Below are 118883 nucleotides of genomic sequence, written 5' to 3' on the forward strand. Positions count from 1 at the left end.
GTTAGTTTGCTGAGAATGATGGTTTCCACCTTCATCCATGTCCCTGCAAAGGACATGAACACATCATTTTTATGGCTGCATAGTATTCCACGGTGTATATATGCCACATTTTCTTTATCCAATCTATTATTGATGAGCATTTGGGTTGTTTCCAAGTCTTCAGTATTGTGAACAGTGCCACAATAAACATATATGTGCATGTGTCTTTATAGTAGAATGATTTATAATCCTCTGGGCATATACTCAGTAATGGAATTGCTAGGTCAAATGGTATTCCTAGTTCTAGTTCTAGACCCTGAGGAATCGCCACAATTGTCTTCCACAAGGGTTGAACTAATTTACACTCCCACCAACAGCATTAGTTTTCCTATTTCTCCACATCCTTTCCAGTATCTGTTGTTTCCTGACTTTTTAATGATCACCATTCTAAATGGTGTGAGATGACATCTCAATGTGGTTTTGATTTGCATTTCTCTAATGACCAATGATGAACTTTTTTTCATATATTCGTCAGCTGCATAAATGTCTTCTTTTGAGAAGTGTCTGTTCATATCCTTTGCCCACTTTTTAATGGGCTTTTTTTTTCTTGTAAATTTGTTTAAGTTCTTTGTAGATTCTGGTTATTAGTCCTTTGTTGGATAGAGAGGTTGCAAAAACTTTCTATCATTCTGTAGGCTGTCTGTTCACCCTAATGATAGTTTCTTTTGCTGTGCAGAAGCTCTTTAGATTAATTAGATCCCATTTGTCTATTTTGGTTTTGGTTGTCCTTGCTTTTGGTGTTTTAGTCATGAAGTCCTTGCCCATGCCTATGTCCTGAATGGTACTCCTTAGGTTTTCTTCCAGGGTTTTTATGGTTTTAGGTCTTATGTTTAAGTCTTTAATCCATCTTGAGTTAATTTTTGTATAAGATGTAAGGAAGGGATCCAGTTTCAGCTTTCTGCATATGGCTAGCCAGTTTCCCCAACACCATTTATTAAATAGGGAATCCTTTCCCCATTGCTTGTTTTTGTCAAAGATCAGATGGCTGTAGATGTGTGCTGTTATTTCTGAGGCCTCTATTCTGTTCCATTGGTCTATATATCTGTTTTGGTACCAGCACCATGCTGTTTTGATTACTGCAGCCTTGTAGTATTATTTGAAGTCAGGTGGTGTAATGCCTCCAGCTTTGTTCTTTTTGCTTAGGATTGTCTTGGCTATCTGGGCTCTTTTTTGGTTCCATATGAAATTTAAAGTCTTTTTCTAATTATGTGAAGAAAGTCAATGGAAGCTTGATGAGGGTAGCATTGAATCTATAAAATACTTTGGGCAGTATGGCCATTTTCACCATATTGATTCTTCCTATCCATGAGCATGGAATATTTTTTCCATTTGTTTGTGTTCTCTCTTATTTTCTTGAGAGTGGTTTGTGGATCTCCTTGAAAAGGTCCTTCACATCCCTTGTAAGTTGTATTCCTAGGTGTTTTACTCTCTTTATGGCAATTGTGAATGGGAGTTCACTCATGATTTGGTTCTCTGTTTGTCTATTATTGGTGTATAGGAATGCTTGCGATTTTTGCACATTGATTTTGTATCCTGAGACTTTGCTGAAGTTGCTTATCAACTTAAGGAGCTTTTAGGCTGAGATGATGGGGTCTTCTAAATATACAATCATGTCATCTGCAAATAGAGACAATTTGACTTTCTCTTTACCTATTTGAATATGCTTTATTTCTTTCTCTTGCTGATTGCCCTGGCCAGAACTTCCAATACTATGTTGAATAGGAGTGGTGTGAGAGGGCATCCTTGTCTTGTGCCAGTTTTCAAAGGGAAAGCTTTTGCCCATTCAGTATGATATTGGCTGTGGGTTTTAAATAGCTCTTATTATTTTGAGATAGGTTCCATCAGTTACGTAGTTTATTGAGAGCTTTTAGTATGAAGGGGTGTTGAATCAACTTACATTGATTCCTTATCTTGTGAATGGTGCTGCAATAAACATGACAGTGCAAGTATATTTTTTATATACTGATTTCTTTTCCTTTGAATAAATACCCAGTAGTGGGACTGCTGGAACATAAGGCAGTTCTGTTATTAGTTTCCTGAGAACTCTCCATACTATTTTCCATAGTGGCTGTACTAATTTACATTCCCACCAATAGTGTCTACAACTTCCCTTTTTTCTACATCCTTGCCAGCATCTGCTATTTACTGCATTTTTAGTAATAGCCATTCTAACTGAGGATGATATCCCACTGTGGCTTTGATTTGCATTTTTCTGATGATTAGTGATGTTGAGCATTGTTAATATGCATGTCGACCATTTGAATGTCTTCTTTTGAGAAATTTCTATTCATGTCAAATGCCCACTGCTTAATGAGACTATTAGGTTTTTTTACTGTTGAGTTCCTTGTATATTCTCAATCTTAGTTCCTTGTCACGTGAATAGTTGATAAATATTTTTTTCAGTCAACAGGTGGTCTCTTCACTTTGTTGTTTCCTTTGCTGTTCAAAACCATTTTTGTTTATTACAGTCTAGTTTGTCTACTTTCATTTTTATTGCTGCCTGTGCTTTCGAACTCTTGGCCATAAAATCTTTCCCTAGACCAATATCCTAAGATGTTTTCCCTATTTTTTCTTTTAGTAGTTTTATAGTTTGGAGTCTTAGGTTTAAATCTTTAATCCATCTTGAGTTGATATTTGTATATCGTGAAAGATAAAGTTCAGGTTAATTCTTCTGCATGTGAATATCTAATTTTCTTAGCACCATTTATTGAAAAGTGTTCTTTCCCCAATGTATGTTCTTGGTACCTTTGTAAAAATTAGTTGGCTACAAATAAGTCAATTTATTTCTGGGTTCTCTGTTCTGTTACATTGGTCTATGTGTCTATTTTTATACCAATACTATACTGTCTTGGTAACCATAGTTTTGTAATATATTTTGAAATCGGTTAGTGTGATGCCTCCAGCTTTGTTATTTTTGTTCAGAATTGCTATGACTATTTGGGTTCTATTTGGGTTTTCTTTGCTTCCATAAGAATTTTAGAACGTTTTTTCTATTTCTGTGAAAACTGAAATTGGTATTTTGATAGGGATTGCATTACATCTGTAGATTTCTTTGGGTACTATGCCATTTTAATAATGGTAATTCTTCTAATCGATGAGTGTGTGATGCTTTTGCATTTGTAAGTGTCCTCTTTAGTTTATTTCATCAGAGTTTTATAGATTTCCTCATAGAGGTCTTTATTAAACCTATATCTAGGTATTTTATTAAACCTATTTCTAGGTATTTTATTTTTTGTACCTATTATAAATAGGATTGCCTTCTTGATTTTTTCCTCAGCTAGTTCATTATTGATGTAAAGATACACTACATCAATATGTTGATTTTGTATCCTGTAACTTTACTGAATTTATTTATCTGATCTCAAAAAAATTTTTGGTAGAGTCTTTAAGTTTTCTATCTATAAGATCATGTCATCTGCAAAGAGGGACAATTTTTCCTCCTCGTTTTCAGTTTGGATGCCTCTCTTTTTTCTCTTGCCTGATTGCTCGGGCTAGAATTGCCAGTACTATGTTAAATAGGAGTGGTGAAAGTGGGCATCCTTGTCTTATTCCAGTCCTTAGAAGAAAGACTTCCAGCTTTTTCCCATTCAGTATAATGTTAGCTGTGGATTTACAATATACAGCCTTTATTATGTTGAGGTATATTTCTTCTATGCCTAGAATGTTGGGAGTTTTTATCATAAAGGAATGTTGAATTTTGTCAAGTGCTTTTTCTGCATATATTGAGATGACCATATGGTTTTTGTTCTTTCTATCGATCTGATGTATCACACATACTGATTTGCATAGGTTGAACCATCCTTGCATCTCTTGGATAAATCCCATTTGATCATGGTGTGCTATATTTTTGTTGTTCTATTAGATCAGTTTACTAGCATTTTATTTAGGATTTTTACATCTATGTTCATCAAGAATATTGGCCTGTAGTTTTCTTTTTTGTTGTTGTTGTGTCCTTATCTGGTTTTGATATCAGGGTAATGCTGGCCTCATATAATGAACTAGAGAGAATTCCCTCTTCTTTAAGTTTTTTGAAATATTTTGAAAAAAACTGGTGTTAGTTCTTCTTTGTGAGTTTTGTAGAATTAAGCAGTGAAGCCATGCAGTCCTGGGCTTTTATTTGTTGGGAGACATTTTATTACTGCTTCAATCTCACTACTCATTAATGGTCTGTTCAGGTTTTCTATTTCTTCTTGATTCAATCTTGGTAGGTTGTATGTGTCTTGGAATTTATCCACTTCCTCTAAGTTTTCCAGTTTTAGGATATATAGTTGTTCATAATAGTGTCTGATGATCTTCTATGTTTCTGTGTTATTAGTTATAATGTCTCCTTTTTCATTTCTGTCTTTTTTTTTTTTTTTTGAGATGGAGTTTCACTCTTATCGCCCAGACTGGAGTGCAATTGCACAATCTTGGCTCACTGCAACCTTTGCATCCCGGGTTCAAGTGATTCTCCTACCTCAGCCTCCTGAGTAGCTGGGATTACAGGCGTCCACCACTATGTCCAGCTAATTTCTGTATTTTTAGTAAAGACGGGGTTTCACCATGTTGGTCAGACTGGTCTCGAACTCGTGACCTCAGGTGATCTGCCCACTTCAGCCTCTCAAAGTGCTGGGATTACAGGTGTGAGCCACCACGCCCAGCCCCCCTTCTTCATTTCTGATTTTGTTTATTTGGGCTGTCTCTCTTTTTTTCTCAGTTAGTCTAGCTAGCAGTTTATCAGTTTGTTTCTCTTTTCAAAAACAAATTTTTTATTTGTTGATCCTTTTAATTTTTTTAGTCTATTTTATTTTGTTCTGCTCAGATCTTTATTTCCTTCTACTAATTTTAGGTTTGAGTTCTTGTTGCTTTTTTAATTCCTTAAGATGCATTGTTACATTGTTCGTTTGAAATGTTTCTACTTTTTTCATCTAGGCATTCATTGCTATAAATGTTCCTGTTAGCACTGCTTTTGCTGTATCTCATACATTTTGGTATGTTGTGTTTCAATTCTTGTTTTAAGATACTTTTTTAAATTTCCTCCTTAATTTCTTCCCTGACCCAATGGTCATTTAGGCTCATATTGTTTAATACCTATGCATTTTTAAAGTTCCTAAAGTTACTCTTATTATTAATTTCTAGTTTTATTCCATTGGGATCTGAGAAGATACTTGATATAATTTCAATTTTTAAAGCTGTCTTGCACTTGTTTTCTGTCCTGGCATATAGTCTATCCTGTAGAATGTTTCGTGTGCTGATGATAAGAATGTGTATTCTATAGCTGTTGGATAAAATGTTCTGTAAATGTCTGTTAGGTCTATTTTGTTTATTTATTTATTTTTTGAGACAGAGTTTCACTGTTGTTACCCAGACTGGAGTGCAATGGCACGATCTCGGCTCACTGCAACCTCCGCCTCCTGGGTTCAAGCAATTCTCCTGCCTCAGCCTCCCAAGTAGCTGGGACTACAGGTGCGCACCACCATGCCCAGCTAATTTTTGTATTTTTAGTAGAGATGGGGTTTCACCTTGTTGACCAGGATGGTCTCGATCTCTTGACCTCGTGATCCACCCGCCTCGGCCTCCCAAAGTGCTGGGATTATAGGCATGAGCCACCGCACCCAGCCAGGTCCATTGGTTTAAAGTGTAGTTTATATCCAATATGTATTTGTTAATTTTCTTTGCAGATAATCTGTCTAATGCTGAGAGTGGTGTTGTCACTTCTTCCAATTTTTCAAATTTGCTTTTATAGGGGAGGACTTATTCCTAAAGATGTATTTGTGGTGTTGGTTGGTAGGGCACTTTGACTTTGATTCTGGGCATGTGCAGTAGTGTAGTCTCTGCATAGTATCTTAGATGTAAAGAGTGTCAGTAGTGTCTGTGGTTTCCTCAGTGGCTTACGGTGTGATTTTTAGTGGTGGCTTTGGTGAAGTTTCACTGGGGGCAGACTTGTCAGGTGGGCCAGTCTTTGGACCCCTGTGGTGGCAGTGGTAGACTCTGCATGCCTGTGTGGCATATGCTGGCACTAGTATTAGGAGGTTGATGCAGGCCAATTATTTGGCCTCCAGGCAGCTCGCTTGAGTGTCAGCAGTGGCAGTGATAGGTCAGGTAGAAGGGTGGGCCCCTGGCCCCTTGGGCAGTGGATATGTTGCGACCGACAGCAGTAGCAATGGTATGACAATCTACTGGCTCCCAAGTGTCTGTACTGGTGGTGGTGGTGGCTACAACAGGTTGACTGGGCTAGTTCCCAGACCCACAAGTGATGCATGCTGATGGGCTCCACCTGTGGTGGTAGCATCATGTTGGGTGGGCCTGTCCTCAGGCCCAAGGGAGGACTGCTCAGATGCCAGTGATGGTGGATGGGGAAGTGAAGCCAGGCTGAGTGGGCATGTCCTCAGGCCCCCGACTGGTGCATAGAGGTGCTGGCTGTAATAGGCAGGAGCAGGGTGATTCCCATGCTCCCAGCAGAATGCTCAGGTTGGGGTGGCAGCTGCTGGAGAGGGTGGTGTTGCTTTCAGTGGCAGCAGCCATGATAAAGTGGCTGAGGAGTACACACTTCAGCCCCAGGTGGTGGCTGCAAGCAGGATAGCCTTTCCTCAGGACACATGTAAATGCACAGTGGCCCTGCTACTGGGGGCAACAGAAGGGTTTCTGCCAATAGCTTGCACTTTAGCCCTAAAAGTGGCATCTGGCTGTGGGTGGGGATGTCAGTGGGGCTCTAGGGACGTGAAGATACAGGGGCTGTTGGGCCTGAGGGCAGGATGCACTTTGGTGAGAGCTGGGCTCTCAAAATAACACTACGCAGCAGCTTCTTGGGACTGGAGGTGGGTGGGGCACAGCAAGGTTGAACTCAGTGCGAGCTCCCTCTCTGGAACAATGCTATTGCACAATCTCCAGGCAGTTCCCTGGGTTAGTCTCAGGGCCCACATGGATCCAGGGCTCTCCTGTGGCTAGGACTGTGGGAATCTGCAGTAGAAATGTGAACCACTGGAATCACTCACTTACCCTTTCCCCATATTGGGGAGCCTCTCTAGGCTCCCTGCCAATCCTGATGAGCTGAGTAGGCTGCCTCTTTCCCTCTTTTTCCTTGTCTTAGGTGTTTCCTGTCACTTCTTTGTTGAATTCCATCATTCTCTCTTAGGTGACCTATTTGAAATATGATTATCTACTCACTATTTTGGTTCTTCTTTGTGAAGGAGGCAAGTACCCAATCCCTAGTCAGCCATCTTGAAGTTCCCCTCCAGACTGTCTTTTTAGTAAGGTTCCAAATTTATCCAATCATAGATAATCCCCCTGGTGCTTCAGCTCCATAAGATGACCTGGGAGTGTTGGCTGACTCAATGACCAGGTAGCAGGAAATAGATGACTGATGCTCTGGCAGCAATGGATTTATTTTTTTTAAGGTATAAGCTCCCAAATGAGGACAACAGTAAAGAGACCATCAGTATACCAGAGAAATCGGTGAATTTCTGAACATAGAAAGCAGATGCAGGCATGATAACTGATGAAGCAATAACCTAAAAAGTGCATAGAGAAATACAGCCAAGAAAAGAATCAGTGTGCCCTTTAGGATCCCAGGAAAGCTCAGAGTTCAGAAGCACCAGGTACAGCAAAAAGTAGAAGTGAACTGTGGAACTGATAACACTGAGATTAATTAAAAGTCTGTATATGGAACAGTTGTCTTTCCTCAACCTCCAATTTCTCATGCAAAACATATAATCATCAGGCTTCTATCCTAGGCAATAGAAAGGAGGATTCTTCTCTGGAGGAATTAAATAGTCCTAGAGCAAAGAGCTCTGCTTAATGTTCCTTGAGGGATCCCTACCAGATCACCCTAAAGTGAAACCCGCTAGTTGACAAGTTTTACCCAAGCACAGAGCTCTCAAGCAGTTTATATTTTATTGCATTGTTGTTAGATATGAAAACACCCAGGGATCACCAGGCATTTGAAAAAATTTTGTAATGAAAAAGAGATCAACAATAAACAGAAAAATGTCCCCAAGAGCAACTGCAATAGTTCTGGGAATAAAGAGAACTTAAACAGCAAGAAAAACAAAACAATTTTAAATAGTTTTCTCAGAGAGATTCAAGATATTGTATCCCCAAAACATGGACAAAATGTTATGATAAAGAACCAATAAGAAAACAAGAAAGAGGTTGTGTAAATTTAAAATGTGATTTTCGAAATAAAATTTAGCGATAAGCATAAGGATGGGGAAATTTCCTATAAAAATAGAAGGAAAAGACAAAGAGATGGGAAATCTGAGCAAAAAGATAAAAGACATAGAGGGTCAATCCAAAAATTCCAAATATGATTAACAGCAGTTTCAGAAAAGAGACAGAGAAAGCAGAGAGGGAGAAATTATTGGAACAAATTATACAAGATAATGTTATAGAATTGCATGAAGAACAGTTTCTGTATCATAGGAATTCCCCTCAGTGCTCAATGCCACAAATCAAAAACACCCAACAAGCCACATCACTATGATTTCCAGGACACCAAAAATAAAGCACTGTTAAAAGCTTCAAAAAGAAAAAAAAAATGGTGATCTCTAAAGGTACAAGAATTGGGCTGGCATCATATTTCTCATCTGCAACATTGGATGCTTGACGACAATTGAGCCATACCTTCAAGTTCTGACAGAAAAGTAGTTTCAAATGAGAATTCTGTACCCATAAACTTATCAATCAAGTGTGAGAATAGAATCAAAACATTTTCAGAAACTTAAAACTCAAAGTTTATCTCACACATTCTTTATTATGAAATTACTTGAGGATCTATTCCAGCAAGAAAAAGTAGTAAACCAAAAAAGAAGACAATGAGATCCAAGAAACAGTGGTTCCATCCAAGGATTGCAGTAAAGAGAAGTCCTAGGATGACTGGTATCCATTAGGGCTGGAGTGCACATCAGGTCAGATTGCAGTGAGATGATGGAGGGTTCCAGGAGCAAGGTACACATAGGAAACAAAAGGAATCAAGAGTGTTTATGCTATCTTTTAAAAACTAGAACAACCTAAGGAGATGATGAAGGCAGACAATGTCTATGAATTAGGAAAGCAACCGAACAAGCAATAATTTAGGTAACATAGTTCCCATGGAACCCTCTGGAAAGAACTGCTTAAGAATGAAATCCATCCAGGAAAGAGATAAGCAAAATAAAAATTTATAAATAAACATTCTTTGGTAAAACAGACTGTTGTTCTAGGCATTAAATCTATGCAAAGATAAAACGAAAACTAAGCAACTATGGAATTTGAGGTCACAGGAGCTGCCCACCTTGGCCAATGTGGTAAGTGAAAAAAACTATATTATTCAATCTCCCCTACAGATGAGAAATGTAATGAAATACAAATAGCAGTTGGGGCTGCTGGAAGTCTTTCTGACCTTCTTCCCCTTCTTTCTGTTTCTTGCCTAGAATGTAGACATGATGAGTAGAACTCTAGCAGCTACCTCATAACCTTTAAATTGAAAGTCACGCACTTAGCATGGCAAATAAGGAAACCAGAGGAAACCAGCTCCCTAATGAATTTATGGAACCTTCACCATGACTGACTCCCACCTCTAGTCTTCTTTCAGGTGAGATACTAGATCCTTGTGTTTAAGTCACTATTGTCAGGTCTCTATTAACTGGCAATCAAACACAATTTCTGATTCCTAGAACAGAAAGTACATGTTATTGACCTTGACAATGTAAGATAGGGAAAACATGTATTATTTCCTCATCTTTCATAGCAAAGTCAATCAATATTACTTCAAATTTTAAAAAGAAGAACAAATACAGTAACACCACCTCAATGTTTTTTCATCAATTTTTTTCCCCTCAACCTTAGACGAAGCTGTTAGAAACTGATATTTTTATGAGGAATAAATATTTTTCCAAAGTTTACCATTCCTTCCACTTTACCTCCTTTTCTCTCTGTTAAAGTCTAGTAAACATAAATTGAACAATTTTGATTAAAAATATATATAGTATTATCGAGAGCAGTGACTCCTGCCTGTAATCCCAGCACTTTAGGAGGCTGAGGTGGGTGGATCACTTGAAGTCAGGAGTTCAAGACCAGCCTTGCCAATATGGTAAAACCCATCTCTACTAAAAATACAAAAATTAGGCAGGTATGGTGGCAGGTGCCTGTAATCCCAGCTACTAGGGAGAATCACTTGAACCTGGGAAGTGATTGAGGCAGGAGAATCACTTGAACCTGGGAAGTAGAGGTTGCAGTGAGCTGAGATCACGCCATTGCAGGCCAGCCTGGGCATCAAAGCAAGACTCCATCTCAAAAAATAATATATATATCTATATATAGAATTTTATATATTATATGCTCCAAGTTTTATCAAAAGTTGGTTCTATTCATCATATATATATGCGTGCAATGAGATGCCTGGAACACTACAAATCTCATGCTAACGAACATTTATCAAGGTGGTAAGACTTGGGATGGTTTTAGCTCACAACTTTTTACTTTGAATTACTAGAATTTTTTGTACTGAGCTTGTATCATTTTTAGAAGAACAATGAAGTCCTTTTGAAATAAGATGATTAGAGTCCAAGGTCTCCAAGGATCTTAAAGCTTTAATACTTTACGATTTAATATTCTATGAAGCAAATGCATATCCATAATTTAATAACAAAAGCTCCACATTCTTTTATAAAAAACAATTAATATCTCAATAAGTCATCTTAGTCTCCTTTGATCGCTGATCTTTGTTGTGGCTCAAAACTTATTGGAAAAGCACTAGATGACTTCAAATAACCTTAGAGGACAGTGTGTTCTCATTAACCAAAAGCAGTATTTTTAACACAAATGAAAATTTTAAAATGGGAAGCATGCTATCCAATCTAAGAAAAATGAAAAAAAAAATAACTTACACATAAAGTAGTTTTAATATTTAGATGTAATTATGGTAACTGTATACTTAAAGAACCTGTAAATAGGCCGGGCGCGGTGGCTCACACCTGTAATCCCAACACTTTGGGAGGCTGAGGCGGGTGGATCACGAGGTCAAGAGATCGAGACCATCCTGGTCAACGAGGTGAAACCCCGTCTCTACTAAAAATACAAAAAATCAGCTGGGCATGGTGGTGCGTGCCTGTAATCCCAGCTATTCAGGAGGCTGAGGCAGGAGAATTGCCTGAACCCAGGAGGCGGAGGTTGTGGTGAGCCGAGATCGCGCCATTGCACTCCAGCCTGGGTAACAAGAGCGAAACTCCATCTCAAAAAAAGAAAAAAAAAAAAAGAACCTGTAAATATAACTTAAATTGTCATCACTTTCTTCAATACCAAGAGTCCAAGTATATTGTCTGGTAGGAGAATCCACTATTCCTCTAATCTCTCCCAGTTCTTTCATACCTCTCTGTCTTTGCACACATGCTAAGGCTTTCTCCTTCATCTCTATTTGGCCAAATGCCATTTATCCTTCAAAACTCAGTACCTCCTATCACTACAGGCCTATAGCACCTGGGGTATACATCAGCTATAACGTTCTCAGGGCCTTGTGTAACGTGTAGGTTGTGCACTGCACAGGGCACACAGATGAGGGAGGAAGGGGGAGTTAAAATCCAGCCTGAGCTCAGCTGCTAAGTGAGCTGTACCTGCCTAGAGAAGGACTCTACTAAATTTGCATGAACGTTGTTGACCTTACAGGTTCACGTTGACTCTTCGGGTTGTTTGGATTGAAATAGAAGTTTACTGCTCTTCGTAGACTGTGAATGCATAAAAGGTAGGGACAGTGCCATGTTCACCCTTTTACCCCCAGCATCCTCAATGCCTGACATAAAGTAGGAACTTCATATTTGTTTAATAGGTTCTGAAAAAAATATAAGATATAAACGGTTCCTTAATTTCTTAATATCACAGTGACAACAAGTGTCAGAAAATTTTCTCTCACCTTATTTAGGTTGAAAAATATTTTTTAAAGTCATACAGGAAAATAAATAAAATTAATATTAAGTCAGTAATATTTGTATGCCAGGAACTTCACATATATTACTTCATTTTATGCTCTAATAACCCTACCCATTAAGTCCTATTACTAGTGATAATCAACATACTTAACAACCTGTACAACATGGGCACCCACCAGTCAGAATAGACACTGATAGAGCTCAGCTATAAACAACTGTTCCACCCATGCTAGTAAGTATCAACTGAATGTCATCCCTGAGTATGTCATCCTCACATTATAGATAGGTAAATGCATGCTCAGAAAAGTTAGATAATGTGTCAAGCTCACATAACTAGTTAAGTGGAGAAGCCAGGTCTGCACCCTGGGTGGATCTGATTTCCAAAACCTATGCTCTTTTCCCTCATACCATGATACCACTACATGGCCTGTGTGTAGCATAGCAGGAGTGTGGGAACTTCACCTGTTTCCTGACATCTGGTGCAATGTCTGCTCACTAGACTACTTCACTTCCCCAAAGAGGAATAATCATAGTTTATAACTCTAAAGTAATTACCTTAATTCCACAAGTCACACACAACTACTCATGTGGCTTTATAGTCATGCTTCATATCTTAATAAATCTGAGTGGTACATTTTTATCACTTCGTATATTGAAGGGGTTAGGAACAGGAGACAGTTCTTGATTACGGCTCCTGGCTTCCTTTGAATTTTCTGAAGTTAATTTTCTTTTCTTTTCTTTTCTTTTTTTTTTTTTTGAGATGGAGTTTCGCTGTTATTACCCAGACTGGAGTGCAATGGCACCATCTCGGTTCACCACAACCTCTGCCTCCTGGGTTCAGGCAATTCTCCTGTCTCAGCCTCCCGAGTAGCTGGGTCTACAGGCATGCACCATCATGCCCAGCTAATTTTTGTATTTTTAGTAGAGACGGGGTTTCACCTTGTTGACCAGGATGCTCTCGATCTCTTGACCTTGTAATCCACCCACCTCGGCCTCCCAAAGTGCTGGGATTATTGGCGTGAGCCACCGCGCCCGGCCCTAAAGTTAATTTTCTTTAAACTTGGGCTACATAGTGTAGTTCTTTCCACAATTATACCTCAACTGCTGGAGAGTATACCCAACGTAATTTTGTTCTGTGAAAGTTCGGGGCAATACTTTGCATCCTTCACATTTTACTATTGGTTAATGCATTCTAGCTCGTTTCAAGACATCATACGTTCTACCAACATATGTTCATTTGGGGACCCTGTTATTTACTCAATCCTTGGATCATCCACTGTATAGCCCTCCGGCCAGACACTATACATAATGCCAAATCCCTACTAGGAATGAAAACATTGAACAGTGCTTGGTTTGGTTTTGAGCTTGTTTTCCATTACAGCCCTGCAAGGGATTCTAATAAATTAGTTTATACTATTAAATCAGTTATTCTCTGTAAAGTAAAGGGGACGTTTTTTCCTTGGGTTAGTTTTACTGGAAAACAGTACTAACCTATAGGCAATCTAATCATTCTGATTTGTGACCAAAATTTATTTGCCATGCAACAAGACAGTGAACCTAAGGAAACATCATCAGTTTTAAAATGCTTTTGAAAGGACATGTTTTCCCTTTTTTAACAGAAATAAATTGTAGGTGTTTTAAAAATGCAAAATTTATAGCAAAACATGTCGAAATTGCTTTAGAACAAATCAACCAAATTATGAAATGCTTTATTTACAAATAAATTGATGCAAGTACACATAGAAAATATTGTACACACGCTTTCTGTAATATATGTTTTGGATCTTCTTTCCATCTAAGTCATGGGGTGGTGTTCAAAAGAGTTAGCAACCAGAATGGCACAGACATCGGCCATTCAAACTGGAGGAGGCTAACCCTAGACCTGAAGCAGAAGCCTGGAATCCTCTGCTATGCCACAAAATAACCCTTTAATTGTTGGGTAGTAAGAAGGTGTTGGGGGTCTCAGAAAGGACTCAAATCATTTGGGATAAGAGAACGCATTTGAGAGATTCAGGGAAGGAACTATTTACCAATTACTAAGAAGTATTCGGTATTTTAATAACTAGTTTAGCTGGTTATTAAATCATTGCCAGTATTACTATATTCTAGTTTATATTACATTTTAATATTATAGTAACATCACCAGTATAATTTAAAACAAACAGTATAGTGAGTACCATCTAAATATCAATCTGCCATTCAATACACTGTACTCGAAATGTCCATCAATGCCTGCCAGACCCAAGGCCCTTTGTCCACCTACTCTACTCTTAGCCCCTACTGTCTAGCAGCTATGTTATATATTATATTAGTCTGCCCTTCATTGGACACTTCAGTTCATCCTGAGTCTCACAACTCAAGGGCCGAAAATCCACAAGCCAGCCAGCAACCTTTGACATGGCTGGCACAAAAAAATAAACTGACCAGCCAATCAGACTCCCAGTCTTGGGAATTTGAGTTGGCAAGCATGGAAAGATTGACATATGGGGCATTAGTTCTTCCTGGCAGGAAATGAGAATGCAAAAGGTGATCACAGAAGTATTGCTATATAAAAAGAAGATGGGAGGAGCTAGGGTTGGACACAAGTGGCAACACTTAATCCCAGGTGAGTACAGACATCACAATCAGCATATGAGGAAGAGTGGCAATCCAGGTGCCAGGAGAGACAGAACACTGGGAGACTTCTGTTTCGAGTTTACAAGTCAAGGTCTTCCAAGGATCACAACTGGCAGATGACCTAAAGAAATTCTCCTGGATTGAAACTACCATACAGCGATACAACAAAGCCCACTTCAGCTCAACCACCAAAGGTCTGGATTCAAATTGGCACCCGAGAGCAGCAGTTTTAAAAGTGTGATTCCTGGACCAAGAGCATCAACGTCACCTGGGAACTTGTTAGAAATGCAAGTAAGTGGGTGTTGAACAATGAGAACACATGGACACAGGGAGGGGAACATCACACACCGGGGCCTGTTGTGGGGTGGGGGGATTAGGGGAGGGATAGCGTAAGGTGGGTGATTTGGGGAGGGATAATGTAGGTGATGGGGGGACGGATGCAGCAAACCACCATGGCATATGTATACCTATGTAACAATCCTACATGATCTGCCCATGTACCCCAGAACTTAAAGTATAATCATTTAAAAAAAAAAAAAGACATGCAAGTACCTACTGACTCAGAAAGTCTGGAGATGAATCTCAGCATTCTGGATTTTTTAAAAATTAAATTTATATAAAGCCTACAGCACCCATATTCCCAGGGGTCTCCCATTCAAGTACTAACTAGGCCCACCCCTACTTAGCTTCCAAGATCAGGTGAGATTGCACACATTCAGGTTGGTATGGCCATAGACCAGTTTGAGTTTTAACAAATCTTCCAGGTGATTCCAATCCAAGTTCAAATTTGAGAACCAACCCCTCAAGTTGGCTTTGCCCAGAGTGCCAGCATTACCTAGAAGTGGACTGTTGCTGCCCTTAGATCATCTCAGGGATAATCCTCCCAGAGGTAGATTCCCCAGTTGGTCAGATTTGCTGATAAAAGAACTCCTCTGCAATAGTTTATACCTATTGGTTTCAGTATACAATTCATCATTCCCAAGCAGCTGCAAGGATGCAATATAGATACTGAATCAAGGACCATAAGCAAGCCCAGGAACCGAAGATTTAAAGATGTCCCCTAAAGGTTGCAGGCAAAGACTGACAGGCAGCTTTTAATGTGATCCTTTTGTATGGCTTCTGGATGAAACTGAGTTGTCTCTCTCCTGGAAGCGCGTGTTTGTGGTTGAGGTTTAATAGGTAGGTGGTTTTAAGCAGAGACATCTTTGGTATTGTATATAGGAGAAAGGTTAGCGTATTAATGGGCAAGAAACAGATCATATGAAGATGTCAATTACTGCCTGTTAGTCCACTGCCTGCTTGCAACCTCTGCTGCTCTTGCTGCCTAGTTTTATATTACATGACCTCACCCTCTAGCCACAGGATGTACCCCTGACCCAGGTGTAACCAAGTCAGTCGAGTCACTTACCTAGACTGTAACCTGATGCAGAAGATGATCTATGCCCATATGATTCTCCCATTCAAAAATGTGAAGACAGCAGCAGTTAGAAATGAGAGTTAGATTTACCAAAAATGTCCTGAGGAAGAGAGGGATCTAGGAAGGATCATGGCAAGAAAAAGTAACAATAAAAGCAGAACTCATGCACAAAATCAGTAGGCCACTGATTAGGGCTATGGACATATACACAGAGAAGCAGGATTGTTGAAAGAGAGAATGACAATAACAGAGACATTGAGAGAGACGTCATGTAGCCCCAGAGAGAGATGAAGAGCATAAATGCCTCGATTCCTGCTCGCTGATGTTCTTCTAATATCCACCTTTTCTTATTTAGCTAATCAGTGAGTTACTGGAGTGCCTGAGGAGAGAGCTACTTACATTTGTTTGAGTGTAAGAGCAAGTGAGAGCAAGTAACAAGATGATAGAGACACGCAGCCAAGGAGAGAGGCAAGGGCAATAAAAAAAAGAAACAGACAGACTGTCCCTATGGATACAAAGCTTGAAGGGCATTCTGTCAGAGAAGGGATCATGGCCACAACCCCTTCTCCCTGGGGTTTAACCTGAGGTGCAATTAAAAATGAAGAATGAACAAATGAATGCATGAATATACAAATGATAAATAATAAAGACGAGTACATTTTAAATGAATACATAAAGTTAATGACATCTGTCAGGAGGGACAGAGATGACTATGGCCAAGGTCCAGTGGCAGAAAGAGCAACAAAGCTTCTGAGATCAAACCACTATGACAACAGAAAGATGACTCAAGCGTTGGAATTCCAAACCATTTTTGCTGGAACATCTTTACCCAACAGTGGACTTAGTGGGGATCTCACTTGGGGGCCAGTGAGATGGGAGTTGAAGTATTTTGCCCCAAATACATTAATTTACTCATAATGAATGACAGTGCACAGTCTAGCACCATCCATGGCAATTATGGGATCACAGATCTTGACAACTTTGATGGCAGCAAAAGTGACAGGAAAGCCTGTTCTGAAGCAAACAGCTTAGGTAGTAAATGCCGAGGTCTCCTGCCTCAAAAAAGCTTGTCTGAGTTCGGGCCCAGTGACAGCATTGGGGGACCATCCCTGGACCTCAATAAATATGTTGAACCTCAGGGTATTCTCAAACAACAGAGGGCATTTTGATCTCACTGCCTAGTTTTGGCCCTATTATTTTGACCTCAAGGGCATTTTTTTTCCTGTATTTTGCTTTCTTTTCAGACTATGAACCATTCTGGATATAAGAATTCAACTTTACCAGGAGTTTAATCTAATACCCCTATTTCAACTTAGAAGGATTTCTTTCAATGTATAAATAGGAATTTGACACCTATTTATAGATGAGCTATAAATAGCTGAGCCCATGAGATGCCGAGCCCAATGCAAATTGCTAACCCACAGAATAATGAGTTCCAAATGGTTGTTTTAAGCCACTGAATTTTTGGGTAGATTTTTATGCAGCAAAAGGTAACTGACATGGAGCCTAACTAAAATAAAGCCAAACCAAGTATAGTTGTCTTCAAAGCCTAAAGCTGAAAATTCTGAATATGACTCTGAATGTTTTCCTTCAGCACGGTAAATCCATATCCCTGCAACCTGAGGGATACAATCACTAGTTCCGGTTCTATCAGGCTTAAGCAGTGCAACTTGGCATGCCACAACACCTTCCTAGCATTGCAGAAGGTCTCCACATGTGGAAAATTATGGCATGTGAACTATTCACATGTAGTTTACATTGCTTTGTTAAAAACTACAAAAAAAACCAACAAATTGTTTAAAAACGTAGTCCATCCGTATTCAAATTTCAGCATATGTGCATTTACAACAGCATGTGAAAGTATCACTTTTTCTCCCAGTATCATAAACAGCAGTAGTTGCCATTTCCCAGAAGACTCAAAATACTGTGACACCATGGTATAGTAAACCATTGTCTCAAAGATTCAAATTCACTGATAAAGAATCTCACCAATAATCAAAAAAATGTGATAGAAAATAAGAAATCCCACTTAGGTGATGTAATTCTCACAGAAAGTTATGGGGTTTGCATTCTATAATGGTACCTCTTCTGATACCTTTTGTATTAGTCAATGATCCAGCCACATAATCAAGCATATACTGTAAGAATGTACCTGGTAGCCACAGCTAATCATCTAAGCAAGCTAAGCATAGTGTCCATATTGACTTCTAGGTAAAGGAGTTAAAAGTTCCTCTGTAGTCTGCTCCCAGTCTCCTACCCAAGCAGTGGAGGAGTGCTGAATTGATGGGTAAGATTCCTGGGCACTGTTGAACCGCAGTTTCTAGTGGGTGGAGCCCTGAGAATATAAACAATCCTGTACGGGTAGAAAGTCTCTTTCTGGGTTCATTCTCTCTGGAGCTGGTGGCTGTAATATTATTTCTCATTGGAATGGCAAGTTCAGAAATCTGATTTTGACTTAGGGGAAAGGCTAAGCTATTTATCCTGTTTTGGTTCTGAGTTCCACACTTTCTCTACTCTAAGCTTCCTTGTGGTCAGCTCCGTAGAGTGCTGAAATAGTCTGGGAGCCAGTGCCCCCAATGTTACTTTCCTTCCTTTGCCACTCTTTAGGCACATGCATCTCTTGCAGAAGACACCAGGATGACAGGGCCAAGGTAGAATTTAAATATTCCCAAGTTACCTGGCCACTCACCACCATAATTCCTCCCTTTATGGTCCCTGGAGCTCACCTCTGTCCCTAACACTGACATGAGCTCAGAAGACAGGGTAGCTGTATTCCCGAGGCACTGACATTTGGGGAGTAAAGTCCCACAAAAGAGGTTGAGGTTTAGGACTCAAACTTGAAGCGCTGCTGTAGGGCCAGTATATAATCTCCCATGTGTAACAGCCAGGTGCTGGTATTGGTGTAAATATTCATTTTAGGAGCTAGGATAACCTTGTCCATGACTTCAAACTGCAGGAGCCGCAAGGTTCTGCTTCTAGGTCTGCCTAGAATAAACAGAATTCCAGTGTGTGACATTTTTGGCCTATTGGATCATTAGATCCAAATACTCATACAACCAATTTAGATGGAGGCCTAGATTCTGTTCCTCTGAACTTTGTTTTAACTTGTATCCAGAGATAAAGGGAGAATGATGGTCACATAAAATTCTGAGATGTGATGGCCTTCTCTAAAGTTTTCTGGGTCTCTTCCCACCATATGTTCTCATATTGACTCTGTTTTGGACACCGCATAAACCTTAATAAAAGAATTTGTGGAGAAAAGATCGAGTTTAAAAAAATAACCCTTAGTGATATGCAACGCCTGATCAAAAGACAAGATGCTCCTTGCAGTTGCTTTCCTGATCAGGAATATCCAATAAATGTTGACCAAGGATCTAATCACTGTTGTGGACTTTAGAGACCTCAAGTGTGGGTACAATTACTGAAGGAAGGTAGAGTTCATTCAGAAAAAAAAAATTCAGACCTTCACTACATGGAGGCAGTAGCTTATTCTTGGACTGAGGTGAAGAGGAAAAGTTAATGAAAGAAAAAACAAGAACAAAGGTCAAAAAGGCATTAAATAATAACTACATCCAGAATGCTGTGGCTTTGAGAATTGGGTTGGCCTGGAAATAGAGGCCCTTGGTTAGGTTAGGTTACGTTACATTATAGGATAGGTTAGATTACAGGATAGGATAGGTTAGATTGCAGGATACTTTAAATGAACTAAAAACTCTCGCCCAGAGATAGTTATTGATTTGAAAGTCGTGAGAAGCAAACTAGGAAAGAATTAGGAAAGGAGGCCAGCTGTGGTGCCTCACATCTGTAATCCCATTACTTAGGGGGGACTAAGGCGGGAGGATCGTTTGAACCCAGGAGTTCAAGATCCACCTGGGCAACATGGTGAAACCCTGCCTCTACAAAAATACAAAAAACAGCTGGGCATGGCAGTGCACACTTGTGGTCCCAGCTACTCGGGAGGCTGAGGAGAGAGACTCCCCTGAGCCAGCCAAGTAAAGACTGCAGTGAGCCATAATTGCACAACTGCACTCCAGCCTGAGTGACAGAATGAGACGGTCTCAAAATACAAAACTAGGAAAGGAAGAAAGCTTGAGATCTTAGAGACAAGAATAGACATATATGAAAGGAGAAAAGGATATACCTACACAGATACACCACTCAGATCTCAGACCCAATTGCAATCATTTGTCATGAAGGCAAGGGAAACCATCTACCTAACTGTAAACAGTGTAGCTAACATACATTAGGAAACAGTAGATGAAATGCCATGACAATCTTAGTAGAAAGGGGTAAGTTATCATATTTCAGCAGTGATCTTATTGCTAGCACAAAACTAAATGCCAGTACAAAAACAAGGCATTTGGAAATTTACAGTTGATTTTAGGAGAGGGCTGAATAAGGTATTGATCCTAAATGATGATGAGGGTCACATAATAAATATTCCAGCAAAGGTGAGACCTTATGCAAAGATCTTTTCTGTCTTGGATATAGCAAATAGTCTTTCAGCTCCACCACTGAAGGAGATATGTTAATTCAAAACTATTCATGATGAGAGGTAGACAGCTGGAGATGAATAGTGACCACGATCAACCTTCCACAGATATATGGAGACTCTTGAAGACAGCCCACATAATTTGGTAATCCAATGTATTGATGGATTCTAGTATCTATATCACAGGAAGATCCGAAATTAACCAAGCATATCTTGGGGGCAATACATAAAGGGTTGAAGTCAATGGAAAGATATAGCTTGGATCTGACTACAGTGGCCTAGATGAACATTTCCTCAGCAGAAAAGCAATTTATTGGGAAAGGGACAAATGATCAAGTCACTAAGCCAACAAATGAAAAGAGCCTGGTATAAACAAGCTTTTGTAATGGTTGCATTACAGTAAGAAAGGCCAACGCTTGGTCCAATTATCTTAATGAAACACTGGTACAGGGAAGGGATACCAGCTAGCATGGAGAACACTTAAAAAGACAATAGCTTGGGCACCAGCTTTGGCCTTACCAAACACTTGAGAACCTTGTAACCTCTGGCTAATAATAATACCCAATACCATAGCTATCGGTGATATAAGAAAATTTCTTTTGTTAATTAGCTTTCAGAGGCTTCTCTACCCTCAGTATGGTAGCCTGGAAGAGCTAGGGATTCCCAGTGCAGAATACTCTAATTCAGTTACACCACCCACTAACTATTCACAGAGGTAACAGAATTTCTAAGAACAGATCAATAATATGCTCGCTATCCAGTCATTACTCTTGTTAAACACCCTACACTTTCTAAATGAATTGCTAAGGGCTAAGAAGAGCTATGCACAGAAGATGAGTATCTTAATTTGAGTTCCCTTCTGAAGAAAATGTTGATACAAAGATTCTAATACAAGTAGTTTATTCAGGAGTTGACCTCAGGAAATTCCTACAGGGGAGGAGGGAAGTAATACAAGGAAAATAAAGCAGTTAATAAAGCGTGTTATCAAGACAGCCACCACTGTGGGTGGTTGGAGTTTAATCTGGTGGGTAAACTCTGGGGAATCATATAAATCACATACTTTAGTTACCTTGCTCAAGAGGTAAGAGAGTTGGGGTACTTATACACCAACTCCCATCAGTTTTATTCAGAGCCATTCCCAGAGGTGTTACTTCCTAGCTCTTTCAGCCTGCCATGCAGAGGGTAGAGAAGCCTTCTAGGTCTCTGAAAAAACCTTCAGAAAGAGATAGTGGCAGTTAAAAAATCAGCTGGAGCACACAGAAATAAGGCTGAGGAATCGGAGACAGGATAGTTAGTATTAGCTATGTGTATTTCAACCACAGAAAAATCTTACTCCTTGTCTATTGGGCAGGATGGCTTAGGGAGACAAAATGAAGGAAACATGAGATAGAATACTCAGAGAAGTTTGAAATTTGAAAGGAACCTGAGGATTTCAGGAATTGGTAAGAACACCTGGAGAGAAAGCCATGTGGTGGCTTTGAAGCCGGGCCTGGGACTGTTAGCTAGCTGCATTGGCTACTGAACTGTAGAGGGAGGAACAATAGAACACAGTGGGGTCGTTTGCCAATAATTGGGAAATAACAGCATTATATTTTTATGACAGTAGATAGCTTCACCAGTTACATAGAGGCTTTTCAAACCAAACATCCAGCAGCTAAGATAGCAGCAAATATTTTAGTTCAAAAACTTCTCTTAACTGGGAGTCAGACAAAGAACCAAATTTGGAAACGTCATTGGAAAACTGTGTAATCTGACAAGTATCCAAGTATAGCATAACACTTACAGCCCAGGTAGCCAGAGAAAGACAGAACCATGCAATAAAACCATACCAATGGCTATGATGAAAACAAGAGATTACTGAGCTTACCTCCTGCCTTCTTTTGATTCTAAGGAAATTAGAGCCTGAGTATCCATTCAATAAAGATAGATGCTTTACAAGGACCTCTGTGCAGATCTAGGGTTGTTGGGAAATCCCTTCACGCCTTATCTTTTACAGATAGAGGTCTTGAATGAAGGAGGCTACTCAGGGTCTCTGTTTCTCTCCTCACTTTTTTCCTTGTACATTTTCAAACAAGGAATCAGGTTGGGTCAGACTCCAGTGTAATCGACTAGACCATTTTGCTGGTGGGCAGAGTCATTACACTTCATAAGACTGCATTCACATATATAGCACTCTCTTCTGCTTCCTCTGGCGGTGGTAAACTGACAATCCAGATTTATCTCCCCAACATGGCAGCCATGTCTAGGGATATTACCCCATCAGTGTAGGCCTCTTGTTTGAACTGGGATTTCTTTGTTGGGATTTTATATTTTCAATGGGAGTTTAATTTCTCTGTGGAAACGTAACAATAAGAGGGGTTTTTTATTCAGACTTGAGGCATTTTTGTATTTCTAAGATGCTATTATTTGGACTAAGCTATTATCCGGTGTTCATTGTATGGACCTCTTTGGTAGGCTAGGTTCAACAATGTAACCATACATACTTTAAGATGAGAAGTAGAATGGGTGATGGATTTTTCACTAAATATACAGTGTGGTCTTTAAGTCCTGAATAAAACCATTTCACAAGTTTCTAAGTATGACATCAGAAGCATTCACTGAAGGCCTTGGGGAGCTGAATTTCACATCTCTTTGGTCCAAGAAAGACTCATAAGAGTCATGATACAGACCAGGGAAATGGCTCCATGAAAAGGCTACAAGAACTCACCTGCAGATTTTCTCCCCTAAGGTAGACGGTCACATATTAGCTCAGCTATTGATCCCACTGGATTACCAGAGAAAGAAAATAGAGATTGTTAAATGTCCATGTTGGGGTTCAAAGATTCTAACTGTACCTGCTCCCACCCACCATCTTCACTGCTCCCTAGGAAAAGAAAGGCTGAACTGACTGAGCAGAGTCCAGACCATTATTAGGCTGTTTTCTACTGCACAGAACTTGGGGTTATCAGTAAAACTCTCTGGTATCACTTTCTCCAGCACAGATGACTAACTATAGCTATTCATATCTTGGAATGGAAAATTCCAAGGTTAGATTTTGGGCTGAAGTGCTCTGGAGTTTGGAGCCAAAGCACCAGCTACTGTGTGAAGTATTACTTTGCTTACCTTAGCCTCCCTTATAGGTCTTACAGAAAAGCCAGTTAAGCCAAGGGCAAATTTGGGTATCACTGGTCCCCTGATATAACATCATTCCAACCTTGTCTCTTAATAGTACTTCAATTTCACTCTAACCCCCAACAGGGTACAAGAATCTAAGTGCTAATAGTGGAAACAGTAAAAATAATGCAACCAGAAACATGGCAGTAAGAGATAAAAAATCTGGACAATGCTTGGAGACTTAGAGTCCAATAGACAGTGGGTTGTTGTTCTAGAAGATCTATTCCTCTGTTGGAGAACCTCCATGAAAAGACTGAGGATGTGAAGAATGCTTACTTACATTCAGGAGCTACCCAGAATTTGCTAGTAATACACTAAATAGAGTCTGATAGGAAATGTGAAAGATCTTGGAAGGTGGAAGAAACAACTCTTTGATGGTCCCAACCTCGTTTTGGTAACTGACATAATTATCCTGCATTCTCAGCTTTGCTTATTTGTTGTGTATTTCACACTAGATTCAGATCCATTTTCCCTGCTTTCTTATAACCTGACCCAGACTGATTAATTCCACACTAAAGTTTCATGTAACAGACCCAGGTTCATTCCTGAACTGACAGTCTCTGTGACAGAGGCAGTAATGTAAGACATTCCATATTAGCTGGGCATGGTGGCACGTGCCTGTAATCCCAGCTACTCAGGAGGCTGAGGTGGGAGAATTGCTTGAACCCAGGAGGCGGAGGTTGCAGTGAACCGAGATCGCGCCATTGCACTCCAGCCTGGGTAACAAGAGCGAAAAAACTCCGTCTCAAAAAAACAAAAAAGACATTCCATTTATTTCCCTACATTTGCCAGCCCTCTTTCAGGTACATGGGACCACATGACTACTTTGGTGGCAATGAAATATAAGTGGATGTGGTATGTGTCACTTCTGAGCTGAGGCAGTAAAGAGCCTAAGTGCCACATGTCCCAGATGTTGCAGCTACAAAATAGCAGAGCCTTGGTCATCCTGGAACCTTGAGTTACTGGGTGGAGCAGATCCCTTCCCATTCCCACATCCCTCTGACCTGCATGAGATATGTAGTGTGAGCAAGAAAAAAACTCTTGGTGTGTAAAACCTCTGACACTTTGAGATTGTTACCTGAGCATAACTGTAATCCTAACAAATACAGCCCCCCTTCTTCTGCATGCATGGTGCTTATTTCATACTCTACACTTAGTTCTTAATAATTCTACATGTTACACCCAGGCCCTGCTGAACTGGCTCTATGGGACAGAAGATCACACACAAGTTAGCAAGCAAAGCTTTAACTGTGAACCAAATACACAGTGGTAAGCAATACAATTCAGTAAACACAACTACTTTCTGCTGTACAAAAAAACAGGAAATAATTAAATTTCTTATAGACGTTTCTTTATTATATTTTCCCACTTGAATATTTAGAGAATAATTTAAATGTAATGCATACTGACAGCAAGCACAGTATCAAATATTAGTTTTTTTAATATTTCTCTTTCCTAACCCTTTATTCCTTTAGGAAAAAAATATTTAGATGACCTCAAAGAAACAATTATTATGCTAATCACAGTATGCAGTAACACATACAAGCCCAGACTCAATAGAAAAGAAAGCAACAAAGAAGTGAAAAAGTCTTTCTCCTCAAATCATTTTAATTCATTTTTCCACAGCCATATAAATTTAAAGTATGAAACAACAATAATACAACTATAGAATCTAGGTTCTCTTTCAAAGCAGCGGCATATAAAACATAGAAAAGCTAAAACCTCAGCACAAGCTTCAAAAGAACAAGGACTGAGAGGATTTTGATGAAGACATGAAATGCACAAAATACAGTACACAAAAATACTAGAATGCCATAAAATATAAAGCTACACATTTCAGGTAGAAAGCATTGTAAAATATATAAAATATGCAAGAAATCAAAACCAAAGAGATTTTTCTTAGAGTACCATGAATACACTGGAACTGGCAATTAGCATTTGAAGATGGGAACAAGAAAATAGCAGTTTCCCAATTAAAACTTTATTTCTAGGCTTTAGGATTTCACCTTCTTGACATCCTTCTTTCCAGAGCTCTCAGTAGCTGACTCTGCTTTTCTTTTCTGTGACTAAAATGGAAACAGATTTAATGTTCTGCTCCAATATGCACATTTTAAATGGCCCAACAATGTTAAATCTAGGATGTAAATGCATTAAAAAAAAATTTTAACATGAATATTCACTTAAATGTTATATTCACAGTTAATGTTCTATATAGCCCAACAAACTATATAACCCAATGTAAAATAACCTTCAAAGATATTTCTTTTTATGAAAAGACATAAAACACCCATCAAAAATAGTCATCAAATATCTACTTACACATGGTATTATAAATGTACTCTCATCTCTTAAAGAACCACTTAATGTCTTCTGGGCAAAATTTTATTTATGAGTATATATATATTTTAACTTTTGATAGGTTTTAACATACCATATTTCATATCTTCTATGATACACATTTATTTCACATTTTAGCATCTCTGAAATCAGGATGCATCTTACAACTGATCACAATTTACACCTGGCAGCATTTTTCTCAGTAGTACATAAAATAATGCTGTGTCTTACAATGGAAGGCATCTTAGATTCGATGAAATATGGCAGTTTACTTAACCACACTCAAATAACACGATCTATTAAAGAATATCTTAAATATTCAGCTATACAAAGCAACCTGACTGGATTAAAATCAAGTTATCCTATCATTCAACAGTTCATTTATTACCAAGCCAAGTTGTTGTCTGCTCAGAGTTCCCATTTGTACTCATGGTTCCACAAACATCAGAAAACTTGCTTGATCAAATCAGAACTCCTAGTTTCAACTTCAGCCCCATCCCATCCCACCCCTATCCCTCTGCTACCCCCATGATAGCTCTAGTCTCAATCCAAAAGATTTCACTTGCATTATACTTCTGCTTGGATTCATGAGGAATTTTTTAAAACACAGAGAATAGTTACTAGGAAGTTCCTAACCATATGTTCTATAAACAAATAAGAAACGTGGTTGTGATGTAATTCTGTTTCTGTTCAAAGCAAATTAGCATTTCATAAAACCAGCTATTATTAATAGGTATCACTATGGCATTAAACATAATATAGGCATTTTGATTATGTAAAAAAAATGGGATCTACCTAAAAGTTAGGAAAATGCTGAAAATTTTACCATTGGAGTTTTAGCTGCCCGTTTCTTCTTTTCTGCTCTCTCTCTTTCCTCAATTTCCATATTTTCCTTCTCAATCAATGAAATCAGAGTGTTACAGCGTCTCTGGAATTCCTAAATGAAATAATAAAAAGATTTTTAATTTCTGCAACCCAATCATAATATTTAAAAGGCTGACAATTATTTAACTGCATGATTTCTGTGATACAGAATTTCCAAAACTGCTATTCTTCAGAACAATATTCACACAGGGTATTAATAGATTCTACCAAATACAAGGAGTGGGGGTAAATGTCATTTATGGGTGACTGGTTAAACAAATCATGATAGCAGCATATCATATAATATTACTCAGCAATAAAAAAGGAAAGAACTATTAATACAGTTAACAATCTGAATGAACCTCAAGGGAATTATGCTAAGTGAAAATTTTAAAAAGCTTATTTCAAAAGGTTACATACCATATTATTCCACTTATATAACATCCTTAAATGACAAAATTATAGAAAGAGAGAAAAGATCAGTGGTTGCCAGGAGCTAGGGAGGGAAGAGAGGGTGGGTGTGACTGTAAAGAGATAGCACAATGGAGTCTTGTGGTGATGGAGGTTACACAACTCTACACATGACAAAACTGCGTTGAACTGTGCGCACATACACACACACACACACACACACACACACACAAATGAGTGCATATACAACTGATGAAATCTAAACAAGCTCTATAGATTATATGAATGTCAATTTCCTGGTTGTGATATTTTACTATAGTTTTGCAAAATGTTACTATTGGGGAAAACTGGGTGAAGGTTGCATGGGACCTCCCTGTACATTTTCTTTACAACTTTTTGTGAATGTATAAATATTTCAAAATAAAAAGTTAACATATATCACATAAGCAAAAAAATATAAGGGGATGTTCTATGGTCAAAATAAGTTTTGGAAGTACTCAGTTTACAAAAGTTAAACAGATTTATTTACTACATGGCTTCTCAGAGCCTTTCAGCTCCCTATGTGCACTTTGAACCACTAGGCAGGGCGTCAGGATGCAGCAGTTATCAAAAATATTTAACCAACAGACTCTCTTCTCACCGGACATCTTGTGGGATCAGAGTTCTGGGAACTACATCACAGGAAACACTGCTTTATTTGTTAATTCAGAGCAAATAGTATCTGAAAAGATTTTTACATTAACCTTGCCACTACCTATATTTCACTGCCAGCAAATCAATGCATGTAAACTATAAATACTCTTTATGAATGTATGGTGAGCATTAAACATGATTCATTAATATGGAATCTCATATATTATTAACCCTGTACACTTTACTATATTTTAAAAGTAAATAATAATTTAATATCAAAGGATAAACAATATTTTTAAATGATTCCTTTTCTGTATAAGCAAAAATATCTGCCAGAATAGCTAAACACTCAAGAGAGAATGTAGGTTTACTGGAAATTAAGAACAACCCCAACACACACACACGCAAATGGTCAAAGTACAGGAATAGAAAACTCACCAAAAAGAAAAAAGTCCAAACATTAAAATCAAATTTGACAGCAACTAATGACCAAAGAAATGCAAAATAAAACAATGTCATCTTCATCCAATTAGCAATATGTACATGCATGTGTGCATGTACATATATATAGTACATATATCTAGTATTAACAATAAGATGTTGGAATGGAAACTTTCATTCACTGACGATGAAATGTCAATGTTACTATATGCTATGGACTGAAGTATGTCTCTGCAAAATTCATTTGAAGCTCTAACCTTCAATGTGACTGTATTTGATGAGGAGGCCTTTAAGGAGGTAATTAAGGTTAAATGAGGTCATATGGGTGGGTCCCTAATCCAATAGGACTCCTGTCCTTGTAAGAAGTGAGAGAGACATCCAAGATCTCTCTTTCTCTGCATGCACTCCAAGAATGGGCCATATGAGAACATCACGTGCAGAAGGTTGCCATCTGCAAGCCGGGAAGAGAAGCCACACCAGAAACCAACCCTGCTGGCATCCTGATCTTGAACTTTCAGTCTCAGACAGGGTGAGAAAATAAATTCCTGTGGCTTAAGCCACCCAGGCTGGGGCATTCTGTTATGGCAGCCCAAGTTGACTAATACACTACCTTTCTTGAAAGCAAATTGGAAATTTTAATGACAGATCTTAAAATTTTCATACCCTTTAACCTAACAATTCCATTCCTAGAAACTTATTGTAAGGAAATGAGATGTATACAAAAATTTACAAAAGAATGTTTAGTATGCAGACCAATAATAAACTGGGAACTAACTACAATTTTGGTAATTTGGAAATACAATACACAGACACGTATTATTATATACACACATATACACAGAAATAGCTAAAAGAATATTAACAACAATGTTAATAGTGGTTAACAGCAGCTATCTCTGAGAGTAGAACCATTGATTGATAACTTTTATTTTTCTCTTGACACTAGCCTGAATTTCCCAAATTTTCCGTAATAAACATTTAAGTCTTGGGCAATCTGTAACATTTTTAAGAACGGAAAATTGTTTAAAATCAGTTTTATCTTCTCAAATAAAATCCCCCCAAAATGGCATACAACATAGGAAATATAAGATACAAAATAATATCAACTATCCAGGCAAATGAATTTTGGGCTCTAAATGAAGCCCAAGAGGAGGCAGAAAACCAGAGTCTAGCCAGAAAAAAGTTGTTCATTAATGAATTATTGTTTACCTATTAAAAACAGTCTTATATAACACTGACACGTTCAAGTTTCTTGTGTATCTTCAATTACTCAGGGTTAAATAATTTAGAAACAATAATTCTGAAATTTTCCTTACTTACCAAAACAATAGTGATATCTTTAGTATGCAGACCAAATATTCTTCATAGCTCCATTCAATAATTCACATACAAATTAAACAGCATGTTATTCAATTTATCTATTATAGAAAGGGCTAAGTTGACCCTGATGAGATTTGATCGTTGGTTTCTAGGGAGACTAGATGGAGTCTTTATGTAAAGCTGATTCGTGAATCATTAAGCTATATCCTCTGGCTATTGTTATTCTCAATAAGTAATAGTTGCTTGTGACTGGAGATATCTTTAGATACATATTCATGGGTCATGTGGGTGATTCAGGAAAAAAAAACAAATACTTTTGAGACAGCCTCCTATGCAGGGAAGTGGAATGCCTCAAAATGATTATAAATGGACTGTGTAATTAGTTCTTATCTTCATTCTTTTTAACCTATCAATAACTACTCCAGACAGAAAACTAATCTAAGACTCTAGAGAAAGACATTGAGGAATGGACAAGTATGGGTGTTACCTTCCTAGCATAGGTCATATCATGTTCTCTAGTGATACCAACTCCATTTTTTATTCACATGCTTCATGACAGCCTAAGGTAATATATGTTATCATAAATAGAACACTAGCTAAAACTAGAAGTTAGAAGAAGGCTACATTACCAATAAAAAATGACTCATTTTTTGAATAATGAAGTGACTATGAATGACTATGAGAAATTTCATGTCAAAAGCACATTCTTTTTCTATAATTTCTCCTTTCATATATTCTCCTAGATTATTGTACCACTCAATCTTCCTATTTTGTGGGGTTTTATAGAGAATTGTTCACAGGACCTCAAACTGTTTCCAAAACTCTATAGTCTAATTATCTCTTTCTCTCACCATTTCCCCACACTGGATTTAAAAATGAAGTTGGAGAAAAATAGCACACAAGAGGAAAAGAGGAGATGCAAAAACAATAAACACAACAGAAGAGAATAGGAAAATAGCAAATGGAAAACTGCTCTGTAGCATTAATAGTTGTAGTGAAAAAATTTGTGGGTTCAAATGTGTATGGGAAATGTTGGATGTGTTAAAGGTTAATCAAATTTCTTTATGATAGGACTTCTCAGAGCTTTTAGTATTCTAATGCAGAGTGGAAGTGTGAATGGCAGGATTCAGTATCATCAGCATGTCCCAATTCTATCTGAACGCAGAAGCTACCATCTATTTTCACATCCTGACAATGTTTGGTAGAAATCAACCTGGGAAATGTTGCACAGCATGAGTGATGAATACAGCTAAGTTAGGATCAAAGTACAGACGTATCTTGTTTTATTGCTCTTCACTTTACTGAGCTTCATAGATACTGCGCTTTTACAAATTGAAACTCTGGGGCAACCCTGCATTGAACAAGTCTATTGGTGCCATTTTTCCAAGAGGATATGTTTGCTTCATGTCTCCGTGTCACATTTTTGTAATTCTCACAATATTTCAAAAATCATTATTATTGTATCTGTTACAGTGACCTGTAATCAGTTATCTTTTATGTTACTATCATAATCATTTTGGGGTGACACCCATATTAGATGGCCAAGTTTGTTTATAAATGTTGTGTGTATTCTGACTACTCCACCAAATAGCCATTCACCCATCTCTCTTCCCCTGTCAGGCTTCCGTCTATTCCCTGAGACACAATGATATAGAAATTAGGCTAATTATAACTCTAAAATGGCCCCTAAGTGCTCAAGTGAAAGGAAAAGTCTTACTTTAAATCAAAAGCTAGAAATGATTAAGCTTAATGAGGAAGTTGAGACAGGCCAAAAGCTAGGCCTCTTGAACTAAACAACTAGCCAAGTTGGTAATGCAAAGGAAACACTCTTGAAGGAGATTAGAAGCGCTACTCCACTGGAAGCATTCCCTTCAAAAATTGGCACAAGACAAGGATGCTCTCTCTCACCACTCCTATTCAACATATTATTGGAAGTTCTGACCAGAGCAATCAGGCAACAGAAAGAGATAAAAGGTATTCAGATAGGAAGACAGGAAGTCAAATTGTTTCTGTTTGCAGATGACATGATTGTATATTTAGAAAACTCCATCATCTCAGCCCAAAATCTCCTTAAGCTGATAAGCAACTTCAGCAAAGTCTAAGGATACAAAATCAATGTGCAAAAATCATAACCACACCTATACACCAATAACAGGCAAACAGAGGGCCAAATCATGAGTGAACTCCCATTCACAATTGTTACAAAGAGAATAAAATGCCTAAGTACATAACTTACAAGGGATGTGAAGGACCTCTTTAAGGAGAACTACAAACCACTGTTCAAGGAAATAAGATAGGACACAAACAAATGGAGAAATATTCCATGCTCATGGATAGTAAGAATCAGTATCGTGAAAATGGCCATACTGCCCAAAGTAATGTATAGATTCATGCCATCCCCATAAAGCTACCACTGACTTTCTTCACAGAATTAGAAAAAAATTAATTTAAATTTCATAGGGAATAAAAAAAGAGCCCAGATAGCCAAGACAATCCTAAGCAAAAAGAACAAAGCTGGAGGCATCATGCTACCTGACTTTAAACTATACTACAAGGCTACAGTAACCAAAATAGCATGGTGCTAGTACCAAAACAGATATGTAGACCAATGGAACAGAACAGAGGGCTCAGAAATAATGTCACACAGCTACAACCATCTGATCATTGACAAACCTGACAAAAACAAGCAATAGGGAAAGGATTCCTTATTTAATGAATGGTGTTGGAGAAACTGGCTAGCCATATGCAGAAAACTAAGACTGGATTCCCTCCTTACAACTTATACAAAAATTAACTCAAGATGGATTAAAAGGTGGGTGGATCACAAGGCCAAGAGATTGAGACCATCCTGGTCAACATGGTGAAACCCCATCTCTACTAAAAATACAAAAAATTATCTGGGCATGGTGGTGCGTGCCTGTAATCCCAGCTACTCAGGAGGCTGAGGCAGGAGAATTGCCTGAACCCAGGAGGCAGAGGTTGCGGTAAGCCAAGATCGCACCATTGCACTCCAGCCTGGGTAACAAGAGCAAAACTCTGTCTCAAAAAAAAAAAAAAAGGATTAATTAAAGACTTAAACATAAGGCCTAAAACCATATAAACCCTAGAAGAAAACATAGGCAATACCATTCAAGACGCAGGCATGGGCAAAGACTTCATGGTTAAAACACCAAAAGCAATGGCAACAAAAGCCAAAATTGACAAGTGGGATCTAATTAAACTAAAGAGCTTCTGCACAGCAAAAGAAACTATCATCAGAGTGAACAGGGAACCTACAGAAAGGGAGAAAACTTTTGCAATCTATCCATCTGAGAAAGGGCTAATATCCAGAATCTACAAGGAACCTAAGAAATTAACAAAAAAAAAACAACTATCAAAAAGTGGGCAAAGGACGCCTGTAATCCCAGCACTTTGGGAGGGCAAGGCAGGTGAATCACGAGGTCAAGAGATCGAGACCATTCTGGTCAACATGGTGAGACCTTGTCTCTACTAAAATACAGAAATTAGCTGGGCATGATGGCATGTGCCTGTAATCCCAGCTACTCAGGAGGCTGAGGCAGGAGAATTGCTTGAACCCAGGAGGCGAAGGTTGCAGTGAGCCAATATTGTGCCACTGCACTCCAGCCTGGCACCTGGTGACAGAGCAAGACTCTGTCTCAAATAAAAAAGTGGGCAAAGTATATGAACAGACACTTCTCAAAAGAAGGCATTTGTGTGACCAACAAACATATGAAAAAAAGCTCATCATCACTTGTAATTAGAGAAATGCAAATCAAAACCACAATGAGATACCATCTCACACCAGTTAGAATGGCGATCATTAAAAAGTCAGGAAACAACAGATGCTGAAAAGGATGTGGAGGAATAGGAATGCTTTTACACTGTTGTGGCAGTTTAAATTAGTTCAACCATTGTGGAAGACAGTATGGCGATTCCTCAAGGATCTAGAAATAGAAATACCATCTGACCCAGCAATCCTCTTACTGGGTATATACTCAAAGGATTATAAATCATTCTACTATGAAGACACATGAACCCATATGTTTACTGCAGCACTATTCATAGTACCAAAGACTTGGAACCAACCCAAATGCCCATCATTTTCAGCAAACTGACACAAGAACAGAAAAGCAAATACTGCATGTTCTCACTCATAAATGGGAGGTGAACAATGAGGACACAGGGCCACAGGGAGGGGAACATCACATACTGTGGCCTGTTGGGGGTGGGGGGCTAGGGGAGGAATAGCATTAGGTGAAATACCTAATATAGATGACTGGCTGATGGGTGCAGCAAACCACCATGCCACGTGTATACCTACACAACAAACCTGCACATTCTGCACATGTACCCCAGAACTTAAAAGTATAATAAAAAAAGTGTCACTCCATTGAACACACAAGTGATAAGAAAGCAAAACAGCCTTATTGCTGATACCGAGAAAGTTTTAGTGGTCTGGATACATCAAACCAGCCACAACATTCCCTTAAAGCCAAAGCCTAATCCAGAGCAAGATCCTAACTCTTCAATTCTATAAAGGCTGAGATAGGTGAGGAAGCTGCAGAAGAAAAGTTTAAAGTTGGCAGAGGCTGGTTCATGAAGTTTAAGTAAAGATGCTGTTTCCATAAGAGTGCAAGGTGAAGCAGCAAGTGCTGACAGACGAGCTGCAGCAAGTTATCCAGAAAATCTAGCTAAGAAAATTCATGAGGGTGGCCACACTAACCTATAAACTTTCAAGGGAGACAAAATACCCTAATATTAGAAGATGCCATCTAGGAGTTTCATAACTAGAGAGGAAAAGCAGATGCCCAACTTCAAAGCTTCAAATGACATGTTTACTCTTGTTAAGGGCTAATGCAGCTGGTGACTTTAACTTGAAGCCCATGCTCATTTATTATTCTGAAAATCATAAGGCCCTTAAAAATTATGCTAAATCCACTTTACCTTAGCTCTAGAAATGGAACAACAAAGCCTGGGGTGACAGCACTACTGTTTATAGCATGGTTTTCTGAATATTTTAAGCCCACTGTTGAGATCCTACTTCTTAGAAGGATTCCTTTTCAAGTATCATTGCTCTTTGACAATGCACCTGGTCACCCCAGAGTTCTGATGGAGATAGATGTATAAGGATATGGATGTTTTTCATGCCTGTTATCACAACATTCATTTGTGGCCCACGGATCGAGGAGTAATTCTGACTTTCAAGTCATATTATTTAAGAAATACATATTGTAAGACTATAGCTGCTATAGATAGTGATTCCTCTGATGGATCTAGGCAAAGTAAATTGAAAACCTTCTGGAAATGATTCATCATTTAGAATGCTACATGCCTTCAAGAACATTTGTGATTCATGGAAGTAAGTCAAAACATCAATATTAACAAGAGTTTGAAGAAGGCAATTCCAATCCTCATTTATGACTCTGAGGGGTTCAAGACTTAAGTGGAGGGAGTCACCGTAAATGTGATGGAAATAGCAAGAGAACTAGAATTAGAAGTGGAGCCTGAAGATGTGACTGAAATGCTGCAATCTCCTGATAAAACTTGAATGGATGAGGAGTTGCTTCTTACGGATGAACAAAGAAAGTAGTTAACTTGGGAAGGCATCTACTCCTGGTGAAGATGCTGTCAACATTGTTGAGATGACAGCAAAGGATTCAGAATAATATATAAAATTAGTTAATAAAGCAGTGGCAAGGTTTGGGAGGACTTACTCCAATTTTGAAAGAAGCTCTACTGTAACATGCTATCAAACGGTATTATATGCCAAGATAAATCTTTTATGAAAGGAAGAGTCAATCAATGTGGCACAGTTCATTGTTGTCTTCTCTGAAGAAACTGCCATAGCCACCCCAACCTTCAGCAACCACCACCCTGATCAGTCAGCAGCCATTCACACTGAAGCAAGACCCTCCACCAGCAAAAATATTACAACTTGCTAAAGGCTCGGATGATCGTCAAAATTTTTAAGCAATCAATTATTTTTTAATTAAGGTAATTACTTTTTTTAAAGACATAATGCTATTCGCTTGCCTTATAGACAAAATTTTATATACACTGAGAAATCAGGACATTCATGTGACTTGCTTTATTGTGGTGGTCTGGAACTGAACCTGCAATGTCTCCAATGTATGCCTGTGCGAAGAACCTGGGAACTAAGAGCAAAGAACTTAAAATTTTTACTTAATTCCAATGACAAAAGGATCTTATAAACAATTTTTGAGCGGGAGGAGTGAGGTAATCAAAAGTGTACTTTGTACTCAGAAATCTTTTCTTGATAGAAATTCTCAATAGTATGAGTTCACAAAATCATGAACTCTCAAGATGAGAAAGGAACTTTTAAAACTCATTCAGGCTGATGCCTGAATCCCTGCTACTAGGTCCTTGCTAATTAGTTGTCCAGCCTGTCTGAATTCTTCCAATGATGGGGTACTCACTACGTCACAAGGCTGCCTAATCCAACTTTGGGCAAGTTAGAAATGTTCCTTTATGCAAAGCTATAATTTGCTACCTCATAGTTTCCAAAAACTGGTTCTCTAAATTTGTAGACATTAGAGAACAAGCTGGTTTCCTCCTCCATACGACAATCTTTCAAGGAAGTTCCCATGCCTCCATCACAAGTACCCGTAGGTCCCCAAATACTCCTCTTTAAGGCTAAATATCCTCTTCCTTTATATACCCACCCTTCACTTACCCCTTTTCTTAAAGAACTGGATAACACTTATATCAACCCTTGATTATATTATTTTCTTTCCACCTTTCTTACACATACTTTTAAGCCAGGTGTGGGGACATTGTTTCTATAAACAGCCTCATAGCAAATCTTTTTGACTTTGTAGACCACACAGTCTCTGTCACAACTATTTAGCTCTGGCACTGTAGCATGAAAACAGCCAAAGACAATAGATAAACAAATGTGTAGCCATTTTCCAAGAAAATCTTACTTATGAACCCGAGAGTATGAATTTCGTATAATTTTCACATATTGCCAAATATCCTTCTTCTTTAGATTTTTTTTCAATCATTAAAAAATATATAAATCATTCTTTGTGTTTAGGCCACACAAAAACAGGTGGTGGGCCACAGTTTGCAAGTCCTGTTTTAAACTACAGACTTAGCTTCACTCTAAACACAACTGTGCTGCCTTGGTTCTCCATACCTTTTTAATGGTTTATGATTCTATTCAATGCAAAGTCACCCCAGTTTCAATTTTTGAATACTAGGATGTGTATCTCTACCTTTAATAAATGATGTAACATTTGCAGGGAGCGGCACTGCCCCTTAGTGTGTGGTGAATATCAATCATCCCGGGCACTAAGTTCAAATATCCTTTGCTCCAACACACAGCTTCAAAGCATCAATTCAAAAGGCAGAGAAAGCATCAGTAGACTTGAAGTGACTTATTGAAAGAGATTAAAGAGGCTCCACATTACATTTCCTATGTACTAAAATCCTAGACACTAAGCCTACCTAAGTCTGAATGACAGAAGGTCTGTGCCTGTTACAGTTGAAAGTCAAAAGCAGCTGAATGAGCAAGGGCACACAAAAAACTGCACTCTGCATTTGTGCCTCTGAATTTCTAGGTAAAGTTCTAAAAGGTCAGAATTTTCTTTTACAGCTCTTAGTAAAATAAAATGGACATTGTTTCACCTTTGTTCTTTTTTAATCGATGTCTTCACCTATACATTCTACAGTATATTTCCCAGGATTCCTAGTCACTTTTGAATCTCTATTATACTACCAAAAAGCAATGGCAGTCTATACTAGAATGCAGATGGGCAGTTATATGACAGTTAACATTCAAAGAAACATATCCTACATTTCACAAACAAGTATTAAATGTTATGATGATTTTACATAATTGATGCTTAAGCAGTGCTATTTAAAAAATATTGTATCACTTCCTCACAAGATAACATGTGAGTATAAATACCTTAAATGGACTCCTGTTAGTGCATTAAATGTATTTAATTTCAGATTGTTACAACAGTTCAAGGTCCCAAATCAAACACTATTGTTGCATAATAAAACGCATGACATTTATTACTGGCTATTCAAGCTTATGAATAAATAAAAGCTGCAGGGATGATAGCCAAATAAAGTCTATCCTTTAAAAAAGGTAGATTAAAGGAAAAGTCAAATGAACTCCAACCCATTGGCATATTTGCTTGCATTCTATCCAAATCTGGTCCAACTGTAGGAGTCTATGGGATAGAAGCAAATTGAAAACCAACAGCTCTATGCCCATTTATTCACTGAACACCTACTCTAGGTCACATGCTATGCTGATCTCTTTAAATATAACTATTAATAATTGTGAGGCCGGGTGCAGTGGTTCACGCCTGTAATCTCAGAACTTTGGGAAGCCAAGGCGGGCGGATCATGAGGTCAAGAGATCGAGATCATCTAGGCTAATATGGTGAAACCCCGTCTCTACTAAAAAATACAAAAAATTAGCTGGGCGTGGTGGTGCGCGCCTGTAGTTCCAGCTACTAGGGAGGCTGAGGAAGAAGAATTGCTTGAACCTGGGAGGCAGCGGTTGGAGTGAGCCAAAATCGCGGCACTGCATGCCAGCCTGGTGCCTGGTGATAGGGTGAGACTCTGTCTCAAAGAAAAAATAATAATAATAATAATTGTGGCCAGGCATGGTGGGTCATGCCTGTAATCCTGATACTTTGGAAGGCCAAGGCAGGAGGACTGCTTGAGCCTGGGAGTTCAAGACTAGTCTGGGCAACACGATACCCTATCTTCACAAAAACTAAAAAAGCTGCATGCAGTGACATGTGCCTGTAGTCCTAGCTACTCAGGATGCTGAGGTGGGAAGTTCACTGAGTCCAGGAGTTTGAGGTTACAGTGACCCATGATCATGCCACTGCACTCCAGCTGGGCGACAGTAATAAAATCAGTATTAGCTATTATCACACAATTAAGTACTAACAGAAGTTAAAATCATAAGTAGCTGTCTTTTATGAAATTTCCTAGACTACACTCCATAAGCAGCAAATAGAAGTTACTGTGACTATAGACAAAGAGAGGGACCCTGTTTCTTAAAAATAAAACCTTTTTTTATAAGAAAGAACATTTTAGTCTTTTAAGTGCATGAGGAAGTAATAAATTCCTAAGTGCATAATTATTTGTGGTTTTAAATATTTTAATTCTATAGTCAAGAAGAACATATCAGTACACTTTATAGTTTATTAATTTTACCAATGATGTATTAATTCATATTTTTCATATTCTACTAAGAATGTAATTCTCTAAAATATCAATACTAGGCTTGGTGCAGTGGCTCATGCCTGTAATCTCAGCACTTTGGGAGGCTGAGGTGGGTGGATCACTTGAGGTCAGAAGTTCAAGACCAGCCTGGCCATTATGGTGAGACCCTGTCTCTGCCAAAAATATAAAAAGTTAGCCAGGCATGGTGACGTGCACCTGTAATCCCAGCTACTCAGGAGGCTGAGGCACGAGAATCACTTGAATCCAGGAAGCAGAGGTTGCACTGAGCTGAGATAGCACCACTGCACTGCAGCCTGGGAGACAAAGCGAGATTCCCTCTTAAAAAAAAAATCAGTATTAGGTGTTATCACACAATTAAGTACTAACAGAAGTTAAAATCTTAAGTAGCTGTCTTTCCTTATGAAATTTCCTAGACTACATTCCATAAGCAGCAAATACAAGTTACTGTGACTATAGAACAAGTTGGCAAATTTTTAATTTGACTATCATTTTTCTAAAGTGTCTATAAAGAAAATCCATTTCTGACTGGACTGATAAATTTATAAAATATCCTGTGCTGAACCAATAACCTAATTAACAGTTGAAACCTCATGATAAGCCAAAAAATAGGGAAGTTAATAAAGAGCAAAAGCAATATTTTCTAAAAAAGTATTTTTTCTCCTACAATTCCCATGGAGAATGTAATTTTCTTACCTTTTAAATAGAAAACACTTTCATTTATAATAAAGCTGTGATTTGAAAACAAACAGCAACGAAATTTTATTACATTGTATACAACAGTATGTGATTCTCTTTCTGAGATATTATCAGAAAAATGCATTTAAACTACTACAAAAGACAGGGTAATTGTAATGACTAATTACTAATACTCGATTCAACTCCAACATATACATGGCCACAGGCAATGCACACACAGGCTCTTGAGCTGGCTGGAAAAGGAAAAAGCTCCCCAGAGGTAAAAAGGTAAGAATTTTTTAAAACTATAATTAAGAGTCAAAGCAACCCTGCAAATAATGCAATAAATGGTTCTGTCAAGAAATGCTCCCTGTCTCAGAGAATTAAATTCTGCTTTTCCTACTTTAACTACTACTTAGTGGACCGAGTACTTAGAAGGACCTAAGAAGGCACAAGGAATTACTGATTGAATTTTGAGTACTCTTTCTACATGTCCTTTGCAGTAAACTGACTAATGTGCTAGATCTTTTGGACCTCTCAGATTCTTCTCGAATCTCCCAGTCATGTTTAGTCTGTCACTAAATGAACAGAGATACTATACTGACATTCATTTCCTAAAAGAAGTGGCAAGAAAATTAAGCTAAGGTTGGTAAAGGGATTGGCAGGCATTATATAAAAGGTACTATATAAATACAGAGTATTACTTCCTCTAACGGTTACTTGGTAAAAGTCCTTTTAACTCTGATAGTTTCTGACTATCTTAAGACTATGACCTCATTCTAAAATGGTTTTCTTAGAAAGAAAATGGTAGGGCAATTCATATGCTCTGAGCTTAAAAAGCTAAGTTGATCATATCCTTCCTACTTGTTTATGTAGTTCAATAGAGACTGATTACTTACTTAAAGACCACACAAGTTCTCAGAGAAAGAAATCACAATCCTTTTAGCACAGAGAAATTGAACTGAAAGTCATTTTCTCTTTTGTATAGCTAGCATTTTTAAATGAAAAAGAGCCTCAAAGAAATCTGCAACCTTTAGCTGAAGGCTTTCAAATTGAGGCATATTTAGAAGTGGAAGTTCATGCTTTTAAGCACTTTATGACTGTTAGGTAAGTCAGGAACCCTGAATTCAGTACTTTGAGATCTCTGAATAAAATGTAACTATTAAGGTTTCTACTTTTTATAAGATGCATTTCACACCATTCAGGTCTCTGAGAAAGTAGTCATCTTTAAGCAAGACTTTTTAAAGGTAGCTTTAGTAAGCTCAGTTCAATCATTAGTAAGATTTTCATTTGAACAGTGACACACTCACGTAATGAATCAAACTGCATTCTCTGTAGTTCTAAGATGGGGTTTTTCAATGAAACAAATTCTTTTTATTTCAGAAATCACAAGTGCCTCTTTCAAAGTGTGCAGTTTCTCTTTCTAGATTGTGAATGTGATTCACCACACAGAACAGTCATTAAAAATGAAAGGAGGAAAGAAGATCAACAAGAACTATCAATCCATTTCTATAATTCCCTAATTATTGATATTATCATGAAATATTCTAAAAAGAAGGTCCAAATATATATGCATTTTAAAATATACTATTTATACTCTAAATCCAGAAACATAAGCTAAAATTGTCCATTAACTAGAAAAGAAATAAAAATTTAATATGATAGAAAAAAATACTAAATACAACTTTTCAATTAAAATATTTAAATATAAAATAGACTATGGCATGTTTGAAGATTATTTAGAAATAATAAATTCCACTTTCTAGAAAGTAAAGACAGAAATGTCTTCATTTTTAACAGACAAGATTTCATTTTATGATCATTTAAATAATTAATATGTGCTCTTTGGAAAATATACTTGAGATTTAAATTTCTTGGTAAAGAAAGAGTACAGAGGTAAACGTTTTGTAAAAAGAAGATAGAGGAAAAACAGATTTTTTACAAGGGAGTTCAGAGACATCTAGTGGTTGGTAATATTATACTGGATTTTTTCTTAGAAAATAAAATAAGGTTATGTAGTTCCACAGTCATGTTCATATTATAAATAGTATAAGATTTTCCTTGCACTTTGAATGCATTTCATCCTACTGGTTTAATGATTCCAGAAACTGAAAACAGTATTACGTTCTCAACCTTTTAAAAAATTAGCAAAATATCACTGAAATAAAAATCCAAAATCCAATAACTGTTCTATCACAGAAAAGGGTGTGTATATTCTAAAACATGATTAACTGACAAATGCAGGTAGGCATTTGTCTTTTACAAGCTGTTAGTGGTACTCTAAATTAAATCATTACATGTATAAAACCCCAAATGCCTAGAAGATTTATCCTGCATGGCTTTTAAAAGGAGTTCTCTTCTAAACATAGTCATAGATTCACTGTGCTTAAAGGGGACCTTAAAAGGCCATGTAACTCACTGCCAACATCTTCAGACAGTCAAAATATAATTCCACTTTCAAAGGCCAGTGAAAAGCTATTCTACATTGTTCTTCAATAATTTATTTCAATGACCCAAAGAACCCTATCAAACAATTCTTTCCTATATCTAACCTCAGTCCTTCATGCTACAGATTACCTCATTTTTATTCTTAATTCTTCTACTGTATCTTGCTAACATATATATCTTTTCATATTTTTTTCAAGTACAGCTTCTATATTTATCCCTATTAAATGTCGTGATGGCCAGGCGCGGTGGCTCATGTCTGCAATTCTGGCACTCTGGGAGGCCAAGGCAGTTGGATCACCCGAGGTCAGGAGTTCGAGACCAGCCTGGCCAACATGGTGAAACCCCATCTCTACTAAAAAATACAAAAATTAGCTGGGTGTGGTGGCAGACATCTGTAATCCCAGCTACTTGGGAGGCTAAGACAGGGGAATTGCTTGAACCTGGGAGGTGGAGGTTGCAGTGAGTCGAGATTGCACCACTGAACTCAAGCCTGAGTGGCAAGAGTGAAACTCTGTCTCTAAATAAATGAATAAATACTGTGTTGTTAGATTCAACTGATTCATCATTCCCACTGCTCTAGTTCCTTTGGATCATGGCTCGGTCTAAAATATTTGCTAGCTCTCCAAGCATATGCCATCCATAAATTTGATGAGCACAGTCCACACACTCTAAATTTGTGTTAAAGTTTTAACAAATATGTGATCCTCTAAAGCATCTCCCAAAATTAATGTCTTCACTATAGTAACCCAGATTTTTCCTTTCTCTTTATTCAACTTGAACTGAAAATATAAAGTGACTCAAGCAAAATACTAAGCATTGTTTCACACTCAGTCAACTTTTCGACAAAAAGATATTTATGATAAGTAGCAGCTACAAAAAATGTATCCTATTTTATGACTAGTCACAAAAACATTGTTTGGATTGTTAGTTTCTGGTTGCTTTTAATTTTTAGGCTGTATAAATCTACATTTGTACTAATTACCTTGGCTGACAAAAGATTAACAATGCCAACATTAAAAATGTGTTGCATGTATTTAAATATCATTGTGAACACCACTGCTAAATAGGACTAGAACAGAATAGGAACACAATTCACATTAGAAAGTAATGGAGGAAAACACATAAGCTAAAATAAAATCTCTTCTACTTAAATATTGTTTCCTAATAAAAAATTCAACTTAGGCAACAAGTCCTTTTCATTAAAAGTCAATCTTTAAGTCATTCACATAGACCCAAGTATAACCTGCTTAATTACAAAGGGGGAAACCTACCTCTAAAGTGGAGTGTTCTGAAGATCACCATATTAACAAATGAGCAAACTTAGCATCACCAATAGCGTGACAACCTGACATAATGTACCTTCTGACGGGATGCAATAAAAAATACATAACATCACTTTCATAGCATGCTTGCCAAATATGTTGAATCTAAATCTTACAATGAGTAATGAGGTAAATCCACAATGTGGGACATTCTACGAGACAACTAGCCTGGACACCTTTAAAAAGTCACGATCACGAAAAATAAAAAATTATGGATTAAAAGAGATTAAAGAGACCTAACAACCAAATGCATTGTGTGAAACTTGTGGGATCATCAATGTTAAAAAAACAGCTACAAAGGGCATTTGGGGCACAACTGGAAAAGCTTATACATGGACTGTACACTAAACGACATCACTGAATCAATATTTTCAGGTGGGATTGTGGTTATGTAAGAAAATGTCATTATTCTTAGGAGATACATGCTTAAGTATTTAGAGGTGAAGACTCACATTGTAATTCATTTTCAAATGGTTCAGAAATATAGTTCAGTATACTTATGAATATAAAATACAGATATGCATTTCAGAATGTAGAATATAGACGTCCCCATATTTTTAATACAAAATATAGATTCTACGTGTATATATAGGCTCTAAATAACACACACACACACACACACACACACACACACACACAGAGAAAGTGAGAGAGAGCTGCCAATGTGCCAAAATGTCCCTTGGAGAATCTAGGCGAAGGATATATGGTGTTTTAAATTTTTCAAAATAAAAAGTTGGAGAAAATCAGTAAGAAAGGAATACATACCATGGCAGTCCTAGACTTGATAAACCAGTCAAATCTAAACTGTGGAGCATTTCGTACACACTGTCTTAATTCTTCATATACATTTTCTCTATCAAAGCCCATTTTGTGTAACATACAAATCAAGAATCTATCTTCTTCCTCAGTGTAGTTCTTTCCTTTGCTCGTTCCATATTGAATGCGCAACTGATGAAATGGAGCCTTGTATCTTGCAATCTGTGTATTTAAACAAAATAGTGCTTTTAGTTGTGTGGGGGGAAAAACTCCACAAGAGCCGAGGCAAGGGTCTAAGGCCTCAGTCTGTTCTCATATAAATATTATATTAAAAAACAAAACATAGCTACATAGTTATTCCCATATATAATCATAATCACAGTTATTCACATGTAATCATAAATATATACGTATATACAATCATAATCTTTAATTTTACTAATAAATCTCAAGTCATAAAGTATAAAACTAAAGTGGCATTAAAAAAAAACCCTAAAGCAAAATGCTCTAAGCCCTCTGTCACGCCCGCATAAGGGCTGCTAAAAGGCTCCTCGGCTGTGCAACAGCACTAGCACTATAAAAGCACCCGCAGATTAGCCAGCTGGGGAAGAAAATGTCCAAAACAGCCAAAACATCTCCTTCCTCAGGGGAGTTAAAAAAAAAACACAAAACTCTGCTCTTCTAAGCTCTTGTAGTAGGCTTGGCGGCTGTCAAAAAGGCCCCCAAACATCCGGGGGCTTAACTGTTTCTATGTAATGCTGTGCTGCAGCAGTCACATTCCATATCTACTTTCACGTTCCGCTTCTGCACCTGGTTCCTTTCTTCTAAAATAAAAATGAGTAATAGTAACATAAATTTTAATGTCCTTAATATTCTTAACAAATATAAAAAATGTGCTAACGCATTACATTTTCTCCTTGCCTCAGCTTCTTAAACATCCTAAGCCCCTGTCTCCAAAACACATGATTTACCTGACCTTATCACTAACCACCATTACCTCACCCTACCTACCCTGCCCTCCACTTTGTACTCAATAAAAGTCAAAGTGTCCAGGCACTTGGGGCCACCACCAAATTCCACGCTCCGATTGGCAGTGGACCCCTGGGCCCAAACTCTTTTTTCTCTATCTCTGTGTCTTATGTCTTTATTTTCACAGTTTCCTGTCTCCACACCTATAAAAAAACTCACAGAACCCTATAGGGCTAAACCCTATATAGTTGCATGTGCAGTAAGATGTCAAAGCTGACCACGATTACACAATTAAAATAATCTAATTATAATTTGACATAAAATACAGTACTTTGGCATCCAGGGCTTTCTTGATACTGATTCTTCGTTGAATTCTTGCTTCTCCACGTTCAATTTGAGCCATAATTTTCTCAATGTCCTGTAATTCATTGCAACGTTCCCAAAATACAGCTGGAAAAGAGTTATTTCTTTAAAATCCTATCATTTAAGCAATTAAATCGAAGGAATTGTAAAATAAGGAATTAACAGGAAAGAATACAGTGAGCTTGTACTTCTTTGTGTGTGTGTGTGTGAGATGGAGTCTTGCTCTGTTGCCAGGCTGGAGTGCAGTGGCACAATCTGTGCTCACTGTAACCTCTGCCTCCCGGGTTCAAGCGATTCTGCTGCCTCAGCCTCCTGAGTAGCTGGGACTACAGGCAAGTGCCACCACACTCAGCTAATTTGTGTATTTTTAGTAGAGACGGATTTCACCATGTTGGCCTGGATGATCTTGATCTCTTGACCTCGTGATCCGTCCACCTCGGCCTCCCAAAGTGCTGGGATTACAGGCGTGAGCTACCACGCCCGGCCACTTGTACTTCTTAAAGTTAAGATTCAGATTCATCTTGTATATATAATATGTTCAATTATTAAACTCTACTAACTTTTCACTTAAAAATTAGACCTCAACAAGGCTTTAGGTTAGCAATTTCCCTTTCATGAAATAGTATGGAATCTTACGATCCATCCCAAATGACTAGGACTTCAAAAGAAGATACAGATACTGATTTAAGCTAGGCTTTTTACTCAAACGTGATAGAAAAAGGGCCAAACACATAAAATGATACAGGAGAGAGCAATATATAAACAGTGAATATAGCTTCCTAGCAGGCAGAAACAAAACAAACTATTATGGGCCGGGTGCGGTGACTCACACCTGTAATCCCGAACTTCAGGAGGCCAAGGTGGGCAGATCGCCTGAGGCTGACAGTTTGAAACCAGCTTGGCCAACATGGTGAAACCTCATCTCTACTGAAAATACAAATGTTAGCTGGGCATGGTGGCGTGCTCCTTTAATTCCAGCTACTCAGAAAGCTGAGGCGGGAGAATCACTTGAACCCAGGAAGTGGAGGTTCAAGTGACATGGCCCCCAACCTGACAGGCAGTAATTAAATAGTTCCAAGGTAGTCATGCCACCTAGCCTGGTGTCAAATTTGACAGAAAGTCTGACAGGATAATGTTTTTGAATCACATTTTTTCACACACACTGATGTTATCTTCCTGTCTATCTTCTGAAGAAAATTCTTCTTAAAAATCTCTCTGCACGTACCCTTTTACATTCTTTTCATTCTACTCTTGATGCTAAAATTTCTCTCTCGAATCTATTTTTTTCCCCTAAGCCTCCAAATGCTGAGATCTCGACATTGAGCCGAGATCGTGCCGCTGCACTCCAGCCTGGACAACAGAGTGAGACTCCATCTCAAAAACAAACAAACAAAGAAACAAAAAAACACAAGCTACTATGAACAGAGTTGTTCAAATTTTTTCTATGTAGCAGCCATTTTTACTGAAAGTGTTATGTGCTTTTGGAATCACTCACTAATCTTCTTACAGTATTTCCAATGAACAATAGTGTGTTTTTAAACTTACTTGGAATAGCCTTTTCTCAAAAACAAAAACAAAAAAAACTTCATTGGGATGTTAATTGCATATATACTGAAAAATATTAAAGTTACCAAGTCACCCAACCAAATTTTATAGATGAGCCAAATAATCTATTAATATGTCACATCTTATGACTTCAATGAAAGGCTTTTTAATGACATACTCCACATCCTCAAGCTTTTCATTTTTAGAGCCTATCAAGAAAGATATGTGAGCGCTCTGATTTTTATAAGCACCTGTGTTCATTTATTCATTCACTCACTTATTCATTCAACAAATATTTAAACACCTGCTATGTAAAAGATACTATATATTAATGGATGGGCAATTGCACACATTTCTTATCTTACTGTAACCAACTACAACAAACTCGTTGCAATCTCCCCACCCTCTGACGTGGCCCCCAACCTGGCAGGTAGGAATTAAACAGTCCTAAGCTAGTCATGCCACCTAGCCTGGTGTCAAATTTGATGGAAAGTCTGACAGGATAATCTTTTTGAGTCACATTTTTTCTTGCAACTTCACACACACTGATGTTATCTCCCTGCCTATCTTCTGAAGAAAATTCTTCTTAGAAATCTCTCTGCCCGTACCCTTTTACATTCTTTTCATTCTACTCTTGATGCTAGAATTTCTCTCTTCAATCTGTTTTTCCCTAAGCCTCCAAATGCCCTAAATTTATGTGCTAAATGTTTTGAGTAGGACTAATGTCATGCTGGTATCAAGGAAAAGAAAGTTCATAAACTTAATGTTACATTCCATGTAATAAAAACTCAATACCACTGACCTCTAACGTCCCCCAGAAGACCATTTTAGATTTCCAGAAGAAAAATATCTCCCTAATTAAATCTGGATTTCTTCAAGCACTAGCACTCTAGATAAATTTAAAGCTGCTCCTAGGCAGTAGGAATCTTTAGTATATTTATTGGTACTGTAATGTTTCTTTCCCAGGATTGCAAAAGCAGGATTTCAGTGGTTAGGTTAAACAGATTTGGGGCAGGGGCTATCATAGAAACTTAAACCTATGTAACATTGCCTCAATGGCAAAAAAATGCTCTAGATTCTAAACATCTTGGTTCAAATTATAAATTTAAGAGCTGAACCTATTTGGAAATTAGACAATCCTATGTACTACATATAGAAAACTTGCTAGAAATATTTACCTATTTTTAATAAGATTTCTGGATAAACACATGGAGTTTCCGGAGGGTGGTGCACTCAGGGAGGGCACCGAAGCTCTGCACCCCCTTGGCCCATACTTTGCTCTACACACTTCTTCATCTGTATCTTTTGTAATATCCTTTATAATAAACCAGTAAATGTAAAAAAAAAAATTGGGCTGGGCGCAGTGGTGCACGTCTGCAATCCCAGGACTTTCGGAGGCCGAGGCAGGTGGACCACAAGGTCAAGAGTTCAAGACCAGCCTGGCCGACATGGTGAAACCCCGTCTCTAATAACAATACAAAAATTAGCTGGGCATGGTGGTGGGTGCCTGTATTCCCAGCTACTCGGGAGGCTGAGGTAAGAGAATCGCTTGAACCCAGGAGGCAGAAGGTGCAGTTAGCCGAGATCGTGCCACCGCACTCCAGCCTGGATGACAGAGCAAGACACTGTCTTGGAAAAAATAAAAATATAAATAATAAATAATAAAACAAATCCGTATCCTTCAGCAGCTAAACTGATTCTAGTCGAGCTCAACAACACAGTTGAGTAAGAGAGGGAGAGGATTTGAGTACCAGTAAACAGATTGATTAAAGCAATCTTTTCAGATCTGTGCCCACTAGCCTCAAGTTAATGGGACCCACAGGAACCGTCTGGAATAGGTTGGAACTCTAAGGGTGTTTAAGCATCTAAATGGGCCTGACAGGAACTCTCTACTTCAAGGGCAACCTAGAAAGAGAGGTATGAATTCAATCCACTGAATATGAATCTCCGAATTGTACCAGAGGAGAACCAAATTCCAGAGGTGGGAAGGTGGGAAATTAGTTTCATCACTGTTCATCCAATAGCCACCCTTGCTTTATCAGAGCTTTAATTGATAGAGTCAATAGCAGTCAGTTTGTTAGGATAAATCTTAAAATCTTTTCATAGAAATTCAATTATAGTTTATACTCTCACCTATGTCTTATTCATAAAAGTTTAAAGCATCCCTGAACAAAAGTACAATTAAATTGATGCTTAATAAATGAATAATGTTAAAATACAACATCATGTTTCAAATTATATACAAACCTGAATACTCCATGACCTCCTCAGGAGATTTGCCCTCTACCTCTCGAGCTATGTTATCAATGTCATCTCTTCCATATTTCTCATTAGCTTTAATAAACTGGTTAAAATCTCGTTTAGTCCAGTTTGTGAAACCCTGTGAACAAAAAGTTAAGCATTATCAATAGAGGTTAAATTAATAAATCCATGTAATGTCCTATTTACTTCTGTACAATGATACATTAAAAAACAGTTTAAAATGCTTAAGATGTTTCTCCTTATAAAATTGCACGTATTTTATGTTGGATTCAAAAGTTGAGTGAGAGTTGTTAAAGAAATAACTGCTTTTCTATTACAAAAAGAATGTAATCTTCTCTAAGTACTTAAAGTTGATTTATAGTTCTAAGAGCTATAGTTTTTAATTTCATATTTTATAGATGCCTACTACATTAAAATACAAATGCATGAAAATAAAAATGCTAATATCAATGCTGAAGTCTTGATATTCTAGTACTTCAATGATTTTTTTTCACAGATCTGTTCCCATGTAAATTAAGAGAGGAATGTGGATGCATTAAATCAAAAGAACACAGAGGAGTAACCCAAAGAGAATGTAAAAAAGAAAAAACACTGTAGCTCTTTACATCATTCTGAACTAGTGTGAGTAAATAATTTCTGTTCTAAACTATGTTCATAAATAGAACTTCTACGAGCAGAACCTTATTAGACCCACTCAGTTTTTTTACTAAAACATAAAACACTTTAGCCAGTGTTCTAAATTCCCTTGGCATTATTAGCACGTCTGTGAAATCACAAGGCCAAGAATTTGTTTTCCACTCCTCAAACCTCAAGTCACATAAATGTGATACTCTAGACATTGCAAAACTCTATCCGTGGCTTTTCGTTGATAAAGATTTCAGATGACCCCACATTTTGTTCCTATGTACTGCCATGGCTTTTGAAAAAGATTGTTTAAGGCAGCAGAGGAGGACGAAAATGAATTCATCTACTAGGAGGGGCAAGAAATTTCTAATTACAATCTAAAAGATTATCTCAGTTGAGACTGTATATTCTTTTTATACCATCCATTCACAATATACTCCAAGCCACGTAGCATTCTAAAGCCATAACTTGACTTTTGCATTCAGGAAATACATACAGAACGTGAATATTTAAATGTTTTCTTTTATTCTGTTGTAAGTCCCAATATTCAGCCATCGGCAATTACAATTTCAAACTAAACTTTATTACTTCCAGGCATGTGGCTCAAAAAGTTATGAATGTAATTTGTGAAAATTCATACAGGTTATAACAATGAAAAGACCTATATAATAAATAATATATAAATATAAAAACTATCTTTCGATAATTAATGTGGAGAATTACCTACTACTATGCATTGCACATTGTTCAAAATTTATTGAATAAATAAATCTTCCTGGCAACCTTCTATATTAATGTCTTACAGCACACATTTTTGTTTATTATTTTGCAAGTCTTCTGTGCTGAAATTCTTCTATCTTCTATAGTTTATTTTAGAAGTAGAACAATTGTAAAACTCATCATAGCAATAATGACTTGAAAGCATTAATATTTTGTTCAAATGGAAACCTTCCTAATTTAATAACTGTTATCCAACGGTCACCTTAAAAAGCTTCAGAAATCTTTCATCATTGTATGAAAGTTCTAAGAAAGGACAAAAAGAATTTTGAAATTTATGAAATAATTCCATTAATAAAAATTAGTGGAATATAACTTCAGGAGACAATTCACATCTATAAACAAAAGAAATTTAAATTTTCAAGAATATGTTTTAACAGGCTTGGTGCAGTGGCTCACACCTCTAACATCAACACTTTGGGAGAACAAGGCGGGCAGATCACTTGAGGTCAGAAGTTTGAGATGAGCCTGGCCAACATGGTGAAACCCCATCTTTACTAAAAACACAAAAATTAGTGAGGCATGGTGGCAGGTGCCTGTAATCTCAGCTACTCAGGAGGCACAGGCAGGAGAATCACCTAAACCTGGGAGGTGGAGGAGGCAATGAGTTGAGATCGCCCCACTGCATTCCAGCCTGGGCGACAGAGGGAGACTGTCTCAAAAAACAAAAAAGAGTATGTTAATAACTACTATCGGAATTCAAATGTGGATTCACTGACCTTATTATAAATTGGCAAAATGTATTTCATATTGCTAATACTTGACACTTACATTTTACATATACATACTATCCAGTATTTCTAAAATGGCATATTCTATAAGATCAATTTTTAAAAATAGGGATATTTGGTCTAAACATGTTTACAAAATAGCCCTGAGTTCTGTTGGTGTGTCACATTAGGAAACTAGGCCCATACAATAAAAATTAAGTGTGATCTATATTTTCTTTTTTCTATTGATTGAAAGTATTTCAACCATTGAAAATAGTTTACTTGTGTGAGAAGTTTTTCCTTTTCTTCAGTCTCTTCTGGTGTAAGAGGTTCAGCTCCATCAATCTTTTTTTGCTCTTCTCTTTGAGCCAGAGCTGGATTTGGGATATCAGGATTTCTTGGGACCTATAAAATCAGGAGACAAACTAAGAGTAAACTGACGATAAAAATTAATTTCTAAAGCTGTATATACACATATTAATCTTCAGAGTTATTTCAAGAGTAAACAATATAAAATCATAGCCAGAATGGCACATGGTCCTTTCTACATTTCTGCTACCATAATTGTATTGAAATAAAAAAATATTCTTGTGCCACATGAGATTTTATAGTTAAAACCCACCAGTAAATGAATGCCACATTACATTTCAGATTTGATTATACTCTGGAACAAAGTCTATACTTATACTATTGTAATACACAGAACAAACAAAAAGTTTGGCAGTAAAAAAAAGGAGGGGCACATTCCCCTGGCAACATAAAGCAGGGTGGAGAAACAGTAATGCACCTAAACATTACATCCAATAGTCTGATCAGTTCAACGTGCCAAAAGAAAGGAGTGCTTTTAGTGCCTGCCAAGGTATGTAAGGGGAGAGAGCATTTTTACATAAAATGGAACGTTTGGAAAATGTAACAGGATAATGAAGAAAAAAGAGGAAACAGAGACTATAAGAGGGAAGGGTACAGTAGAAGACACAGACAGCTATGATAGGACCAGCAGTCAAGTGGGAAAAGGCTACAACAGCAGTGGCCAACAGAAATCATTCATGGTGTTTTGGTTACAGAACTGTAAATACAGTGACAACTGAGAAGAGAACTCGAGTTCTAAAGATGAGGACAGAAGCTCAGTTCTCCAAGAAAGCAAGCTGTCACCTGTATCTCAAAACTGTAGCCTGCAGAGCCTCAGTGTATCACAGTGAGCATATACAACCAGTGTGGTTCAGCAGTATGGGGCTGAATTATACTGGTTGTATGGATGAACAAACGAAGTCTCTTAGCCCAAAGCCTGATACCATCGCTATGTACATCCGTAGCTTTAAGGAAGCACACTGATTTACGAGGGCAAGTATATAACTAACATGTGTACTACACTGCATAGCATTCCATTAAACATGAAAATAAAAGGGCTGGCAGTACACCTTCGACTGCTTGAAATGCACACATACCATAAATGACTCATTCCCTAGGGGCATCAGGTAGTCATGGTTTTACTAGAGTGGAATTAGAATACATATTACAGTGCACTTTTATCATTGTTATAGGTATTCCATAGAGTTTGGAACTGTATCATTGTAACCTAAAAATAACTTTAAAAAACTATTAAGTCCAATAGTTCTTCAAGTATAAAACCTAACTGAGCATTAAAAAGAAATACCAAGAAAGTAGATTCACTTGTAATCATCAGTGTATCAGGCAACCAAATTGGCAGGTTTTGACTAAATGTCTGTTTTGTTTATAGAACTATGATAAGTACTAATTGGAATATACAAGAAATATAGGTTTTATCCCTTATCCCAAATATTTCAGACAAGAAGTGTTTTGGATTTCAGATTTTTTTGGGGGGACACGGGGTTGGAATATTTGCATTCTACTTATCTGTTGAGCATTTCTAACGTGAGAATCTGAAATCCAAAAAATGCTCCAATGAGCATTTCCTTTGGGTGTTGTGTCAGAGCTCAAAAAGTTTTGGATTTTGGAACATGTCAGATTTCAGGTTTTCAGATTAGGGAAAATACCTATATTGGATATGGTCCTTGCCCACAAGGAGCTCACAAACTAGTTGTGGAATTTTGAGCTGTGCCTTAAGAACTCTAAGGATTTGGGGAGATAGAGAACAAGAAAGAATATTCTAGGCTAGAGCAGTGTGAGCAAAAGCATGAAGGTAGAAACGTGCTAGAAGGCACATATGGGGTTTATGTTGAAAAGAGATAAGAAACAAGGCCGGGTAGAGACAGATTTACAGTGTCTTGAATACACAGAAGGTGCTGGAGACTTTTAACAAAAGAGTGAAGTGTCAAAATGTAGTGTTTTCACCTGTAAGCCTTTTGCTGGATGGACTGAAAAGTGGGGAAGCGACTAAGAGGTAAGAGAACCTAGTGAACTATCGTAATCTACAAATGAGGTATGATCATCTGGACTAGGATGGTGGCAAATGGAAATGGAAAAGAAGGTATACATTTAAAATGAAATGTGGCCCAGTCATAGCATGATTAAAAACAACTTTTCTTCAGTGGCTAAACCTAATGTTAAAATTACAGGCATACCAGCAATTCCATTCCTAAGTATTTACCCAAAGAAAGGAAAACCTATCTATACAAAGAATTACAGGATTGTTCAAAGCAGCTTTACTCAACATAGCCAAAAGCCAGAAAACAGCCCAGATGACCATCAAAAGAATGGATAAGCAAAGTGTGACCTATCCATACAATGGAATAGGTATTACACCATAAAAAGGAAAGAACAACACAGATACATGGGACAACATGGCTTACTCTCTAAAATGTTATGCTAAGTAAAAGAAGCCTTGTATATATTGTATGATTCTATTTATGTGAAATTCTAGAACAAAAATTAAAAAGATAATCTGTGGAGGGAAATATCAGAACAGTGGTTACCTCTGAGGAGTGCATATGGTCACTGGGAAGAGGCACTTTCTTGGGTGACAGTAATATTCTATATCTTTATAGGAGGAGTTCGAGTTACATAAGTGTATGCATTTGTGAAAATACACTGAATGGTACACTTAAGGTTTATATATTTCACTCTATGTAAATACTTTTAAAAAATCATAAACAAAACATGACTGGCTAATGACATGCATGTTGAAGTGTTTCTGGGTAAAAGGTACTTATGTCTGCAACTTAGAAATGCATAATAATAAGATAAATATCCATATGATAGAGGGCCAGAGAAAAGGAAAAATAGGTGAAAAAACAAATATAAGATGTAAATTGTAGAATATATGTGGTGTATATATGGGTGTTCACTGTACAATTATTTCAACATTTTTGTATTTTTTTAAATTCTTCAAATATGTTTTTCTAAAAGTAGAGATATAGATTTAAAAGTTAGCAGACCCCTTAAATTGCTGGTATGTGAAATTACTTTGTTTTCAAATTTTAATTTTAATTGAAAGAAACCTCTTTGATCTTAAGATATTCTTCTATTAAATATTTTCAGAATTTCCATGTCTAAGAGACCATATTTTTAACAAAATGAAAATATTTTATAAACATCTAAGTTATGACAGAAAATAGATAATATACCCACATAAAATAAAACAAAATAAAAATGTTTATTCCCATGCAGATATCCCCATATTAAAAATTTTCCCTTTCAATTTCTAATAAAAGCAAAATCATAATATTTTATAAAACCATTAGATTTTAGGATCCACTGGAGTTTATTCTATATCTAGCGGTCATATTAATTAACACAGCAAAACAAGAATGATTTCATGAAAGCTATGTTTGCTAATTCTAGAAATTACTCAAATACATAGCTGCTAAAATGTTTAGAATTTGAAAAGGCTCAAAAATTGTAAATTCCTATATCTCTTCCTAATATGTTTTGGCTGTGTCCCCACCCATATCTCATCTTGAACTGTAGCTCTGAACTAAACTATATTATTGGTGCAGTTAATTAGAAATCAAGGGGAGGCCGAGACGGGTGGATCACGAGGTCAAGAGATCGAGACAATCCTGGTCAACATGGTGAAACCCCGTCTCTACTAAAAATACAAAAAATTAGCTGGGCATGGTGGCGCGTGCCTGTAATCCCAGCTACTCGGGAGGCTGAGGCAGGAGAATTGCCTGAACCCAGGAGGCAAAGGTTGCAGTGAGCCAAGATCGCGCCATTGCACTCCAGCCTGGGTAACAAGAGTGAAACTCCGTCTCAAAAAAAAAAAAGAAAGAAATTAAGGGGCAACAAGAGGCCTAAGGTAAAGACCATTCCAGAGCACAGTAACCCAGGGAACACCACGGGGTGGTTGCAGAGCAGGCACTACTGCTCTGGTCCCACAACACCTTGTCAACATGGAGACTGCATGAGGGCCTCCTAAAGAGGGCTTGTGCAAAGATCTCTGAGAAGGGAGGCGACCTCTGCTCACAAGATCTGGGAGAGTCTTTTCAGATGGGAACTGGCAAAGAGGAAAAAAGCCTTGCAGGGCAGAGATCACTGAATGCCTCAGGCTCTGCCTAGGTTCTCTAAATATGCAGTAATTATAGTTGCTCTATGTCTCCAATGCTCGGCAGATAAAAGCCCCTTGATGCACTGGATGTGGTCAGACCAGGTGGCTCCTCATCTGCTATACTTCTGAAGCAGCGGCGCCCTGATAGCAATCAGTGATAAACTCAGAGCACTGGTTTAGCATGTCTTAGAAGGATCTCGAGTGCCCTTCCCCCATCTTACCTACCCCTTCACCCTCCCCTTCTTCGCCCATAAGATCAATGAGATTATGCACGTAATAAAAGTGTATGGAGCCCAGAACTTGGGGCTGACGGAGTTCCCACACTTGCGCTGGTCCCCTGGACCCATGTTGTAAATTCTACTCTTGTGTCTCTGTCTTTATTTCCTTTTCTCAGTCCCTCATCACTGCCAGGACTATAGGCACCCATGTATGGGGTTGGGGCTGCTACCCAACACATGGCAACAGATCTTTCCCATGCTGTTCTCATGATAGTGAATAATTCTCACAAGATCTGATGGTGTTATAAACAGGAATTCCCCTACAAAAGTTCTCTCTTCCCTGCTGTCATGTAGGATGCGACTTGCTCCTCCTTGCCTTCTGCCATGATTGTGAGGCCCCCCAAGTCCATGTGGAAATGTGAGTCAATTAAACCTCTTTTCTTTATAAATTACCCAGTCTTGGGTATGTCCTTATCAGCAGTGTGAAAACAAACTAATATACCTCCTATTAAAAAAACTTATCCTTAATAGTCATCATTTTAATAAGACATACAATTTTTTACCTCATGAGGTTCGTATCAGCATTAAGCTTCCTGGAATCACTTCAAAGTGCTACATAAGAATTAAGCAGACAAATTACAGACCAATAGTACTGAACAGATATCTAGGAGGTATTTAAAGTCCTCATACTCTATGTCTCATTATCATCTCCAGCAACACAATATATAAAAAGTTATCTTTCTAAAGGAAAAATTTCAATTATTATTTGGATTTCTAGTCAGACGCTAAGGAATTTGTGATTAAGAACTGTATTCCATGAAGCAGTGAAAAACTTTTTTTGGGCCTTGTTTCTTAGGAGTTTAGCAAGCATTGAGTAGAAAATACGGAATACTGAATTAAATGTGACAGCACACAAAATAAAAGCAGTAACCTGAAATCAGCTCACCATATTTTAGTTATACCACTGCAAACCTAGGTGGCCCACATGACATGACCAAAACTCACAAAGATAATGGAACTTCCTCCATGTGTCGAATGTGTATATTAGTCCCTAAAGAATTTTTTATTGGGGACAAACGTCAGAATGTTCTACAGCTTTCTTTAGCTTTGAATGTGGCAAAACTCTTGCATTCCAGGTGTTAGACTCAATGGAATGTCCAGATATTCTGGATTTTTTATGCTGCAATTGAAATTTCAATTAAGTCGTCCTCTTCCAATATAAAGGTTTTAGTGACCAAGTGACTGCATGTATTAAATAACAACTCCTTTAAGTCAAAAGAGCAATGAAGCCTTTGAATATGCTTAACTTGCAACAAGGTCAAAGTTTAGACAGCAGCAGGATTGAGCAAATCATGTACTGCTATCCACCAAGTGGTTACGGCAGAACAAATACTTCTCTCACCTTCAAATAAAACAAAACTCTTTATCTCCAGATCTTATTATCAGTAATATTGCTGTCACCTTGTGCTGAATATGGGAGTGGGAAGGAGGGGAACAAAATAGAAAATGAAAATGAAAATAAGCAGGAAGTACAGGGAACCACTCTTTACCAACTGCTTCAAAACTTGTGAGCCCTTCACTAGCCCCACTCCAAATCACAACAGAATAAGCCTTTGAGGACTCAACATAGATAAAATGTAACCATGAACCACAGTGTCCCCAGCTATGGGCATCACCTATCTCCCCTTGGCTAACAATCCTTTAAGCAGAAAAGGGGGAAAGCGTCCCTTTTTGAGAATCTGTGTATACAGAATACCAGGTAACTTCACTAAAGCAGTTCTGTTTTGTTAATCTGAGGATAAACTAGTGTTCTACTCACTTTGTGGCCCTGATGAGTTTTCTGAAGGTATGAGGGGAAAATAAAGCAATGCTAGCCATGCCTTGAGAAGATATGTCTAATGGTTACACAACACATGATCCTTGAAAGGCCTTTTAAGATGATTAAAATGCCATGCTGATCTGTCTATTCTCTGAACTCAAACAAAAGAACATCCAATTAAAGAACCCACCTTAGCTCAGGTCCATAGTTACTAGCAAAGAATGGAAGAGACAAGGTCCAGAAAGAACCAATAACCAATATTTGTCTGGTAAATCCTCAACTAAGTATGCATAGGGAGGATCAAGGCAAGTCTTAAGACAATACAGAGGCAATCTAGGATGGGGCTTAAGAGAGCACTCCTTAAGGCTAGGAGTAGTGTAGTAGGGGACTGGTTCTTCCACTACCACCACCGCAGTCCAGGTCACCACCATCTTCTCTCATTTTGATACTTCAACAGCCTCCTGGCTGGTTTCCCTGGATAAACTTGCCATTCTCTGCATCATAGCCAGAGTGATCTTTTAAAAATGTAAATCTGATCATATTTTACCATTTATAAGTTGTATGACCTTGAGCAAATGACTCAGGGCAAATGACTCAACCACTCTATGCCTCAGTTTCCTCATCTTTAAAATAAGGATGTAGCTCCAGAGCTGTTAGGAGGATAATGAGCTAACATTTATAAATAACCTGGAACAATAAATAACACAAGTAAGGACTAAGTGTCTGCTATTAGTATTATTTTACCACCTACCTACCCACCCACTTCCATGCCTTAAAAACATCTCAGTGGGTTTCCTCTACTCTAAAGCTAAAGTTCAACCTCATTAATATGACCTACAAAGCCCTCCATATAATTTGACTCTACCCACTCACCAGCCTCATCTCAAGTCACCCTTCTCCTCACCAGTCCCTAACAACACTGGCCTTCTCACAGCTCCCAAAAGGGGCCATGCTCCTTCCCACCTCAAGACCTTTGGATATGAAGTGCCACCTGCCTCAGCTTTTCCCTCCTACACTTTAGACTTAGCTCATTCACATCTCTGGAAACTCAGCTTAAATGACACATCCTTAGGGAACACTTTCCTGATCTCCCAGTCCACATGAGACATCCATGTTATACTCCCTCATTAGCATCCCTGGTAAGCACAGAACCACACAAATACCACCACCATTACACTGTAGTAGCTAGTGTCTATCTCCTCTATTAGAACATTAAGTTCTAATAGGTGAAAGATTTTGTCTTATTCACTGCTTTATCCCAAGTTCTTGGCCCAGTACCTGGCACAGAGGAGTGCTCAATAAATAGGTATTAAACTTAAAAAAAAAAAAAGTTCTCCTTTTACTCTTTTTCCCTCTCCTCTTGCTTCTTTAGGGGAAGTGAGGAAAAGCAAACAATAAGGTGCAATAGCACCAATTCCATGCCATCTCCCCTCTCCCTGTTCATCCCTTTCCTCTATTCTTACACCTCTCCCCCTCCTCCTTCCTTTCTACCACCCTTCACAGCTGTCCCTTCATTCCTCCATCTTCTGAGGTTTCCTCTCTTCTCCAACTCCTTCCAGCTGGCCACCATCCAAAACGTCACTGTAAGACTTCACCCCTAACCACAAACTGCCTGTAATGAAAGGCACTGTTTATATTGAAACCAGACCCGTGGTCAGAATGTGGTGGGCACTGTAAATTATCATGGGGAATAAAATTTCAGTATCTCCAAAGAAGGAGCATAAAGTTATATCAGACATGATTTTTTTTATTGTTGCCGCTTGACTACCACTTGGCCCACCTCCCAAATGTCATGGCACACCATTGTAAACACAGTCCTTATTTAGGACTGCAGAAAGAAGCAGGGTTACATCACATGCAGAAAGAGCCCAGAATGTCTGAGTGAGATGAACAGAACATCTGAATACCAAGAAGTTGCTTGTGAGACCAGGACCCATGGCAACACTGTGAGCACCATGATCTTGACCAAGGTCATTTAACCTCTCTGAACTTCAGTTTCCTCACCTATTAAATGGAGATGATAATAACACCTACTTCATGAGGCTGTTAGGAATCAAATGAACTATGTGCTAAAGCAGTTTGTAAATTATAAAATGTTCTATGCAAATATTTGATTTATTACTGAGGTCTAACATTTCAATTAATTCTTTCAAGTCTCAGTAATAACAGTTAAAGTAATAGAAAATAATATTCTAAACCTAAAATTACTATAAACCTTAATGAGATATGTATTTACCTTATAATATAACTACTTCATTATTAATTTAAATACTTAATACTTATTGTTAATAATTATTATTAATTTTCCTACTTTTGTTTTGCATTTGAACCTATAACTTACCTGTTTCTTTTGGTGTATCACTGTTTTCACTTTCTTTGAAACTAGTTTTATGTCTGATGTGAATGTTCAACCCTAGAGATCTACTCTAGTTCCAATACATAAATGAGTTAACTATCTTTTATACATGGAGCTTTTCTAGGCACATTCCAACTACTAATTTAAAATAATGGGTCAGTTCTAATTGTAATAAAGGTTTACAAAATAAAATTTAAAACACAGCTATCAACTCATAAAACAGAACATTTCATAAAATTAAAATAGTGTTAATATTTCATAATTTTTTTTTGAGACAGTCCCCCTCCGTCGCCCAGGCTGGAGTGCAGTGGTGAGATCTCAACTCACTGCAATCTTCTCCCAGTTTCAAGCGATTCTCCTGCCTCAGCCTCCCAAGTAGCTGGGATTACAGGCACCCACTGCCACACTCAGCTAATATTTGTATTTTTAGTAGAGACAGGGTTTCGTCATGTTGGCCAGGCTGGTCTCAAACTGCTGACTTCAAGCAATCTACCCCCCTTGGCCTCCCAAGTGCTGGGATTACAGGCATGAGCCACTGTGCCTGGCCAATATTTTATAATGTTCTAATATTAGTGATTATTATATCTTTGGTCATCCCTCTCCATTCACTAGGAAGTCAATTTCAACATACAGAAATTACCTGGTATGCTTACTCTCTCAATATGACAGATTTAGTGTGACAAATACTAGATTTCACTCATGAAAACTAGGATTCTATCTACCTATATAAACAAGAATTCCTAATACCAAAAGATCATTTTAAAATTGTGTAATTCATTGTCATGTTTATCATTATCTTTAACACCTAAGTGACTACAATCTACTAACCACCAGCAAGGCTTTCATCAACCTATAAGCAATAAAGACAGAAATACTATTTCTTGGACCTATTAAGGAAATGATCAAAAATTTCCTATCATATATTAACATTCGCTTCTAACCACATACCTATTGTACTTTCTATATATTATTTAACCATTCAAACACTGGCATTATAAAAATAATATGTTGTTATTACTATCTTGAAATATTGCACAATTATTGGTTAATCTCACTCAGCGATGACTGTACTGGTGATTCAGTAGCTTGATGTTCACATCTAGTTAAACTTCCTCTTTGGTTTTAAAAACATCACTGTTGTGATTTACTGTTACATTCTCTGAAATTAAAATGCAACACCTTCTAGTCTAGATTAACAGATTAAATTATTTTAAAATCTATTTATCTAAAAAAATTGAAACAATACCTTATAGCCTATTGTCTTCCGATAATAAAGAATTTCCTTTTCCAGGAGCTCAAATAAGCGTGGTGGGAAAAATTGAAAATCCTGAACATTTGGCTGTTTTGGAGGCCGTGGAGCCTATGAGAGGAAAATGGATTATATATACTTCTTTTCAGTACATGAAGTAAACTTACTTCTCTTTTACTATTTCTGATATATAGGGAACAATAAATACAATAAAATCCATTTATATGGCTGGGCCAAATCAAATACTTTTTTGTATTTATATTTTAGAGACTATGATTTGGCAATGATATAAGTAAATCTGAACCATAGATCATATTGCAAGAGAAGTCTACTTTAGGACATAAAAACCGGCCTTGTACAGTTTTACCTTTGGAATCTTTGGCTCGCTGACACGCAAAGCCTCTCTGAAGTAGGCATCCACTGCATAGTTTGCTTTGCGTTCTCGTTTAGGAGGTTCGATCCATTCCACCATGCCAAGCTATACACGACAAACAACAAGGGGTTTAATGACTCCAAACAGTTTTATCAAAATCAAGTGCATCAAGGCTGCAGAAACATAAGAAAGCAAAAGCCATCAGGAAGAATCAAAACTTGCCTTATAAATCACAATTTACCTCCAAAGTTCCAAAATGAAGTGTACACCGAGTTTAGATGCAAAGACAGTTTTCTTTATTTTTATTTGAAAGTAGGTTTAAAAACTAGTTCTTCCTTGGTGACTGAGAAGAATCTGTATAATCTGCTTACTATTTTTTGTCGAATTAAATAAATAAAAGGTAGCTAATACAGCAGGAAGAGTAACATTGACTGTGGTAACTGTAGTAAGTGTATGAATTAGAAACAGATGAAAGGGGTAAATAATACCAACATGATGAGCATGTTCAAATGAGACCTTTTAGAAATGTAGGTATGGCAGAGTTGGAAAAGTTGGTGGAAACAGAAAGACCTAGACTCTGCCACTTCACTAGTTGTATAACTTTGGGGAAATTATTTTTTTCCATCTTCAAAATGAGAATAATAATACCTACCTCGAGGATTACATATGATCATGTATGTGAAATCATTAAGTAAACTGCCAAGAGTTAAATGCAAGATATTATTAAACATCCTAAGTAGCATGAACAATGATTTGGTAGCATTACTAATTTTACCCTCTCATCGGCTAGAAAATATAATTTAACAGTCAACAGATAAAACTGACACTACAATGTTCTGGAGTCTGAGAAATGGCTTCCTAATTCATATTTTTTTGATTTCAGTGCTTAACCTAGTATCTTTACATAAAAGAGACCATTAATCTACCATTAGTTGTCTCACTCTACTTGATCTAATCTAAGGGCTGAATTCCAACCTTGACATCATATTTTAAGAGGGGATAATAAACCAAGATGACCAAGATGGTCACAGATCTACAAATTCTCACAGTGTCTAGAGAAGTAAAGGCTAAAGGCAGACACAATAGTGGTATTCACATCTGTGAAACTCTATCAAATAGAAAAGAACACAGTTCTTCGTTGATCCCTAAGATTAAAATCAATGTGAAAAGTTAGGAGAAAGTCAATGGCTACTCAATATAATTTAACTATTAATTAAGTACCTACTGTATTATGTGTAACTCAGTGTCAGAGATATACAGATGAATAAAATAACCTCTTTCATCAAACTTATAACTCAAAAAGTTTTCTGAGAACCAGAGAATATAAGACATCAAAACAAACTACCCTGAGAGGGATAGGATTCCCAACACTATAGTGTCCAGAGGCTGCATATCTCTTTTAGATGCTAAAGATGAGATTTCTTAATCACAAGAAAGTTAGCATAAATAACCTTCTAACTCTAAGAGCCTATGAGATCTCGACATTATAATGAGATTATTAAGTAAAATGAGAAATTCCCACAGCAGTGAAACAAATTTTGCTTTTCTTTCAGATGGATGAATGTGAGATGACAGTAATGAAAGAGATATTTTATAAATAACCAATATTTTATCTTTCTCAATGGGAATAAAAATAAATTAATAATGGTTTAACATTTTAAAAGTGATGTATTTAGCTATTTAACCTGTACTTGTTTGATGGCCTAGGCATTCAAATTTGAAATAATCATTAAAGGACAATTTATCAACTTGCAAAAAAAGAATAGATCATACTGAATTAGTTTATTTTAGATAAGAGTACATTAATGCTACCTTATCTGAGTTTATTTATTCAGGATCACAGCCCTCATGACTTAATTTACCAGGTATGGTGGTAAAAGAAATGCAACTGATTCAACAAACCATATATGGAGATCTACCTCAATGTATAATTTCCATGATTTATAAATAATATTCTTTCAAGTTTTCACTTCTCCTCAAAAGATAATTTGAACCTATTTTAAGAACCTATCTAGAAATACAGAGAGACAGAAATAAAATATAATCTCAGCTCAGAATATTCAGAAAAAAACTGATTCTGGACATCGCTGTTACTGTTAGACATTTAATTATAAAAATACAAGTCATCACAGTATTAAAATTCTCTCTATCTGTGCTTCATTACTTTGCTAAAATTAGAAGCACAAGAAAACTAGTTAGAGATAGACAAGTATTTTACTAATTTCTCTCTAAAAATGTGGATAAGAAGCTCCACTGGTATTTAGACTTCGTTGTTTAAAATTTTTCCACTTTATAACACTCCTAATACCCATAAGCCTGTAGGAATAATTATAAAATTAATAAAATTTATATCACATAATGAGATCTCAAAAGCATATTAGAAAGGCAATTTCCACCCTCTGCAGATAGGCCATCACCTCCATCTCAGTAGGATAAAATATAAGCAGTCTAAGTGAAGATTAGAGATAAGACAACCTGACAAATACAAGAAACTAAAAGCTATCAGAAGCAATAAAAGAAACAAAGTATTATCAGCATACTAGCTACAATGCAAACCAAAATGGCTCACCTCTCATTTTTCAGTAAAATAAGTACCTAAGAATGAGCTTTTCTATTTTAAAAAAATTCATTTCTGTCAGTTCAAAAATATAACAGCATTATGGAACAATTTGAACAACAAAATAAATGAAGGTAGAACTAGATTATAACTCAAAACATCCATGAGTCCATAGTGATAATAAATAAATAACTGAAGATACAAATAAACTGGGATAAGGGGTAGATCTTCCATGCAGAAAAATATCAATTAATAAATCTATTTAGGTAGAATGAAGAAAATACAAAATTACCATTAGGCAAACACCACAATAATAACTATTGCAGGCAAGCTCCACCAGTACATGCTAAGATCAGTGAGTGAAAGTTTGAGAAAGATGTCCCCCAAGGTATTTATCAATTACAGAGGGAAAAATGGCAGGAGATATATTGGAAGGCCTGGATTCCCAGAAAGAAGCCTGCCACAGGGGTTCTGTCCCCGTGGAGTGACTCTACTAAGGCAATGCTGAGTGGAAATGTATGTGAGGTTGGAACTCCTACAGAAAGTCCCCAACAAGGGCACTGCCTAGTGGAGGTGTGGAATTTGGAGTGTTGCAGGGACCCTAGAATTACAGAGCCACCATCATCAAGCATCTCCTAACTAGAAAAGCTGCAGACACCATACTCCCAATTCGTGAAAGCAGCCACATGGGCTGTGCCCAGCAAAGCCCTAGAGGCAGGACCCCTCAAGGGCTCGGGAGCCCATCTCTCACAGTAGTGTGCCCAGGATATGGGACACAGAGTCAAGGGAGATAATTTTGGAGCTTTAAGATCTAATGTCTACTCTGCTGGGTTTTGAACCTGGATTACCCCTTTCATTTGGCTGATTTCTCCCTTTCAGAATGGAAATGTCTACCCAATGCCTATACAACCATTGTATCTTAGAAATATATATCTTGTTTTTGGTTTTATAGGCTCACAGGTATAAGGAACTTATCTTGAGTCTCAGATGAGACTTTGGACTTTTGAGTTGATGGTAGAACAAGCTAAGACTTTTGAGGACCATTGGGAAGGAATGATTGTAATTTGCAATGTGAGAAGGACATGAGATTTGAGAAGCCAGAGGCAGAATGCTATAGTTTGGATATGTTTGTACCCCACATCTTACGTGGAAATTTGATCCCCAATGTTGGAGCTGGGGCCCAATAGGAAGTGTTGGATCATGGGGGCAGATCCCTCATGAAGCACTTGGTGTAGTCCTCCAGATAATGAGTGAGTTCTCTCACTCTGTTAATTCCTGACAAAGAAGCCTAGCATTTCCCTCCTCTCTCCGGCACTGTCTCTCTCTCTCTGTCTCTCCCATGTGATCTCTGCACACGCTGGCTCTCCTTTGCCTTCTGCCATAAGTGGAAGCAGGCTGAAGCCCTCAGCAGAAGCAGATGTTGATGCCATGCTTCTCTTACAGCCTGTAGAACCATGAGCCAAATAAACCTCTTTTCTTTATAAACTACCAAGTCTCAGGTTTCCATTTACAGCAACACAAATGTGCTAAGACAGTAGATATACCAATTACCCCAACTTGATCATTACACATTGTATATATGTAACAAAATATCACTCTGTAACCCACACATATGTGTCAACTAAAATAAAAGAAAAAAATAATAGTCTATTAAAAAATGCAATGTGGGATACTAGATTAGATCCCCTGGAATCTAACACCGGTTAATTAATTAACCAATGTCCTTTTCCTGGAACAGAAAGGGACATTAGGAGAAAAACTAGTGTTAATTTTCCAGTTGTGGTTATACTAACACGTAAACTGTTGACATTAGGGGAAGCTGCGTGAAGGATACAAGTTAACACTGTACTATTTTAACTCTGTACTAGTTTTACAACTATTCTGTAAGTCTAAAGTAATTTAAAAATAAAAAGTTTTAAAATTCCAGCCTTAATTTCAGTTTAAAAAACAAAATTAATAAACCCGCATTTCTTCAACAGACCACATGCAACCAAGTCCCTCTGCATTTAAGTTAACTAAATGTTACTAATATTATTATTCATATAGTTAACATTAAGTGCCAGGCATTATTCTAATAACTTTATGAGTATTAACTCACTTATTTCATCATCAGAATCCCTCTATGATGTAACTATCATAACCTCCATTTGATAAGTGAGAAAACTGAGAATACCCAGAGTCACTTAATCAGTGACAAGAGTGGAGATTTCAACTCCAGAATTCACGAAGTCAATCCTACATTGCTTCTCAACAACAAATGTAGTACTAGCAGCAGCAGTAGAAGCAGCAGCAGCAAAAATAATGATGATGATGATGACGATAAACCAGTAAAATATACGAAAGGTATACCCTGCATGAGATCTTTAGACTTACATCAAATTTCACTCTGTAGCAGGGTATTATAATAGATAAGTGCCAGTGTTATCTTATAATTGTTATGGGGAGAAATGCTCATTTGAGGGTCTAATGGTTGAGGGTAGAAAGTTACCTTCTGTTTTTCTCTATAATCTTCTCCTTCAAACTTGTATAAACTTTGTTCCATGTCCATTCTAAAATTTCTTAGAGAAGACTCTCCCATTTTTTGCAGGCGCTCATTCATCTCTGCAGTCTAAAAATGAATACATTGAAATGAGAAAATCACTGAATTACTCGTAAGAGTCTATGGATTCTCTATTTTTTTAATAGTCAGGTTTTGACATGAAATACCCCAGCCTCCTAATTTACAAGGTATGAATGCAACGCTAACATCAAAGTTGAAGTGCAAATTTTACTTGCCCAAGTATTTCAAATATTTAAATGGTGCTTCCCAAGTACTCTCGCTTAGGCTTTCTTTAAAATCTTTCATCAGTGAAGTTGTAGCCACATTATAATTCCTCTTGCATAATTTAAATGGGACATATAGTTAATGCTAAGAGAAAGGCAAAGTTGGACTAAAACAACACATTTGCATACTGATATGAAACATACTAACACAAGATTATTCAAAATGCAGGTTATTATCCGAAGTACAAAAATTTTCTGAAAAGCAAATTCATCCAGTTTTTTTGCTCACCGCAACCTCCGCCTCCTGGGTTCAGGCAATTCTCCTACCTCAGCCTCCTGAGTAGCTGGGATTACAGGCACGCGCCACCATGCCCAGCTAATTTTTTGTATTTTTAGTAGAGACGGGGTTTCACCATGTTGACCAGGATGGTCTCGATCTCTTGACCTCGTGATCCACCCGCCTCGGCCTCCCAAAGTGCTGGAATTACAGGCTTGAGCCACCGCGCCCGGCCTTCAACCAGTTTACAAGATATGTAATTAACATGGTAAAATACACTATGGAGATGAAATCAGCAAAATCCACACTGTGATTAACTCAAAAGGCAAACAACCTAGTTTCTTCACCAAATAAATTACAAGGAATACAATGCATGTCGGGAGTGGGATGCCTATAGAGTTTAAAAGACAGAGATGAAATCTCGATCAATAGCAATTTGTATTCTGACTTGCATTCTGATTTTAAAAACAAAACTTTTTAAGTATAAATATTTATGAAACAATTGGAAATTTGAATACTAACTGGATTTTTGGTATTATTAAAGAATTACTGAAGTTTTCAGGTGAGACAATGTTACAATGATTACTTTAAAACAGTCCTTCTATTTAACAAATACAAAGTAAACTATTTACAGCTGAAATATGTCTGAGATTTGCTTCGAAATAATCCAAGAAGGGGAAAAAAGAGCTGGGGATATAAATAGGGCAGGACTAGTTGATGGTTGTTAGAAACAGGTGATAAGTACTTGGGGGCTCATTATACTATTCTGTCTCCTTTTACTTATGTTTAGTATTTCATAAAATGTTTTATAAAAGATTTTCAATTAACCAATATATCAGTAGATGACTTCTAATCCAGTACAAAAAAAAGATTATAAAAATATAGTCTGGTCAAGCATGGTAGCTCATGCCTATAATCTCAGTGCTTTGGGAGGCAGATTTGGGAGGTTCACTTGAGGCCCGAGGTTCAAGATCAGCGTCAGCAACACAGCAAGACCCTGTCTCTACAAAAAAATGTTAATTAGATGTGTATGTTGGCACACGCCTGCGGTCCCAGCTAATTGGGAAGCCGAGGTGGGAGATCACTTGAGCCCAAGAGGTGGATGCTACAGTGAGTTATGATTGCACCACTGCACTCCAGCCTGGGTGACAGAGCAAAATCCTGTCTCTAAAAAAAAATGCAGTCCTTATACATGTGATTAAACACAAAATTTACTTAGCTTTTAGATATAGTATTTTCAATAAAGCATTAGGTATAAGATCAACTCCGTTTTAAACTCTGGTTCTTAGTCTTTCTCACCAAAAAAAAAATTTTAAGCCCTAATCTACCACTGAAAATAGATCTACAAGTTGTTAGAAAGAATATGAGTTATCTGAAACATGTAGATATACATGGACAATGCAAATACAAGTTTGCTGAAGTATGTTGATTTTAAAGCAATCCATCATGAAGATAAAATGCTATTTTAACTAACCTTCTTTTCCCCTCTTTCCAAAATAGTTGTAATGTCTTCATCTGTCAACTCACTCTCTTTAGAAGCAAAAACGTGGGTGGCTCCATGCCGTATCATTTGCAACATTTCCTCTTTGGCCAGCTTGTTAGACTGTTGGTCAATGAGTCTTCCTAATGATAAAAATTAAAATTGCATATACTCAATCAATTATATTCCAAAGAAGGCATAATCATTCTAATCAGACATCACCATATTTAGCCATACATAAAGCTTTAAAAGAATAAAAAGTTAGTGAACATTAAGGTTATTTGTCTAATGAACAACCCTACAAGTTTTTCTTCTACCATACTGTCTATTTCGATGTGAATTTCCTTCTGTAAAACTCAGTTAAATCCAGAAGGAAATTGTTTTTCATGTTCAAACTTTGTTTTCAGATCAAACTTCTCTATATGAAAAGGCACCCTCTAATATACTTTTTCAAAAAATTTAAAGTAGCCATTTTATCTGCTAAATAACATCAGGTACTTCAAAAAGTATGCTACTGACATTCAAGAATAAGCTAGTGATGTTCAGCTACTCCATATATTGAATGCCAGGGTTTCAATTCAGAATATTTCAGTTAGCATTTTTTTATGAGGTGGAGTCTCGCTCTGTCACCCAGGCTGGAGTACAGTGGCTTGATCTCAGCTCACTATAACCTCAGCCTCCCAGATTCAAGCAATTCTCCTGCCTCAGCCTCCCAAGTAGCTGGCACTACTGGCATGTGCCAACATGCCCAGCTAATTTTTTGTGTTTTTAGTATAGAAGGAGTTTTACCATGTTAGCCAGGCATCTCAAACTCCTGACCTCAGGTGATCCACCCATCTCGGCCTCCCAAAGTGCTGGGATTATAGGCGTGAGCTGCCGCTCCTGGCCTCAATTAGCATTTTTAATTTTTTTCCTTTTACTTTTAGGTGATACATAACAATTGTACAGACTCATGGGATACACAGTGATGTTTCCATTTTTCCTCTAAGTTTTCAAATTTGGTCAACTTTTATTAAAAGTAATCTCCTTTGAATGTGTTGAATGCATGTGTTTTACAAAAACCACCTAATAAGATTTCTATGTATAAATACCTTGTTGTATAACAATTGAATCAAGTCTCAGTTTTATCTCAGCTCTTTCTACAATCCTCTCTTCAACAGTGTTGTCAGTGATGAGACGGAATACACGTACTGGCTTCTTCTGACCAATACGATGTGCTCGATCCTAGTAGAAAGAGTCCTAATATAAGATACTCAATATTCTGTATAAAATTTATAGAGTATAGCCATCATATTCCATAAAATTCTAAAACTAAAATTAGTTCTTTATCTCTAGATCTGACACTTTGGAAAAGAGCATGATGAATATTGAGAATGTCTAAAGACCACTGGGAACAAAGAAATCTGTAACTATTATATTGTACCATTAATGGGAAACTTCCAGGACAAAGGGCAAAGCACCTGTACGATGAAGAAAAGAGGGAGCTGAAAGTTTCTGGATTGAGTTAATAAGTAACTTTAAGTCACTAATATAAACATCTTCCAAACTAGCAAGGAATTTTATTAAGTAGTTAGTAAGGGTTGCTATGTGGCAAAAGTCTGCTTTATCTCATCATCAGGCAGTTCTTTCTGCTTACAGAGGGATGTGTTGTAAAGAGTTATAAAAATCAATGGGATATTAATATCCTTACTATCCAGTAGCCTAGAACTGGTCCTATGGTTTATAGTTGGTACAGGTGACAGGTACAAATTTCTAGAGGTATAAAACTATCTAGGGAGAGTATTTTTAAAACACAGAAACTGATAGAGCAAATAGGTAAAGAGAGGAAGGTAGTACAGAAAAAAATGTTTTAAGTTCTAAACAGGCCTGTACTAAATATAAACACACTAAAACCTAGTAACAAAGTTTCAACAGAGCACATTAAAACACAATGTAATACTCTACACATATTTACATGAAACCTGAACCAACAAATCCTGAAAGACTGGATGTGCACTAAGACTTCTAAGGAAATGAAGTGCTATCACTATGAGATTTTCCAGTTCAGTAACACTGTAACTCACTGGGGCTTACTCCTAGTTAGTCATATCAAACAGGCAGTTCAATACCATGGTAATGTAATAATAATTACACCAAAGGATATTGATTTTGGAATGTCCCAGTGGTCAATCCTTTTCAATTCTCTATTATAAAAGGAAAGCCTTCTAAGTTATATGTCATTGGCATATGACTTTTCATTGTTCCCAAAAAGACAATTATCCCATACCTATGTATTCAAAATCCTAAGAAGTTATTTTGTATCTTTTTACTTCTAAATTATATTTCTTTATCTGAAAATGTAAGTCACATTGAGAGAAGTTGTAGCTTTAGTTCAATGACACCAAAATATCAAAGGAGTTACCTGTAGTGTTTTGATGAAAAGTCAGAGAAGAGCTCCCTAAAAAAAAATTTTTTAAGTGTAGAATAGCTTTTGGATAGTGTCCTTATTAAGTATCAAGTGTTTTCCTGGAATATATTCCTTTCTTACCTTTTTGCCTTCTCTCCCAAACTGTTTTATTATGAAAGTTAAAATCTTACCTCTCCCAATTTCAGTACTAAGGATTTTAATATATTTAGTTGTTATGCAGAATAATAACAACAGACTGTTTTTTAATCCCTTTCATTAAAACAAATTTATATGTCCTCTTCAATCTTTGGAATGGGAAAAAAATTTCTATTTCATGATAAAAACCTAAATCAACACATAAATGCTATAGCTGGATCTGGGGTGTGTTTGTTGTAGGCTTCCATTTCTTTTGTTTTTGCAATTAGCACAGCAACTGTGTGCTCTAGGATAATCTCTACAAAATCTCTCAAAAATCATTAACTGTTTTATCATGAAGAACCTTGATACTGTATAAATAGCAATAGTATTCAGAGTTATGATAAATTTCTGGCACCATTAAAGATTACTAACCATAGCTTGTAGATCAACCTGTGGGTTCCAGTCTGAATCATAGAGTATAACCACATCAGCACTTGCCAGGTTAATTCCAAGACCTCCAGCCCTGGTACTTAGCATAAAGATGAATTTGCTACTATTAGGAGCATTAAAAGCCTCTATTGCTTCCTTAATTTTTAATTGATAAAAGGATAGAAGAAAAAGAGAAAAATAAAATTAGACTATCAGGGTCCTTAAGAAACAAATAAAAACATTTAAAATACATATAGAAAATCTTCACACACTTTCTAATATTTTTTATAAATATATTTTATAATATTCTTCCATCTTCAAAAATATTTAAGTACGTATACATACACTGTGCTATGTGAATTTATGTAGAAAGTATAATGTAAATGAAATTCCTAATCTTTAAAAGCTTACATCAATAGAAACAAACTTAGAATAATTACATAGCCAAATTTAACTAAGCAAGTAGTAATTCGTTTACATTATTTAAAAACAGTAACAGTGAAAACGTTTTAATTGAGGGAGAGCTGAAATATATCCGGGGGGTGAATTATCAGAAATCTCAACTTCATCCCCATTAGTTTATGAATGATTAGTTTAGAAGATCAACAGAGAAAATGATTTAGAAATGGGAATGAGAGCAACAGATAAAGGGGAAGGTAAGAAGATTTTTATCAGTATGGTAACAAGGAACAAGTCGGTAAGTTATAAAGAAAATCAGGAAGACAATCCAGGGATATTTTGTAAAGAATCTTAAAATTAATATTAATATTCTTACTATATAAAGATTTCATAGAAATTAATTAGAAAACAAAGTACAGTAGAAAAATGAGCAGGAAAAAAAAAATCCAGACAATTCAAAGAACAAATACAAATGGTTAGAAAACAATAATAATGTTCATTCTCACTGGTAATAAAATAAACACAAACTAAAACAACAACATAACATTTTTGAAGATTAAAAAATGATAATACTCAATGTTGACGAGGGGGCGGTGAGACGGGCACTCTCATACATTGCTGCTGGGAGTATAAATTGGTACAACCTTTCTGGAAAGCAATTTGGCAATATGCATCAAGAGCCTTAAAAATGTTCATACCCTTTGACCCCGAAATTCCACTTCTAGGAATTTATCCTATGGAAATAATCAGAGATGTGCACAAAGATTTATGTATAAAAACTTTCACTATAGCATTATCTATAATAGTGAAAAATTGGAAACAACCTAACCGATCAACAATAGGGGGATGAATTATTTCTAGTACATCCATAAAATAAAATATTAGCCTAAAATTATTTTTACGGACATTAAAAAGTACAATATAATACTGAGCAAAATGTATCAGGATACTAGACTTTATATATAGTATATGAAGTATGATACCAATTACTTGTACATATTACATATACCTAAAAAGATTGGCCAGAAATACTTGCATTTATTTTCAAAACTTCCCTCAGCAGTCACATATTACTTGCATATTCACAAAGTATGGGCAATCTCTTTTAAACTATATGGGTGGCATGGTCAAAGTTTTAGGCAGAGAAGGTGACTCGCACCATCACAGTCAGCAGAGCAGGTAAAGGGGGCAGTACAGAAAGCAGCATGGTGTAGTGAGAGGCACTTTGGTGTAGAGGAAATAGCAAAAACTTGGGCATGAATCACAACTTCACCATTGATTACATCTGTGATTCTGGGCAAGTATTTAATCTCTCTGAGACACAGTTTCAAACAGAGAAAATTATACCAATACTTTACCGGGCTGCTGGGAGAATTCAATTGGAACTTTAAGTTGCCTAGCTTATAGTAGTTGCTTGACAAATGTTAGTTCCTTTCCCTACAAAAGTGAGGAGGCCAATTAAGCAGAGGTTACAGGAACTGAGTCAGACGATGACCAGTGGCTTTGTTAGCTGAATTTAGCTGTAGTAATGGAGAAAGGGAAAATCTGAGAGCTGTTGAGAAAGAATTACTTATTCACAGCTGGCACACAATCAAAATAAGGAATCAAACGTGGTCTTCTCCTTCTCATTGGGAAAAAAGATGAAATGATGGTGTGGACAACATAATGGGAAAGCAGGGCATTTCCAAGAAAAAATGAACAGCTCTGACTTTGCTATATTTAAAGTCAATACATGAAATTCAGAGTCTCTGAGGGGATAACGTTGTTTAGAATTTTTTAAAACCAGAACAATTTTGGACATAAATAGATGAACAGTAGAGAGCTCGGTCAGAAATGCAAATTGACTATCTGAGGTCAGAAAGCACGTACTGTTCTGCCATGATAGTCTCTTCATTCTAGGAAGAAGGATACTCCTGAATGGTACCATAGGGCCTATGTTTAGTGTGGATTCAGGGAAACCAAGCCTCAGAAATAAGTTAGCAAAAGCTCAGTTAATGCTTTAAGTTGCCATATCAGAGAGTAAAAAAACTATAGGGCAGGGAATAGTGTAAGCTTTGAAATGTCTTCATATGTATAAATGTTATTGCAACTGTTTCCCTATAGAGGTAGCAGTAAAACCTTTAATATGAAAAGGGTCTGTGTGCTTGCTGTGAACACTATGCTATGCTAGAACCAGGGTTCAATAAGGAAGCACACAAGGAATGGAGTGCCCATTGCAGCTATGGAAGAAATAGGATGCGGGCTAAGAGAGAGTCCCTGTAGCCTGAGATGGGGCCCTAAAGGTGTAAGGGGAAAGCCCTGTGTGTAATTTCATGACATGTGGTACATACTGCAATATGCCATTTACAACTGTGCTCATACCTATTATATCCACTTATCCCTGTCAGAGAAAGAAGCCTAGGTATTATCCTTATAATAGAATTAAAGATACTGAGGCTCAGAGAATTAAATGGCTTGCACACACTGCAAAGTGGTGGAGTTGGTGCCAAAACTCAGGTCTTCTGAAACCAAGTTCAGTGCATTTTCCACTATACCATAAAATCACGATCTTTACCCAAAGCATGAGTACAGCAGGTCCTCGAGTAACGTCGTTTCATTATAAAACTGATGAGAAAAAAAAAATCAATTCCTGGCCAGGGCCACAGTCCATATGCATTTTGCATGCACTCCCCATGTCAATATGAGTATTCCCCCATGTCTTCCCACAGCCCAAAGCTGTGCACCAAACGCGAATTGGAATGTCTACACAATTCCAGTATGAGCGTGGTGTGTGTGAGGTGTGAGCATGCCCTGTGATGGAATGGCATTCTGACCAGGGCTAGTTCCTGCCTGGGGTCCTAAGCTGCCAGGAGAGGCTCCAACCACTGTAATCCTGAACTAAGAAGATAAATAAGAAGATAAATAATTTTCTTGCTTGCTTTTATTAATCTTTCTTAAATGTATGTATGGCTCACCTTTATTTCCATGTTTAATATTATAAGTGTTTTGGTCTTTATTTCTAAGTTTGGTGATGCCTTTGTGACCAGAAATATGTCATAGGAACTGGGGTCTTGTCTTGTCACACAGTTTGAAATGAAGTGGCACAATCACAGCTCACTGCAGCCTCAAATTCCTGGGCTCAAGCAATCCTCCTGTCTCGGCCTCCCAAGTAGCAGGGACTATAGATGCATGCCACCATGCCTGGCTAATACTTTTTTTTAATTTTTTCTTTCTTTTTTTTTGGAGAGACCAGGTCTTGCTGTGTTGCCCAGGCTAGTCTTGAACTACGGGGCTCAAGCAATTCTCCTGCCTCAGCCTCCCAATCCCAAATGTTGGGATTATAGGCATAAACCAACACACCTGGCCAGAACTTAAATCTTGTTTATATCAATTCGCCTAAGATCATACATTGTTTTGCTTGAAGCTGCAGTTTCTAAGAACCTATCAACGACATTAAGTGAGGACTTACTGTACAGACTTAAAACAGAAGCCAAAGACAAGAGCTCTGAAGGATCACTGAAAACAGAAGATAAATTAGCAAAGCTTTCCAAGAAAAAGTGCTTTAAAAAGGGTATTAAATGCATTCAACCCATGACATTTGTGAAGGATAATCTAAAGACCTATAAGAATTTCCATGTTTGAGAAAGATACTGCATACTAAATAAGCTTACTCACTAAGTGACCCATTCCTACATGCCAACCTTTTAGTGTCCCAAGGTCTAAATTCATGATAAATACCTATACCTATGTTGTCACATTTAATTGTTACAAGAGCTCTATAAGAACCAAGATTATTCCCTTTACAAATTACTATGCTTCATGAGTCTTTAGGGTTGCTTATAAACAGGCAAAATTTCAACCATTAAACTCCACAAATGGCAAAGGTCTGCTATAGCTGGCAAATCAGGAAAAGAAAATGACATAAAATTGGAGATCAGAGAGTAAGGTGAGAAACTGTTAGGAATTTAAAAAGTCAGAGATAGGCATGGTTAGAGAAGATAAGAATGGAGGATGGGATGGTGTAGTGTCCTTTAGATAAGAGATGATGTCTTTGAAGACCTTGAAAAAGATGATTTGTAAAGAGTCAGTGGAATGGAAGCCAAATTGAAGACTGAAGCGAGAAAGAGATGTTAATGAGAAAGTCAATGTACCCACCTAAAGAAAAGGCAAAAGTTCAAAACTACCTAATGTTGATAAACATTGCTTAATTGAACTCTGATTTCTGAAGTCTATTTTATTTTCTCTTCCTCACCTCTCTTTCTTCATGGGGGGTTTGTCCATCCAGTCGACAATACTCATAACCACGCCACATGCAGTAATCTTCCAAAATGTCCAGCAAGCGAGTCATCTGGCTGAAAATGAGAACCCTTGAACCTAAAACATTTCACCAAGAAAAAGTGAGTTATATAACTTGCGTGAAACTAACTTAAAAGCTGCAAAAATGAACATTATATGCAACATAAACGTAGAGCACATGAATGCTTCACTAAACACACACACACACACACACACACACACACACACACCCCTTCAAGAGATGCTATGTATAGAATTACACATTTGTTGAGTTAGCCATTTTTTAAGGTCTTCAAACTCCTCCACACATATTGCAACGACTTGAAAGAAATTGCCTTTACTTTTTCTTAAGGACGAATAATGAGTCCACAGACTCTCTCACTGGACTACAGCAATAGGCTCCCAACTAGTCTCCTGTTCCTAGTCTCTCATCCTTAATAGACCCCATACCGCTTCCAAGGTTCTCTTCCGAACATGTAGGAGTGACATACTCTGACTGTCACTCCTCACAGCCAATTATTCTCTGACCCTCCCTCTGCCTTCAAAATAAAAGTCCTAGCTCATTAAAGCATGGTTTAAAATACCTTTCATAATTTGGCTCCATCCATCTTTCCAGATTCATCAACTGCCATTCTATCCCAAGTACCATTTGCTCTATTCTTTGTTTCGCACCTGTTTCATTACCCTGGAAAACCCTTCCCCTTCTTCCCCATGGTTCACTTCTATGCATTCTCCAGTGCTCACCTCAAAGGTCATCTCCGTGAAGACTTTCTCAACTTCCAGATTCTCAACATATCATAGCACTTACCACAACGAATTACAACTATTCCTCCTCACTACACTGTGAGCTTATCCAAGGCAAAGACTGTTGTCTTATTCATCTTTGTACACCCAGCCCATAGGACAATTCCTGGCAAATAGTAAGTACTCAACAATGTCTGCTGAATAAATGAATGAATGAATATGGAAAATTTTATTTATATACAAGTCATTAATATAAATTTATTCCATGCTAATTTAAAAATGTATTACCCACCCTGTTCTTTGAGTTTGGCCAATAGTTTATCCAGAACTACCATTTTACCACTGTTGCTGACAATATGCTCATCAGTGGTGTAAGGTGGACCAGGTTCAGCACCATCAAACAGATATGGATGATTACAACACTTTCGAAGCTGCATCAGAATGTTTAAGAGTCGCATCTTGTCCATCTTGCCAGAAGAGTTTAAAACATCGATATCTTTCATCAGGATTTTTGTATACCTAAAAGTTTAAACTATAATTAATCATCAATTACTAGAAAGTTAATGTCATAAAAACATGTTCCTTTGGCCATCAGATTAGATTCCTATTTAAAGATAAACAAGATTTGATTTGAGGCTAAATATGATGGGCAAAACCAACAAAGAAATGAAAATTTGAACATTTGAACTTGCATGTTGCAAATAAACCTGTTTCCTCCTGCTTTATCCATGACCAGAAATTGCCATCAGTTGGAAATTATTTAGAGAATTATACCTGCTAATTACTCAATAACTATAACACCTCGCTGAAAGTTGACATCCAACGTTTACTTGTTTGAACGAATAACCATTTCGATTTTTTATACCTGTCTTCACATTTTTTCTGATCCTATAAACATTTTTCATTCTCTTTTCTAGAACTCCACCCCCACAAACAGAGACTTATGTATATATAGATGCCAGATCAATAATACATAATTATAATAGTGATCAACTTTTATTGAGTGCAAGTGCCAAGTATTATGTCAAGGGCTTTATATGAATTATGCCACTAAATCTTCATAAAAACTCTGAGTATTTACTATAGTATCATCCCCATTTTACAGGTGAAAATTAAGGCAGCTAAGAGAAATTAAACAACTTACTCAGGGTCACAAAAGGGAAAAAACCAAGCTGTGATCTTATGTCTGAGTCCAAAGAATATACTCTTAATCGCTACCCTATACTGGCTTGTGTAGTAAATAAATCATATATTTTATGCATGATCTAATTTTATTTATATATGTAACACTTTGCTCCTATTAGCAGCACTATCACATTATTAAATCTTCTGATTTATGATTTCTTGTAACTTCCCTTGTCAATTTCCTGCTTTAATTGCATTTATCTAACCATTCCAGATGCTATTTTTGTAATATCCACATTGACATACATTTGCATCATCACTATTATTTTGGTTATAACTATTTTCACTAAAAGGAAAAAACAATTACGTTTTTTTTTTTGAAACAAGCTCTCAGTCTGTCACCTACCCTGGAGTGCAGTGGCACAAACATGGCTCACTGCAGCCTTGACCTCCTGGGCTACAGTAAACCTCCTGCCTCAGCCTCCCATGTAGCTAGAAACACAGGTGTGTGCCACAATGCTCAGCTAAATTTTTATTTATTTTTTTGTAGAGATGGGGTCTCACTTTGTTGTCCAGGTTACTCTTGAACTCCTGGGCTCAAGTGATCCTCCTGTCTCGGCCTCCCAAAGTACTGGGATTACAGATGTGAGCCACTGCACCTGGCCAAAGAATGCTTTTAAAGAATGCTTTTCAACTAACAAGTATCCCACTGACATTATCCCCTTTAATCCTAACATCATCCTCATAAGTTCAATATTATTATCCCATTTTACAGAATGGAAATTTAGGTTACGTAACTTGCCCAAGATAACTAGCTATTAAGTGATAATGCATGAAATTCAAACACAGATCTATAGACTCCAAAACCTATACTCTTTTTGAAAGGCTAAATAAAATGCCTATACATTTTCTCTGAAAATACTTGAACTCCTTAACTTACCATTTAAATATAAAATGTAATTTTTGAACTAACGGCATAACTGAACAACTCTAAAGCTAATTCTTAGTAAGCTCTTACATACAAATAAGTTTTAATGGAGATAAAATAGCTCACCATTCTCGCTGCATCTTACTCAGTCCCAAGTAAATCTTTATTTCCTTTTTAGGTGGCAGACTCTTCTCTACATCAGTTTTTATACGACGCAACAAAAATGGTTTTAAAACCTAAAAGGTGATCATTTTTATAAAAGTTTATGAAAATTTGAAACATTTAATATGATTAATGGTTTTCATTAACAACATTAATGTGAAATTTACTTCCCACCGCATAGTCTGAAAAACACTACCAACACCAGTTGCCAACTTTCTTGGTTGAGAACCACCAAGTAAGAGTCCATTAGAAAATCAGAATAGAGGACCTGAAGCAGGCATTCATGACTTCATGGTACAAAATGCATGAAAAATTCAGACAACAAGACTGGTTACTAAATAAACACTAAAGACCCCTTTTTTAAGAAGCTGCTGTAATACAAGTTTTGTTTTTCTTTTTTTCTGAGACGGAGTCTTGCCCTGTCACCCAGGCTGGAGTGCAATGGCGCGATCTTGGCTCACTGCAACCTCCACCTCCTGGGATCTAGCGATTCTCCTTCCTCAGCCTCCTGAGTAGCTGAGATTACAGGTGCACACCACCACGCCCGGCTAATTTTGTTTGTACTTTTAGTAGAGATGGGGTTTCACCATGTTGGCCAGGATGGCCTCGAACTCCTGACCTTGTGATCCACCCACCTCGGCATCCCAAAGTGTTGGGATTACAGGCGTGAGCCACTGTGCCCGACCAACAACAAGATATTAAAACCTGAGAAGAAATCTGAAGTCAGAGTATGGATCAGGGAGGCTTCAAAATGAAATACAAATGTAGGTCACTTCAAAGTACCATCATATGCCACTTAATGATGGGGATATGTTCTAAGAAATGTGTTGTTAAAGTGATTTCATCATTGTGCTAAGATTATAGAGTGTTCTTACACATACCTATATGGTGTATGCATTTATTTCTTTTATCATATAGAAAACCAAGTGTCGCAGCAGCATTACTCACTATCAATCATTTCCCCTACTTCATCTGCAATGCCAGTATCAAGTGCCATATAGCAGGTCTCTATATATGCTCCATTATAATCTGATGGGACCACCATCATCTATGTGGTCCACTGTTGACCATAATGTTGTTATGCCAGTGCATGACTGTAGTTAAATATATAAATGCGGAGAAAATATTCAATGTGAAGGAAAATACAGATGATTGGAAAAAAAGATAAAACAATCAGTGTATACCTGTAAGACAGATTCTATCACAAGAAAATAATAGTATACAATCTATAGAGTACCTGCCTACAATGTGCCAGACACTCTACTATGAACTTTACATGTATTATTTAATCCTTACAATAAATCTGAAGGAAATGTTTTCATTTCTATTTTAGTAAGGTCATCAAAGGAACTTTACTAGCAAGTGTTAGATGTGGAATTCAAACCCAGATCAGGATAATTCTAAAATCAGCTCAGTCCTGACTAGCTGTTGTGAGCCTGGCAAAAAATTTTTCCAAGCCTATTTTCTCATCGGCTCATCCAAAAATATATATGTGTGTATATGCCAAACTTTTTTTTTGGAGACGGAGTCTCACTCTGTAGCCCAGGCTGGAGTGCAGTGGCACGATCTCGACTCACCGCAACCTCCGCCTCCTGGGTTCAGGTTATTCTCCTGCCTCAGCCTCCTGAGTAGCTGGGATTACAGGCACACACCACCATACCCAGCTAATTTTTCGTATTTTAGTAGAGAGGGGGTTTCACCGTGTTGCCCAGGCTGGTCTCAAACTCCTGAGCTCAGGCAATCCACCCACATCAGCTCCTGAAGTGTTAGGATTACAGGTATGAATCACCATGCCTGGCCCACCAAACATTTTTAAATGATGATAATGATACCTATTTCCAAGTCTGCTGTGGAAATTTGTGGTAGTACATATGTAGAACTTAAGTATACAGCAGACACTCAATAAACTGTAGCTATTATTATTAGAGATCTATGGGAAGTAAGGAAAGGGGAAGGGTAAAAGAAGACTTCTGGTTTCTGGAGTAAGCCTCAAAGTTTTCTAAAAGATATCATTAAAAGGTTAAACTGCCTGTAAGATACTCAAGCAGAAAGACTCTGAAGGCAACAGGATATGAAAGGATAGTGCTTTGGAGAGGGATACAGAGAGGTCATTTCAGGCGGTATCAGTATGTAGGTGGTAGGTAAAACCATGGGAGTGGATCCCAGAGACAGCATGTATGAAAGTGAAAGACAGAGCCCTATAAAATGCTAAACTTTATAAGAGACAGACAAAGAAAGAAAAGCCCACAAAAGGGACTGATGGGGTGGACAAAGGGTAAGAGAAAATCCAAAAGAGAACAGTATCCTAGAAATCAAGCAGGAAAGTGTTTCCAGCAGGAGGAGATGGTTGGCAGCTTCCAAGCAATAGCCAAGATACTGACCAAAAAGCATACCCTGAATTCAGCAACTGGAAAGTCATTGAAGACACTGTGAGATAAGTTTCAGTTGTATGGAATAGATAGAAGCCAGTGGTCAATGGATCCAAGAGTAAACAGGAGACTGGGAAATAGAGATGGAGAGGATAAACTACATTTAGGCCGGGTGCGGTGGCTCAAGCTTGTAATCCCAGCACTTTGGGAGGCCAAGGCGGGTGGATCACGAGGTCAAGAGATCGAGAACATCCTGGTCAACATGGTGAAACCTCGTCTCTACTAAAAATACAAAAAATTAGCTGGGCATAGTGGCATGTGCCTGTATCCCAGCTACTCAGGAGGCTGAGGCAGGAGAATTGCCTGAACCCAGGAGGCGGAGGTTGCGGTGAGCCGAGATCGCGCCGTTGCACTCCAGCCTGGGTAACAAGAGCGAAACTCCGTCTCAAAAAAAACAAAACAAAACAAAACAAAAAAACCACTCTTTCAAGAAGCTTAGCTATCAAGAGAAGAAAACAGAATCACAGCCAGAAGGACACAGTGTTGAGGAAGCACTGTTTTGCATATGCATGAGGTTGGATGGGTACATGTTTGGGTTTGGAGTTAATAAGGCAGATATCTGAGAATGTTTACACTTAGGGAAAAGAGCCAACATGGAGGGAGAGGGAGAAAATATAGCCAGTTAAAAATACAGAAAATATAGTCAATTAAAAAGAGGTAGAAAATATAGTCAACTAAAAAGATAAATTGGGGTGAAAATCCATAAAGAAAAAGGAAGCGATGAGATCAAGGACTCACATGGAAGAATTAGCCACTGACCAGAGAAAAGACACCTCTTCCACTCAGACAGAAGGTAACACAAATGCAGATCTCCTTGGAAGGTAGACATCCTTGAAGAACTTCCTACCTAATGTCTTCTTTTCCCTCTTTGAGAAAGGAATGGTGTTAGCTGCTGAGGGAGAAGGAAGGCAGGAGATACCTGGGACAGAAGTGTTGGGGAGATGGGTGAAGGTCTGGAATAGTTGTTATAGGAAATAGGAAAGAAGACTGTAGAAGGCCATGGTGAAGGATCACCAGTATTACCACATCTTAGCTTATGTTAGAGAACATAGAATCATAGTGGTTCCAACCTGGACAGTTGTGAAATCTTTTTTAACCAGTGTTGGGTAGCCCCAGTACAGAGACGTTCACTCTGCTAGTAAGTGGCAGAAGCAAAATTGAAACTCAGAAGGCAGAGAGACAGTTCCATTACATTATTCCAGGTTATGGCTTTTAAGCAGGTATGGCAGATGGAGAAGGGAGCAAAGGAGTTTAAGAGTACTAGCCAAAGATGGTTCAAGTGACAGAAAATGAGCTCATGGCAGCTGGGTACAGTGGCTCAGGCCTGTAATCGCAGCACTTTGGGAAGAGGCCAAGGCGGGTGGATCACGAGGTCAAGAGTTTGAGCCCAGCCTGGCCAATATGGTGAAACCCCATCTCTACTAAAAATACAAAACTTAGCCAGGCATGGTGGTGGGCACCTATATAGTCCCAGCTACTTGGGAGGCTAAGGCAAGATAATTGCCTGAACCCAGAAGGCAGGGGTTGCAGTGAGCCAAGATCATGCCACTGCACTCCAGCCTGGCGACAGAGTGAGACTCCATCTCAAAAAAAAAAACAAAAAAGAAAGAAAGAAAGAAAATAAGTTCATTGCTGGATAGAGAAAAAGGTCACGACAGAAATAAGCTGATAGATGGGGAGAAAATGCAGAGGTCTTGGGACTAGAGGTCTCTGTGAGGTAACAGGACAAGTACAGAAGGATTAACATGAATGAAACCACTAGAAAAATATAAGAAGTTGTGATCAAAGAAAAGAAAGTTGGGGCCAGGCACAGTGGTTCATGCCAGTAATCCCAGTACTTTGGGAGGCTAAGGTGGGTGGATTATGAGGTCAGGAGTTTGAGACCAGCCTGGCCAATATGGTAAAAACCTGTCTGTATTAAAAATACAAAAATTAGCCAGACGTTGGTGGTACATGCCTTTAGTCCCACCTACCTGGGAGGCTGAGGCAAGAGAAGAACTTGAATCGGGAGGCAGAGGTTGCAGTGAGCTGAGACAGCAGCACTGCACGCCAGCAGCCTGGATGACAGAGTGAGACTCTCAAAAAAAAAGAATAGAAAATTGGCACACAACAAATGTGAAGGAGCCACCCAATGATAAACAGATTAACAAGGAATGGGTGGAGGGTAAAACTGCAAGACAGCTTAGGCCTCAAAGGAAGAGCTTTATACATGACAGTGGAGAAACAGTGGCTTAGAAGTGGCGGGGGGAAACTAGGAGAATACTGATGCCATCCTGAGGAACTGCAGGGTGTGGGAGCAAGAACAGCCTCTCTATTGGAGAGGACATTATTCACAGGGGAGAACCAAGGCAAAAAAAAAAAAAAAAAGCTGTTCTAGAAAGAAGCTGAGAACATAGAGGTAATTTTTTTTAACCGAAGAGGCTGTCAGAAAGGTTGGGAGGGAGAAACGGTGACACAGAGCCAAGAGGAAAACACACAAGTTCAAACAAATTCTATAGCATTTTGTTTTCTGGGTCAGTCTGTGTATACCACTTAATTACTGAATGTTCTTTTCTGCTATTACTTACTGCATGAAGTCTTTCCACGAGTTTTTGATCCCCAAGACAATTTTTAGTGTCAAACCAAGAATCAAAGTCCTGTGGAGGGGTGGAAATTCTGCAATAAGTGCACAGCTTTTTAAAATATACTCGATATTCTATAGATTCCTATACAACCAATACAGAAATAATGCATTTAAAAAGTACTTTCAAAAACATTAGCTGTGATGGCTTTTACTTCTGAAAATAGGTAAAATACTAGAGCACAAAATTTGAAACTCATTACATAAGAATTCATCAACTTTTTCTTTAAAAGACACTTATTAGGCTTCCCCATGCTGTAGTAATATTATATCTAGTTTAAAAAGTAGGCAAATATAAAATCAAAGACAGAATGCTAATTAAAATATTAATTTTCTCAAACAATAAAACAAAAGCAAGATGAAGTATGCAAACCAACTGATGGCTGAACTTGATACTTTTATTATCAATTAATAATCATAATGGGGGTGGGCATGGTGGCTCACACCTGTAATCTCAGCACTTGGGAGGCCAAGGTAGGCGGATCACTTGAGGTCAGGAGTTCAAGAACAGCCTGGCCAACATGGCAAAACCCTGTCTCTACTAAAAATACAAAAAAATTAGACAGGAGTGGTGACAGGTGCCTGTAATCCAAGCTACTGGGGAGGCTGAGGCAGGAAAATCACTTTAACCCAGGAGGCGAAGGTTGCAGTGAGCTGAGATTGCACCACTGTACTCTAGCCTGAGCGACAGCGAGACTCCCTCTCAAAAAAAAAAAAAAAAAATCATCATCATCATCATCATCATAATGGGAAAAATCAAGCACCAAAGTTCTTAAAGCATTCAATTCAGTTTGCTGTCCTAGCATAACTTGTGTTAATGATAAAAATATATAAATCACACATTTACACCATATACTGTCTTTCAAAGCACACACTCTGAGCTCTTTAGCACTCACCAAATGTCAATGCCTACAATAATCAAAGATCATTTTAAAGCTTCCACCTGCCAAACTAGAATAGAGAAATACGTTTCAAACCCCTTCGAATTAATAAAAAGAAAATCTTGAATGCGCTACTCTGGACTCAGCCTCACATCTTAAGTTTCAGGAGCAATCTGATAAAGGCAAAGTTGAACAGGCAGGTTAATCTCAAAGACAAGAAGCGTGCCATTTCTCCAAAGATCTCCATTTGAAAACCTTGTACTAAAGAGCTCTTTCCTAAGAAAATCAAAACATGCAGATAAAAAATTACAAATTAAAAAGTACTATAAATTTCTAAGAATAATGTTTTAAAACAGATGTCAGTTAATATAAGAAAGTTATACTTAAAACATATGGCTTAAACTTACATCTGCAGAATTAAAGACATCAGGCAATAAAAAGTTGAGTAAGGCCCACAGTTCATGCAGGTTATTCTGCAAAGGTGTTCCAGTTAAGAGCAAGCGGTTAGTTGACTTGAACTCACGAACAATCTCTGAAAGCTAGAAAAACAATACTCATATGAGGATTATTTTACTTATTAGAATGTTCAATATTCAGTTATTCTGTAATTTATCCAACCAGTACATTTTTTACTACAATATAACCTGAAATTTTCCTATGGAAAAATACCCTAGATCAGGTGACAATGCCGCAGTGAGGCAAAACTGAACAAAATATTCTAAGTATTTCTATACTTAAAAGAATGCAGGCCTGGCAAAGCGGCTCAAGCCTGTGATCCCAGCACTTTGAGAGGCCGAAGCAGGTGGATCACCTGAGGCCAGGAGTTCCAGACCGGCCAGAAGTTCGAGACCGGCCAGGCCAATATGGCGAAACGCCGTCTCTACTAAAAATACAAACAAATTAGCTGGGCGTGTTGGTGCACGCCTGTAATTCTAGCTACTCAGAAGGCTGAGGCAGGAGAATTGCTTGAACCCAGGAGGCAGAGGTTGCAGTGAGTCAAGATCGCACCACTGTACTCCAGCCTGGGCCACAGAGTAAGACTCTGTCTCAAAAAAAAAAAAAAGAGAATGCAGATCATATTTATACCTGAGACCCTCCCCACAACCTCAAAATTTTAGTTTCTCCATTTTGGGCTCACAGAAAAAAAGTCAGAACTTCTCCATGGAATCCAAGTAGCCATTTTACACAATAAAATCTCCATCTCCCCACCAAGCACATTCATCTACATGCCTAACCATGTTCTAACTTGTCCTGGTCACAATTTTTAAGCCCCAGAATTGAGCCGATTTTCCCAGTAACTTACATTCACTTTCTAAACATAAGACCACAAAAATTAAGACACAAAAAGCACAAAAGAATGGTAATCATACAAACAAAAATGCACATTTTTATAATGCTCTTAAATAAAATATTATTCTCTAACATGCGTCCTCTTATCAGATATTAGTTCCAATTTGAAATTAATATAATCCACCTGGTGGTTTTGCTCCAGTTCTGTCCCTGTTTCTCCCAAATTAGCCCAGTGATCCAAAGAGAGGTTCATCATAATTGAAGCTTTTCCTACTGTTGATGGAGTTGAATGGCAAGAAATATTGATATTTTTCAATGTTAACACCACACTCTAATTCACACAAGTCAGATAATCCCAGGAAATTATTTTCTCTCATCCATATAAATACATATAAGGTAGCCCCTCAATACAAAGTAAGTCAATACAAATGGTATTTGTACACCAAATATTCTCAAAAATATTAAAATACTATAGCATAACAGAGTCAGGCACAGGAAACATAGCAAAGGAATACTTAATTTTCTTTACATTAAAAACTATGCCTAATTTTAATGTGTCATGTAGTCAATAATTTAGATTCGCATTCAGATTCCATGAATAAAATCACAATGTTCCATCATTTTTTATTCTATATATAAAAAAATGAACAAACAGACCTGGTAATTAAATGAAAACTTTAATAAAGATATTGAGAACTTACCTTAGATTTTTCATTCTTTATTCTGTGAGCTTCATCAATGACGAGGTATCGCCAATGAAACTTTTTGAATACAGATTTTTCTTTAATTACCATCTCATAAGAAGTAACACAAACATCCCACTCTCCTGGCATCATTTCATCACGAATAAAAGCAGCCTAATGTAAAATAAAATACTTCACATTAGAATATATTTATATTAGAATACATTACAAGATGATCACAGAATTAAAGTATTAAGAAAATAATAAGAGTTATAAGAGACCCTGAGGATTTCTTTTTATCCATTTCAGAGATGGGAAAACTGAGGCCCAAAGATAGCTGTGTGGTCACTTATCTGGATGACCTGCTAATATATTCATTAACAGAAGAGAAACAAAGGCTTCCCTTACAAAAATACAGCATATTCAATGACCTCGAAAAGTTCACATGACTAGAAATCACAAAATTGCTAGGCTTGTCTTCACATCATGGGGCATCCAAAAGAACCTAGACAAAGTAACTCTTTCTGAACAACACGTTCTTGTCCAGATCCAAGGTTACCAACATAATATAGTTTCAACAAATAGAAAGAACTCTATTTGCACGAATGATTCCAACCTTTCGAGAACTCTTGTGTGTCCCTTCTTCGTTTTCTAGCTGGGCTGAGTCATACACTTTGTTAAAAGGTCATAGAACCTCATTAATGTTTTTGTGAAGTTCCAGATGTTACCATGAGGTTGCAAATGTGATATCATAAATGGGACTTGCTCTGTCTAGTTCAGGAAGGTAAGGAAAACAGTGAGACTACTTCAAACTATTTTTAAGTCTTCATAGGCAGTGGCCAACATGGTAGGTAAGTTGACTGAGAGCATTTTTAACTTGTATGAGCTGAATTCCAGATGTTATCAGTCAAAATAAAACCACAAAAGTTAACAGGAAGCAGCAAAATCTATATCAACAAGAGGCTGATTAATATTATAAATCTGGCCAGCATGGTGGCTCACGCCTGTAATCCCAGCACTTTGGCAGGCAGACAGATCACTTGAGGTCAGGAGTTTGAGACCAGCCTGGCCAACATGGTGAAACCCCGTCTCTACTAAAAAATATGAAAATTAGTCAGGCATGGTGGCTCACACCTGTAATCCCAGCTACTTAGGAGGCTGAGGCAGGAGAATTGCTTGAGCCCAGGAGGCAGGGAGGTTGCAGTGAACTGAGATGGCACGCCTGCATGACAGAGAGAGACTCTGTCTCAAAAAAAAAAAAAACAGCATTATAAATGGGAAGTTTCAGTGCATAAACAAAATTAACTGTTCCCTGCAAAGTCTTTATTTCGTAATTCACAACTATGCACTAAACATACTGCAGACTCATTCAACAGATATTAACTCAGTGTCTACTATGTATAAGAGGATCACCTGGACTGAAGAGGACAGGGAAAAAGGGCCTTTTCAGAAATCTCAGTTGCACCCTGGGAAGTGATCACATTTATAAAGTTAATTAAGACATTAGGGAATTGGAGACAAAATAAAGAGAAGTAGGGTGCCAGACCCCATTCAGTCGTGCTAACACCTTATCCTTATTTCGTGAAGCTTTCAGTTTAATGGTTTCACCTACAAGTTTCACAGAACAAATGCGTATTTTGAATTTTAATCAGCTCTGCTATGAATTTTTTGTAACTATTGGATAAATTTAGAGTTAAAGATCTTGATAAAACATTAAAGGTGTCACACAATCCAAAAGCTCTCATTTTACAGGTGAAAAAATTAAGGCCCTTCAAAACGCACTCAACCCCACACGATCAGTAGCAAAGCCACAACTAAAACCAAACCTATTTCTATGTCTACTATCTTTGATACGTCTGAGGTGGAAAAGGTAGGGGTCACAAAACTGTTTGGAACTCATACCGCTACATACTTCAGAAGCACACTGCTATCAGTCAGACAGGATCGAGAGTATCTCTACTCATGTCCCAACTCAATTAAATGCCTATTATAACCTATATCAAATTTTTATTACTAAAAGATTACCTTCATAAAATGTTTACAGAAGGCCAGGAAAATACAAAGACCCTACATATCTATCCTATGTTATACCAAGATTCAAATCTGTCTATATACATACCCACATCAATACATATCCTCTATACATATCCACATCAATCTCTAAGTGCTGAACATGGTACATTTATTACTTATGTAATTGGTAACTACCAGTTTTCAAATTCTTTTGACCATAGCCCACAGTAAAGTTACCTTTTGAATTGTAATCCAGTACATACATATATGTTTGAGTGTGTGTACACAGAAAGAGGCAACTTAAAAGTTTCGCAAAGCAATACTTATCCTTATTAGAGTATGAAACACTCTGCAATTTGCTATTCCATCCTCTCTCAATATTGCAGAAAATTGCTGTCACCAATTACTAAGCTAAATTCACAATCCACTAATGGTAGCAACTCACAATTTGAAAAACACTGACTTTGAAGACTGGTTTTCAAGATTAAGAAATTTTTCAAAGCCAGGCACAGTGGTACACACTTGTAGTCCCAGCAACTCAGAAAGCAGAGGCGGGAGGATCACTTGAGCCCAGGAGTTCAAGGCTGCAGTGAGCTATAATCGCATCACTGTACGCCAGCCTGGGCGACAGAGCGAGACCCTGTCTCTGGTAAAAGAAACAAAGAAATTTTTCAAGTCACCAGAATCCCAACCTCCTCATGAAGCAGAGCTACAGCAGTCACAAATTAAATATATCCACTCATTCTTTAAAACTCCCAAAGATATTTCATAAAACCCTTAGATTTCATATAAAATAGTTGAAAGCCATAGATTTACATTCTGAGATGTTAGGAAAACACAAACCTAGATATTTATCTTTTGCTTTTAATCTTTAAGAAATAATTTTAGCAAAAGCTCAATACTTTAGAAATGCAAAGTTTATATGGAATGATATTACGTTAGATAACAGCGCTGACCAGAAAGAGTTCTAAGAGACTAATTTGCTTTGGGGAAATATTAAGCATAGGGAAGAAACTGGCCTGTAATTGTAAATTTATCAGCTCAGTATTTCAATATTTAAATGATTTATAAGTTAAATTTAAGTAATTTTTCTTCAGGCAAAATGATGGGGATAAAATAATGTAATTCATTATGCTACCATTCTTTTGAGGATATCTTTTGATAACCTAACCAAATATGGAAAACAGAATAAATCTCTAAACTGTGTCTCTGGAGGCAAAATAAAAAATAAGTTTAATAATATGCTTTCTAAGCTGGTTATTTGTTTTAGTATGTTTGCATAATTCATTATTTTTAGATTAATTCTACAGTCCTAAAATGATGGTAACCTACTAAAATGACAAATGGTTGATTTAAAACCCCACCCCCAAAAATGCCCAGGGTTTCTAATATTATCTGAGAATATATACAGACATGTATTTTTCTATTCAAAGACCAAAACTAAAAGCTGTGTCTATGCATAAGCACAAAACATGAGGCACTCTGTACATATAGAAGGGGTTCCAGTTGCGTACATATATATGTATGTGTGTATACCAAGGCAGAAGTCAAAAACTTAAATATAAAATTTTAAGTCATGCAAATTTATACATTGTTGCTTCAAAATAGCACAAATGAGTCACTGGTAAGATATACTGTCAATTAAATAAGATGTTTTTAATAAAAAGTCACTCAAAGTACAATTTTAAACTGCTTAGGTTAATGAACTAGTTAAAGCAAATGTAGATGAAGCATAATAATGGACTATCTATTATTAATAGGTAATATACCTACCTCATAGGAGTGTTGCAAGAATTAAATTAATAGATGCAAAGCACTTACAACAGAGCCTAGCTTAGAGTATGCACAACTTGAGTGTTATTTAGTAGTAGTCAACTCAGATGTCCTTAACAGCAATGATATGTAACTAAACTCCAGAAATGATGTTATTCTTGACTGCCTTTTTACGCTTGTTTCTCACTTACTCTGGCATCCTTGTCTCCGACAAAACAAATGACCCGAAGGGATGGGACCCATCGTTTAAATTCATTCATCCAGTTGTGTAAAGTAGACTTCGGAACTAAAACCATGTGAGGTCCAGGAATATTTCGGTAGTGTTTCAGGTAACCAAGCAAAGCGATTGTTTGTAAAGTTTTCCCAAGACCCTGCATTATCATCACAAGGAAAAAAATCCATGAGCACTTTTTCTGTAAGGAAATATTTTGTTAGCAACAACATGACAAAAGATCTTTGTCTACTAACTCGCAAAGGCAATTAGGTTTCTACTAATTAAAAGTAAAAATATCCTTTTTTAAGAAGATAATCAAATCATTCTAATTCGGTATTGTACTTACCATGAGCACAAAAAGAAACCAAGAGCTCGCAGCCGGAATGTAGCTCAACAAAGCAACTTTCTAATTAGAACATTTTTACTCCTAAAGGAGCAAGCAATCTACTATATAATTTTTCTACTTGTTCCAAAGTTAGGAATTTTCCATGTGTTTGTTTTACAAAGGCATGCTTCCTTTGCCAGCCTGCTTAGATACGGGTCTTTCTTTCCCATTGTTCCTAACATTATTACAACCCAGACACTAAATATTCAGACTATGTGTCTCATGGGGCTTGTGGCTCTGTACTTGCATCTCACACTCTTAAAAAACCTTAGGAACCACAAAAGAACAGAACTTTGCAGCCAGAAAGAACCTTATAGAGCTCACCAACTCCAGAGGACTTTTTAAAAAATAATATATTTTGGAAGTAGGCTTGATGAGAAACAAAAATATTTTTAAAATAAAAAAATACTAATAATATGCTCAATACCCATGAACCCATACTAACCCATGAGAAAGGGAACTAGGTCCTTTTTTGGTCTCTTAAAACTGCTTTTGGTCTTATCTCTGAGCAAGATATATACTTCTTTTTATAAATGTATGATTATATCTATTTTTTTACATTGTATCCTATCTGATATGTCACTTAATAAGACAACTTTTATGAATGCTATACATTAAAATGTTTATACTCCTTAACCAAGTAATTCTACTTTTAGGAATCCTACAGAAATAATCTGAGAGGTACAGAAAAGCTAAATTACAAGATTCTTATAGTGGCATTATTTACACCATACATCAGGCAATCCAAATGAATAACAATAAAAGAGAAGGTGAATAAAATTATGGTACCTCCCAAGGATTATTATGCAATAATTAATTATGTTCACAAAATGTCTTAATTACATGGAAAATATGTACGAATGTAATAAATCAGAATGCCAAATTATATATACAATATGATTTCAACTATACAAAGTAAGTATATCCAGAAGAAAAAGATTGAAAAGAAATGTGCTGAAATGTTAGCTGTGGTTACTTCTAAGTAGCAGAATTATAATTTTTTTTTTTTTCAAATTTTCTATACTCCTTAAAGTGTCTTTCTATTTCTTAGTAATCAAAACATATCTGGTATCGGCCGGGTGCAGTGGCTCACTCCTGTAATCCCAGCACTTTGTGACACTGAGGTGGGTGGATCACCTGAACTCAGGAATTTGAGACCAGCCTGATCAATATGGTGAAACACCATCTCTACTAAAAATACAAAATCAGCAAGGCGTGGTGGTGGGGGCCTGCAATCCCAGCTACAGCTACTTGAGAGGCGGAGAAAGGAGAATCGCTATAATCCAAGATGCAGAGGTTGCCATTGCACTCCAGCCTGAGCAACAAGAGCAAAACTCCCTCTCACAAAAAACAAACATAGCTAGGATGAGCATAAATTCATAACTAAAAGTCTTCAGGTCTTTCATGTTTAAAAAGGCTGCAGCAATAACTGCTTGGGGCAAATAATCCTGGTCCTTCTGTTGTCTAATTAACCAAGCTCCTCCCGCTCTGAGCTTACCATAGTCTTCAAAACATAATACCTAAATATAAGGAGCTACAGACCCTTGCTTTAAGGGATCCTCTGCCACACAGTTAACAGTTGCTCAACCAGGAATGAGTACTTATGTGACTGACTACCAGCTTTACTAGACGCCGTAGGGCACATATCACGTGGCTCTTCTGGATAACAGTGATTACAAGTATGGTTTCAGAGTCATATAAAGATGAGTATCACTGAGTTATATGGATTTAGAACTTTCCCTGGCCTCTCTTAAATCCCATTATATTAATTGGGTCTTAAAACACAGATATAGGCCTTCATATACTCCCTTTTAGCTGCTGAATTAGCATCTTATGTGGCCTTATTTTTTCCTGTTATTTTATTTACACATGTATAATTCCTTCACAAAGCCCCACCATGCACTGTACTGTATCAAGACTCAACATTACTCTTTATTCATTCCTTATTCCATCTATGCACTTTTTGATTGTTCACAAGTCGAAATATTTACATTCATTCATGCATGCATATATTCAGTCATTTATGTATTGTTCAGTTTGTATACCCCACCTCATTCTCAAAAGGATCAGGTAGCCTACAATGAAAACACGAAACATAAATTAATGGCAAAATAGAAATAAAGAGAAAATAAGGAAAGGAAACTAAGAAAGACGAGTAGATAAAGAACAGGAAACACAGAAGTACACACGGGGAGACCATTAAAGGTTACACAAAGGCTCCATTTGGGCATTCATCTTGACTCTGTGCTTCCTGGAAGCCAAACTGCAAATAAAAACAAAAGTACAGGGAAGGTTTTTGGACCATTTGAGGAAAGCTCAGTTAAGAATTTTATGGCCTGTGAAAGTCTATGTTCTAGCAGTTACTTAATGAAACAATTCTAGCCAGGTGCTGTGGCTCACATCTGTAATCTGAATACTTTGGGAGGCCAAGGTGGGAGGACTGCTTGAGTCCAGGAGTTCAAAATCAGTCTGGGCAACATCGTGAGACCTGCCTTTACTAAAAATAAAAATAAAAATTAGCCCAGTGTGGTAGGCATGTGCCTGGAGTCCTAGCTACTTAGGAGGCTGAGGCAGGAGGATCACTTGAACCCAGGAAGTCAAGGGTGCCGTGAGCCAAGATTACACAACTGCACTCTAGCCTGGGCGGCACAGAGAGACCCTCTTTCAAAAAAATAATAATTCTAAGAGTACAAAATACCTTTTACATGATAACAACTTTAAAAAAGCCTCCAGGCATTGGGGGGCAGGTAAGCTCAGGTTTTTCAAATTTACATAAAAATCACTGATAACTGAGAATGTATTCTTAGCTACCAATTCCTTACCATTTCATCAGCCAAAATGCCATTGACTCCATTTTCATATAAAGAGATCAACCAATTCAGTCCTCGAATCTGATAATCTCTCAGTGGCCCCCCTTTCACATCTGGGGGAAAAAATGCAAGGATGTTTTACACTTTCGTTAATACACTCACATAAAATTTTTCTAAAAGTAAAATGAAAAAGAACTCACTAATGTGATGAAATACTTACATGAAGGTGACACCTCAAATCTAATACACACATTGGATGTTTTCCGACTCTCCGACAGTAGCTCTTCATCTTCTTCCTGCTCTGTGCGCCTGTGGCGGTAGCTGAAATTAAATAAAGAAATCCCTGCACATTCTACCCAAACACTGAGGTATCAATTAAATCAGTGTACATGGCTATTATCTTTTATAGAAAAAGAATGAGCTGTGGCTCACTCCTGTAATCCAGCACTTTGGGAGGCCAAGGCGGGCAGTTCACAAGGTCAAGAAATCGAGACCATCCTGGCCAACATGGTGAAACCCCATCTAAAAAATTAGCTGGGTATGGTGGTGCACGCCTGTAGTCCCAGCTACTCACAAGGCTGAAGGCAGGGGAATCACTTGAATCCAGGAGGTGGAGGTTGCAATGAGCTGAAATTGTGTCACTCCTCCAGCCTGGTGACAGAATGAGACTCCGTCTCAAAAAAAAAAAAAAAAAAAAAAATGAGTTGCCCAAGGTCTTGCTTAAAAATCGGTTGAATCAGCCTACATTTTTACGATCAGCTTCTAGTGAGAAAAAAATATAGTTGCCTTCAAAACGTAATTATAATGGCAATAACCTTATCTTTCATCACATGAAGTTATACCGAACAATGAAGAGGGAAGGAGCGCATGAATGGATCAAGGAAGGACAGGAGGAAGAAAAGGTAGGAGAAAGGGAAGAAAGTAAAGAGAGAGGTGCCAACATACTCTCCAGCAGAAATTAAGCTCTGCTTTTCATCTTTCTTTATTCGAGGACGTCCTAATTTCATGTTCAGTGGAGATGTTGGAGATTTCTGTGCTGAAGGCTGAATGAAATGTGCAAAAAGTTCTGTCTGCTTCAGTAAAAATTCAAATCTCTTTGCTCGGTCGGCTTTCTAATTTGCAAAACAAAAGAAAAAGTAAGGACTTTCCTTTTTATTCCTTCAAAGTTACTTAACAAATACTTGCATTGCATTTACTTTGAACAACATTCTTAGCACTTGAAACATAATCCATTAAATTCTCTTTAAAACCCTGTAACAAAGTTACAAGTATCATCTCCACAGTAACTACATGAAGCACAGAGAGTGTAATTTACCCAAGGTTGCACAGCTAATAAGCAGCAGAATTTGAAAATGTATTTTCAAATAATTTGAACAGAAGCCAAATGATCTGACGAGCTGTAAATTCCCCAATAAGAAATACCCTTCTTAAGGAGTCATAATCATAAAGCAAATCTTTCCAAAACATTTTTAAATTTTGTTAAATACTAACAAATTTAAGCATCAAATATATAACATATCCCAAATACTGAAATAAAAATTAACTATGATATATAAACCATAAACAGAACTCTAAAGAATTTTCAAGTTATATCCGGAAATAACTTAAATTTTTAAATACAGTATCATCTTATCTTAAAATATTTTCAATGTCATGGTATAATAATATAATAAACATTCCACTCTTCAATCAAGGATCTAGAAAACTATAATTTATGCTAGTAGCATATGAAGTTTCTCCCCAAATAAGCAGAATTTGGGAAAAATATATAAATATACACATATATACACAAAATAGTTAATATATATTAACTATTAAAAGTTGATGTGTATTCTGATTTCTCAATGAACTGTAAAAGGTCATGGAACATGTACCATATACAGGCAATAAAAATTTGTTTCACTAAAAAATCTTAAAAGATCAAAAGATATATACATCATTCTCGATAAAGGAAAAATAAAGACTATTTACTTATTCAAAGTCACTTTCCAATCACAGAGTGGAGAATACTTGATTGCTAATGAAGGATGCTTAATTAATAACCCAGAAAATATATAGAAGAGTTCATTAACATAAATATAAGTTAGATAAATTCAGACCGCAAGCTGGAAGGAGGGCAAAAACTTTCCATATTATGTTATCCTCACTGGAATGTTATTTTTAGAGTTGTTAAAACATTGCCTATATACATTAGATGTGGCCTTAAACATTAAGGCATGGAGTCTTATAAAATAGCTATCCACAACCAAAAAATGTATTTCACCTCTACTTATTTTTATAATATTACTGCAAAAACAATCCCTCAGACAACAAAAAAATTCAACCACCTGTTATATTCTTGAAAGATCCAAAGCTGTAAGAGTTTAATTAAAACGAAAGCTAAAATATGGATTTTAGTGACTAAAAATTAAATAATTTAATGTATTATAGCAAGCAATATGTCAATATAACTAAGATTATGCTGCTTAATTATGTGATATTTTCATTCACTGGACAAATATTCTTCCCTCAAGAAAGCGTACTGATATATTACGTTTCATTAATGTAGAGCATTTATTCGTATGTCCAAAGAAGGAGAAAGAAAGATATGTCAGTCTGGCTTTGTGACTAGATTTCTCTCATGTCACAAAGTCACAATGGTATTACCACTGATATTTTCACATAGTAAATAAAACATTTCTATATTAAAGCACTTTATTATGGAACAGAGAGCACTGAACAAAAATGAGATGTGACTTCTAGTCCCAACTATTACATATAGCTTCCCAGATCCTTTATTTCCTCATCTGAAAATGAGCAGGTTAATTTATTCAACAAAAATATTATGATAGATTATATATTAAATTACTTTCCAATTCTAAAATCGAGGATTCTCCATGCATTGTATATACACGTGTATTTTTCACCTTTAACATCTCAACTATCAAAATTAACTATAGTATTCACTGTCCTATCCAAGAGTACATTTACCATTTTCTCTTCATATTCTGGGTCCATTTCCTTTTCAGATTTAGGCGCTTTAGCACCAAGTTTGAGTTGAAATGAAGAAACGTTTTTCTAGAATTTCAAAGAAAATAAATGTCATCAAATTGCAAAGCAAGGTTCTTAAATTGGTCAATACTCTCATTAGAAGGTGAAAAGTAATTACATGACTAAATATATAAATCAATGTGGGACATGCACGGACCGATGATGAGAGAGCATGTCATGAAGCAAGGCTTATGATTAATCCAGTTCTGTACACCTGAGGTCCAAAAAAAAAAATCTGAAAAATCAAGACTGCCAGAGAAATATTAGTTGGAAAAAACCAAAAAGGTGAAACACTGAGCTTTCTCATCCACTCTTTAATTTATATAGTGTAAGAAAATGTGCAAAATTAAATAAGATATTTTAAAATCTAGAATAGGCTAATATCAACCACAAACAAAAGAATTCAAAGAAAATAAATATTAATTCTCAGAAACCCTCGTTTATGTCATGGAAATAGGCCACACTTTCAGAAGAAAAACTGTGGCTTCTGTTCCTAAAACAATACTTTTCAAATTGTTTTCATAGTATAAGAATATTTAATTTTTTATGTAATGCAATGTGATCACATATACTTAAAATAATTTAATAGTACAGTTTTAAACTTTTAGCTTATGCTAATTTTCTCTAATGGGAAAGAAAATTACTTTATATTGCATAAATATTCTGTAGAAGCAACTTGTCAAGGCTATTAACTATTAATGTTTGATATTTTTAAACCATGATTTAGCAAAAAGTAACATCAATCAGTAACTTAATAAAGAAATTATCTGGGGAAAGGGTTTATCTCATGCACCCTATCCTTTGTAAAGACAAGCTTGTACTGGCAAGTATAAATACATATATAGAATAAGCCTCATTCCCTATAAGAAATCAAGAAATAAAATAATAAAAACACAAATCTACCCATCAGAACTGAAGATAAGTCTCTCTCATTTTTAACACAGATGACTTTGCATAAGTGAAAACACAAATTTGTTTGTGAAAACTATCATGGCTTTTGTCAACCTGTTTCTGAAAACTTGGGTCAAAAATCAACAGAATGTGACCTTAAAGATAAGAACGATACGGCCCCTTTATGTCTTCCAACATCTACTAAAATTTCTATTTTGAAGAAATCCAAACTGAGATTATGGAATTTGACCTTGTCCAGACTCTTACTTTGTAGCACTGACCAGATATCTTGATTTACAGCATCTGATACATACATATCTATGTGGAATGCTTTGAATGTAATCCCGGATGGATGAGATAGAAAACTGCTAAATAACCCCTCAAACTCACACTTTAAAGCTGCCATGTATAATATAAATCATATTTACTTTCAAAGCAACAAGAAATTCAAAATCCATATCTTTATCTTTCATTCCTTGAAAGGCTATATGAAATCCAGTTTTCCAGTTTCAAAACACTGAAAATTACTTTGCCTTATATTCACAAGTATATATAATAATGTGGGAAGTACACTTACAGAAAATTAAAGCTTTAATCCTAGAAAAACATTTTACTCATTACTTTTTTGCTTACCTTGCGGTAGACTACCATCAAAATCTAATTATATGCTAATTAAAATTCCTAATCTTGAGCAGTGCTATTAAAAGCTGTGGGTAATTACTTAATTGGCACTATCTTCCACAACAAATTTTAAAATGCCTACCTTCTAAACCTCATTTGTTTATGTGTATGTGTATGTGTATTCTCAAAACTATATTTTTCCATACAAGTAAAGATCAAGGGTGACTAAGACACTCTAATGAATTCCTTTGGATTTTGTTATCTGAGTCTGGGTGCCATGAGAATGCAGCACAAGGTCAACAAAATGGCTTATTTTAAAGACCATGACATTTTTCTTGACGTTTTTTATTACCAAAGATACCATCTCCAATTTCTAGTGTTGGGTAATCCAACCGTCACTTAAACCAAGTAAGTTCAATAACCAGAAGGTAGGCAAAAATACCTTTGAGTAGGTAAATGTCATAGGTCAATTCACTAAATCTGATCTACTGTGTTCTACACGAAAGCTCTGTCATTCAGAAACCTATTTTTTTTTAATTTGGTAGACAATTCTACCAAGTTTAATAAACTGGCTTCCCATGTCACCAAGAATACAAGCAACAGTAAATGACATGGGAAAGATCACTAGAGGAAGGCACTCTACAAGAAGCCACAGCAGAAACCCAGAACAAAAATGTGTCTTCCACTGCAGTAGCTTCCCTCATCCTTGGTGTGCATGTGTTGTTATTTCCCTCTCCCTTCTTTATCGCTTTATCACTGACACTTTTTTATTTTACAGTTATTTTTAAATGAGTTTATGGTTTTGTTACACTTACATTCTTTATCATAAACTAACATATTCTTTCTGGTGAAACCACATGAGTTGTTTAAACAGTGATAGCTGGCCAGGCTCGGTGGCTCACCCCTGTAATCTCAGCACATTGGGAGGCCAAGGTAGGCAGATCACAAGGTCAGGAGTTTGAGACCAGCCTGGCCAATATCGTGAAACCCTGTCTCTACTAAAAATACAAAAATTAGCTGGGCATGGTGGCAGGCTCCTGTAATTCCAACTACTCAGGAGACTGAGGAAAGAGAATCGCTTCCACTCAAGAGGGAGAGGTTGCAGTGAGCTGAGATCGTGCCATTGCACTCCAGCCAGCCTGGGCAACAGAGCAAGACTCCATCTCAAAAAAATAAATAATTTTTTTCTACCTTCTGGGTTCAAGCGATTCTCCTGCCTCAGCCTCCCGAGTACCTGGGATTATAGGCACCCACTACCATGCCCAGCTATTTTTTTTTTTTTTTGTATTTTTAGTAGAGACGGTGTTTCGGTGTTTCACCACGTTGGCCAGGCTGGTTTTGAACTCCTGACCTCAAGTGATCCACCCGCCTCGGCCTCCCAAAGTGCTGGCATTACAGGTGTGAGCCACTGCACCCAGCCAGATAAATTATTTTAAAACATAAACACAATACTGGAAGAGTCTGGGAGGTGGTTACTTAACTGAGAAGGAACAACCTGTGGGATTTCAAGTGCCTTTGCGTCACTGTCCAGAGTGCACTAACTGATGGCCATGAAGAAGTGGTTAATCTGCACTTTTAGTACACAATTTAAAGTGCCAAGGTAGTATATATTCCAATTTTTTTTTAATTAAAAATAAAAATGATGCAGTGGCTAAAACAAACTTCAGATATCCAGGATGTTCCTGACATACAGCACCACAGTTCCCTATCCTGGGTGGACAAATGAAGAACTGGTAGGGCAATTTCTGATGAGGCATCAGAGCTGACAAATATATAGGTATCAACTCAGTGTTTATTATATGGGTTTTTTTATTGGTCCCGCGTTTTTTCACCATTCCAACTTTTATACAAAATTCAGAAATTCATACAATCTGGAAACTCGACAACCTTTCCTGCCATACAAAAGGCAGTTTGGCACTCACATTTGCCTAGTCTAGGGAATAAAAGGCACATAGACGTTTCCGAATTTCCCAACATTTGATTCATATTGATGCTTGGTATTACGCCCAGTTTTAATCAACAATATTGTCTTACTAAAAAGTACCGCGTAGATCTTATAATGTGTGTGTTTTCTACGGTTTTCATTTAGCACTACAATTGTCCTTCTGTTTAGTCAACCTTGTAGCAATAAAATATGTCACATAAGCAACTGCTAAATTTAAAATTGCTCTTCTCATTTAGGCGAAAGGTGTTAATTTTCCTCAAAAGCTTTTCATTTGGTCGTATAGTATCATATAATGATTCAGACAAAGCCACTTGAGATCTCTAAAGCATAATTGCCCACCTTTTTAAAATTGCGATGACTACTCTTAAATGGGAAAAAAAATCCACCCATAAATGATTAGTTATGCAATTTTATCATACATAAAAAATGCTTATGCCCCATCCTATTTTTACGGCAATTTTTCAGTGTTTTATAGTTTTATTTGCATGTCTCAGTCCACACGAAATGTGCCTTATGGAGCTCATACACATTTTCTGGATTGGCTTTAATAGGTGTTAGAGCAGTTCCCTTACGTTAGAAGCAGCTCATCTTGGCGAAGCTTAGTTTTTTTAAAAATTAAAGGAAAAAAAAAACTGTGTGTGTCCAAGAGCCAGCAGCGCCCACTGGGAGAGGGAGGCGGAAGCCTGGAAAGCTTGGGGCCGGATTGAGGGACCATTCGGGTGGCCCTGGAGTGAAACCTTATACCGTCGGGGGCGGGGCAGCAGAGGGTGAGGGTGCAGATGTTGGAAATTTTCCTAAGCCAGCGTCTACGGTTCCTCAGTTTGGGGGGGGCGGGGGGGGACGACGCGGAGAGCTCCTTTCCTCGGGGTGACACCCCCACCTCGGCAGGCGGGGTTCAAACGAACAAGGGATGGGTTTTTTTCCTGCCATCCAAAAGACCGACATTGCCAAAGAAAGAAAGAAATGTCTTCCCTGTCACCCTCCACCCCGAAATTCAAATTACAAAAAGAAGCACCTTGAAATTCAAATTACAAAAAGAAGCCCCAGCAAAACCCCTTTAGCGCGAGTGTGGGATTGAAGGGCCCAGATTTCCCAGGCAGAGGCCGACGGGAAGAGGGGGAGAGGGAGCCAGCGAGAGGAGAGGGAGAGGCGGAGGCTTTTTCCTGCACGGCCCCATCCCCCACCCCGTTACCCGAGTTCCGGGAAGGTGGAGGGGGTCGGGGGGCTGTCGAGGGGCTCCCGAGCCCCCAGGCCCCCGGAGAGCGGGCACCCCTCCACCCCGCGCCGCTCCCGCCCGCGCCCAGCCCCGCCCCCGTTCTCCAGGCGGCTAGAAGGAAAGGGGGAGGGGAGCGAACGCCAGGCGGTTCCGCCACCGACCCCCTCACCCGCCGCCCCCAGCCCCGCAGAGCTTCGCGGGTACCTGTCGGCGCCGAAAGGTCAGGATTTGGGCCCCTCAGAGGGGCCAGGCACAGGATTTCTCCACCACACACACACACACACACACACACACCCCCTTCCTATTTACCTCCTTCTTCTTCTCGCCCTTCTCCGTGGCCGCGGTGGCTTCGGTGGCCGCGGCGGCCGCTCCCTCCTCCTGAGAGGTGGACGGCCCGGGCTGCTCGTCCTCTATGACCACGATAGTGGCGGTCGCATCCGCGGCTGCCACGGTGGCTGCCACTGCGGCGGTGTCCTGCTCCATGCCGTGGGAGCGGGAACAAGGAGGGGGACGAGGCAGGGGACGAGGGCTCCTGGGCGGCGGCAGTGGCTGCACTGGAAAAAGCTAGATGGAGCAGGGGTGGGGAATCACTCCGCTTCCAACCCTTCGCTCAGGCCCCCCCTTCTTTAAATAACCCTCAACCCTGCCCCACTTCCGTCCACCCACCCTACGTCATGGCCTCCCCCCGTCACTCTCCCCCCTTCCTCCACCCCCCCCTCAACGATCGCGAGACTCCCCTTCCCCACCCAGAGCCCGGGCCGGCCCCGCACGACCAACTGTTGCCGTAGTGTGGGGCGCGGACAGGGGTGGAGGCGGGAACCCATAACTCGCGGCCCCCTAAAAAAATCTCCTTTCCCAGACGCCCCCAACAGTGAGCCTGAGCTCCCCTCGCAGATGCTTGCAAAACGAATCCTCTTTCCCTTAAATCTGCTCTTTGTACCTCGGGGCGCTTTCCCCTTTTGCACAAAGAACTTTTCCTCTGCTCATAACTGTACTGTAGAAGGTCTTTCTCACCATTTGCAAAGAGCGAAACCCCTCTGGGGACTGCCCTTTCCCAGGTTTCTAAAGAGGTCGGATTAGCGGTGCTGTTTCCACCTTCCTAAATTCTGCAGAAGGAGAAGTACTCCTTGAATCTCTGGATTGTAGCTGCAAACAATCACTTACAAGGCAAAGTCTGACTCTTAAGTTTTATGTATATTTGTTCTGTTTTCACCTCTGGTACCTCTCAGGGTGCCAATGTGCACGATCCCTTCTCTTGCCTTCACCACTAAATTTTTAAATTCCTAGGAGGCAAGGTCAAGATCCCCCACAGAACCTGGGGCAACATGTGGTAGGCACTCAATATTAGTAATTGAAATGAATTACTGTGATTTTTTGGCACAGGTTCTATTTGGTAGTAATACAATACTGATGCTATGAATGATCATGGATATAAAAGCATTTCATGATACGGAATCAATCAGTGTCTATCAGCAGATGAAGGGTTAAGGAAAATGTGGTTTGTATACACAATGGAGTACTATGTAGCCATAAAAAAAGAATGAAATGTTATTTGCATAAACATAAATGAAACTGAAGGACATTATGTTGCATGAAATAAGCCAGGCACAGAAAGACAGATACCACACGTTCTCACTCATATGTGGGAGCTAAAAAGTTGATCCCATGGAGGTAGAGAGTAAAATGATAGGTACGAGAAGTCTGGGGAGGATGTGTGGGGTTGCCGCAGATTGATGAAGAGAGGTTGGTTAATGAGTATAAATATGCATACAGTTAGATGGAAGTGGTAAATTCTAACGTTCAGAGCAGAGTAAGGTGACCTTAGTGAACAAACAATGCAATGTATATTTCAAAATAGCTAGAAGAGAGGACTTGAAATGTTCCCAACACATAGAAATAATAAATACTTGAGGCGATGTACGCTCTAAATACCCTGAATTGAGAAGGACCCTTAAGGACAGCAAGAGTGGAGGATTTCTTTTTCACTGAATTGCAGCTATCGGAAGATGGAATTCCTCTTTTGTTGCATGAGACTGCAAAGGAGAAGAGCTCAAGAAATGTTTATCGTGTATTGGTGTGTTCCTGCTTTCAAGTCAGCTTTCTTCCACTGTATTTCTCATTGCCAGTGTACGTTATTTCAGTTACATTGTGGGTTAAATGCACTTTTGTGAGGAAATCTGGGAAACTCACATCCCTTTATAACACCTTTTTTTGGTGGGGACATGTGTTCCAAGTTCCAAAAAAAGAATTTAGAAATTTATTTGGGGGCAGAACATATTTGTACATTGGCAATTTTCCGTGCATGTATAATGCAATCCTTCCTTTTTGAGGTGACGCGGCTGAAAGTGCTACCAAGTATATGAATTTGGCTGGAAAGGTCGATGCTTGGTCAACAGACCTTGCCACAGGATTCATGTAAATATTGCCCTTTGGCTTGTGGCAACAGCTGCTATTTACAGAGTATGTGCTATCCTTATTTGTAAATCTGCCTAAAATTCATGATCTGTAGACTTTGTTCAACAAGAGTCATCTCATTTCTGAGCCTACTCAACACCTTGCTCCATCTGCTACTACTGTCCCCAATTATGTCTTTTCATTTGAAATGATCTTGGATTGCTCTATTCCATTGAGATTGGAGAACAGAGCAAACTTTTATAAATAACTGGGAACCTCAGAACTAATCCCAGTCTACTGGCCAATATGTCCACTTTGGTAGATTATAGAAGTTGTTCAACAATCATTTTTGAATAGCCAATCTTGTTTAGTAGCTACTAGAACATAACGTGCCCATTGGTGATATTAAATGTTTTATAAACTTCATAAAGGCAAAGCTAAAGGCTTCGTGTTCCTTTTCTTATTTTGTATCTGAAATTTGTCATTGAAACCACAGTATGACTTAAAAGCACATCATGATCCCACTGATTAATGTTTTTCAGAAACTGGCAAAAAAGATTCTGGACACGCTGTCTTGCTTACATTCTGTTCATATCAGTAAGCTTTCTCACTATTTTTCTTAAAGACATTTATGATAGTGGCATTTTTGAAAATGTGATATTTCCATGGTGCTCTGTATTTTAAGGAAAACGTCATGGTAATAACTAGTATATGTCTACCATTTCTGGACCACCTATTATTGTATTAGGCATGGCGCTAGATTCTTTATATATGGTATTGCTAATCCTCCCAATAATCCTATGAAATAAATATTATTATCCCTATTTTACAGGTGAGAAAATGGAGATTTAGGCTAAATAACTTATCTAAGGTTCCACGGCTAGTAAGTGACAGTAGACAGATTCAACCCCCAGACTGTCTACTCCAAACCTCATCTTTCCACTTCATCTTTTTAAGTTCTCTGGTCTTCCCAGGGCTTCCTCCTTGAAAGTAGAAATCATATTGAGAAAATGACTGAAAAATATTTCCGCCAGCTGTCTCCATGGTGTTCCCTCTAAAGCAGCCGTGTTCAACCCTCTGTATGTGAGAACTTTTTTGCCTATCTGTGGTGGCACATATCATGAAAATTATGCATGGCCTTTTTTTTTTTTTTTTCTTATCAGCTATCATTAGCATTAGTATTTTATGTGTGGCCCAAGACAATTCTTCTTCTGGTATGGCCCAGGGAAGCCAATATGTCCAAAAGATTGGACACCCGGGTGGGCATGGTGGCTCAGCACTTTGGGAGGGCGAGACCATCCTGACCAACTTGGAGAAAACCCGTCTCTACTAAAAATACAAAATTAGCCAGGCGTGGTGGCTCATGCCTGTAATCCCAGATACTTGGGAGGCTGAGGCAGGAGAATCGCTTGAACCCTGGAGACAGAGGGTGCAGTGAGACAAGATCACTGCTGCACTCCAGCCTGGGCAACAAGAGTGAGACTCCATCTTAAAAAAAAAAAAAAAAGATTAGACACCATGCTCTAAAGTAAAGTAAACTCTTAAAAGAGTAATGGGACTCAGGACAGTTAGTGCAAAAAGGGGGAGAGCCTAATAGAAACAACTGAGATGTCCAAGAAGAAAGGATTGGCAACACATTTGTGTAGTACATTAATAAATGGAATGCTATGCAAGCATTAAGAGTGATTATGGGCCGAGCACGGTGGCTCACACCTGTAATCCCAGCACTTTGGGAGGCTGAGGCGGGTGGATCACGAGGTCAAGAGATCGAGAACATCCTGGTCAACATGGTGAAACCCGTTTCTACTAAAAATACAAAAAATTAGCTGGGCATGGTGGCGCGTGCCTGTAATCCCAGCTACTCAGGAGGCTGAGGCAGGAGAATTGCCTGAACCCGGGAGACGGAGGTTGCCGTGAGCCGAGATCTCGCCATTGCACTCCAGCCTGGGTAAAAAGAGCGAAACTCCGTCTCAAAAAATAAAAATAAAAATACAAAACATTAGCCGGGCATGGTGGCCTGCACCTGTAGTCCCAGCTACTCGGGAGGCTGAGGCAGGAGAATCGCTTGAACCTGGCAGACAGAGGTTGCAGTGAACCGAGATTGCACCACTGCACTCCAACCTGGGTGACACAGTGAGACTCTGTCTCACACATGCACATAAAAAGAATGATTGTGTAAACAGGTACTTGTTGACGTGAAAATATGTTCTTGTATACTGCTAAGTGAAAAAAATGCAGGCAAAAAGAATGATCCCATTTTTGCCCCCCCCCCACACAACACTATTTACATAAATGTATTTCCACAAAGGAAGAACCCTGGAAGGTTTTACTCCAAATATTAAACCAGTGTTTGCAGCAAAGTGGTGAGATTGTGGGTGATTTTTTTCTTATTTTACTTTTGTATTCTAATTTTCCTCAATGAATGTGTTTCCTTATATAATAAATACCATTTCATAGATGAATCAAAACATTACTCAAAACTGGACAAGTTGAAATTAATCCCTAACAGAAGGAATATGAGCTAGTGGATAGAGTGAGTCAAAAAAAAGAACAGAACAATTTCACACAGAAGAGACAAGGCAGTAGTAATGTGTAATGTAACAGAAGCAATGTGATTATTATACTGTTCACAATAACATTACTTGATTAAGGAATGATTTTTGACATTGTTTTAAGTGGTATATAAAATGATTTTTCTACTTTTAAGCAGTTTTGCAAAACTAGCTCAGGAAAAAGATGAAATAAATATTCTTTTTTTTTTTTTTTTTTTTTTTTTTGGAGACAGAGTCTCACTTCATCGCCAGGCACCAGACTGGAGTGCGGCGGCATAATCTCAGCTCACTGCAACCTCCACCTCCCGGGTTCAAGCAGTTCTTCTGCCTCAGCCTCCCGAGTAGCTGGAACTATGGGCACACACCACCACGCCGAGCTAATTTTCGTAATTTTTTTTTTTTTTTTTGAGACAGAGTTTTGCTCTTGTTACCCAGGCTGGAGTGCAATGGCGCGATCTCGGCTCACCACAACCTCCGCCTCCTGGGTTCAAGCAATTCCTGACTCAGCCTCCCGAGTAGCTGGGACTAAAGGCGTGCGCCACCATGCCCAGCTAATTTTTGTATTTTTAGTAGAGACGGGGTTTCACCACGTTGACCAGGATGGTCTCGATCTCTTGACCTCGTGATCCACCCGCCTCGGCCTCCCAAAGTGCTGGGATTACAGGCGTGAGCCACCGTGCCCAGCCAAAGAGACTTTTTTAAATGTTCCCAACCATGAAATTCTACCCACCCTAACACATGAATATATGCCCTAACACATGAAACACATGCTCAATAATCTGAATTGGGTTTGCTAAAGGCACAATTTTTTTTCACTATTTAATAAATTTTATTTCCATTTAAATAAGTCAGAGTTAGTTTCTATTGCATGCAAGTAAAAATTCTGTTGGGTGCACACGTTACCATTAATTTCCATGTATTTACTATGTAGGTAAAGGCATGATATTATCCATGGCGATATTATTAGAGGCAGAATAGTACAATTATTTCCAGCTTTGGCTGTATAGTCAGAAAGACTTGGAGTTCAGATTCTACCAAGTTGTTTAACCTTTCTATCCTCCGATTTGCATCTGTCAAATGGGTATAATAATACCTAATTCAATGTGATTTTATGAGGATTTAATTATATATATACATATATATTATTAAATCCTCATAAAATCACATTGAATATATATATATGCATTCAACCCATATAGATATATAGATATCATTTGACATGGTCCCAGCATATAACAGATACTCAGTGGATGGTAGTTAACAAAAAGAAAAAGGCAGGGTGATGCTTTGAGCTTTAGACTGAGGCAAGGAAAAACGCCAGAATATGAGAAAGTAAGTCTGAAAGTCAGTGCTAAACTAAAATAGGAATAAGGCGGAAGTGCTGTTTCCCAAATTCATTTTCTCTGTTCATTATCATTTATCAGGGTCAGCAATTTGGTGTAGTTATACTTCCCCAAAGGTAAGTTCCGAAGAAAGGCAGTAATGAGGGAAAAGAGGGTTAGGCTAATTCCCTACTGACTGTGACTTCCTTGAGGACAGGAGCCATACTGTATTTATCTTTGTTTAAAAGGCAGTAGGAGGGAAGGCAGTTCAGGGACCTGCTCCCTAGCTACATGGTGCCCTCCCCACTCCACACATACCCTTCAGCTTCTATGTTGCTATCTTGTGGTTTCTCCCATTTTTCTTCCTTCAGTCTTGCCCTGGATGTCCATTCTGGCCAGATTTCATGTGCATAACAATACATTTATGTAGCATTTTTCAGGGCCCTCCCCCAGCTTACTCACTGCGTCTAGAACAAGATACCAAAAGACAATGACGACTCCACAAAAAAAAAAAAGAAAAAGAAAAAGGATTGGGTCCTTGTCCTGGGCCTAGACTGGTGGTTTTCAAACTTTAGCACATCCGCATCATCTGGAGGGATTGTTAAAGCACAGATGGGGCTCGACGCGGTGGCTCACACCTGTAATCCCAGCTCTTTGGGAGGCTGAGGCAGGCAAATCACTTGAGATCAGGAGTCCAAGACCAGCCTGGCCAACATGGTGAAACCCCGTCTCTACTAAGGATACAAAAATTAGCCAGGTGTGGCGGTACGTGCCTGTAGTCCCAGCTACTCAGGAGGCTGAGGCAGAAGAATTGCTTGAACCTGGGAGGTGGAGACCACAGCAAGCCGAGATCACGCCACTGCACTCTAGCCTGGGCAACAGAGAAAGGCTCTATCTCAAAAAATTAATTAATTAATTAATTAAAATAAGCAGAAATGGTTGGCCCCCCTCCCAGAGTTTTTGAATTGATAAATTTGGAGTGGGACTAATAATTTGTCTATCTCACAAGTTCCCCACTGATGCTGATGCTGATGCCATTGGTCCAGGGACCACACTTTGAGAACTAGTGATCTAGAACAAGGACCAGCAAACTTTTTCTTTAAAGGGCCAGGTAGGAAGTGTTTGAGGCTTTACAGATTGTAAGGACTTTGTCACAACCACTAAACTCTGCTGTTGTAATATGAAAGCAGCCATAGCCTATATAGGTAACCATATGAGCATGGCTTGGTTCCAATAAAACTATTTTCATGGACACTGGAATTTGAATTTCATATAATTAAATATTTTTTGAGACAGAGTCTTGCTCTGTCGCCGGGCTGGAGTGCAGTAGTGCAATCTCGGCTCACTGCAACCTCTGCCTCCCGGGTTCAAGCGATTCTCCTACCTCAGCCTCCCAAGTAGCTGGGACTACAGGCACGCACCACCACGCTCTGTTAATTTTTGTATTTTTAGTAGAGACAGAGCTTCACCACATTGACCAGGATGGTCTGAATCTCTTGACCTCGTGAGCCACCCACCTCGGCTTCCCAAAGTGCTGGGATTACAGGTTTGAGCCACTGCGCCCGGCTAATAGTAATGTTCTTTTTAAGAATTTAAAATGTAGCCGCAGATTCTCAGGAGAATCGCCTGAACCCAGGAGGGGGAGGTTGCAGTGAGCCGAGATCGCGCCATTGCACTCCAGCCTGGGTAACAAGAGCAAAACTCCATCTCAAAAAAAAAAAAAAGAATTTAAAATGTAAAAACATTCTTAGTTCAAGGACCACACAAAAATGGGCTTCAGGCTGTGTTTGCTGAGCCTTGCCTGAAAGAGACTCATTCTCTGTGGAAGACAAACACAAGTGGGCTAAAGAAGACTTAACAAAGCAATTAATATATGAGAATGTGTTTAACCTCAATAGTCATCAGGGAAATGCAAATTAAAACCACAATGAAGCTGGGCATGATGGCTCACGCCTGTATCCCCAGCACTTTGGGAGGCCAAAGCGAGTGTATTGCTTGAGCCCTGGAGGTCGAGACCAGCGTAGGCAACATGACAAAATCCTGTCTCTACAAAACTAAAAAATAAATTAGTCTGACATGGTGGCATGTACCTCTACTCCCAGCTACTCAGCAGTCTGAGCCAGGAGGATCACATAACCTTGGGAGGTTGAGGCTACAGTCATTCATGGTCATGCCACTGCACTCCAGCCTGGAGTGATAGAGCAAGACCCTGTCTCAAAACAAAAAACAATGAGCTACTGCTGCACATCCATTAGAATGGCTAGAAATTTTTTTTTTTTTTGGGGGGGGACGGAGTTTCACTCTCGTTACCCAGGCTGGAGTGCAATGGCGAGATCTCGGCTCACCGCAATCTCCGCCTCCTGGGTTCAGGCAATTCTCCTGCCTCAGTCTCCTGAGTAGCTGGGATTACAGGCATATGCCACCATGCCCAGCTATTTTTTTGTATTTTTAGTAGAGACGGGGTTTCACCATGTTGACCAGGATGGTCTCGATCTCTTGACCTTGTGATCCACCCGCCTCGGCCTCCCAAAGTGCTGGGATTACAGGCTTGAGCCACCGCACCCGGCCTAGAAATATTTTAAGAGAGTTTGTGAGGATGGGGACTATCATATAGTGCAAGTGAAAATGTAAGTTATACAACCACTTTGGAAACCAGTTTGGCAGTATTCACTAGAGTTGAACTTATATGTACCCTTTTGTGATAGCGATACGGAGATGTGCCACCTAGATTCTGCTTCAAGGAAGAACATTCTACCCAGGTATGCAGGGGAGGTACAGTCGGCAGACAGTCTCCAGCTTTCAGCTCCTTGAGACTCTGCCTTAGCTGCAGAGGGCCACTTCACCCGAGGTCATACTCTTCCTAAGGTGACCATTTCAACCTGACACAGAACACACTGATGGGCTCTACCTGTTCCAAAGCTCAGTGCCAAGTTAGCTCAAGCTTTGTCAGCCTTGTATCATAGTTCATCTCTCCTGCCCAATACTACTGCCTCTACCTTCCTTCCACTGGTATGGGTCCCTAATAAACATCTTGCACCCAACATTCCATCTGAGCTTTTGTTTCTAGAGAGCCCAACCTGTGACATGTTTCACCCAATAATTCCACTAGGATAATACACCCCAGAGGTAATCATTCATATGTGCTTCCGAAAACCATGTTCAAGAATGTTCTAGGCTGGGTGCAGTGGCTCAAGCCTGTAATCCTAGCACTCTGGGAAGCCGAGGTGGGTGGATCACCTGAGGTCACGAGTTTGAGACCAGCCTGACCAACATGGTGAAAACCTGTCTCTACTAAAAATACAAAAATTAGCTGAGTGTGAGGGCGCACGCCTATACTCTTAGCTACTCGGGAGGCTGAGACAGGAGAATTGCTTGAACCTGGGAGGCAGAAGTTGCAGTGAGACAAGATTGAGCCAGTGCACTCCAGCCTGGGCGACAGAGGGAGACTCTGTCTCAAAAAAAAAAAAAAAAAAAAAAAAGAATGCTCTTATCAGCTTTTTTGTTTGTAATAGCCAAATGCTGGAAACCACCTAATGTTCATGAACAACAGAGTGAATGAATTCTGATATAGTCGCACATTGAATATCGTACATCAGTGAAACCAAAGGGTGTCTATATACGACCACAAGTATGACATACTATTGTGTGAAATGAGCAAGATGCAGAGAGTACATACCATACGATGCCCATTCATATAAAGTTCAAAATCCAGCAAACATTTTAATGACTGTATTCATAAATGATAAAACTACAAAGAAAAGCAAGGAATGATTATCACAGAACTCAAGATAGTGGCTATGTCCAGGGATGACCTTCAAAAATTTTAATGACCACTATGCCATGGACTTTGACACTTGAAACAGACAGAACCTTTTATACCTCGCCAATGAATGCTGGCTCAATACTACCCTTGGTTTAATTCAGCGTGAAAGAAGGTATGATCAGAGAAAGGGACCTGTTTTGGGTGCCCAGCCCAGAAGTGAATTTGGAAGCTGGAGTCCTGCATTGTTCGCACTTTCAAAGTGCTAACAATGTTCAATTTTTTTTTTTTTTTTTTGAGAAGGAGTTTTGCTGTTGTTACCCAGACTGGAGTGCAATAGCACGATCTCGGCTCACTGCAACCTCCGCCTTCTGGGTTCAAGCAATTCTCCTGCCTCACCCTCCCGAGTAGCTGGGATTACAGGCACGCACCACCATGCCCAGCTAATTTTTGTATTTTTAGTAGAGACGGGGTTTCACCTCATTGACCAGGATGGTCTCGATCTCTCAACCTCGTGATCCACCCGCTTCGGCCTCCGAAAGTGCTGGGATTACAGCCGTGAACCACCGCGCCCGGCCAATGTTCAATTTTTTAACCTGGGTAGAGATTACATGGACATTCACTTTATAATTATTTGTTAAACTGTGCATATACACTTTATGCACATTAAAACAAGAAAAATTAGACGCACCATAGAAAAACATAAAGAAGTGTTTTATAAATGTCTCTTTCAAAACTGGACTATAAAGCACTGAGGAGATGGTGCTGAGTAGAGATAAGAATGATCAGAGCTCATCATGTGCTTGTTCATTCTGTAACAATGTTGTACAAAACAGACCTTGAAAAGTTTCAAGAACTTCCCTAAGAGGTACACAGAGACAGTGTAATTCAGAAGAGGGAGCATTCCTTTCCAGCTGAGAGGTAACAGGAAAAAAGCTTCGAAGGAGAAGGAAAAGCTTCATTTGAGGTGAGCATTGAAGAATAGAGGATTCCAGCAGGTACAGTTGCAGAGGAGGTTGGGGAAGAGATGTAGCATTTAGCACTGAGATGGAGTTAGGAACCAGTGGCATGCGATCAAGAAATTGGTTAAACTGGTTAGAACAAAACTTTCCAATTTGTTTTGTTGCTTAACACAGGATAATTCTAAATCACTCATTATTTTCTGCAGGGGACAGTTACACATTTCACAGATACCTATCAAAATGCTACTCTGCTAGGTACTAGGTGCTAGGTATACAGCCATAAGCAAGACAGACAAGGTTCTGCAGCTTATGCTGCTTATGTCTGGATTTAATGCCTTTCTAGAAGCATCATGCTTTCTGACAGCAGAAAACAATCTTCTACTTAAACTCAGTCAATTCATATTTAAACTCAATCAGATTTAGGATTCACCCCCTCCCTCCTTCACAGACCACATGTTGATTTTGAACTCCAGAGTTTATGTAAGACTGAAATAACAGTGGTGGTGGGTAGACAGAATCCATTTCTCCGGTTCTTGGTATATTCTGCACTGGCCTTCCCCGAGATGTGCAGTTATCTTGTCTTCCATCCCTGCTGCCATCCATTACGGTAGCCAACTACCCATCAGGCCTCTAATGACATCGTCTCTACTTCTCCACAGTGGAGCTTCTTCTCACCATAACCACAAGATTCCAGCTTCCACACTCTCTTCTGGGCTGGGCGTGATGGCTGATACCTGTAATCCCAACACTTTGGGAGGCCAAGGGAGGGTGGATCACTTGAGCCCAGAAGTTGAATACTAGCCTGGGCAACATGGCAAGACTCTGTCTATTAATTTTTTTTAATTAGCTAGACGTGGTGGTGCACATCTGTAGTCCCAGCTACTCAGGAGGCTGAGGCAGGAGGATCACTTGAGCTCAGGAGTTCAAGGCTGCACTGAGCTATGATTATGCCACTGCATTCCAGCCTGGGCAACAAAGTGAGACTGCCTCTAAATAAACAAAAGCATTATCTTACTTTTCTGCTCTACTCCTTCTTCTCAGTTCTGAGGCTCTTGTCACCTCAGTTCTCAGGTGGAGGCATGGGTTGAGGAACTTAACACATCTTTCTCAACAGAGACTTCAAATCTTCCTGCCTTGCACCCTGGAATGAGACTTAAAATGATAACCTAAAAACCAAGGCTATATTCTCCCCTTCCTTTGTGACACCTGCATTGGAGATAAGACCAGCCTCATGTCTCCCTGTCTGCATCCAGAAGGGTCACATGATTGAGAGTATCAGGGAGCTCAAGTAGTCTTCAGAGATCATCCCACTGTGTCTATCACAGTATGGTTAAATGTTACTAGGCCTTGCAGCATTCACAAATAGACAAAAACCCTTTTCAAGACGTGAAATTGAAATTATTGAATTTTGTGCTTTAAAAAATATCGACCTGCTTGCTTTAATAATTTTTGCGTTTAGTTTCTTAATAATATTAGAGATCTTATCATTTGACTTTGCAAATGTGGATAATTTTTTATTGCCAATAAGTGAGAAAACAAATTGAATTTAGCCATAACTTAATTTTCTTTTTAAGGATTTCTGGAGTGCTTGAGAAATTTGTATGAGCTATATAAGAATTTTGATCAGATAAATGCAGCTTATGGGTCTGATGAGTGCCATCTTGGGAATTTTTGGAATTGTAATCATTTTTATGCTCTGTATTTCAACATTAGCATCTTGTTGATTCTTTATGGATATATATTAAACAGCTTATGGATCATATTTTATAATTTAACACTCTATAAAGGTCAAGACCAAGATGGCATGCTAGCACTGTTCAGCTAGATGATTGACTGAGTGTTTGAGGCAAGGGCACATCCATTTGATCGCCACCAACTGCTGCACATGTTCAAATCTGAAGGGAAATGATGAGCAGAGCATAAAGTTTATAGAGAGTTTTCTTGGGAGATACCCCTGGAATGATGCATTCAGGACAGATCCTTGGAGGTTTAATGCAGGCTGACACCATATTCTTTCATTTCAGCATCTCTAATTTCTGAGAGAAAGAGGCAAGTAAGCCTGGGCAATGCCAACCTGCCTCTGGGATTCACTAAGCGGAAAGGAGAGCTTAGCCTTGGAGAATGAGATAGGGGTGGAGAATGAAGAGAATTAAGAAACTAGCCAGGATAGGAATAAAGTAGCAAAGGGAAAGTGAGATTTAAAGGGAAAGAAGGGCCTGGAGGGCATTGTGTGCCAAAGGAGGCCAGTTTCTCCTGCTTGCTGTGCCTGTCACCATCTCATCAAGAACGTAGGTGATAGACTGTGGCCCCAAGTAATGAGCCTTTCTCACCCTAAACTCTATAAGGAATGAAAATGGACATAAATACTATAGAAATGCAAAACAGAAATATGTAAATAAAAATGAACTCTTTATGTTGCTCTGTATGGAAAGCCATACCCATAGCGGATTTGTGTATATGAAAAGGGAGGTTTTTCAACTAATGTTGATTTAAAAATCAATGAATCATTTATGCCTCCACTGTGCCTGCCTTCCAGCCTCTAGCTGCTGACTCACCTATGCAAAATCTCCCTTCCCAGCCTCATCTATGTTAGGCCTCTTTTTGCCTTTGCAGGCCCTAAACACTGTCACTTGTGGAGGTTTTAGCCAGCATCATAATAAACATATTAAAATGCATCCACATCCTGCATTAAACATTTTTGCTATAAATTTTTGAAAATGCTTTGATAATTTTGCTTTTGAAATTATTTGTCTGTGCATAACTAATTTAATTTACATGGTTGTGATTTCTTCTTCATAAGAATTATATGTACTTGGGAATTCTTGGGAAGTGAGAAGATCCAGCCTAAAAATCATCTTCAAATATAATGGGTTTTTAAATGCATACTAAATGTAACTGTTAATGAACTTGATATACTGTTCTATTTTGTATGCCATTTAATTAAATTATTATTTTTGAATTTGTCATTTTCTTTTAGTATTTTGTAGCCTTTGTTAATTTTTTTTTTTTAGAGATAGAGTCTCCTTCTGTTGCTGAGGCTGGAGTGCAGTGACACAATCATAGCTCACTGCAGCCTTGAACTCCTGGGCTCAAGTGATCCTCCTGCCTCAGCCTCCCGAGTACCTGGGACTATAGGCACATGCCACCATACCCAGCTAATTTTATTTTATTTATTTTTGTAGAGATGGAGGTCTCGTTAGATTGCCCAGGCTTGTCTCAAACTTCAAATAATCCCTCTGCCTTGGCCTCCTGAAGTGCTGGAATTACAGGTGTTACCCACCGTGCTCAGTTCTAGTCTTTTTTAAAGACCCTGTGTTTTAATTTTGTTTCTGAAAAAGTCTGGAAGTTCTAGACACTTAGTGATAGTTGCCTAATGGATAAAAGGCACTGAGCACCCATTGAATTTGTGTGAGAGTGTGTGTGTCTGTGTGTGTGTGTGTGTGTGTGTATATGTATCTGGGTATGCGCATGCGCATGCAGGTGGTCATGGTGATGGTGGTGGTAAAGATGGTGAGATTCATGTTTTCTTGGAGCCAGAGTTTCATTTATTTGAATTTTATTCAATTTTCTTTTAACTCTTTGCATTGGAAGCCACTTAATATGCAACCATCATTTCCCCGTGAGACCTCAGTTTTTAGTGTCCTTACCTCAATATATGTTAATTTCCACACAACCTCTTATTCCTCACTTAACAAATACTTATTGAGTGCCCACAATGTGCAAGGTACTTTAGACTTGAAGGAAGAAGTATCTTACTTTTTCCCTAAGGCCAGTTCTGCCATCTCCATCTTGGATCTTTGTCCCTCTCAGTTACTGAGGGATTTTGCTTGCTACGTTTCTGCCTCTCTCTTCCAGCATCTTTAAAGGCCTCCTCTTTGTTAGCTCCTTCCTCTTTGCTTTAAAGTGGCTTCAGACTTTGTCTACAACCTCTGTTTGACCCTTCTAACTAATTTAATTAAAATTGTACTTTTCTCCTTTTTATTTCCAAACCTCTTCAATCTGTGGTGTCTTGTCTCCATTTTCTCACAATACAGCCTCTCCTCAATTCCCCATAATCTTGTTTCTATCCTCACCACTTAATGAAACCAAACAATTATTGGTCTCCAGTGAACTCCTTGACACATCCAAAGAAAGTTTCTTTGGTCTTCATTTTCTTGTCCTATTTTCAGCATTTGATACTGCTAACCCTCCCCTGCATATTCCTTCTTTATCTCTCGTTTTCATTGACTGCAAATGATTTTCAGTGCAGGAAAGTACATGGAATTACAGGACCAACATATGTACCCACCACCCAGTTCTATCAAATCTTGCAACATCACTTTTCAGATTCTGTTTTCAGAAATAAATATTACAGATATATTTGATATTCTGCGTATGCTCCTCCCCAGTGTCAATCTTCTCCCTCCCTTAAATTTGGTGATCATGCCCTTTCACGTTTTATGTACTATTACAGTACTACTCATCTATGTAGCCGTAAGCAATAGATGATATTTTCAGACGTTATATACACAGTATACTATACATGTTTTGCAATTTGCTTTTTGCTCAACATTATATTTTTGAAATTTAACTGTAACTACCCATAGCTCAAATTCACTCATCAAGAACACTATTATTTATTCATTCACCTGCTGACATTTACTTGGCTTCCATTTTCTGAGATTAGAATAATACTGCAATTAATATTATTTTATATGTCTCTACACTGGTAGAGTTTTGCCAGTGTCTACACCTAAAATAGAATTTCTAGATTGAGGGGTATTACCTTTATTAGATATCATCAAATTGTTCTTCACAGCAGTTCTACCAACTTAAACTCCTAGCCATAAATGAGAGTTCTACTGGTAGAACCTCAACAACACTTGGGGTTGTCTGATTTTTAAAATTTTCATAAAACTGATGGTTGTGAAATGGTATCTCATGGTTTTACTTTTCTTTTTTTCTTTTCTTTTTTTTTTTGAGACGGAGTTTCGCTCTTGTTACCCAGGCTGGAGTGCAATGGCATGATCTCGGCTCACCGCAACCTCCGCCTCCTGGGTTCAGGCAATTCTCCTGCCTCAGCCTCCTGAGTAGCTGGGATTACAGGCACGTGCCACCATGCCCAGCTAATTTTTTGTATCTTTAGTAGAGACAGGGTTTCACCTTGTTGACCAGGATGGTCTCTATCTCTTGACCTCGTGATCCACCCGCCTCGGCCTCCCAAAGTGCTGGGATTACAGGCTTGAGTCACCGCACCCGGCCTTATGTAGCTTTTATTTGGCTACATAAAATTCATAAAAGAATTTTATGTAGCTAAATATCTCATTCCATATTCTAAGCTCATAAAGATACTCTTTTTTTCTGAAAGTTTTAATTTTGCTTTTCACATTTAGATCTTTTACCCACCTGGAATTGATTTTTCTTTTATGGTCTGAGGGAGGGGTCTAATTTTATAATTTTTCATATGGGTAAGCAGTAGTCTTAGTACCACTTAGTGGCTAATCCATTCTTCCCCCACTGATTTGAAATGGCACACACACTACATATCAACTTTCCATATATGTGTGGGTCTGTTTGGGGGCTTTATATTCTGTTTCATTGGTTGTCTATCTCCACAGTATACTTTTAATTACTAGAGACTTACAGTCTTGGTATCTAGTCTATTTTTATAGATTCT

General features: G+C 38.0%; 1 protein-coding gene and 1 pseudogene across 15 annotated transcripts; both read right to left on the minus strand.

The window, feature by feature from the left end:
• Positions 1 to 15154: 15154 nt before the first annotated feature.
• On the minus strand, positions 15155 to 15271 carry LOC118150748 (5S ribosomal RNA; annotated as a pseudogene).
• Positions 15272 to 24930: 9659 nt separating this feature from the next.
• SMARCA1 (SNF2 related chromatin remodeling ATPase 1) lies at positions 24931 to 102841 on the minus strand. Of its 15 annotated transcripts, none has more exons than XR_013531377.1 (26): positions 102547 to 102841; positions 97505 to 97591; positions 95480 to 95646; positions 94755 to 94855; positions 94547 to 94647; positions 91317 to 91496; positions 87358 to 87513; positions 85774 to 85905; positions 84433 to 84501; positions 79401 to 79510; positions 77514 to 77740; positions 76434 to 76555; positions 72901 to 72936; positions 71807 to 71959; positions 69942 to 70074; positions 68845 to 68993; positions 66819 to 66938; positions 61768 to 61878; positions 61398 to 61511; positions 56540 to 56588; positions 51573 to 51695; positions 49165 to 49297; positions 45341 to 45459; positions 44050 to 44262; positions 26760 to 26870; positions 24931 to 25662 (listed from the first exon to the last, which is right to left on the minus strand). XR_013531377.1 is itself a non-coding variant. In XM_078362249.1 (25 exons), the coding sequence occupies exons 1-25, from the start codon at positions 102718 to 102720 to the stop codon at positions 25591 to 25593; spliced, it is 3213 nt and encodes a 1070-aa protein (XP_078218375.1). In that variant the 5' UTR covers positions 102721 to 102841; the 3' UTR covers positions 24931 to 25590. The 15 variants fall into 15 exon arrangements, 12 of the variants coding, with proteins under 12 accessions (XP_078218375.1, XP_078218379.1, XP_078218377.1 ...); XR_013531379.1 differs by having other exon boundaries at positions 26729 to 26870; XR_013531378.1 differs by having other exon boundaries at positions 25187 to 25730.
• Positions 102842 to 118883: the final 16042 nt, after the last annotated feature.

Source organism: Callithrix jacchus, chromosome X, assembly GCF_049354715.1.
Source record: "Callithrix jacchus isolate 240 chromosome X, calJac240_pri, whole genome shotgun sequence".
NCBI lineage: Eukaryota > Metazoa > Chordata > Mammalia > Primates > Cebidae > Callithrix > Callithrix jacchus.

Excerpts from the sequence above, each read along its gene's own strand:
- SMARCA1 (XM_078362249.1), bottom strand. The coding sequence starts at position 102,720 with ATGGAGCAGGACACCGCCGCAGTGGCAGCCACCGTGGCAGCCGCGGAT. Across the intron at positions 94,856-95,479 it reads AGCTTAATTTCTGCTGGAGA|CTACCGCCACAGGCGCACAG; the intron begins GTATGTTGGCAC and ends ATTTAATTTCAG. Across the intron at positions 77,741-79,400 it reads AGTAAGATGCAGCGAGAATG|GTATACAAAAATCCTGATGA; the intron begins GTGAGCTATTTT and ends TTAAACTTTTAG.